The following is a 141293-nucleotide window of genomic DNA, read 5'->3' as shown; positions in this document are numbered from 1 at the left end:
TGTTTAAAAAATGGTCTCAACAATTAGTGGATTACAAAAATAGTTGCCGATTCATTTTCTGCCTATCGACTAATCGATTAATCGACTATAAAATTGTTGCAGCTCTACACTCGGGGGAGACCCAAACTGAACCTGCACGATGGGACGTGGAGAAAAGGACGACTCAGACGAAACCACGTTACCGTTTGTGCCAACGGCGTGATTTATCCGTTAATTTTCACCATGGAGGAGAAGTTCAACCGACTCCTCTTCATCCCGATCGCGGCGGTGCTCTTCTTAATGATCGGCTACCAGTACGTGTGCCCGGCGGACAGCAACACCTGCTACTTCAGAAGCGACGAGAAAGGATTATTCCAGCGATATTCACCGGGATACGACTCCGTGTACACGGAGCCAGAGGGGGCGGACGAGGACCTGCCCTCCAAAATCACCTCCAAGTTCAACTTCACCGAGCGGGATCTGGAGCGCCACGTGGACTTCAACATCAAAGGAGACGATGTGATCGTGTTTCTGCACATCCAGAAGACTGGCGGCACCACGTTCGGACGCCACCTGGTCAAAAACATCCAGCTGGAGCAGCCGTGCGACTGCATGTCCGGCCAGAGGAAGTGCACCTGTCACCGGCCGGGGCGAGCCGAGTCGTGGCTGTTCTCCCGCTTCTCCACGGGCTGGAGCTGCGGGCTGCACGCCGACTGGACCGAGCTCACCAACTGTGTGCCGCTGGTGATGAACAAGAGGGACAAGAAGAGTGTCCAGACGAGCAAACGGTACCCACTCACTCACTCACTCACTCACTCACTCACTCACTCACTCACCCGCTCACTCACTCACTCACTCACTCACTCACTCACTCACTCACTCACTCACTCAGTATTCAGTCAATATTCACTTATTCACTTACTCATTGACTCACTCAATATTCAGAACTCCTTCACTCACTCACTCACTCACTCACTCACTCACTCACTCACTCACTCACTCACTCCCTCCCTCACTCACTCACTCACACACACTCATTCACTCTTCAGTTACTGCTGACTCACTGATTGACTCTTCAGTTTTATTCAGTGCATGGCCCGATCTCAACGTTGTGCACTCACGGACTCACGCATTCCCACCTCTTACTAAAGTGCATGTAAATCAGATCAGATAAATCAGGTCAATCAGATGATTGTCATTCATTACCTGATTATTCCTTGTGTGCATGTAAATGCACTCAGTATTCACCATTGACATACTCACTCACTCACTCACTCACTCACTCACTCACTCACTCACTCACTCACTCACTCACTTAATATCCGGTCACTCACACTCACTCACACACACACACACGGGAGTGAGTGAATACTCAATCAGTCAGTATTCACTTCCGCTCATTCATTCACTCCCTCACACTGATGGGTTGAGTGTCTGTAGAGTCAACCGACAGTCACTCACACACACATTCACTTGCTTGCTCACTCATTCATTCAACTCATTCACTCCACTCACCACCCGCACATCCACCAACCGGCACCTCCTGCAAGTCTTTCCCTCGCGGTCTTGCAATGAAATCGGCTCTCTTGCCCTTAATCCGCACTTAGCGCATTGCAGAGACAAGCAGCACGCAGACCGTTAGCTTAACGCACCTGCCTCCAGATGACATATCAAATACCACACACGCTGATCACATGTTATCTTGTGCTCTGCTGGCTTTAACCGTACAGCAGCCGTCCTTCACTATGTTCCTGACACAAAGAGGGGAGAGTGCAGGTGAAAGACAACAAAACCCATTTATCTTGAGTCCTGCGTAGGTCACGGGGCCGCTTGGTTCCCACCAGGACCGCCCTTTTGCTCAAAGTGTATATAGAACGTGATGCACAGTGCTTTTTAAAGCCGCAGCACCAAAGGCCAAGTGGGATGTTCTCATCGCAGCATGGCTCCCGACAATCTCCTCCACCACCACACTGAGAAAGCAGAGGCAGTCCAGACCCGGCCGTTGTCCGCCACGCTCAAGGCATGTTTCAATTTCCTTAATTACAGAAGCAGTGCAATTAAGCTTAAGGAAGTAAATCACTTAAGAAGGGCTTGGTCCTTTGAGGTGTGCCGCTCGCTCGCGTGTTGAAGCCAATTTGCCTTTGAGTTGGTTCAGAGAGCAAATCTCCATATGCTGCTTCAGTTAAACAGGGTCAGTCGAAGGAGGGCGGCGAGGTCGTCCTTCAATCCCTGAACTTAAAGGACCGTCCTGGACCTGGTATGCCAGCCATCAGTTAGTTAACACGCTCAGACAGTTGTGACCAGTCGCCCCTCAAGCCTTATCCGCTCCAGGGGAGGACAAACAACTCTCCAATCAACACTTGTCAACTCCAAATAATTGCCACCGGATAAATCAACACTTATTAACCCTGGGAAATGTGCTGTGTACATGACTTTTAAGCAGATTACATCCACGATTTAGCCTCATGACTGATAGTAGAGATTTAGCCTCATGACTGATAGTAGAGATTTAGCCTCATGACTGATAGTAGAGATTTAGCCTCATGACTGATAGTAGAGATTTAGCCTCATGACTGATAGTAGAGATTAATTTAGCCTCATGACTGATAGTGGAGATTTAGCCTTATGATAGTAGAGATTTAGCCTCATGACTGATAGTAGAGGTTTAGCCTCATGACTGATAGAGATTTAGCCTTATGACTGATAGTAGAGATTAATTTAGCCTCATGACTGATAGTAGAGATTTAGCCTCATGACTGATAGTAGAGATTAATTTAGCCTCATGACTGATAGTGGAGATTTAGCCTCATGATAGTAGAGATTTAGCCTCATGACTGATAGTAGAGGTTTAGCCTCATGACTGATAGAGATTTAGCCTTATGACTGATAGTAGAGATTAATTTAGCCTCATGACTGATAGTAGAGATTTAGCCTCATGACTGATAGAGATTTAGCCTCATGACTGATAGAGATTTAGCCTCATGACTGATAGAGATTTAGCCTCATGACTGATAGTAGAGATTTAGCCTCATGACTGATAGTGGAGATTTAGCCTCATGACTGATAGTAGAGATTTAGCCTCATGACTGATAGTAGAGATTTAGCCTCATGACTGATAGTGGAGATTTAGCCTCATGACTGATAGTAGAGATTTAGCCTCATGACTGATAGTGGAGATTTAGCCTCATGACTGATAGTAGAGATTTAGCCTCATGACTGATAGTGGAGATTTAGCCTCATGACTGATAGTAGAGATTTAGCCTCATGACTGATAGTGGAGATTTAGCCTCATGACTGATAGTAGAGATTTAGCCTCATGACTGATAGTAGAGATTTAGCCTCATGATAGTAGAGATTTAGCCTCATGACTGATAGTAGAGATTAATTTAGCCTCATGACTGATAGAGATTTAGCCTCATGACTGATAGTGGAGATTTAGCCTCATGATAGTAGAGATTTAGCCTCATGACTGATAGTAGAGATTGATTTAGCCTCTTGACTGATAGAGATTTAGCCTCATAACTGATAGTGGAGATTTAGCCTCATGATAGTAGAGATTTAGCCTCATGACTGATAGTGGAGATTTAGCCTCATGATAGTAGAGATTTAGCCTCATGACTGATAGTGGAGATTTAGCCTCATGACTGATAGTAGAGATTTAGCCTCATGACTGATAGTAGAGATGAATTTAGCCTCATGATAGTAGAGATTTAGCCTCATGACTGATAGTAGAGATTAATTTAGCCTCATGACTGATAGAGATTTAGCCTCATGACTGATAGTGGAGATTTAGCCTGATGATAGTAGAGATTTAGCACCCTGACTGATAGTGGAGATTTAGCCTCATGACTGATAGTAGATATTGATTTAGCCTCGTGACCGATAGTGGAGATTTAGCCTCATGACTGATAGTGGAGATTTAGCCTCATGACTGATAGTAGAGATTAATTTAGCCTCATGACTGATAGAGATTTAGCCTCATGACTGATAGTGGAGATTTAGCCTGATGATAGTAGAGATTTAGCCTCATGACTGATAGTAGAGATTAATTTAGCCTCATGACTGATAGTGGAGATTTAGCCTCATGATAGTAGAGATTTAGCCTCATGATAGTAGAGATTAATTTAGCCTCATGACTGATAGTAGAGATTAATATAGCCTCGTGACTGATAGATATTAGAGATAGATAGATAGTAGAGATAGATAGATAGATAGATAGATAGATAGATAGATAGATAGATAGATAGATACATACATACATACATACATACATACATACATACATAAATACATACATACATACATAATACACAACTTGAACTTCACTAAGTAGAGCAAGGGTTCCCAAACTTTTCAGCCCCCGGCCCCCCCAAAATAACGGTGCCAGAGGCTCGCGACCCCCACTATCCCCGGAGGTGGTCGAAGCATACAAACGTTGGTGTGCACATGAGAATTTCGCAAACAAAACAAACAATTATGCTTAAAATGTTCAAATTTGAATAGTTTTTCAATTGTATTTCACACATGTTCACATACGGTAGTATTCTTTAGGCCAATTTCACACACTCTGGAAATCATCTCGTGACCCACCCAGTGGTGTCCCATGACCCACTTTCCTATATACATTAATGTCATCACCACAATCTACTGTCCTCTGTGACACATATTTTTTTAAATACTTTGGTGTTGTGGTATTTCAGTCGCATGGGAGTGTGCGCACTTCCATTACCATATCCATGTGAGATGCTGGGAACAATGGCAAAGGGGACGTCTAGATACATTTTCGAGAACGGTATCGAGTTTGAACCAAATGCATCATCGAGTCATGACTCGTTCAGTAGCCATGAATCTGTCCTGTGAAGCCCTGATTTCAAGAGGATAATGGCTGGTTCATTTTCTGTGCACAGACTAAAAAAACATCCAAATAAATCACGGGAACTATTAGCGGCACTGATTGGCCTGGAAATAGAAGAATAATGACTTCCGGTCGTTTGAAATTAAACGCTAAATAAAGTCTATTCACTGCTTATCCTGCAGTCAATGATCTGTTGCCATGTGGGTTCATATTGCAGCCTTAATCAGACCTGAAAGGCTGTTCTGCTGTCACTTGGGGCTATGTAGCCCTCCATGATGCACTGTGGTGTGCATGATGATGATGGCAGCAGGGGGACTGAACCTGTGTATGTATAGTCCTCCATGATGCACTGTGATGTGCATGATGATGATGGCAGCAGGGGGACTGAACCTGTGTATGTATAGTCCTCCATGATGTACTGTGATGTGCATGATGATGATGGCAGCAGGGGGACTGAACCTGTGTATGTATAGTCCTCCATGATGTACTGTGGTGTGCATGATGATGGCAGCAGGGGGACTGAACCTGTGTATGTATAGTCCTCCATGATGTACTGTGGTGTGCATGATGATGATGGCAGCAGGGGGACTGAACCTGTGTATGTATAGTCCTCCATGATGTACTGTGGTGTGCATGATGATGATGGCAGCAGGGGGACTGAACCTGTGTATGTATAGTCCTCCATGATGTACTGTGGTGTGCATGATGATGGCAGCAGGGGGACTGAACCTGTGTATGTATAGTCCTCCATGATGTACTGTGGTGTGCATGATGATGATGGCAGCAGGGGGACTGAACCTGTGTATGTATAGTCCTCCATGATGTACTGTGGTGTGCATGATGATGATGGCAGCAGGGGGACTGAACCTGTGTATGTATAGTCCTCCATGACGCACTGTGGTGTGCATGATGATGATGGCAGCAGGGGGACTGAACCTGTGTATGTATAGTCCTCCATGATGCACTGTGGTGTGCATGATGATGGCAGCAGGGGGACTGAACCTGTGTATGTATAGTCCTCCATGATGTACTGTGGTGTGCATGATGATGATGGCAGCAGGGGGACTGAACCTGTGTATGTATTAGGGGTGTAAAAAATAATCGATTATAAGATGCATCGCGATGCGGACGTGCATGATTCTGCATCGATTCACAAATGTCAAAAATCGATTCTTAATTTTTTAATACATTTTAATTTTTATAATCAAATAAAATATAATGGAAGTACATGCAGTTGTTTATTTTAATTATGGATCATAATACAATGCATTTCCAAATGCACTTTTATTTTAAAAGTAGCCACACAGTGAGAAAAAAGAAAGTGATCATGATGATGATCATGTATTGCGGAAAAAAGTTATGCATCGATTTAAGGTGCATCGAGATGCATTGAGATGCATCGATAATCGTAATCGAATCGAATCGTAGCCCTCTGAATCGTAATCGAATCGAATCGTGAGGCCAGTGAAGATTCACAGCCCTGGTATGTATAGTCCTCCATGCTGTACTGTGGTGTGCATGATGATGATGGCAGCAGGGGGATTGAACCTGTGCGCGTACGCCTGTGTGTACTTTTGCATTTGTGTTATCAAGGGATGTCTCTGCTTAATATTACAGTATTCATGCTACTGCTCTTCTGTTTACTGTAACTCTGCTTTGGTCGATTTGCTTGTATTTTGGCCCTGATCCCTCTCTTCTTAGCCCTATGCATCATCGGGATAAGAGAGGTGAAAGTGTCATCTAGTTGTTTTAGCGGGATATAATCCCCATCGTTTTATAGGTGAGCATCGATTGCGAGAGTTCTACACACAGCGGATTTCCCCCACAGTATCTCCCATTTTGATCTAAAAGACACTTAAAACCCCCATTTCTCCAAGTCTCCGGGAGTACAGGAAAAACAATCCGACTCAGCGATAGCATGTGGATTTTGTCGGATGACTCTCTCTCCTTACATAAGTCCCATGGTGCGATGGGACTGCGGACAGGCAGGGATCAAACATCAGGGGAGAGGATCACGCCCACACTTATCTTCAGGCTAGATCCAGGGGCGTGATGCAGTCTGCAGAGGAGAAAGTCTTTCCTCTGCCTTCAAACCTCACACTTGTTCAATTGTCTTGACTCACAAGATATGTGGCATAAGTTCTGGCACGCCTACAGATTCTCCTATATATCACCGTGTAAAGTCGCATCCCCACTAAGTTCATTTGATCTGCTGAAGCCCTATCTCCTCTGGAGAAATGTATATATATTAAAAAAGAAATCCCCAAATGCAATTAAAAGCCTCTAGCATCTACTGTAGTCTACGTTGAATACACGAAATCTGAGGAACATCTTCCGAAGCTTCGAAACCCTTTCCTAACGGTCTCCTTGTACATCTCCTTGTTTGTGATGGCTATAGATTTAATAAGGGGACTCAACAAGGGATTATATGGCTTTTAGCTGGATTCACCTCATCAGTGCCTTTCATAAGATTCCTAATATTGAGTGTGTTGGTTTTCTGGCCTGTTCTGAATACAGAAGTACCATCTGTCTGCTTTGGAGCTCTGGTGATAGTATTAGGTCTGCAATTTACGGTCCCCCCCCCCCCCCCCCCCGCCCCCACCCCCCCAAATGTTGATTCATCTGTCAATTGTTTTCTTGATTCATCGATTAGTTTGGTCTATAAAAAAACAGAAAATGGTGAAAAGTGTCGATCAGTGTTACCCAAAGCCCAAGATGACTTCCTCAAATGTCTTGTTTTGTCCACAACTCAAAGATATTCAATCTACTGTCATAGAAAAAATAAGGAAACCAGAAAATATTCACATTTACGACGCCGCAATCAAGAGAATTGAGACTTTTTTCTTCCTACCGATTAATTGATTATCAAAATAGTTTGATGAGTCGTTGAAGCTCTGGACATTGAGGTATTTCTTATTTTCCTCAGAACTGCACCGCCCCCATTGGTGCCGTTCAGCAGTATTTCTTCTATGGTCTTTGCTGTGATCATGGGTGTGACAGATGGCGTGTTGTGTAGAGTTTGAAACGTTTCCTCCAAACCAGGAGGAGGAGACAATGATCGTTAATTAGCTCCATGGTTACCAGAAGAGTTGGCATATTAGCAACAAATTCCATTTTCATGAAAGCATGGCTATCTGCACTTCATGGCTATTATAGCAGCGTGGTTTGAGCGCATCTTTGACTAATCACAGCACTTGGCTAAAACTAGCCCTTGTTTAAAGGACATTGCAGCAAACCAGTCCTTAATCAATTCTCTCACATTTGTTTTACGAGATCCATATTGAGAATGGCACGCATTCGCAATTTACCTCGCATAGATTCTTCCTGTTCTGTAGGCATTGTCATTTACTTCTGCCCCACTTTTGTTTATTAGTTTGTTTGTTTGTTTTTAACTTGACTTAAAAGGATCCCCATTACCTGACGCTTAGGCCATCCATCCATAAATCCATCCATCTATCAGATCGGCAATTAGGCCTCGCCCCCTTTTAGGGGGAAAACACAAGCCTCTCCCCGTTGACTTCAATGTAAAATAGCACTACCCCAAAAAAGTGATAGAAAAATAACAGAATCAATCGTTTATTAATGACTGATGAGTCACGGGGCTGTAAAGAAAGAACGTCACATGTGACATGAATCACATGATTTTAGATGGGTCAAAGTCATATTTCCGGTGTATCTTGCCCATTCTATGGCCAGACGAGTTGTAATATATTGTCATGTCATGGTGTTTTGGGGTCATTAATAAACGAGATTGATTCTGTTATTATTATTATTATTTATTTTTTTTGGGGGTAGTGCTACTTTACATAGAGAGCCGCAGTAACGAGTCCGGAAATCATCGATGCTAACAGCCCTGGTTCTTCACAGTTTTCGCCTATGGGAGTTTTGAATGGGTTTTTGGCGCGATGCTTCTAATAATCTCTCTGGGCAACGCTGGCTTAATCAAACGCGAACCAGTGTTTAGTAACATCATCTTCACACATGAAGACCACTTTTATGAGTTTTGAAGCTTTTATGTGCCGTTAAAAGGGTGGCTAGCTAGCAAACGGCTAAATGAGACTACAATGTCGACGCGGATATTATACGTCATTACGAGTGAACGCGGAAATTCTTTCTCTCGCGCCTTCGCGTGGACGCCTATGTGACACTGTGTGTAGTTTTGGATTAGCTTAGCACGAGCTTTTTACCTCTAGGGCTCGCAGTTACGCTTCAAAACTCATGAAAGTGGTCCTCATGTGTGAAGATTATCCCGCTGAACCTTGGTTCGCGTTTGATTAAACTTGCATTGCCCACAGACATTATTTGAAGCATCGCGCCAAAAATCCCATAGACAGAAACAGTGAAGAACCAGGAAGTTCGGGACTTCCGCATTCAGCCTACAAAAATACGTCATCCCTGCGGCTCTCTATGGAAGTCAACGGGGAGAGCCTTGAGTTTTCCCCCTGAAAGGGGGCGGTGACATGTGCCGCCTACAAAACGACACCGATCTGATGTATACCCTCTACTTCCTACAATTTCTCTCCTCGTCCCTTCCAACATGCGGCCCTCTCGCTGAGGGTATCATGTTGTTTTGGATGGGCACGCAAGTGCTCATTTGGCTCCTGCAGGGCTCTTGCTCACAGCGTGCGCACAGCAGGTTGTAAATTGCTGTAGGCCAGAGACGCCGAACCCGCTTCGATTGCCGAGCCGCCCTCTTCGTCCTCAGCCGGCAACCTCACACTGAGCAATCAGAGAGGGCACAACCTCATTACCGACCTCATTATTTCACAGAATGTAGGCTGGCCAAAGCCGAGATCACTCTGTCTAATTAGCCCAGTTCATTCTGGACACAGTGGGGGATTGCTGGTTGAAGCTATTAATTTGGCAACGGGCCTTTTTCACAGCCGGCATTTTGCGCCTATAAGGCAGGGTGAACGCAGGGTGAAAGAAAGAACTCATTCATTTAGGGCCCCAGCACTGGAACACCGTCCTAAATGGAGTGGAAGTTGTAAACCCTAATGAATGTTTTGGTGTGCCTGTGTTAGTTCCTGCCTTTTAGACACAAAATGGCTGCTGTGAAAAAGGCCTATGGCACCCTACAGAGGTGCTGCAGGAATGACTCCTAAAACCCGTAAATGCATCAGCATGGGTTCCCTCGTCTGGAAGTCAGTGGGTTGGGTTTTTGGTTAGATGCCTGAAATAAGCTCTGTGCTTAACAAAGATGTATGATACTTAGAGGTTTTGTTCAGCAAGATAATCTTCACAAATGAACACCACTTTTATGGTTTTTGAATAATTTTTGTCTGGGTAGTGTAGCGGTAGATTCCCTGCCTGGCAACACAAGGGTCGCAGGTTCGCGCTCCCGCGTTACCTCCGGCTTGGTCGGGCGTCCATACAAGCACGATTGGCTGTGTCCTGCGGGTGGGAAGCCGGATTGAGGGTATGGGTCCTGGTCGCCGCACTAGCGCCTCCTCTGGTCGGTCGGGGCGCCTGTTCGGGGCGCAAGGGAACTGGTGGGAAGGACTATAGCGTGATCCTCCCACATGCTATGTCCTGCCGGTGAAGTTCCCCACTGTCAGGTGAAAAGAGTGTCGCATGTGTCGGAGGAAGCATGGTGCTAGTCTACGGCTCTCCCCAGATCAGCAGAGGGTGGAGCAGCAAAAAATTGTCTGAGTAATTGTTTAAAAAATAATTTAAAAAAGTTTCAATTCGTCACTTCATAAATAGACACCAGAATTTCATTTGGGCAAATAGAGTGAACCTACAGGGTCTGATTTGGGGGGATGCTCTTGTACAGTGGTACAATTCACAATGTGCATTCACAATGCTGCACAAGGAATATGTATGCAACTGGCGCTCTCTCACTTTCCTGTTGAGGAGGAAGAGGGGTGGGTGGGGGGGGGGGCGGCAAGTGAAAAGGTGGTATGTTGGTTCGTGAATAGCAGATGTTGAGTTCTCTCGCTGTCTCGCTCGGAGGTGCGAGCTTCACACTTGGTGAGGAGTCAATGCCGCTGTATAGATGGTTTTGAATTGACGACACAAACATTCTAAATTGCCCCTAGCTTACTTCCTGTTGCAGCGTTTGCTAATTAATACAATAACTGACAGGGAATAAGCTACAGTAGGTTTCAAACTGTTCCCACACAATTGCGTGAAAAAACGTCTATATCCGCACCAGCCTCTTGATGACGTCGAGTCCCGAGCTTAAAAATATCTCCTCGTGAAAGTCTTCACAATTGTGAAGATCGATTGTGTGTAGGGATGTTCGATATTGGCTTTTTTACCGATATCCGATAATGTCCAACTCTTAATTTCCGATACTGATATCAACCGATATCAACCGATACCGATATAAGCAGGCTTTTTTTCCACCAAAATTTCACGTAACAAGTTACATAATGTAGCTTAATGTAGCTGAAGAGTTTAATATATAATATGCATGTTGTGTTAAAGTTGTAAGTGTTAGAGAAGCGAGCTTGTGACCAGAAGGTCGTCGGTTCAATCCCCGGGACCGGCAGGATAAATCTGGGTGGGGAAAGTGAAAAGGCAGTGCTTGCCCCTCCCTCATTACCACCACTGAGGTGCCCTTGAGCAAGGCCCTTAACCCCAACCGCTCCAGTGGAGCTGCTCAGTGGCCAACAGATCAGACTGTGGTTGTACTGGTCAGCTTCCAGGTATGAATGTGTGTGTGAATGTGAACAGGGCACTCCTGAAAAAGAGAGCATTGCTCTCAGTGAGACTCCCCCTGTATTTAAAAAAAAAAAATATATATATATATATATATATATATCGGCATGAAAACCGATACCGATATTTTCCGATATCGATTTTTTTATGCTAATATCGGCCGATAATATCGGTAGGCCGATAATATCGGACATCCCTAATTGTGTGCCACAATCTCATGTGCAACGATCACTGCAAAATGTAACCTTCATCAAATGCCTCACAGGAGAGCGATTCTGATCACTTCCAACCAAGAACTGAAGGAAATAAAAAAAATGAATGGGGTAATAGAGACCTGATGAAAAGATAACAAGACACACACACAGAGTCTAATGTAGTGTGGGTGCAGTGGAATATGTGGCTGGCTCGTTGTTAGTGCTGCTGAGCAGGTTTGTAGTTACCAACTAGTAGTGGTTATAGCAACTACTCCCAAACTACTCTCAAAACACCAGAATGACTGAAACTAAACCATAGCCATAGCGAGTAATCATATTACAAATGAGGAATTTGACTTAGTGCAGTATGCAGTAGAGCCCGACCGATACGATATTTGAGGCCGATGCCGATGCCGATATTAGGGAGTAAAAAAAATTCCAATATCGATATATCGGCCGATATACTTTTATTATATATACCAGGGCTATTCAACTGGCGGATGAGTTCTTTAAAAAAATATATATATATTAAACCTCATTTACTCTAGATCTCTGTTTACTCTGTGATCTAGCTAAAGTGAGCTAAACAAGTCAGATCCACTATAAATGTTTTTCAGTAGATGCTGTGATGTAGCCACAAGAAAGGTGCAATATTAATGTTTTTCAGGAGATGGCGCTGTGATGTAGCTAATCAAGAAAGATGCATTATAAATGGTTTTCATGAGATGTGTGATGTAGCTAGTTAGGTTCTAAACAAGAAATATGGTTAAAATGTTAACAGTAGTTGCTGCACTACAATGTTACAATGCTGTGAGACGTAGCTAAACACAAAAAGTGCAATATTAATAGTTTTTCATTAGATACTCAGTATTTAATACCCTTAATACCCTCATACTAACCCTAAACAAGAAAGAATGTTTACAGTTGTTTTCCTTTCCTGATGCACTATACATGTTTACAATGCTGTGGTGTAGCTAAGAGATGTCAGAATTGACCAAATTATATTTCGAATGGCTGACATGTGTTGTAGAATACTTAGATTTGTTTCAAATGTGTTTACTTTTGGGGCTTTAACACAGATTTTGTTGCACAGAAATTAAGCACTTTTAAATGAAAATTAAGCTATTTTTGCAATGTAGTGAAATACAAGTTTTTAAAATGTGGTGGCGCGTTGTGTCAAGTGTACATATAATGGGATTAATAGCTCGGGGAACGGTCCGGCCCCCGGCCCCTTACGTTTCTGACAATGTGGCCCCCTGAACAATTTAGTTGAATAGCCCTGATATACTGTATACACATTGTATTACACAATTTTTTTGCAATGATCCCCAAATATCAAACACTTGACAAAGATATGACTTGAGATATCTAATGTAGGCACAATATTTTTTTTTACAGCTTATCAATAAACTTTATTGTCCAAAATGACATCAACGCAGTGCAACAGTAAACTTCACTGGGAATTTAAAGTCCCTGGAAACCAAAATCCACAAAAACGTTCTAACTATGTTATTTAGGGTCTTATGTTAGTAATTTTGTGTCTCCGAAATTATTATACATTACTTTCAACGCAAAGCCTTAAAATCGCCACTTTTCTACAATATTCTACAAAGTACTTCCTCATTGAAGACAGCAGTGCGCGAGGTGCTAAAACACAGGAGCTTAGGACGTCATAAGCTCTATATAACCTTTGTACACGCGCGCAATCCGCACCCACCCTCCTTTTGTCCTGTTCTTTGCCCCCAGTGACAGCGCTCCCTCGCTGTCCGTCTGCCTCCCACTCTGTGTGCGAGCGCTATGCTTCTCTCCCTCTCCCTCTCTCTCCTAGTGAGAGAGAAAGAGAGAGAGAGAGAGAGAGAGAGAGAGAGAGAGAGAGAGAGACGGCACACAGAGTGGGAGGGAGACGGACAGCGAGGGAGCCTGTCCGTCTGCCTCCCACTCTGTGTGCCGTCTGCCAAGCGCTATGCTTGTGAGATTAGCAAGGTGTCGGGTTTCAGTCTCTCTCTCTCTCTCTCTCTCTCTCTCTCTCTCTCTCTCTCTCTCTCTCTCGACTAGTGAGAGAGAGCGAGAGACACACAGGCTGGTGGCTCTCTCACACACACACACACACACACACACACACACACACACTCGCAAGTGCTGTGTAACTTGATCTCTTTCTCCGTTTCCCTCCCCCCCTCTCTCTCGCGCTCTCTCTCTCTCGGAGGAGATAAATGTCCCTGCTGCAGACGGACACGCCCACACATTCCGCGGGAGAAAAAACACTCTAAAAAAGAAACGATTCTCATGCGTTTTGCCACACCTGTCAAACCTAAATTTATATACTTTGCAACGTTCATCATCGTTCAAATTTGGCTGGTGGCTTATTAACATAGGGTCCTGTGATGTGATGAACTCAAAATGCTAAATAATAAAGAAATATTTCTGGTTTCCAGGGACTTTAATAATTATAAATAACTACATTATAAATAGGGCTGTGGCGATTCACTTATCTCCCGATTCGATACTATCACGATTCTTGGGTGCCGATTCGATTTATATTGCGATTCTTAAGTATTGCGATTCTACGATTTTTGCGATTCGATATTACGATTTATTGCGATTTTTGTTTATTTTTTTCTTTTATTTTTTCAGTTTGTTTGCTTTTTTACACTAGATTAGAACATGGGAAAAGTTTAATCATACACTAGAGACTGTATATTATATATCATGAGTAGGGCTGGGCGATATAGTTAAAAACAGGGGCGGACTGGGATCATAATTCAGGCCGGGCATTAGATACCAAGCAGGCCAAGCTGATATGGGCCGACGCGCGTGAAATTTGGGCCGTTTGAAGCCCAATTTGGGCCGTTTGAAGCCAGATTTGGGCCGTTTGAAGTCCAATTTTACAATGAGATGCACCCACTTTAACCCTGAAGTGTAATTATTACTTCAGACTAACTAATAAAGTAATAAAACCACTAGTAAACCAGTAGGCGGCGCCTGGCCTGCTGTTCAGTGAGTGGCCTGACTGCAAGCACCAAAAAAAAAAAAAAAAAAAAAAAAATTTGCGATTATCGATTCTGGAATAAAAGATCGATTCAAAAAATCGTGACATTAAAAATCGCGATACTTAGGTGAATCGATTTTTTCCCCCACCCCTAATTATAAATACAAAAAACAACAAGAACAAATATAAAATATAACTTGAGTTAAGAAAAAAAGATCAAATATACACAGCATGCTGTCTATAACTTAAAAAATACAAAAATATCTGCAATATCGGGCTCTAGTATGCAGCGAAGCGATCACATCAATAGCAGAAGATGGAGCAAACGGAAAACAATCTCAAATTATAAAATCTAAATTATAAAGTGCAAGCTAGAAGTCTGGCATGTACAAGTCGCGCTGATCTTTTTCAATCGTAAAATCCGTTTTGAAATCCGTTGCTCTGTTGTTGAGAAAATAGTGTTTTACAACTGCCAAACTTGCTAGCTAAACCGGAGATAGCCTGTGTTGCTAGCTGTTATAGTGTGTAACTTAATGTACGTTACACAGCAACTGCCTTGCACTATGTGCAGCCAGCCAGGAGGGCCTATCGAGCCGCTACTGGGCCGAACCGGGCCGGTAGCCGTGAGTCGCGGGAGCACTGGACCGACTCGGTGCTGCTCACACCGTGCTATAACCAGGAAGTAGTGGTGGACTGATTGGATCCTGTTAAGTTTCTGTTTCATGGGCCCAATCCCAAACCACTCCCTACTCACTACCACTTCACTACCGAGTGCCACTCCAAATGGAGTTCCACTCGCAGCTGTAGAGGGCACTGCTGATTAAGGGGAGGGCATAAAAGAGAAGACGCCCTCGCTACCTTAAACAGGAAGGAGCCGTCACCATGGAGACGGACAGACGCGTTGCCTCTGCCGCAGCTGTCATGCTGTTCCACAATAGACGTGATTTCAACGGGGCGTCTATGATTTAGCTCTCATATAGCCGGCTAATGTATAGACCTATTTTAGACCAAGCAGTAAATACATTATTAAAATTAATAATTAGCAGTAAATACAAAAATATACACTAGAGAAGTCCTCTACGTTAGCATAAAAGGTAATTTATCTGAGCACAAGATTTTAACGTTATGTCTATGCTTAGCTCTCATTTAGCCCAGGATAATGTTGTCTATGCATAGACATGTTTTAGACTACACACAAAATGTATATATTCTTTAATTAATAACCATCCACAAATATGAAAAAGACACACATGGGCTACAAAATAAACCTTCTAAGTCCTTTTCGCTGAGCGTTATTGCGGTGTTTTTCGAACCAAGGTCGATTCTTCAGGAATTCGCTTCCGACGCGTCGGAACACATCTGTGGATTGACAGGTGGGTCAAAACTCGCATCGCAATTTTGTGCGTATATTTGCATCGCTCTTGATGTATACGACCCCTGACTGTGTTTATATTAGGTCTATGCTTAGCTTAGCCACTTTGTCTTGAATACAGTAGCCTATACCTCTCAATTGTGGACTAATAACTCGACATATTCCATGATTTAGTTCGAGATGTAAAGTCACTGTGAGGGAAATAAAGGTGTGTGTTTGATCTAAAATACTTGGAAGAAGTAGACGGAACTAACTTACACTTGAATGATGTTTCCTCCGGACATACTTTCTGCAGCAACCGTCGGCGAGCCTGCACCAGTGCAGACTCGCTATTTAAGGGTTTGACAAGCCGCCTCCACTCAGTAGGAATTGGTTTGGGACGGCCCTTAATATGGCGGACCTCCGCGGGAACGCGCAAACGGAGGGGTAGTGGATAGGGTTAGGGGATAGGGGCTGGTTTGGGATTGGGCCATGAAGTCATGCACGTAGCACCGTGAGCTGTGATTGGACTACTCTAGTCATGTGGGGGAAACAGACAAACAGACAGACAGACATAGTAGAGGCAGACAGACAGACAGACAGACAGACAGACAGACAGACAGACAGACTGACAAACAAACCCAGTTCTAGACGGCTCGGCCACCTTTGGCAGTACTTTTGTCTTCTGTCACTTAAAAGCCTTTAAAGAAGACGCCGAATGCCTGCCAACTCTGACCTCACCACGGACGCAGGCGAGCAAAAAGAGAACTTCTGTTTATGAAAAATGTCTCTTGATACCAATGCCTTTTGCATTGAGTTTTCTCCCACATCAATCAAAAGATAAAGCTAATTTGTATCATTCAGAAGGGCTTGAATGCAATAGATGGAATTTCATTGGGGGGAAAAAGTCTATCTCTTGCGGTGCGGCGGAATATAAGATTAAATCGAAGAACATTTTCCTAAATAAAGCCTATTGTTTCCCCTTGAATAAACCCCCCCCCCCCCCCCCCCCCGGTGCGGTGGTGCAGTCCCTTCAGGACACTGAGACACATCTTGTATTCTTGTGAGAAACGGGAGATATTCAGAGGATCTTGGTAATCTCCACACTCCTTAGGGGGATTAAGGGCAGTGGAAGACAGCTTTTATTATCCGGGGAGGAGGAAGGGGGCGATTCAATCCGCAGGTCCAGATTTATAGAGAAACCTGTCGGCTGCACCGACGAGTTCTTTCCCAAAACACTATAGTGTCCGTGCTCCGCAATGATTTGTCAAGCAAAGTGAAACCAATCAAAAACAGGAGTAGCTGCCATTTTTATTTCAAATGATGGATGTGTGATTGGGAAGCAAAACCCTACATCACTCCGTCCGCACAAAGTTCTTTTTCTCATCTAGTTGTAGCAGTGTTGGTGAAGCAGGCGCGAAAATTATTATTATTTTTTGCTCAGAAAATTAATTTCGCTTGCAAAGCATGCCCTGCATATAGTCCTGTCCTGTCTAGTAGGAGATAAAGTCAGCAAAATTGTATTTGGCAATAGGGATTAGGGCTGCACGATTTATCGTATTTTCATTGTCATCGCGATATGAAAATGCGCGATGAACACATCGCAAAAGTCACGTGTTATCGCAAAAAAAAAAAAAATTACAGTGCACCTGAACGCAACATGCAAGATACCGGCTGAATAAGTGTCCAAATGTTAATGTCATTCTGGCCAATACTCCACTTCTGTTATAACATTTCAGTCTGGAATATGGAATATCTTTCAATAATATTTATGACTAAAAGGCTAAAAGTAATCTCATGTGTAAGAAATGACTGTTCTACATTGAAGTAAAAATGTAAATAATTAACTTGTTGGTTTGGGATTTTTTTTAGCTTCAAGAGTGCATTTTTGTTCGTATGAACACAGGCTTTGAGAATCCCGTGCCACTTACTTATGAATTTAGGCCCTCACTGTAATACTTCAGAAGTTGAATTTGAAGTTCAGCATTAATACATTTGTCATTTTTTGTCTTAGATTTACCTTTGTATGTTATTGCAATATAAAACTACATAATTGAGAATCGATTCTAGATTCTGGAATCGAGAATCGTTGGAATCGAGAATCGATTCTGGAATCGGATCGTGACCCCAGGAATCGGAATTGGATCTGATCGTGGCTTAGCCGGATCGGAGCACCCCTACCCATTAATATTTTTGTTTATAGCTTTTTTTTATTTATCGCAGGTCATATCGTCATCGCAATATTGAACAGTGTTATCGCACATCGCAGCTTTTCCTCATATCGTGCAGCCCTAATAGGGATCTAGTATTTCCTATAATATTCCTACAGTATATCTATATTCCTATATTAATCCTATAATAATCTCAAGTATTCCTATAATATTCCTATTCCTAAGCCATACTGTATTTCAGCAGCAGCGCTGCATAGCCTATAGGGCAGAGGTTCTCAAACTTTTTTGGCTTCAGTACCCCCTTTCCCTGATTTCTGAATCCAAGTACCCCCTTTACCCGACTACAACATTCTGCTTTGAAAACAGCAAGAGAAAACATAGTATGATGCAATGAATGAATGATAATCCACCTTTTGAAGAATATCATTTCAAAATAATTCTTAATTTCTTAAAAATAAGAAATTGAGTGAAAGAGTTGCAATTAGTGCCTCCTGAGCAGATTTATTTTCATGATTTAACGTTAATTTTTCAAATTTACCGGCCTATAGGAACCACTGCAGTATTCGCCTTTTTGACCTCAGCCATTTTCTGTCTAAAAGGCAGGAAGTAACACAGGTGCAAGCAAAACATTAATGAGAGGCACTGGAACACCTAAATGGATTGGAAGTTGGAAACCCTCATTAATGTTACTTCCTGCCTTTTGGACACAAAATGGCTGCTGGTGAAAAAGGCCAATAGGTGACACCGGTTAGGTTGCAGCACATGGGGGAGGTTATTCTGTGGTCTAGCACAACTTCAAGAGGTACCCTTTAAAGCATACATGGGCAACATACGGCCCGCGGGCCGTGCCCCCTGTGTGGCCCGCGATAATATTGCAAAAATAAATAAAAATAAATAAATAAATAAATATATATATATATATATATATATATATATATATATATATATATATATTATCTTTTTTTACAGTGCACTTGAACGCAACATTCAATATACCCGCTGAATAAGTGTCCAAATGTTCATGTCATTCTGGGCAATACTCTTCTGTTATAGCATTTCAGTCTGGAATATGGAATATTTATGACTAAAAGGCTAAAAGTAATCTCATGTGTAAGAAATGACTGTTCTACATTGAAGTAGAAATTTAAATAATTAACTTGTTGGTTTTGGATTTATTTAGCTTCAAGAGTGCATTTTTGTTCTTGTGTGACCCTCAACACAGACTTTAAGAATCCCGGGCCACTTACTGATACTTATGCTTAAATTAACCCACTCATATTCTGGTTTATTTCAAGAAAAACTTTTGTGGCCCTCTCTATCATCAAAGTTGCCCATCCATGAGTTACGGCATGACAATATTTGTTCGGCCCCCGGCAACAATCTGGGTTTCTCATGTGGCCCCCCATGAAAAATAGTTGCCCACCCCTGCTTTAAAGCATGTTTTTTTTGTTTGTAATAATGACTCACCGAGTTTCAAAGACTTGCAAAAAAATAATCTCAGAATGCTGCAAGAAAACATATAGAAGTCAATTGCCTTTCAGAAATTGCCCAATAGTTTGTGTGGATAGATGTGACCGTTGCACAATAAAGTCGTCCATTTCCCTATATGCCATATCTACATGGACCTCGAGGACTGGCTGACACTTCACAAAGCTGCAAAGATTAAGATGTCAAGCAAAGGTTAGCGCTAAGACTCTACTAAGCTGCACACGCCAGGTTGTTGTGTGTGTGTGCGTGCAGGATGTCCTTAACGCTACAGTGATTGTGCCTGTGTTTGGAAAACCAACTGTAAATGTCATCTGGAGAATCCCCATCTGCCGCCTAGCTTTAGCAAAAGCACATCCGCGCACCCTCACTTGCATACGGCATTGGGCACTTGGACCTGAGACTTGGACTAAGTTGAGCCGCACTTAAGTCACACACACACACACACACACACACACAGTGACTTGAGACTTGACTTGAGACTCGTCCTCAAAGACTTGAGAGACTTGACATTTGGGGACTTGTGAACAATCTTTTTTTTTTTTTTACCATTGACACTAAGGAAATGTCTACTAAATGCCACCTAATCATTGCTGCTGATACTGCATTCTAATAGATAAAGGAGGGAGGATAATACAGTACATGCTTTGAATTCCTTAGTTTTAGCGATGCAGTGTTCTAAGCAGACCAGATGGCATTGGCAATCTAGCAGACGATAGAACGCTCATCCATAATAGACTTGAGACTTGGACTTGTGTTGTGACCAAAGACTTGAGACTTGACTTGGACTTGTGTTGTGACCAAAGACTTGAGACTTGGACTTGCAAAAAAAGAAAAAAGAAAAAATCTCTGCGGCCTGGACACCACACATCTTTCTGGAAGCAGTCTTGTTTCCCTGGTCTCCACACCAGGGTCCCTGGGGCTTTTCCTTTATGGCTGAAAATAGCATCTCATATGTGAGACCAGTGGAGATCACAGTGCAGCGCTGCGCTCCGTGCTCATCATCATCATCTCTCTCCCTCTCCTCCTCCTCCTCCTCCTCCTCCTCCTCCTCCTCCTCCTCCTCCTCCTCCTCCTCCTCCTCCTCCTCCTCCTCCTCCTCCTCCTCCTCCTCTCTCCTCCTCAAGCTGTCTCTCCCTCTCTAGATATGATGTATCGTGTAATGCTACCTGCCTATTCTCCCTGGAACTGGGCCATTTAATGGACAGTGAAAGTGCACTATTGATGGACCGTGCAGTTGCTTGCCGTTCGCGGCTCGGGGCCGAGGCAGAGCGGATTGTGTTTCAAGTGCGTGTGCGCGTGCGTGTGTGCGTGTGTGTGTTTCCGCGTGTGCGCGCCTGTTGTCGTGCACAGATGGGACAGGGATAGTTTTGCCTGTAATTGCCAGACGCAGATTAAATTAGTAAGAGAGGTTGGAGAGAGATGAGTGAAAATGGATCCTGCCTTGACCTCTCCTATAGTCTAGAGGCTGATGTGATGAGACTGCCTTGGTCCCTCTACAACTGAGCTGCTTCGCCCAATCATCTCGCCAAAATGTCCCATGTCATCCTTTTCGCCAAAGAACTTTGACATTGATAAGAACCCGGGAGCTTAATAGTTTGTTCCACTGCAATATCATGACTGCAGGCGCTGTTGTAGGGAAAAAGAGCAGAACAGCGTCGCCTCTCGCCTTCAGTAAACTCTTTGGCTGTGGTACAACGGAAGTGGGCGGCCGTACCGTTTACGGTCATATCGCTGAAGAAAAAAAACGTTCGTTTAGAAGCCACCATATTGTTTATTGCCGACAAACCGGCCAACAGATATCAAGGCTGTTGGGCTTTATGGAAAGGACGTGACTCCAACTGGTTAACTTATTATCGGCGGCGTTTTGAGCCTGGGGAACACTTGGTTAACAAACGTAGCTAACAGCTAGGTAATGCCAGAGGCTATTTACTGTTTATAAAATGGCTCTCTCAAATCAAGCAATCTGATTGGCTCACAGCGGTGGTATATTGAGCATATACCACAGTCAGTATACCACAGTTAGGGCCACTCACTGTGCGAAGCGTGAAATGAAATGAGGCAAGCTGTTTTAATAATAATAATAATTATTATTATTATTATTATTATTATTATGGTAACCGTTTTATATCAGCAATAGATCACTTCAGACCGTAGTATATGATTATTATACCACACCTAAGGTATAATAAGACGTCAGACCACTATTATGTCTGACATCATCACCCGTTTTAACAGCTTTTTTTTTTTTTTTTTTTTTTACTTTGAGCACAAAATTTGGTTATTTGTCAACAATAATAATAATAAATACTGGCAAACAGTGTGGCTAATCAACAGACCAGTGCATGACTCACCAACACATGAAATATCTTAAAAATTACAAAATTCACTGGAGGGGCGGCATTAACCTGTAGGCCCGCTGTTGCTGGTGCTCCAGCCTCTGATGGCCTAATAGTCTAATAGCTACTCTGCCTGTTAGTCTAATTTAGCTTTTCATTCACCATGTCCGTTTGTGTATCCCCGCTCCGCCGATGTGTTTTACAGCACTTGCTGTAGTTTGTTAGGCTTGCTCCTCCGTGGTCATCTTGCTGTAGTTTGTTAGACTTGCTCCTCCGTGGTCATCTTGCTGTAGTTTGTTAGGCTTGCTCCTCCGTGGTCATCTTGCTGTAGTTTGTTAGGCTTGCTCCTCCGTGGTCATCTTGCTGTAGTTTGTTAGACTTGCTCCTCCGTGGTCATCTTGCTGTAGTTTGTTAGGCTTGCTCCTCCGTGGTCATCTTGCTGTAGTTTGTTAGGCTTGCTCCTCCGTGGTCATCTTGCTGTAGTTTGTTAGGCTTGCTCCTCCGTGGTCATCTTGCTGTAGTTTGTTAGGCTTGCTCCTCCGTGGTCATCTTGCTGTAGTTTGTTAGACTTGCTCCTCCGTGGTCATCTTGCTGTAGTTTGTTAGGCTTGCTCCTCCGTGGTCATCTTGCTGTAGTTTGTTAGGCTTGCTCCTCCGTGGTCATCTTGCTGTAGTTTGTTAGACTTGCTCCTCCGTGGTCATCTTGCTGTAGTTTGTTAGGCTTGTTCCTCCGTGGTCATCTTGCTGTGGTTTGTTAGGCTTGCTCCTCCGTGGTCATCTTGCTGTAGTTTGTTAGACTTGCTCCTCCGTGGTCATCTTGCTGTAGTTTGTTAGACTTGCTCCTCCGTGGTCATCTTGCTGTAGTTTGTTAGACTTGCTCCTCCGGTCATCTTGCTGTAGTTTGTTAGGCTTGCTCCTCCGTGGTCATCTTGCTGTAGTTTGTTAGACTTGTTCCTCCGTGGTCATCTTGCTGTAGTTTGTTAGGCTTGCTCCTCCGTGGTCATCTTGCTGTAGTTTGTTAGGCTTGTTCCTCCGTGGTCATCTTGCTGTAGTTTGTTAGACTTGCTCCTCCGTGGTCATCTTGCTGTAGTTTGTTAGGCTTGTACCTCCGTGGTCATCTTGCTGTAGTTTGTTAGACTTGCTCCTCCGTGGTCATCTTGCTGTAGTTTGTTAGGCTTGCTCCTCCGTGGTCATCTTGCTGTAGTTTGTTAGGCTTGTTCCTCCGGTCATCTTGCTGTAGTTTGTTAGGCTTGTTCCTCCGTGGTCATCTTGCTGTAGTTTGTTAGGCTTGTTCCTCCGTGGTCATCTTGCTGTAGTTTGTTAGACTTGTTCCTCCGTGGTCATCTTGCTGTAGTTTGTTAGGCTTGTTCCTCCGTGGTCATCTTGCTGTAGTTTGTTAGACTTGTTCCTCCGTGGTCATCTTGCTGTAGTTTGTTAGACTTGTTCCTCCGTGGTCATCTTGCTGTAGTTTGTTAGGCTTGTTCCTCCGTGGTCATCTTGCTGTAGTTTGTTAGACTTGTTCCTCCGTTGTCATCTTGCTGTAGTTTGTTAGACTTGCTCCTCCGTGGTCATCTTGCTGTAGTTTGTTAGACTTGCTCCTCCGTGGTCATCTTGCTGTAGTTTGTTAGGCTTGTTCCTCCGTGGTCATCTTGCTGTAGTTTGTTAGACTTGTTCCTCCGTGGTCATCTTGCTGTAGTTTGTTAGACTTGTTCCTCCGTGGTCATCTTGCTGTAGTTTGTTAGGCTTGTTCCTCCGTGGTCATCTTGCTGTAGTTTGTTAGACTTGTTCCTCCGTTGTCATCTTGCTGTAGTTTGTTAGACTTGCTCCTCCGTGGTCATCTTGCTGTAGTTTGTTAGACTTGCTCCTCCGTGGTCATCTTGCTGTAGTTTGTTAGGCTTGTTCCTCCGTGGTCATCTTGCTGTAGTTTGTTAGACTTGCTCCTCCGTGGTCATCTTGCTGTAGTTTGTTAGACTTGCTCCTCCGTGGTCATCTTGCTGTAGTTTGTTAGACTTGTTCCTCCGTGGTCATCTTGCTGTAGTTTGTTAGGCTTGCTCCTCTGTGGTCATCTTGCTGTAGTTTGTTAGACTTGCTCCTCCGTGGTCGTCTTGCTGTAGTTTGTTAGACTTGTTCCTCCGTGGTCATCTTGCTGTAGTTTGTTAGGCTTGCTCCTCTGTGGTCATCTTGCTGTAGTTTGTTAGACTTGCTCCTCCGTGGTCATCTTGCTGTAGTTTGTTAGGCTTGTTCCTCCGTGGTCATCTTGCTGTAGTTTGTTAGACTTGCTCCTCCGTGGTCATCTTGCTGTAGTTTGTTAGGCTTGTTCCTCCGTGGTCATCTTGCTGTAGTTTGTTAGGCTTGTTCCTCCGGTCATCTTGCTGTAGTTTGTTAGGCTTGCTCCTCCGTGGTCATCTTGCTGTAGTTTGTTAGACTTGTTCCTCCGTGGTCATCTTGCTGTAGTTTGTTAGACTTGCTCCTCCGTGGTCATCTTGCTGTAGTTTGTTAGGCTTGCTCCTCCGTGGTCATCTTGCTGTAGTTTGTTAGACTTGCTCCTCCGTGGTCATCTTGCTGTAGTTTGTTAGACTTGTTCCTCCGTGGTCATCTTGCTGTAGTTTGTTAGACTTGCTCCTCCGTGGTCATCTTGCTGTAGTTTGTTAGGCTTGTTCCTCCGTGGTCATCTTGCTGTAGTTTGTTAGACTTGCTCCTCCGTGGTCATCTTGCTGTAGTTTGTTAGGCTTGTTCCTCCGTGGTCATCTTGCTGTAGTTTGTTAGGCTTGCTCCTCCGTGGTCATCTTGCTGTAGTTTGTTAGGCTTGCTCCTCTGTGGTCATCTTGCTGTAGTTTGTTAGCCTTCTTCCTCCATGGTCATCTTGCTGTAGTTTGTTAGGCTTGTTCCTCCGTGGTCATCTTGCTGTAGTTTGTTAGGCTTGTTCCTCTGTGGTCATCTTGCTGTAGTTTGTTAGGCTTGCTCCTCCGTGGTCATTTTGCTGTAGTTTGTTAGACTTGCTCCTCCGTGGTCATCTTGCTGTAGTTTGTTAGACTTGCTCCTCCGTGGTCATCTTGCTGTAGTTTGTTAGACTTGCTCCTCCGTGGTCATCTTGCTGTAGTTTGTTAGGCTTGCTCCTCCGTGGTCATCTTGCTGTAGTTTGTTAGGCTTGCTCCTCCGTGGTCATCTTGCTGTAGTTTGTTAGGCTTGCTCCTCCGTGGTCATCTTGCTGTAGTTTGTTAGACTTGCTCCTCCGTGGTCATCTTGCTGTAGTTTGTTAGGCTTGCTCCTCCGTGGTCATCTTGCTGTAGTTTGTTAGGCTTGCTCCTCCGTGGTCATCTTGCTGTAGTTTGTTAGGCTTGCTCCTCCGTGGTCATCTTGCTGTAGTTTGTTAGACTTGTTCCTCTGTGGTCATCTTGCTGTAGTTTGTTAGGCTTGCTCCTCCGTGGTCATTTTGCTGTAGTTTGTTAGACTTGCTCCTCCGTGGTCATCTTGCTGTAGTTTGTTAGGCTTGCTCCTCCGTGGTCATCTTGCTGTAGTTTGTTAGGCTTGCTCCTCCGTGGTCATCTTGCTGTAGTTTGTTAGGCTTGCTCCTTCGTGGTCATCTTGCTGTAGTTTGTTAGGCTTGTTCCTCCGTGGTCATCTTGCTGTAGTTTGTTAGGCTTGCTCCTCCGTGGTCATCTTGCTGTAGTTTGTTAGGCTTGTTCCTCTGTGGTCATCTTGCTGTAGTTTGTTAGGCTTGTTCCTCTGTGGTCATCTTGCTGTAGTTTGTTAGGCTTGTTCCTCTGTGGTCATCTTGCTGTAGTTTGTTAGGCTTGCTCCTCCGTGGTCATCTTGCTGTAGTTTGTTAGGCTTGCTCCTCCGTGGTCATCTTGCTGTAGTTTGTTAGGCTTGCTCCTCCGGTCATCTTGCTGTAGTTTGTTAGGCTTGCTCCTCCGTGGTCATCTTGCTGTAGTTTGTTAGGCTTGCTCCTCCGTGGTCATCTTGCTGTAGTTTGTTAGGCTTGCTCCTCCGTGGTCATCCATCCTCCCACAGTCAAGTTGGCTAAGCTTAAATCGGCCCATTCATCTGCTTTGTCAAATGCAATGGAGGGAAGACATGGCAGGTGAATAGGGTAAAAGGGCTGTTTTCTCTTTCTCATCCTCGGAGCCGGAAATCTCCATTTCACTAGCACTTATAGAGCAAAACTTTCCGGTATGTTCTGAAGGGTTTTTACAAAGGGGGTTGTTATATCTTTCATAGCCTGATTTATATAACATTGTATTCCTAAAAACATGGTGTTTTTCTAATGACTGTTGACATTATTTTCTGATTCATGGAGTGATAAATAGAGATATTAAAAATCCCCCCTCTAAAAACCTTTGGCTCTAATATATGAACAAAATCATTTTTTAACCTGGCTTTATCCAAAGTTCAGATTTCTGTTCCGGAAATGTATGGCCCCTTCCCTGCTTCCTACCTGCCTAGCTCCGGTCCCCTTCCTCTGGCCACACCCATTTTCAAACTTGGCCTTCATTTTGATCTGAACTACACAAGTGTCAAGTTCTGAGACTGCATCTTTCACAGTCGACAAATCTTAAAAAAAAAACTCTCGTAACGGGACAAGCCCCGTCTTTTATTGTCACACGAACACCACAACACATGCATGCGGCCACAACACACTCATGCTGACAGTGGCCGTTGAAAAGTGTCCTCTGCATTTAACCCATCCAGGCATGTCCTTTCCTCCGGGGGGCAGGCCAGGAGCAGTGGTCGCTTTCTCGTACAGCGCCCGGGGACCAACTTCGGGTGTTGTCGTCACTGCGGACAAACAGACAGGCAGGGAGACAGACAGACAGGGAGACAGGCAGACAGACATACAGACAGACAGACAGACATACAGACAGACAGGCAGGCAGACAGACAGACAGACAGACAGACAAGCAGGCAGGCAGACAGGCAGACAGACAGACAGACAGACAGACAGACAGGGAGACAGGCAGGGAGACAGGCAGGGAGACAGACAGACAGGCAGGGAGACAGACAGACAGGGAGACAGGCAGACAGACAGACAGGCAGGGAGACAGGCAGGGAGACAGACAGACAGACAGGCAGGGAGACAGACAGACAGACAGACAGACAGACAGACAGACAGACAGGCAGACAGACAGAGACAGACAGAGAGGCAGACAGACAGACAGGCAGACAGACAGAGACAGACAGACAGGCAGACAGACAGACAGGCAGGGAGACAGACAGGCAGGCAGACAGACAGACAGACAGACAGACAGGCAGACAGACAGACAGGGAGACAGGCAGACAGACAGACAGACAGGCAGACAGACATAAACACCTGGCAAAGTACTCAAGACCACTTTTGTGGTAGCTCCCGGCTCCCGCTAGCTAATACAGTAGGTGTCTCCAGGTCAGGACCACATTTTGCCATGATCACACACACACACACACACACACACACACACACACACACACACACACACACACACACACACACGCTGTCGTGGATGGTAGTGACAAGGTGGTAAGATGGATCTTCTTGTGCAGTGTTCTCTCCAGGAAATAAACCTCCTAAAATACCTCCATTCCTCCACGGGATCGGGAGTTGATTCTCTTCAGTTGGATGTGAGAAATCAAGTGTGACTTTGCCCGGCAAACAGCCTCGAAGTTTTCAGCCGGTCATCACAACCAGAGGGCTGTTTTTTTTTTTTTTTTTTTTTTTTTAAGTGTTTTTGGGGTGAAGAAGTAGGACTCTCAGAGACGCCATGTTGCTAGGTCGAGAAGTCTTTTTTTCTTCTTCTCAGAGTAATTCCCTTGTGGGCACAGAAACACCTTCGTGGTCATCTTGCTGTAGTTTGTTAGGCTTGCTCCTCCGTGGTCATCTTGCTGTAGTTTGTTAGACTTGCTCCTCCGTGGTCATCTTGCTGTAGTTTGTTAGGCTTGCTCCTCCGTGGTCATCTTGCTGTAGTTTGTTAGGCTTGCTCCTCCGTGGTCATCTTGCTGTAGTTTGTTAGACTTGCTCCTCCGTGGTCATCTTGCTGTAGTTTGTTAGGCTTGTTCCTCCGTGGTCATCTTGCTGTGGTTTGTTAGGCTTGCTCCTCCGTGGTCATCTTGCTGTAGTTTGTTAGACTTGCTCCTCCGTGGTCATCTTGCTGTAGTTTGTTAGACTTGCTCCTCCGTGGTCATCTTGCTGTAGTTTGTTAGACTTGCTCCTCCGGTCATCTTGCTGTAGTTTGTTAGGCTTGCTCCTCCGTGGTCATCTTGCTGTAGTTTGTTAGACTTGTTCCTCCGTGGTCATCTTGCTGTAGTTTGTTAGGCTTGCTCCTCCGTGGTCATCTTGCTGTAGTTTGTTAGGCTTGTTCCTCCGTGGTCATCTTGCTGTAGTTTGTTAGACTTGCTCCTCCGTGGTCATCTTGCTGTAGTTTGTTAGGCTTGTACCTCCGTGGTCATCTTGCTGTAGTTTGTTAGACTTGCTCCTCCGTGGTCATCTTGCTGTAGTTTGTTAGGCTTGCTCCTCCGTGGTCATCTTGCTGTAGTTTGTTAGGCTTGTTCCTCCGGTCATCTTGCTGTAGTTTGTTAGGCTTGTTCCTCCGTGGTCATCTTGCTGTAGTTTGTTAGGCTTGTTCCTCCGTGGTCATCTTGCTGTAGTTTGTTAGACTTGTTCCTCCGTGGTCATCTTGCTGTAGTTTGTTAGGCTTGTTCCTCCGTGGTCATCTTGCTGTAGTTTGTTAGACTTGTTCCTCCGTGGTCATCTTGCTGTAGTTTGTTAGACTTGTTCCTCCGTGGTCATCTTGCTGTAGTTTGTTAGGCTTGTTCCTCCGTGGTCATCTTGCTGTAGTTTGTTAGACTTGTTCCTCCGTTGTCATCTTGCTGTAGTTTGTTAGACTTGCTCCTCCGTGGTCATCTTGCTGTAGTTTGTTAGACTTGCTCCTCCGTGGTCATCTTGCTGTAGTTTGTTAGGCTTGTTCCTCCGTGGTCATCTTGCTGTAGTTTGTTAGACTTGTTCCTCCGTGGTCATCTTGCTGTAGTTTGTTAGACTTGTTCCTCCGTGGTCATCTTGCTGTAGTTTGTTAGGCTTGTTCCTCCGTGGTCATCTTGCTGTAGTTTGTTAGACTTGTTCCTCCGTTGTCATCTTGCTGTAGTTTGTTAGACTTGCTCCTCCGTGGTCATCTTGCTGTAGTTTGTTAGACTTGCTCCTCCGTGGTCATCTTGCTGTAGTTTGTTAGGCTTGTTCCTCCGTGGTCATCTTGCTGTAGTTTGTTAGACTTGCTCCTCCGTGGTCATCTTGCTGTAGTTTGTTAGACTTGCTCCTCCGTGGTCATCTTGCTGTAGTTTGTTAGACTTGTTCCTCCGTGGTCATCTTGCTGTAGTTTGTTAGGCTTGCTCCTCTGTGGTCATCTTGCTGTAGTTTGTTAGACTTGCTCCTCCGTGGTCGTCTTGCTGTAGTTTGTTAGACTTGTTCCTCCGTGGTCATCTTGCTGTAGTTTGTTAGGCTTGCTCCTCTGTGGTCATCTTGCTGTAGTTTGTTAGACTTGCTCCTCCGTGGTCATCTTGCTGTAGTTTGTTAGGCTTGTTCCTCCGTGGTCATCTTGCTGTAGTTTGTTAGACTTGCTCCTCCGTGGTCATCTTGCTGTAGTTTGTTAGGCTTGTTCCTCCGTGGTCATCTTGCTGTAGTTTGTTAGGCTTGTTCCTCCGGTCATCTTGCTGTAGTTTGTTAGGCTTGCTCCTCCGTGGTCATCTTGCTGTAGTTTGTTAGACTTGTTCCTCCGTGGTCATCTTGCTGTAGTTTGTTAGACTTGCTCCTCCGTGGTCATCTTGCTGTAGTTTGTTAGGCTTGCTCCTCCGTGGTCATCTTGCTGTAGTTTGTTAGACTTGCTCCTCCGTGGTCATCTTGCTGTAGTTTGTTAGACTTGTTCCTCCGTGGTCATCTTGCTGTAGTTTGTTAGACTTGCTCCTCCGTGGTCATCTTGCTGTAGTTTGTTAGGCTTGTTCCTCCGTGGTCATCTTGCTGTAGTTTGTTAGACTTGCTCCTCCGTGGTCATCTTGCTGTAGTTTGTTAGGCTTGTTCCTCCGTGGTCATCTTGCTGTAGTTTGTTAGGCTTGCTCCTCCGTGGTCATCTTGCTGTAGTTTGTTAGGCTTGCTCCTCTGTGGTCATCTTGCTGTAGTTTGTTAGCCTTCTTCCTCCATGGTCATCTTGCTGTAGTTTGTTAGGCTTGTTCCTCCGTGGTCATCTTGCTGTAGTTTGTTAGGCTTGTTCCTCTGTGGTCATCTTGCTGTAGTTTGTTAGGCTTGCTCCTCCGTGGTCATTTTGCTGTAGTTTGTTAGACTTGCTCCTCCGTGGTCATCTTGCTGTAGTTTGTTAGACTTGCTCCTCCGTGGTCATCTTGCTGTAGTTTGTTAGACTTGCTCCTCCGTGGTCATCTTGCTGTAGTTTGTTAGGCTTGCTCCTCCGTGGTCATCTTGCTGTAGTTTGTTAGGCTTGCTCCTCCGTGGTCATCTTGCTGTAGTTTGTTAGGCTTGCTCCTCCGTGGTCATCTTGCTGTAGTTTGTTAGACTTGCTCCTCCGTGGTCATCTTGCTGTAGTTTGTTAGGCTTGCTCCTCCGTGGTCATCTTGCTGTAGTTTGTTAGGCTTGCTCCTCCGTGGTCATCTTGCTGTAGTTTGTTAGGCTTGCTCCTCCGTGGTCATCTTGCTGTAGTTTGTTAGACTTGTTCCTCTGTGGTCATCTTGCTGTAGTTTGTTAGGCTTGCTCCTCCGTGGTCATTTTGCTGTAGTTTGTTAGACTTGCTCCTCCGTGGTCATCTTGCTGTAGTTTGTTAGGCTTGCTCCTCCGTGGTCATCTTGCTGTAGTTTGTTAGGCTTGCTCCTCCGTGGTCATCTTGCTGTAGTTTGTTAGGCTTGCTCCTTCGTGGTCATCTTGCTGTAGTTTGTTAGGCTTGTTCCTCCGTGGTCATCTTGCTGTAGTTTGTTAGGCTTGCTCCTCCGTGGTCATCTTGCTGTAGTTTGTTAGGCTTGTTCCTCTGTGGTCATCTTGCTGTAGTTTGTTAGGCTTGTTCCTCTGTGGTCATCTTGCTGTAGTTTGTTAGGCTTGTTCCTCTGTGGTCATCTTGCTGTAGTTTGTTAGGCTTGCTCCTCCGTGGTCATCTTGCTGTAGTTTGTTAGGCTTGCTCCTCCGTGGTCATCTTGCTGTAGTTTGTTAGGCTTGCTCCTCCGGTCATCTTGCTGTAGTTTGTTAGGCTTGCTCCTCCGTGGTCATCTTGCTGTAGTTTGTTAGGCTTGCTCCTCCGTGGTCATCTTGCTGTAGTTTGTTAGGCTTGCTCCTCCGTGGTCATCCATCCTCCCACAGTCAAGTTGGCTAAGCTTAAATCGGCCCATTCATCTGCTTTGTCAAATGCAATGGAGGGAAGACATGGCAGGTGAATAGGGTAAAAGGGCTGTTTTCTCTTTCTCATCCTCGGAGCCGGAAATCTCCATTTCACTAGCACTTATAGAGCAAAACTTTCCGGTATGTTCTGAAGGGTTTTTACAAAGGGGGTTGTTATATCTTTCATAGCCTGATTTATATAACATTGTATTCCTAAAAACATGGTGTTTTTCTAATGACTGTTGACATTATTTTCTGATTCATGGAGTGATAAATAGAGATATTAAAAATCCCCCCTCTAAAAACCTTTGGCTCTAATATATGAACAAAATCATTTTTTAACCTGGCTTTATCCAAAGTTCAGATTTCTGTTCCGGAAATGTATGGCCCCTTCCCTGCTTCCTACCTGCCTAGCTCCGGTCCCCTTCCTCTGGCCACACCCATTTTCAAACTTGGCCTTCATTTTGATCTGAACTACACAAGTGTCAAGTTCTGAGACTGCATCTTTCACAGTCGACAAATCTTAAAAAAAAAACTCTCGTAACGGGACAAGCCCCGTCTTTTATTGTCACACGAACACCACAACACATGCATGCGGCCACAACACACTCATGCTGACAGTGGCCGTTGAAAAGTGTCCTCTGCATTTAACCCATCCAGGCATGTCCTTTCCTCCGGGGGGCAGGCCAGGAGCAGTGGTCGCTTTCTCGTACAGCGCCCGGGGACCAACTTCGGGTGTTGTCGTCACTGCGGACAAACAGACAGGCAGGGAGACAGACAGACAGGGAGACAGGCAGACAGACATACAGACAGACAGACAGACATACAGACAGACAGGCAGGCAGACAGACAGACAGACAGACAGACAAGCAGGCAGGCAGACAGGCAGACAGACAGACAGACAGACAGACAGACAGGGAGACAGGCAGGGAGACAGGCAGGGAGACAGACAGACAGGCAGGGAGACAGACAGACAGGGAGACAGGCAGACAGACAGACAGGCAGGGAGACAGGCAGGGAGACAGACAGACAGACAGGCAGGGAGACAGACAGACAGACAGACAGACAGACAGACAGACAGACAGGCAGACAGACAGAGACAGACAGAGAGGCAGACAGACAGACAGGCAGACAGACAGAGACAGACAGACAGGCAGACAGACAGACAGGCAGGGAGACAGACAGGCAGGCAGACAGACAGACAGACAGACAGACAGGCAGACAGACAGACAGGGAGACAGGCAGACAGACAGACAGACAGGCAGACAGACATAAACACCTGGCAAAGTACTCAAGACCACTTTTGTGGTAGCTCCCGGCTCCCGCTAGCTAATACAGTAGGTGTCTCCAGGTCAGGACCACATTTTGCCATGATCACACACACACACACACACACACACACACACACACACACACACACACACACGCTGTCGTGGATGGTAGTGACAAGGTGGTAAGATGGATCTTCTTGTGCAGTGTTCTCTCCAGGAAATAAACCTCCTAAAATACCTCCATTCCTCCACGGGATCGGGAGTTGATTCTCTTCAGTTGGATGTGAGAAATCAAGTGTGACTTTGCCCGGCAAACAGCCTCGAAGTTTTCAGCCGGTCATCACAACCAGAGGGCTGTTTTTTTTTTTTTTTTTTTTTTTTTAAGTGTTTTTGGGGTGAAGAAGTAGGACTCTCAGAGACGCCATGTTGCTAGGTCGAGAAGTCTTTTTTTCTTCTTCTCAGAGTAATTCCCTTGTGGGCACAGAAACACCTTTAAGATGTTTTTGCTCAAGCTGTGGGAGTTATCAACACCCCGGCGTTGCTGTGAAATCGATGTGCGCAGTCCCCTGCTTGTTTCAAAAGGGCTTCTTCTCTCCCAACAGCACTGATGTGTGTCGATGTCGAAAGTGATAGTTCATTGCCGAGGCTTGATGGAAGAGTGTGATGTTGAGGTGGAGCGGTGAACAGTTCGTCACGGACAAATGGAACTCAAAGCAACGCGCTGCAGTTTGAACGTCGACAACGGCAACTTCGGCCCAGGACCAAATGTATGTACATGGAGCAACAACAACCAGGCGACTGACCTCATGCAACTCGAGCCCATTCGAGGCATCTTTCAACAGCCCAAGTTTGGCACTGGTGACATCATCACTGATGACATCATCACTGACATCATCACTGATGACATCATCACTGACGACATCACTGATGATGACATCACCGTTCAAGCCCATTCGAGGAAACTACCATCTTTCTACAGCCCAAGTTTGGCATTGATGACATAATCACTGATGACATCATCACTGATGACATCATCACCGTTCTCCATTCCTGACTGAATGCCTGACTCACCCAAAATCTTGACCATGGTACTTGTAAGATAAAGTACCGCAGGAATGAGTCCGGAAGACCTGGATGTAAGCAGTTCCAGCTCTTAGAGGCCATTTACACCTGCCATTAACATGTGGTTTCTGCCATCAGATTGCAATCAGATTGTATTTTATCACTTGAAAGTACAGGTGTAAACACCCCAAGACACATTGAAGAAGGATTGCAATCTGATCGGCCAAACCACCTCCGGAGGTGGTCAGGGATGCATTGTGTACACATTGAACACAAGTCTAAATGCAATGTGTCTTCTCAATCTGGTTACAGCAACTTTATACGGATTGAGAGGACAACGATTTCTGCCATCAGATTGCAATCAGATTGCAATTTGATGGCAGAAAAGGCATGTTAACGCCGGGTGTAAATGGCCTCTTACGTAAATGTGTTTTTCCTGCGTTCCTTGTCTGTGAAGATTATCTTGCTGAACACAAACTTCGCTGTTTCATAAACGTTTGTTAACCACAGACCTTATTTCATGCATTCAAACCGAAATTCCCATGCAGAAATCCCATTGCCTTTCCCCCCTAAGAACCAGGGAAGTGCAGGGGCTTCTGGGTAAGCCTACAAAAATAACTGACCTAAGAAATATGGACAAAGCTATCCCATTCATTTTGGTCTCCCGTTTGGAGTTGATTCGTTGGCCGTCGCCATCTTGATTTTTCGTCAGCAGAGTGGGAGGGAATGGGTTGAGTCCTTCCGCAGCTCACGTGAGATGGGAGGTTTACCAGAGCCGCAGCTCCGCCTGCTATAGGTGATCTGTCAATCACCCCCTTTTCTATCATCTATTTTACTCCAGATGGGCGAGTTATATAAGATATGACCCCCCTACAGTTCTTATGAAAAGGTGAAATTAACTATATAGACCAAAATCTTGTTAACGGCCAGGCTGTAAAGATGTGTAATTACTGTTACAAAGCAGGGCATTTTAACAGGAACGACGGGACTTCTGAGTCCTGCCTCAAGTGGCCATTCGAGGAATTACAGCTTAAACAAAGACTTCAGGGGAAAGGGGCGGAGCTTGCCCACTGACAAAAATACATCATCCTTGCAGTGCTCCATTGCTGACTGTTAGGTACTTTCAATAAGGAGTGCATCTTCAGTAGCTTTAAATGGTTTCCATGAAGGCTTTTATCACGAGAGACGGATGCTGTCCTCGATGCTAGTGAGTGAATTAACAAGGCAGATATTGATCTTTTGTTGTGAGTTTCCTCTTTAGCTGTTGTAGAGCTTTTTGATAGTGATTTAGAGAGTGTCAGAGAGAGACAATCAGAGAGGGACAAAGAGAGAGAGAGAGAGAGAGAGAGAGATGGGGGGCGAGGGCGAGGGGGGGGGGGGGTGGGCGATCGATAGGAAGTGTGTTTTCAATATGGAGAAAGGTGAGCAGGCATGTGAGAAGGGCATGAAAGAGGCGTTGGATTGATCGGTTGCAGAATGCGACAAGGGGAATTAGCCGTACCCAGAGCCGTGTATATAGAAGAGTCGCCACATCTCCATTCACTCCAATGGACCAGTTTTTTTTTTCTCTCAAGAGTTCCAGGAAGTAAGGTCCTGGATTAAGCAGCACTGTCGAGTTGCAGCGAAATGGACAGTTTGTGTTGTACTTTGAACGTTTTTTTTTTCTTGAATCAAATTGTACATTATCAGCTTTATTTTAGTATTCAAAAGTAGCGCGAGACCCTTTCCTGGCCATTCATTGGCTAATGAGTCACGCATTTTGGTCCTCCGCTGACGCCACTCTCTCTCTCTAGAGGGCACTAGCCGTACCCTTAGGAATACACACACAAGCAGAGGTGGTGCCTGGGTAGTGCACCGGTAGATTCCCTGCCCAGCACCCACCGACCACGAGGGGTTGCAGGTTCGAGCCCCCGTGTTACCTCCGGCTTGGTCGGGCATCCAGGCACAGTTGGTCGTGTCTGCAGGGTGGGAAGGAAGCTGGATTAAGGGATCAATTCTCCCAAAAAAATGAAAATTCAGTCATTATCTACTCACCCACATGCCGATGGAAGGACGGATCAAGTGTTTTAGTCCACAAAACATTTGTGGAATTTCACAGGAAAACACCGTTGCAGAACAATAGACCTTATTCGCTAACCCCGGACAGCTCCATATTGTTGACATACCGTCCTGCAGCTGACAACTATAGTAACGGCCTTATTGTCGTTTCTGTTCCATTACAAAATAGCGATAGTGATGACAGCAATAAAAAAAAAAACAGAGTTGTTGTTTGTATGCTGCCGTTAATGCCTGTAATAATAAACAAAAGAAAAAACGAGGTGAACAGACTTTGCTGTGAGGAGCTGTCAGAAAGTTTCACCTGTCTCTCCCAACTATCCACACACCTCTCCTGTGCTGCTGACGTATCCTCCGTCTCGCTCCCTTCACGTCTGTGTGGACGGTAGAGATAGAAACAAACCACGGGGACTTTATTGCTGTCATTAATACAGCCATGCCTAACGCAGGTCACCATCCGAACACAATTGGAACGATACAGGTAACGCTAACGGTGGCTAGCTTCCTATAAACACTGCTCTGATAGGCTGTCACTTGAGAGCTGCTGCGCTATGTCGAGAACATATGGCGGCGGTGGGCGTTTGGGGGGAGGTCTATTGAATGAGGATGGTGACCAAAAAAAAAAAAAAACTACTTACCTGGCATAGTCCAAGTCTCCACAAGCCCTGAGATGCCAAGTTGACTTGAAAAGACATAATAAAAAGAAAACCTGTTTTAGCTGAGATTTTCACTATAAAGCTCAACAGTGACTTAACACATTCAGTGCCAGCGACGCCATATGGCGTCATTAGAAATTTACCGTACAGTGCCAGCGACGCCAAATGGCGTCATAACTCGATTTTTTTTTTTTGACGGGGGGGTGTCGATCTATGCCTCTTACATCGCCTCTTACAATATTCAGAGGTATTGAATGTGTCTAACCTATTTTACAGAACCCTTAGGTGGCGACAGCGCTCTCCAGATGAGAGAACGTGGAGTGAAACACACAGAAGAAGTCATTGGGGGGAAGGAAATCGCATCGCATCCGTCCGTATGCAGCGGCTTCATTGAAGCAACGTTTAGCTGTGCCCCTGCAGCAGCCAATCTGCTATCACAATTGAGCACCTCGATGTCCGCTGCAACAGCCTCCGTGTCCGCTGCAACACATGATCAGCCGTGGATTTGTTATTATTCTCAACTCGAAGCATGGGAGCTGGTACACGCGGCTGTAAAAAAGCAGGATCTAGCAGACTTTTTCAGTGCTGAGCACAGGCAGAGAAAACGAGAAAACAGCAGAGCAGAGAGACACTCCTCCCACAACGGGGGGGGGGGGGGGGGGGGGGGGGGAGGAGGGGGGGAGGTGGGCACGCAGAGCCAAGTACACAACACAGACCCAGACAGCAGGACAGGGTTGGCAAACGCAAGCCAGAATATCCGATGCCCACCAGCAGCAAAAGATCAGCAAGAAGCTGCAACCAGCAGCGCATGCAGGCGCCAGCGCTGCTGGTTTCAGCTAAAAATATTATTCTTCCAAACAAAATTCCCTTGCCTTCACTGTTTTATTGAAGGAAATTATTTTTGAGGTGTGACTACATCAGAAAATTAGCTTCAGAGTCAGTGATGTGCTTGAAATGTTTAATTTCACAAAAGGCTCATTATCTCAGCTCGTAGAAAAAAAGCTATTTTTTTCGTTCAATCAAGCTATCTTCTCCGGCTCATAACTAAAGAACGGAAAATGGGATCAATAAACTTTTTTTTGCAGGTGATAGAAGAGAGTCTCATCGTTATTTGTGCGTGTTCAGTGTTTACATAGTAATTATTAAAGAAATTATATGACTGTTTTAAAATGCATTGCGGCCTATGTGGCACAGCAAGCAACCTTTTGCCCAAGGGCCGTGGCACTGAAAGTGTTAACTTAACATCAGAGAATTCCCCATTCATTTTCTCCACAGACATTTTGGGGGGGGGGGGGATTCCTTATTATAAAGAGTTTTAAGCCTGGAGCCAAGCCAACCAGCCCTGTACTGAATCATGAGTGACCATAAAATATTTCGAGCAAAAAACAAAAATAAACATGCATGAATGGGGGGGGGGGGGGAAGGTGGCGGGGCTGAATCTAAAATATATATTTTTTCCTGCCCGGGACAGCAGGCGGAATTGGCCAAGCACAATTGGGGAGAAAACGGGTGGTGGGGGCGGGGGGAGGGGGAGGGGGGGGGGGGGGGTGGAATACACACAAGCAAAGGCACAACCATGCACGCACACGCACATGCACACACACACACACACACACACACACACACACACACACACACACACACACACACACACACACACACACACACACACACACACACAACACACACACACACAGACACACACACACACACACACACAGACACACACGGTTGGTTGTGTTGACAAGTTGACAATGACTCTCCTGTTGTATGCCAGAGGCTCTGAGTTTATCTCCTTTGTTTAATATTCATTCAGGTCTCTCTGAGTGTGGGGTTTTTGCCCAGTGAATCAGACAGATACCTAACCAGAGAGCTTCAGGGAAATACATGGCGGAGATTGTTGTTTTAGCCCAGTAAAGCCTCATCAACCAACATGCTATATCAGAAAAGATACAGACGAGAAAAGCGTATAAAAAAAGATGATTTCAGCAGTGCTTTTTTCATTTAGATATGCAGTGGGCTTCAGACGGACAATGTAAAAAAGATTAAAAGCAGAGAATGTACAAAGTGCATTAGATGAGAAATTCTCTTTTGTGTTTTTGCTGAAAGCGCTTTTTAGACGTTTGAGTCAGAGCCCCACCTACCTACTGGTGAACCCATAGTCATTCTCAGGTATAATAAACAGTGAAATGCTAGTTGGATATGAGACGGTGTTTCCTGCATAACAAAACCTCAACATGTTCACCCGACAAGTAATCATTCGTGTCTTTTTTTAAAGGTATACTATGCACCTACAGTATTTCATTCAAAACATTACATACACTCATACAAATGTTTCCCCTTTCAATCATCAAATTAGGACCCATAGAACTGTGTGGCAGTGTGTTTATGTGCAGTGATGCTGCCCCCTGTCTGTATTTTCATGTTTTCACAATGTGTTGCTCTGTTTTAGGGCTGTCACTTTTTCCCAAAATAAAGTTCGAACGAACTTTAAATGCCCGCAAAACGTTCGAATATATTTGCGAAGTTTTTGGGTTAATTATTTTTTATTTTTTATTTTTTTGCAGGCCAGGCCACCGGGCATCGGCCCAACGTGTTAGCTTGGACGCTCACAGTCACAACACTGCCTCACAAACTTGGCTGCATCCAACTCGAGACAACTTTTCAGACCCTGGAGACAATCTTTCTCAGAAGAGACTAGCGCGAGAAATCTGGAGACTGGGATTAACATTACCAGCAAGCAGCAGTTGGTTAATTTTGGTTAATTAAAAAAAAAAATCGAACAGGTCAATTATACATTCGAACATGCCCTCCTCCCCCACATTCGAAGTTAAATTCGAATTTCGAAATAAAAAGTGACAGCCCTACTCTGTTTGGGACGTTTCTGGGTGGAAACATGTTCAGAGTCCCACGTGGGGGCGTGTAGCGCCCAGCCAATCACATCGCTCAGAGCGGAGCAGCCCGGCAGAGCAGGCTCAGCGGACTGCATTCTAAATGAAAACAGGAAATGCGTCTGCTTCCCGAAGCGTTTTGCAAGGTGCTTGGACCTCCACGGTTTGGAGGTGTGTGTGTGTGTGACGTCACGTGTGTGTGTTTATTTGTGCTTTTATAACATAACCGCTGTCAACTGCGCCGCTCGCTCTCCCCATTTACTGTCACCCTCACTCGACCACACCACACAGATCACAGCAAGACATTGTGAAAACACGAAAATACAGGCAGGGGGCAGCATCTCTGCAACAACACCGCCACACAATTCCATGGGTCATAAGCGATGATTTAGGCATATATATTATATATATTATATATATATATATTATATATACGAATATTGTATATTCTTTGATGAAATAGTTGCATAGTATACGTTTCATGTGACCCCGCCGCTGTCCCTGACATGAGTAAGAGGAGAGCTTTGACATTTGCTGCTCTCTGTCAATAGGTCAGGTCACAATGAAAGCATAGACATGTATTGATTTGGCTGTCTTGCGGTTAGCTGTACAGATAGATGATAGGCAGTGGAGGTGGAAAAGAGTGAGCTGTCTCCCAGGAAGTACAACAAAGGCAGCGTTGTGAGCATGGCGAGGGGGGGGGGGTTGGGGGTGTCCATCTAGTGGTGTCCTCCGCCCAGCAAGGCGAAGATGGCTTTGTAATTCGCTTATCCTCCACTGTGGGTGCCGTGGACATTGGCTGCGTTTCCCAACAAAGAAGCTTCTTAAGGAGTTAAGAAGGCTCCAAAGAAGTGTTTCCCAAACGCCTTCTTAACAGCCTTCTTAACACATCGCTAAAGAAGGCTCTTAAGAAGCATCTTAACTGGAGCTGTCCACCATCTCGATGTGAGAGGTCCTCTGCGGCCCACTAGATGGCACTCTGAGCCCACCAGTGGGCCACGACCCAGTGGTTGAGAAACACTGTTGTAGAATAACCTAATCGTGGTCATGTTAAACAAGAACTTCTTCTATTAAACATTATTTATTTCAGACATGGACTGCAGTTCAAATTGCTTTATATACACAGCATACAACAAAATTGCGGGAAACACTACAGAATTTAAGCGACCTTGGGTTCTGTGAAAGGTGCTATATAAATCCACAACATTCTTATTATAAAAGGAATCCATTCTGATTAGATGAATATAGCGTACGGTAAAACATTTAAAACACAAGTAACCATATTACATAGAGGGGATATTTTCAAGTGTTCCCCAATTTTAAACACTAAAGGGTGCATGAAAGAAAGGGAAAAGGGAAAAACACAAGAGGAACAGTGGACACAAGTATCTCCTTTTGCCTGACGCGGCTGGATCTGCCAGTGTTTCGTCATTAAGAAGGTGTTAAGAATGCCCCAGACCCTGTAAGACCCTTCTTACAAAACCTTCTTAACTCATTGAGTGCCAGCCACTTTTGGAGAACGGACGCTCCCAGTGCCAGAGTTTCAGAGCGTTTTCAGTGATTTCTCGAGGCCCACAGAATATTGTGTGATATTACTATGTAAACACCGAACACGCACAAAGAACGATGAGACTCTCTTCTATCATCTACAAAAAAAGGTTTATTGATACCATTTTCCGTTCTTTAGTTATGAGCCGGAGAAGATAGGTTGTTTTGAGCAAAAAGACACGTTTCAAATTAGAAGCTGAGTTATTCCGCCTTTTGTGAAATTAAGCATTTCAAGCACATTCACTGAGTCTGAAGCTAATATTTTCTGATGTAGTGACGTGGTGTAGTTGTGTGGTGCCCTGCATGCCCCACCCCCCTCTCCCCCCCTCAGCTGCAAACTCCTCCCCACACTAACACACAGCCTAACACGCACCCAGTCTATTTTCGGAGCGCTCCGTTTTTGTGCGGCGGCTCCCAACGCGACACGGAAATGCCAAACCGGACTGCAGGGAAAGGTTTGGCCCTTCGGCGTCGGGTGCTGCCTTTCTGGCGGCTAATCGTGTGGAGAAACTATGCAGACAGACAGACAGAGACAGAGAGGCTCAGTTGTGGGCGCGGATTGACTGCTGTTCGCAGCCAACGTCAGCTGCAGACAGAGCCATCTATATGGCTCTGGCTGCAGCATGAGCGGTTTCTCTTTCATCATGGGGCTTTTTCCTGCTGTTTTCCGGACCTTTCTCTAATCTGGAGAGCACCTAATGAGTCCGTAAAATAGGTTATACACCTTCAATAGCTACAATATTTGTACAGGAGATGCCTGAGGCTTTGATCCACGTCCCACCGTCAAAAAACGCAATTGACGAACATACTCGTCCTTGGCACTCTACGTTACTAAACGAATTGACGAACATACTCGTCCTTGGCACTCAATGAGCAATTGGGAAACGCGTTTGCTTCTTAAGGGGGCCTTAAGAAGGGTTAACTTAGCTTCTTAGCGCTAAGAAGCTTTAGGGAAACGCAGCCATTATCTGTGGGGGGGAGTGCATGTCTGTGAGTGTGTTCTGCCATCATATCAGACATCATATCAGCGCTTTGGCAAGCGCCATACAACGCGGTACGGAGGGCTGCTCCACACAGAGCGCGTTGCATAAAACGCCGGAGGCTCCGCGGAGCGTTACGGAGGTCGCCAGAGGCGCTTGACAAAGCGGCTCTGTGAGATGAGTTCGGAGTGAGAATGTGTTGTCATAAAATCAGGCTTAAAAAGGAATGTTCCAACGTGTTGGGACAAAACGTCCTTGAATCTCTCTTCTTTATCTTCTTTATTGAGCTATTGATTGAGTGGACGTGTGGACCCAGCAAATGAAGCACAATGAAACGGGATTACATGTTCACTTTTTCATCTCTTCCCGACAGAGTAAAGGTCACTCACTGCGGTCTGCGAGTGCACGGCCGTCATTTTCAATTTCCCCATTTTGTCTCCGTGTCCTTTTTTTTTGCTTTAGAAGAAATTGTAGCGATGGAACTCTTTTCAGTCGCCTCACTGTGAACGCTGGCAATCAGCGAGCTCAAAGGACACGAGGGAAAAGCTGCGTGTTCTTTAGTAGGCTGCGTTTCTGTGGGGACGGTTCACAGTGATTGCTGAAGTGCAGGTTCAAGGAAAATCACACTCACACGCTCACACACAAAAGGAAGGTGCTGCTGAAGATGAGAAAAGATGGGATGTAGGCACAAATAAATGGGTTTGGTGAGAAGAATCCCGCAGTAATCTTTGCATGGTGGCATGTTGAGAATGCACGCTTTGATAAGTGGGCCATTCGTCTTGCATTGCTTTCTATGCGACTGTTCTCTCACGGCGTCTGACGAACCAAATGTTTTTCATTTAGATCCCAGTCTGTCACATTTTCAATATAAACAACAGTATCTATCTGCTTTTTTTTTTTTTTTTTTATCATTTCTTTTTCAGATTTCGCCCTCCCCCCGTTCTCTCTCCAATTGTACTTGGCCAATTTCCCCTGCTTCCCCACCTACTCTACCGATCTACGGAGAGTTGTAGACTAGCACATGCTTCCTCCGTTACGTGTGCACTCAGTCGCCGGCCGCTCATTCTCCCCCCGACAGCGAGGAGTTTCACCCACAGCATGTAGCGTGTGGGAGGATCACGCTATTTCCCCAGTTCCCCTCCCCCCACGAACAGGCCCCACCCGACCGACCAGAGGAGGCACTGCTGCAGCAACCAGGACACATACCCCTAACTCCGACTTCCCACCTGCAGACACAGCCAATTGTGCCTGTATGGACCAAGCCGGACTCGGCAACACAGTGGGGTTGTGATATTTCGTCCAAATCATATTCCTTTCTCGACAGGATATCAGAAGTCTGATGTACAATATCATCATCCCCCACTGAGATTTCCCTTTGGCGATCAAAAAAAATGCATATTAAAACAAAGAAATTAGGGGGGTACGGTGGTGCAGTGGTAAGCGCTGTCGCCTCACAGCTCGAAGGTCCTGGGTTCGATTCTCACCTGGGACGCTGTGAACGCTGAAGGAATGCGTGCCCGTCCGCATGTCCTCGAGTGCCCACCGCCCGGGTGGGGTCGTCAAAAGGGCCTTTCTGTGTGGAGTTTGCATGTTCTCCCCGTGCCTCCCGGGGGTTTCCTTCATATAGGAACCCCCTTCACCAAAAACATGCAATATCCTGGTTGCTAATGTGGTTCCTCCTCTGGTCGTTGAAGGGGGCCTGTTCAGAGGGAGGGGAATAGCGTGAACCTCCCACGTGCTATGTCCTACCAGTGATGCTTCCCCTGTCAGGTGAAAAGAAGCGGCTGGCTAACTGCCCATGTCTCGGAGGAAGCATGGAGCCAGTTTCGGCTCTCCCCAGATCGGCAGAGGGTGGAGTAGCAACCAGGATAATTTTTATTTTTATTTTTTTTAAGTAAAATGGAATTAAAAAATTGGGGGGGGGGATTGCAATTGATCATGATCTAACATGCACGTCGTCAAGCACCTCAGCTCATGTATCTCCTTGTCTCCCTCTGCAGGAACTTCTACTACATCACCATGCTGCGCGACCCCGTGTCGCGCTACCTCAGCGAGTGGAAACACGTGCAGCGTGGCGCCACGTGGAAGACCGCCCTCCACGTGTGCGATGGCCGCTTGCCCACACAGGACGAGCTCCCCGCCTGCTACAGCGGCCCAGACTGGACCGGCGTGACCCTGGCACACTTCATGAACTGCCCCTCCAACCTGGCCAACAACCGGCAGGTGCGTAGTGATGAAAATCATTATACGCTTTAATGAAGTAGCCTATTACCGTTTCAAAATGGAATTATCATTCAAACCGCGTTTTGCCTACAGCGCTTTGAAAAACATGGTAAATACTGTCCACCGTCAACTAAAGTCAGCAACGGTCTCCGAGACGCAGGGCGAGTAGCCTTGGTGAAATGATTTCAGTTTGTGTATTGGTAGTTTGTGGGTCTGAGTTTTCAATATAAGACTTGATGAAATTATTTCAGTGAGTTTTTTAACATTTTCAGCACATTTTAAAGGCACTACATGCGATTTTGTTTTTGCCCACTGGATGTCGCACTAGAGCAGTAGTAAACAAAAAGTCTATGAAACACAACAACAACAACAACACGCATGCCACACGCACAAAGCAACAGCCCGACGCTTGGACAGGCTTGGAAAGAACAAGCTAGTTTTCACAACACAGAGAGGGGCGTGGCTTCCTTCAGTGCTCTGAATAATATTACTCGCCTGTCTGTCTCGGTCGATATATAATAGCAGTTTGCTGGCATCTAGTAGGGCTGAATATCGCATTCAGTGCCTTTAACAATACTGCGATAATACCGCTAGCCGTGATCATTTTGGTCACTGTAACCATGATACGAAAATGTCCATACCGTTTCGTCTCTACAGGTGCGCATGCTGGCCGACCTCAGCCTGGTGGGCTGCTACAACATGTCCTCCACGAGCGAGTTGGAGCGCGGCCACGTGCTGCTCGCCAGCGCCAAGGCCAACCTGCGCAACATGGCCTTCTACGGCCTGACGGAGTTCCAGCGCAAGACGCAGTACCTGTTCGAGCGGACGTTCGGCCTGCGCTTCATCCAGGCCTTCACGCAGATCAACAGCACGCGCGCGGCCAGCGTGGGCATCAGCGAGGAGGTGCGCCGGCGCATCGAGGGGCTGAACGCGCTCGACGCCGAGCTGTACGACTACGCCAAGGAGCTGTTCCTGCGCCGCTACCAGCGCAGCCGGCAGCAGCGGCACCGGGAGGAGCGGCTGCGCAGGCGGCAGGAGAGGCAGCGGCGGCACAGGACCTATCTGGCCCAGCTGTGGAGACTGGGGGGAGGGGAGGAGGAGGAGGGGGAGGAGGAGGAGGAGGGCAAGGGGCTGGAGGACAGAGCCACCACAGAGGACTACAGCAGCCAGGTGGTGCGGTGGTGAGCACAACAACCAAGAAGAACAAGGAACCTTTAAGAAGGAAGAGACATTCTTTCATACTGACGTTCCATGGGGGGGCCAGTTCTATTGCAGCCTATGGGAGAGGCGTGGAGAAGCGCACGACGAGAACCCAACACATCTACGTGGTATGACCTCTGAAATGCTAGAAGAAGAAATGCTACTGACTGATTTTCCCTAATGTGCACATTCGTTTAGTTGCTGTGGATCTCCAAACAGTATCCAAACATGATTATGGACATACTGTACATGGGCTCATGGTGAGTCAAATGAGCTATTGGAGACCAAAATACGCAGTACAGATTTGACTCTTTTAATCTGCCAACGTTGCTGCGGCAGTACTGCAGCAATAGAGCTCGACAGTGACGTGACTTTCCGTGACGTTTCCTGCCCCAGAAGAGAGTTCCCCATTCATTTTCTCCATAGACATTTAGAAGAATCCTTATGTAACGACTTTTTAAGGCTGGAACAAAGCCAACCCGTGACCTACCGAATCGTGAGTGACCGTAAAACATTTCAGTTGTGGCAAAAAGAACAAAAAATAACAACGAATTTTAGTTTTTATTTTCCAGCCTTAACATAAGGATTTTTTGAAGTCTCTATGGAGAAATGAATGGGAAACTCACTTCCGGGCCAAGAAAGGTCACGTGACTGTTCAGCTCTATGCCGTGGCAGCGGTGAGAGAGGGATCTTTGGCTGTGGCAGTACCTTGGAAGCCCAGCAGTAAGGTGGCCAAACGAAATGAGTAACACTAGATATGTTTGCTTTTAGCGTGCATCTCCCATAGGCTTCAACAGAACTGGGCCCCATGGACGTTGGTTATGATGTCATGTCTCTTCCTTCTTTATAGGCTCCTTGACCCAGAACAGGAACCAACAGCACCAGTGCACCTGACTGATTGCTGTTTGATTGATTGTGCTTCGTTCTCCTCCCCGCCTCCCTCTCTCATGCCTCTGCTGTTCTCCTGCTGTCAATCTGCCCAGCCTTTGACTCAGCCCGCATAGCGCTATGTCGGACTGCCCCAACCGTGTCTTAATATGATGGATGTATACGGCAACAGAAGCCTTTTGTATTTATGTTCATGTTTTTTCTTCATTATGGTCAATTGTTTTTGGCATTGGATCATGTGAAATTTGTAGTTATTTATTCATCATCAGCGATTGCTTTTACTGTTCTCAAAGCAGTGGCGGTGTTCCTTAAATTTTGGCTAATTATTCGCAAGACTCTTGGCGGGGGGAAAAATAACGTGCTCTTCATGCTGGAGAAAGTTGATGGCCAATTCTAGCATATTTTGGATGATGTTGGATGACTTGAACGATCCTCTGTGTCATGTTTGTGATCTAGCGCTGTGTTGACCAGTGAAGTCTGTTGTGCTGTTTGGCTTCATAAGAATATCAAAGCACAAACATGGCCAATATTCTGCAGTGTGCTTTTCGGATTGGTGTACATAAAATATGGGGGCAAAATCTCTTCGCGGGAAATCCATTCAATAAAATAAAAAAATAAAAATGCAGCATCCATTGATTTTAAGTTTTCCATAATGAACCATCACCTTGGTGCACATGTGTGCGTGGTGCACATGTGTGCGTGGTGCACATGTGTGCGTGGTGCACATGTGTGCGTGGTGCACGTGTTCTGCCTTGCTCCTTTTCACAGCATGTTCTATCCATAAAGACTTGAAATCTTCATGATGTGTGCCAACTTCTTCCATATCTACACACGCATACTACACACACACACGACACACGCACGCACACGCACACACACACACGCACACACGCACACACACGCACACACACACAGGATGAGGCTCTTCTCAAGGAGAGGGGAGTGCTGCCGGCCTGAAAGACAGGCTGTCAGAGCCAATTCCAGCGCTCTTACATCAGAGAGAAAGAACATTGCTATGTCCACCATTAGGCATGGATTATGGCCACTTCGCTTCCAAATTGATCATTTAAAGTTCAATTGACCGTGACTTGGCACAGCAGAAACTAGGGGGAGCCCAGAGGTGTGCTGAACACGTTTTCCTCTGTAATCTGGCAACATACAATACTTAAAGATCTATTGAAGCTCCCTTTCCGTTCCCGCAGAAAAATGCTCGACTTCGAGACATTTGCTCAGACGAGAGAGCCCATTGAGATGTCAGGCACCTAAATGATAGTTTAATATTACTAATAATAATGTTCTATTTTCAGGAGATTCTGGCAGTAATATGCGGCTCCCGACCGCTCGGCACAGGCCTTTGTTCATGTGTGACTGAGGGAGAACGAGGAGGAGATGGGTTAGGAGGCGGAAGAGGAAACGTCTGTCTTCAGATTAAAATAGCCTTTCCCTCCCCAGCTGCCGTCCTTATTCGACCAACAGTGTTGGGGGTAACTCATTACAAAAGTAACACATTACAAGTCATATTGAGACTTGTAGACTACATTACTTTTAGCAGTAACTCACTAATATAACTTATTACCAATGATTTCAGTAATATACCAGTTACTCTGTCAAGTAAGTTACAAATTGATTTTTTTTTTTTTTTTTTTATCAAAGCACATATTTAAATAAAGATACAATCATTTCCTAATCAAATTGTGTGTTTTATGCAAATAACCACTATAGATGACAATAACAAAGGAAAAGGATAACATTTAGAATTTTGGACGGTTTACAAGGCGGTTATTTTGGTGAAAGTAATGCAAAAGTAGTGTAATAAGTAATGAGTTACTCTACAGTAGACAGACAGTAATATTGTGAAGTAACTTATTACTTTCAAATGAAAGTAACTAGTAATATGTAGTATATTACATTTAGAAAGTAACGTGCCCAACACTGTCTACCAACACACCATGTTCATATAGGAAGGTTAGAATAAGCCTATCATCAGAATGGTAAAGAATGGATTTTGCTTTGAAAAATCCCAGGAAGCGTTGGCTGCAACTTGAAATGTCTTAATAATTGCACTGCACAGTTCAGGGTTCCAATTAGAACTAACAGCACAGTTGAGAAGTCTTCCCACATTCAAGCCTCTCTCGTGAGCGTCTGCTAGTTTCCATTATAAGAAGTCTGTGTTGTAACAGTATTCACTTTGGTCCATGTCTCAAACTATGGTGTTTTGGGTCCTTGAATTTGGGGAATTGGGCCTTGAAAGTCCTTGAATTTGATTTTGAAGAAGGTGTGGGAACCCTGACAATTGCTCTTGATGCTATCCAGGTCTCATTTAGTGTGATGTTCCTGTGGTCCTGTATACAGTAGTAGGCTCAATTCACTCTGGTCTCACTTTTGGTCAGAGCTGAACAATTAATCGAAACAATTGAGAAGTGGACTTCTGCAGTTTCCAAATTGCAGAGGCTTCAATGAATTGCTTATAGTCCAGGTGACATGTTAAAATGATCTTCGCTTTTTCATAAAAACATGAACTTGGTAGACTTGTACAGTTTGCGGTCCTAAACATTTTCAGAAGGGGAGGCATCACAAAAACGCCTCGTGACGGCCATTTTACTTTCCGCCATAATAACCAAAATGATCTCCTGAACCAGTGACCACGCATGATAACACAGAAAAGGTGATGCCTGCTGTTTCCCTCAAATATATTTTTTTATTTTCAGAACACAAACAAAAAACAACAAAGACACAGGAAAAGAAAAGAACGGAAAAGCATACATTATCGACATTCCAATATGATGTGGTGCTACCAACCGCATAAGGTGCTATATGTGCTTGTAAGAGATGTTGAGCATGGGATCCCACGCAAGGGGTCCATGAGAAACCAGCCGGGCGAGTCACCCGTCATCCCTAACCAGCCGGGCGAGTCACCCGTCATCCCTAACCGGCCGGGCGAGTCACCCGTCATCCCTAACCAGCCGGGCGAGTCACCCGTCACCCCTAACCTCGTCAAGGTATAGGCCAGAAACGGTTCCCATATAGTTTAGAATCTTTTAAGTGAGTTGGTCCTCAGGAACCTGAGTCTCTCTATCCATATCACAGAGATTATGTCCGTCAACCACAACTGAAATAAAGGTGAAGAGGGGGACTTCCATTCCTTCAGAATAAATGTTTTGGCGACAGTCGTCCCCTGTGTCAGAGACTGTTGCACAGGAGGAGCGGAGAGGATTCCGAGCAGCCGAAGATGGTGAGTTCTACCTCCGGCTAAAGGGTTATTTTGTAGACCTTAGAGTAGAAAAGGTGACGTCTACTCTATGTTTTGATGGTTATTATTACAAGGATACCATAACATCATAAACTCTTCAGGTAAATAGTGATTGGTGAATTCAATGACATTGTGAGAAAGAACTCACAGTATCTGAGAACAGTCAATTTGCCAGCCTATAGAGCGTGAACCCAGACATTTTCTATCTTCCAAAATACAGTATAGGCTAATGGGTTCCTGGCATTTAGAAACTGCCAGATGCTGACTTGCATATGTTGGGCAATTTGCATAATTAGCATTAAAGGGACATATAGGTTAAAAAAAAGTTTAACAGGTAGAACACTTGTACCTCCTTATGCCAGGCTAAAAAGGGGCATAAATTCTCCCCGCATATAATTATTTAAGTGTTTCTTTCCGCTGTGTCTGGGTGTGTGGTGAGGGGGGGGGGGGGTATAGCGAATCAATTAGCTAAAGGCTTTAAATTGTAAGTGCTGGTAGTAATATATGTCAATGCAGATCAGTAGCGACTGTGGATAATTGTGGCTGGGGGATCTGGGGCAGCTTAATTATTTATAGCAGGTGCTAACTTTTTCGACGACGGTGCCAGCGTAGCTTGCAGCGTGGCGACACATGTGGCGACAATGTCAGGTGATACGATAGAATGGATACTTGAGGACAGTTAGGTTACCAGTGGCCTCTAGAGGGTGGCCTAGTCCATGGCTGTACCATGGCTGCCCGGTGGGCACCGTGACGTCTAGGCCTACAGGATCTGTGCTTGTTCGACATAATATAACAAATAATAGCAATACGATTACTAGTATAGGGTGTAAAATAGGCTAAACTGCTACACAAGAAGAACCGGTTTTTCCATTGGGAGCCAAATCCCCGACCCAACATTATACTGTATGCATGCATGCATGTGCTTCAATAAAACTGTATTGGCTATTAGCCTATATTAGATTATAGCTATGTGAAAACACCGAGTCCAGTTAGACAAGGGTATGCAGCACACAATTTTAAACGTTGTTTATATAGTCACAATTTAAAAATGTGCTATATCAGACAAATTAATCATATTAGTCATGTAAACAGTGCCACATACAGGCACAGCAATTCATCATAGTGTGTGCTATAAAAAGCAATAGAACCATTCATATAGACAGCAGCACTACATGACCAGTTTTGATACACAACAACCAGCCTATGTATAGAGGCAAAGTGAACGTCACTTCCTGCTTCAACACTGTACCAGAGATTTTCTTCCGCAATTTATTTTCCCATAGACATTTTGTAAAATGTTTAAAAAAAGAGTTTTACTTGGTCAAACCAAACGGTTCATATATGTTTAGAATCGGGAGAGACCATAGAACATTTCACTCAGACCAAAACTTTCAAAAACAACATTGAAAACATATTTTCTTTAAAGCCGCATTTTTTTATGTTTTGGTCAGAGTGAAATGTTATGCGATCTCTCCTGTTTCTAAATATATCTGAACCGTTTGGTTTGAAGAACAAGTAAAACTTGTACGCATTTTATGAAATGTCTATGGGAAAATAAATGGCGGATGAAAATCTCTGGTACAGTGCTGAAGCAGGAAGTGACGTTCCACCAGTGTTGGGCAAGTTACTTTCAAAATGTAATATACTACATATTAATAGTTACTTTAATTTGAAAATAATAAGTTACATTACAATATTACTGTCTGGGTAGAGTAACTCATTACTTATTACACTACTTTTGCATTACTTTCACCAAAACAACAGCAGCAGCAGAATGGCATCGCCGCCCCGGCACCATCTCGAAAAATTATTTCAATCGCCTTGAAGTCAGGTTATTTGCATGAAAACACAGTTTTATTAGTAAATTATTGCATCTTTTTTAAATATGTGCTTTGATTTAATAAAATGTAACTCAATTTGTAACTTGAGTTACTTGGAAAAGTAACTGGTATAATATTACTGAAATCCTATAAGTAATAAGTTATATTACTGAGTTACTGCTAAAAGTAATATATTACATGTAATATGTTACTTTTGTAATGAGTTACCCCCAACACTGCGTTCCACTTTGGCTCTCTCTTGAAACAGCCTGCACAGAGTCCAAATAAGGTTTGTCAGAATATCTCCAAAAACATTTGTATGGTCCTCTTGGAGCTGCTGCACAGGCTGTGGGGGTGAAAGTGCATTACTGGCAGAGTGATCTTGTTTTGGGCAGATTGTAAACGGTAGAGTTTGGTAGAAGACTATCGAGTGGAAGTGAAGCACCACAAGTGAATAGGGAAAATACCATTCACTCTATAAGGATGAAATTGTACACGTTGAATATGGACATGCTTTTATTTCACTAAATAAAGTCAGACAGAGAAAGCAAGTAGAGATAGATCGATAGATCGATAGATCGATAGATCGATAAATAGATAAAGGATACCAGTCATCTCCATTTTAGCTTATTTGTGTGTACTAGGCATCTCGCGGGCTCAATTCCTAGGCTCGCCGGCTGTGCGGCCTTGCCCGCCCTGCAGCTCGCCGAGATGGCCCTGCTCAACTTCGCATCACTGACGACATCACTCACTCACTGAAGACATCACAATTGCTCGAGTGACCATCACTGATCACATCACGGAGTGCTCGAGTGACTCGCATTTCTTAGACATTGTGACATCAGTGACATCACAATTGCTCGAGGGACCATCAGTGCTCAAGTGACATCACGGATGATGTCATAGACACTGACATCCGAGCACTCAATGATGTCATCAGTGACATGATGTCACTGTGGGAGAAAAATTGCAGAGAAACAGACAGACATAACCCCCTTAATCAATTGTACGTAAAGAAGATTGATACAAAGTATCACAATTAATGTATCAATGATATATTGATGTTTAAAGCCACCAAACTCTGAATGACTACTCGCCATCTGACATGTGAGCTCTTTTCCTTGTTACCACGTCGCTCAGTGTGAACTGAAAAAAGTTAAGATGGATTTTTTAATTTAATGTTCGGTTCATAAAATCAATCTGTTTGTGCTTTTATGATGTAAGTGATGATTCCCCTTGTTTAAAAAAAAAAATCAATTTCTGTCAGTGATTTTCAGGGCGAGTTGCTCCACCGAGTGTAGCCACTCTACTTCAGCGAGTCCATCAGCATCTTCTTGAACTTTTCCAGGTCAACCGCCTTCATGATGATGGCCTTGTGCTTCTTCTTAAGCAGCTCCAGATGATCCAGCACCATCATGCCTCGGGTGTAGGTCCCCTCCAGCTCCACTGTCACTGCCACCTGGTGGCGGAAGATGATATTACACATTTGCGCCTCTCTCCATCATGTTCAGATAAGTGTCTAGTGAAGAGTTAAACTGGGGTAAACTTGGATATCTGTGTTTTTACTTCCTTTATTTGGTTTGTTTATGTTGCCAAGCACTCCTTTCTGTAGTGTTTTTACTGTATATTTCCCCCCAGAGAAGAGCTACCAGACACCCGGGTATTTCTGGATATTGGCAGAATCCTTGTTGTTAGAGAAAGTAGTAAAATGGACATTTATTCATCTGAAAATGCTGTGGATTATCAAACTGTCCATTCAAATGGAATAACAATGTGTATTCAATGTTTTTACACCATTTCTGACATTTTAAAAGAAGAAATCGATTCGATTCGATCATTCTGGTGCATTTCTATCCACAGCTGTTCCTTTGACCAATCGAACTGAGCTGAAGATCTAATTCTAGCAAAACAAACTTATTCATATAAACATGTTGTGGGTTATTATTACTGTGTGGTACAGTATCTCAATAGCTATACAGTATGTTGTATTGCTGAAAAGGAAAAAGGGAAATGTTAAAGGGATAAAAGCAGTAGATCTTCACCTGTTCGCTCTCTGTCACAAATGTGTCGTCAATGGCAGCAGCCATGGCGTAGGTGTCACATGAAGTGAAACCAGCTCCTGCCACCAGCTCCTTCTGATACCTTGCAGTCTGGACCATCTGCAATAACACCAATACAAGAACTTTACTCAACTAGCCTCATTGGTTTGACATGTGTTAACAGGGAAGGCCATCTCTCTGTAATGGCAGGACCTTCCGTGTGTGTGTGTGTGTGTGTGTGCGCGCGTGTGTTTCTTTCGCGTATCTCGAGAACCGTTGCCCCGATCGACTTCAAAATCGGGCGGGTGCGCTGCTGGCGACCCTGCGGAGTGCAGTGCTGAATTTTGTGCGATTCGACCGATCGGAACATGGTTTTCCTGCATAAATTAGCATAAATCATCTAAAATCGATTAATAAACTAAATTTGCATACATTATGACATCACAAGGTCATAGGGCATCACAAGGTCACAAGAGCCATTGTGCCGAACGTAAAAACCGTTGTGACTCTGACTGAGCATGCTCAGGAGAACAGAGGTTTGCGGCAAAAGTCAAAACCGTCACAATTGAGCATGCTCAGAACATTCCGGGTCTTCTGTCACATTGTGTCATCATCAGTGATGTCATAAATCCTTCCCTGCAGAGGCTATAAGTAGGACCGGTCAAGTTTGTGTAACCGCACTCAGTGAGTGAAAGTCCAACACAGTGAGTGAGTGAACAGGCGCTGTACTAGTACTCTTAATTAAGAGAAATATACATTTTTGATATCAACAAAATCATTCTCTCAAAAGAATGGCATATATAATTCCTATTGAGATTATCATTATTTCTCCCCTATTACAAATACAAGTACAACTACAACTTATTCTGTTAATTGGTTTATTCAGGGCCAATTATAAACATTCTAAATAGGTCATCAGTGATTGGACGATCCCACGGTAAAAGTACAAAAAAAGAAAAGATAAAAAAAGAAAATCTGAACTGAGCCCAGAAAACCTGTTTGCTGCATCTATAATTTCTAGCATGGCAGGTGAATACAGTGGATATAAGTTGTACAAGTTCTGCAACTTCTCATTTTATTACTTTTGAGGTCACGCCAATGGCCTCCTATGTTCTCATTAATTAGATTAAGTTGACCAGTGGCCGTGGGACAATCTACCAAAAACTGTGTATACAGTAACTGTCCTGGGAGTACTATGGCCAATATAGCCAAGTCACTCTGTGCATGTCAACCTAGTCACGCCATCTGACATGACACCATACATGATGCCTTTGCATGCAGTTGCAGTTTCAAAATGTTATCTGTTAAAGATACTTCCTCCTAAAAAAAAAAGAAAAGGGGAAAAAAAACATCATAAATGTCAAAACAAATTTGTATTCCACTTTGCATGCTCTCCCCGTGCTCCCCCAGGGGGTTCCTCCGTATATAACCCCCCCCCCCACTAAAAACATGCAGAAGATCAGATCGTCATCGTCATCCGACCAGTGACGACAACATCCGAAGTTGGTCCCCGGGCGCTGTACGAGAAAGCGACCACTGCTCCTGGCCTGCCCCCCGGAGGAAAGGACATGCCTGGATGGGTTAAATGCAGAGGACACTTTTCACCGGCCACCATCAGCATGAGTGTGTTGTGGCCGGCGCCGCATGCATGTGTTGTGGTTTTCGTGTGACAATAAAAGACGGGGCTTGTCCCGTTAAGAGAGAGAGACTGTACTTTGCATACCATTTTTTCAAATGACAGCCATGATGAATTTACTATTTTAGGTTGAATTACAGTAGAATTCTGTCCATAATAATCCAACAAACAAAGTGCTTTTGCCTGGAAGCACTTCTCAGAGTAATCCAATAGGCGGTTTTATCTATGATCATTAGACTGCTTCTTTGTTCAGATTACAGTTGTCACTATTTGTAATCAGACTGTATATTTATTAGGCTATTTTGTAAACGTACTCTAGATATTGTTTTCTCTGTATTCCAGTGTACCTATATGTACCAAAATGACTGGCACACTCTTACCTTCATGGTGTGGCTGAAAATCCTCTCCATGAAACGAGCCTTGTCAGTGTTTTGGGCCAGCCAAGCATCACAGAAAGACTGTAAAATAAAGGATAAAAAATAAAATAATAAATAATAATTCATTACTTCTGTGTGACCAAGAGAGTGATCATTTAAAAAAAGGTTTCTTGATTGTAATGCAATTGAAAGTTTGTGAAACATTTGTCAGAAAATTGAAGACGCACCCACACCTCCATTAATGCTGTATGGGTTGAATCAAGATTGATCAAATCATTGTTTTGGGAGGTTTTCAAAGATGGCGGCACTTAATTGGTTGTGTTGTTGGTTGCAAAATATTGCTCTATGTATTAAACTCACAACTGCATGAACTGACTGACTGACAACTGAATACATATTAACACTTAAAATGTAATTATTTGTTTCAATTTTCAAAATTGTACAAAATATGCCTCTTTTGTAATAGACTAAGGATTTAAATTGTATGACAAATTTCCAACAATTTGGACCATGTAAATGAATAATAATAAATGAATGCCCATCATTTATTAAATTGATTCAAATAGAGCTCAGATAAACTGACTGAATGAATGAATCTTGCCATGTTCACATTACAGGCAAATCGGATTTGCTGATAAAGTCATTAATCATCATTATCTTGATTGGTTTCCCAAATCTGATTTCGGGAGTGTATCCGCACTGCCACAAATCTCATTCTCAAGTCGGATCTGTGTGTCCAGACCTAAACAGCCTATCTGCATGGGTTGCTATGGTAACGACGTGGGCGTCAGTAAATACGTACGTTGGTGAGGTGGTTTTCCTGCGCAGAAGCATTTGATGACGAGTTGCGAGTGACGTTCAAATCAGATTTGGTGGATCTGCGCGTCCGCACTGAAGTCACATCAGTCGAAAGCAGATTGGAAACTACCTCCATATGTGGTTTGGGACAAGTGACACAAATCAGACTTGGAGCGTCCAGACTCATAAAACCAATCTGGATAAAGTAATTAATAGGTCACTAAAGTTCACAAATCAGATTTGGCCTCCTAGTCTGAACATGGCCTAGAGCTAAGCCATTTGTGCTGATCATGCAAATGCATTTCAAATGTGTTTCATTTTAGTAGTGTACGAATGACAGATTTCCATTGAACTGAAATAAGAAATGTACGTTGTCTGGTTACATGGATCCAATAACTGTTTCCCTCCTTGAAGCTGTGTCGGTTTGGTAGCCTGGGTAAACCCATCCCCCACGTGACCTGCTCTCAGACCTGTTCTCAGTCACCTAGTGACTGGGAACTGAGAGAGCAGGTCACGTGGGTGCTGGGTTTACCCAGGCTATCGGTTTGGTGCCTAAGATGATGCATAAAGCTGATTTGTTATTATGACACAATTTAACTGAACCCTGCAGCGACAGTTAAATGGTAAATGGCCTGCATTTATATAGCGCTTTTATCCAAATCGCTTTACAGTCAGTAGTTACATTCACCCATTCACACACCGATGGAGGCGGCAGGCTGCCACGCAGGGTGCTGGCACACCAACGGGAGCAATTTGGGGTTCAGTATCTTGCCCAAGGACACTTCGACACGCAGACTGGAGGAGCCGGGAATCGAACCACCGACCTCTTTTATCCAAAGCAATTAGTGGACGACCCGCTCTACCTCCTGAGCTACAGCCGCCCCCACAGACAGTTATGATAAACATCATGACAACATCATTACATTTCTGAGGTAGCCAACATAGGAACCTCACCCATGGCAGGCTGTTCTTGCAGCTGAACTCCCAAGAAGCGATGTAGGTGGGACAGGAGTATTGGTTCAACACAATGTAGGCGGCCTCAGGATCTGCTACAAAGTTGAACTCCCCACACACTGTGGTGTTGCCCCTGGCTAGACACACAACAAAGTATTTTCTCTCCGTTTACTAAAAGTATGCAATTATTGATATAAAATATCTAGTTGACGTCGACACACACACACACACACAGACACACACACACACACACACACACACACACACACGTACACAAACACACACCCACACACACAAGCACGCACAAACACAAACGTACAGTCGGTGTTGCCTCCCATGATATAGACCCCCTTAAGTTTCTCAGGGAAGGAAGGGTCCAGTTTGACTGCCACAGCCAGGTTGGTGAGGGGGGCCGTGGCTACCAGACTCACCTAGAGGGAGGGAGAGAGAGAGGAATATGACAAAGTGCCTTGTGGAGAAGAAACAGGCTAGAAGAAAATGCATTATCTCTTTAAAATTTCAGTCAATCCTATTTGACTGGCTCGTTGCACAAAATAACCATACTATATCAGAGGTTAATATTATATATCAGGATGTGCGTAAATGTTGTTGATCAGCTGGCTGCTAAGATTTCAAGCTTTCTAAACCTAAATGGCTGCTAAGATTTCAAGCTTTATCAACTTCAATGACTGCTAAGTTTTCAAGCTTATGGACTATACCCACTTATTAATACCCTCTATAGTGTATCGTTAACTATTGCTACTTAGGAGGGCAAGGAGCATGTAGGAATATGTGCTATCGTTTAATTAACGATCCTATAATAAGAATGCAAAGTGTCTGTGTCCGTGTGTGTGTGTGTGTGTGTGTGTGTGTGTGTGTGTGCGTGCGTGCCTGTGTGCGTGCCTGCGTGCGTGCGTACGCAGAATTGTGTTCGGCCACAGCTTTTTGCATGTGATCACGCTGAATCTTTCAGGAAGTGTCAAGAGCAGCCCTGCGGGTGACCTAACATAGCCAGATTTTTTTAAATTAGGTTAATTAGGGCCGGCTAAATGGGCAACAATGACTAATTAGTGGCCAAAATGCCTCAGCGCCATGGAGGGCTCCAGAGTGAAGCAGCACACAGGTGAGTGGAGTTAGACTGAGCCAGTGAACTCTGGAACAACACACAGGTGAGCTGAGTTGTAATCGGCCACTGAAGTGGACTATGAGCCCCCTCTGGGGAGAGAGACAGAGGAGAGGCTGCATGCCAACTCTGTGAGCGAGGCCTGACTAAATGGCCAGTCACACAGGGACGGCTATTCTGCTAGTAACCAAATAATTTGCAGTGGTGCAGCCTGTACGGTCTTTGAATTCAACTGAATATAGTAACTTAAACAGTCTCTTATAGACAGCCAGTTCTGTACAGTGTTGGGCAAGTTACTTTAGCTCAGGAGGTAGAGCGGGTCGGCCAATGACGCAAGGGTTGGCGGTTCGATCCCCGCTCCCTCCCTCCCAGCTGCTGTCGTTGTGTCCTTGGGCAAGACACTTAACCCTCCTTGCTCCCGATGGTGTGTAGGCACCCTGCATTGGTGTATGAATGGGTGAATGTAGACTATCTACTGATTGTAAAGCGCTTTGGATAAAAGCGCTATATAAATGCAGGCCATTTACCATTTACCAATTTGATTAGGAAAGGATTGTATCTTTATTTAAATGTATGCTTTGATACAAGAAATGTAACTCAATTTGTAACTTGTGTTAGTTGACAAAGTAACTGGTATAATATTACTGAAATCCTATTGGTAATAAGTTATATTCCTGAGTTACTACTTTTGTAATGAGTTACCCCCAACACTGGCCCTGTAACTTATGAATAAATGCAATGATCTGTTTAACAGAGCCAAATGGAGGCAGGAGTCACAGATTAGAGAGGAGACAGAGTTCAATGTGTACAACTGAATAAAGCTAAAACAGGTGTATTGCTGGTTTTGCTGAAGATGTTGTTGATGCCATAAAAAGTGATGCCCAGCCCATCCCCTAACCAGCATCCTTGTGATAAGGAGCCGTGTGGTTATCTGAAATGACCAACACCCCTCCAGGTTAGGTCATGATCCTGACTCCCTGAACTTCTGAAGTCAAGCTGTAGAAGTTGAGTGACAATGCGCAAATACTACTGGCCCATGTTTTGGTGAACTAAATATGCAAGAGTAGTCACATGTCACTGTTTATAACTCAGGGTGTTTATCCTTTGCTGTATGGGGCGCTTAAAACAGTTGGGTAATACATTAAAAACAGTTGGGTAATACATTAAGAGTACACCCATTTCTCCAGGCAACTGATAAAAAGCTTTGTTCTGAAGCCAAAAAGGGCCAATGGCAAATCAATTGGAGCATGCCAATTCAACACAACTTCACAACATTTGACAAAGAATAGGGCTGCTGCTGCTGCAGTGCTTATAAGGATGGAGGACAGATGTATCCTTCCACCATGGCTACTTTACCATCAAACTCTCTCTTTGGTTTTAATGCCAGATCCATGCAGGCATGCACCAGAAAACAGCCAATACTGTATCAATATTATTGACCATTATTTCAGTGCACTATATGAGGATGAATGTGCACATCAGCCAATGAGAATTGAAACATTGTGATTTCTTAGCTCGGACACTGGATGGCTGTAGTGGAGCTTGAGGGTCTACCCACCTCTCCAGGGTTCTCCTTGACCATCCTGATCATAGCCTCCACAGCTCCTTCCTTCTGCATCAGCTCCAGGCCCGGAGCGTCTGGGTCTGGGGCGTCGCCGAGCCCGTCCGTCCCATGGAAATCCCCTGCATGGACGTTCCGGCCCAGCAGGGGCTCTGAGCAGCCACGGTACACCGGGATCTGGTAGGTTAAGATGGTGTTTTAGCTTCATGTAGGACAGAGGGTCCCAATTAGGGTCCTATTCTTGGCTTGTGAGACTCCACTTTCACAAAAATCTAGGGACCCCAGACTATGGAGTCCCGGATCTGCCGTATCAACAAATAAATGAATAAATGTATAAATGAGCAGATAAATACATATATATGTATCATAAATATATGTAGAAATAAATGTAGATGACATAAATGTATATATATGTGTATTTTCCTATTTTTGTACATTTTATATATTTATTTAATGATTTATTTGTGTATTTATACATTTATACATTTATTTATACATTTATACATTTATTTATACATTTATACATTTATTTATACATTTATAAATGTATTTATACATTTATACATTTATACATTTATTTATACATTTATTTATACATTTATACATTTATTTATACATTTATACATTTATTTATGGCATTTATTTATGTGTGTTTTATTTTATTTATGTCTGTTTTATTTACCTCCCATTTATTTCTGTGCCTTGTATTTAGTGATGTCTCCTTTGTATTTAGTGATGCGTCCTTGCTTCCTTTCCTTTTCTGTATGCATTTCTGCCTCACTCAATGCAAATTAGGGGGGCGGCCCGTGCATTTATGCCTGCTGCTCAATGCAGATTAGGGGGCTGGCCGTCATGGGCTCAAGTCTTTGCCTATTGGCTCGAATGCACATTGTCCTATCTGCTCCAAACTTGTCATGCATGATAAGTGTCCATGCCTGAAGATATCTGCACATCAATATCCATGGTATTTACACTCATAGCGCCACCTACTGGCAACAGGAAATGACATGTTTTACACTTACATGAACTGCTCAGAGTGGGTTGAACACATCCACCTCGGATGTGGTCAGAAAATCCTTTACCACCCAATGCAGCTTCATTGTGATGATTATGAGTGCTCATTGACTGGCGTGGGCGTGGCGCCATGGCGAAGGTTGATGTTTCGCCGTCACACAGGAAGTTGGAGTAACTTCATTGTAGATTGTCCAATCTGCTCCAAACTTGTCATGCATGATAACTGTACATGCCTGAACACATCTAGATGTCAATATCCATTCATAGTCATAGCGCCCCCTACTGGCAACACAGAAAGTGCTTTGTAACTTGGCCCTACATGCTCACACGTGCACCAAACTTCACATGTTTGATGAGCATCCCAGCCTGAAGACATCTAGATGACCATTTGGAGTTAGAGGCAGAGCGCCCCCTACTGGCCACACAGAAAGCGGTTTGTAACTCGGCCGTACATGGTCACACCCGCAACGAACTTCACATGTTTGATGAGCATTCCAGACTTCACACATGTACATGCCAATATAGCATTATAGGCAGAGCGCCCCCTACTGGCAACACATAAAGTTGATTGTAACTCAACTGAACGTTGTCCTATCTGCTCCAAACTTGTCGTGCATGATAAGTGTCCATGCCTGAAGATATCTGCAGATCAATATTCAGTGATAGTTACAGCGCCACCTACTGGCAAAAGGAAATGACAAGTTTTACACGTACACGAACTGCTCATAGTGGGTTGACCACATCCACCTCAGATGTGGTCAGAAAAGACTCAAGCTCTCGATTAACCTTCATTGTGAGGATTATGAGTAAGACATTGATATGTCAATATCCATTTATAGTCATAGCGCCCCCTACTGCCAACACATAGATCGTTTTGTAACTCGGCAGTACATGGTCCCCCGTGCACCAACATACACATGTTTGATGACCATCCCAGCCTGAAGACATCTGGATGACCATTTGGAGTGATAGGCAGAGCGCCCCCTTCTGGCCACACAGGGAGTTGGAGTAACTCCATTGTAGATTGTCCAATCTGCTCCAAACTTGTCATGCATGATGAGTGTACATACCTGAAGACATCTAGATGTCAACATCCATTTATAGTCATAGCGCCCCCTACTGCCAACACACAGTGGTTTGTAACTCGGCCCTATATGCTCACACGCGCACCAAACCTCACATGTTTGATGAGCATCCCAGCCTGAAGACATCTATAGGACCATTTGGAGTTAGAGGCAGCGCGCCCCCTACTGGCCACACAGGAAGTTGGAGTAACTCCATTGTAGATTGTCCAATCTGCTCCAAACTTGTCATGCATGATCAGTGTACATACCTGAAGACATCTAGATGTCAACATCCATTTATAGTCATAGCGCCCCCTACTGCCAACACAGACAGTGGTTTTTGTAACTCGGTCCTATATGCTCACACGCGCACCAAACGTCACGTTTGATGAGCATCCCAGCCTGAAGACATCTATAGGACCATTTGGAGTTAGAGGCAGAGCGCCCCCTACTCGCCGCACAGGAAGTTAGAGTAACTCCATTGTAGATTGTCCAATCTGCTCCAAACTTGTCATGCATGATCAGTGTCCATGCCTCAAGCCATCTACAGTATATGTCAATATCCATTTATAGTCATAGCGCCCCCTACTGGCAACAAAGAAAGTGGTTTGTAACTTGGCCCTACATGCTCACACGTGCACCAAACATCACATGTTTTATGAGCATCCCAGCCTGAAGACATCTAGATGACCATTTGGAGTTATAGGCAGAGCGCCCCCTACTGGCCACACAGGAAGTTGGAGTAACTTTATTGTAGATTGTCCAATCTGCTCCAAACGTGTCATGCATGATAAGTGTCCATGCCTGTACACATCTATATGTCAATATCCATTCATAGTCATAGCGCCCCCTACTGGCAACACAGAAAGTGGTTTGTAACTCGCTCCTACATGCTCACATGCGCACCAAACTTCACATGTTTGATGACCATCCCAGCCTGAATACATCTAGATGACAATTTGGAGTGATAGGCACAGCGCCCCCTACTGGCCACACAGAAAGCGGTTTGTAACTCGGCCGTACGTGGTCACACCCGCAACAAACTTCACATGTTTGATGACCATCCCAGACTTCACACATGTACATGCCAATATAGCATTATAGGCAGAGCGCCCCCTATTGGCAACAGGAAATTACATCTTTTACACTTACATGAACTGCTCATTGTCCCAGCCTGAAGACATCTATATGTCAATATCCATTTATAGTCATAGCGCCCCCTACTGCCAACACAGAAAGTGGTTTGTAACTCGGCCCTACACAGTCCCACGCGCAACAAAATTCACATGTTTGATGACCATCCCAGCCTGAAAACATCTACATGACAATTTGGAGTGATAGGCAGAGCGCCCCCTAGTTGCCAGTAGGGGGCGCTATGACTCTAAATGGATATTGACATATAGATGTCTTCAGGCTGGGACACGTATGAAGCACGTGCAGTTTGGCAGAGATTGGACAATCTCCAATGGAGTTAATCCAACTTCCTGTGTGACGGCAAAACATCAATGTTCGCCATGCCCAAGCTGCATTGGGTGGTAAAGGATTTTCTGACCACATCCGAGGTGGATGTGTTCAACCCACTCTGAGCAGTTCATGTAAGTGTAAAACATGTCATTTCCTGTTGCCAGTAGGTGGCGCTATGACTGTAAATGGTTATTGACATATAGATGTCTTCAGGCATGGACAGTTATGCATGACAAGTTTGGAGCAGATAGGACAATGTGCATTCGAGTGACAGCGACTTCGTGTGTCATGGCGAGACATCGATCTTCGCCGCGTAGCTACACCCACGCCGTCCAAATGCAAACTTTTAATAACTATTCATCATTGGGGTCTCTTCTATCTGCTGTGCAAGTTTGAGGGTGATCTGATGAACCCCGTAGGAGGAGTTCGTTAAAGTCTGACCCCTGGAAATGGGTGAAATGACTGAATGAATGATACATGTGTTTGGTGCACGTGTGAGCATGTAGGGCCAAGTTACAAACCACTTTCTTTGTTGCCAGTAGGGGGCGCTATGACTATAAATGGATATTGACATATACTGTAGATGGCTTGAGGCATGGACACTGATCATGCATGACAAGTTTGGAGCAGATTGGACAATCTACAATGGAGTTACTCTAACTTCCTGTGCGGCGAGTAGGGGGCGCTCTGCCTCTAACTCCAAATGGTCCTATAGATGTCTTCAGGCTGGGATGCTCATCAAACGTGACGTTTGGTGCGCATGTGAGCATATAGGACCGAGTTACAAAAACCACTGTCTGTGTTGGCAGTAGGGGGCGCTATGACTATAAATGGATGTTGACATCTAGATGTCTTCAGGTATGTACACTGATCATGCATGACAAGTTTGGAGCAGATTGGACAATCTACAATGGAGTTACTCCAACTTCCTGTGTGGCCAGTAGGGGGCGCGCTGCCTATCACTCCAAATGGTCATCCAGATGTCTTCAGGCTGGGATGGTCATCAAACATGTGTATGTTGGTGCACGGGGGACCATGTACTGCCGAGTTACAAAACGATCTATGTGTTGGCAGTAGGGGGCGCTATGACTATAAATGGATATTGACATATCAATGTCTTACTCATAATCCTCACAATGAAGGTTAATCGAGAGCTTGAGTCTTTTCTGACCACATCTGAGGTGGATGTGGTCAACCCACTATGAGCAGTTCGTGTACGTGTAAAACTTGTCATTTCCTTTTGCCAGTAGGTGGCGCTGTAACTATCACTGAATATTGATCTGCAGATATCTTCAGGCATGGACACTTATCATGCACGACAAGTTTGGAGCAGATAGGACAACGTTCAGTTGAGTTACAATCAACTTTATGTGTTGCCAGTAGGGGGCGCTCTGCCTATAATGCTATATTGGCATGTACATGTGTGAAGTCTGGAATGCTCATCAAACATGTGAAGTTCGTTGCGGGTGTGACCATGTACGGCCGAGTTACAAACCGCTTTCTGTGTGGCCAGTAGGGGGCGCTCTGCCTCTAACTCCAAATGGTCATCTAGATGTCTTCAGGCTGGGATGCTCATCAAACATGTGAAGTTTGGTGCACGTGTGAGCATGTAGGGCCAAGTTACAAAGCACTTTCTGTGTTGCCAGTAGGGGGCGCTATGACTATGAATGGATATTGACATCTAGATGTGTTCAGGCATGTACAGTTATCATGCATGACAAGTTTGGAGCAGATTGGACAATCTACAATGAAGTTACTCCAACTTCCTGTGTGACGGCGAAACATCAACCTTCGCCATGGCGCCACGCCCACGCCAGTCAATGAGCACTCATAATCATCACAATGAAGCTGCATTGGGTGGTAAAGGATTTTCTGACCACATCCGAGGTGGATGTGTTCAACCCACTCTGAGCAGTTCATGTAAGTGTAAAACATGTCATTTCCTGTTGCCAGTAGGTGGCGCTATGAGTGTAAATACCATGGATATTGATGTGCAGATATCTTCAGGCATGGACACTTATCATGCATGACAAGTTTGGAGCAGATAGGACAATGTGCATTCGAGCCAATAGGCAAAGACTTGAGCCCATGACGGCCAGCCCCCTAATCTGCATTGAGCAGCAGGCATAAATGCACGGGCCGCCCCCCTAATTTGCATTGAGTGAGGCAGAAATGCATACAGAAAAGGAAAGGAAGCAAGGACGCATCACTAAATACAAAGGAGACATCACTAAATACAAGGCACAGAAATAAATGGGAGGTAAATAAAACAGACATAAATAAAATAAAACACACATAAATAAATGCCATAAATAAATGTATAAATGTATAAATAAATGTATAAATGTATAAATAAATGTATAAATGTATAAATGTATAAATAAATGTATAAATGTATAAATAAATGTATAAATGTATAAATAAATGTATAAATGTATAAATACACAAATAAATCATTAAATAAATATATAAAACGTACAAAAATAGGAAAATACACATATATATACATTTATGTCATCTACATTTATTTCTACATATATTTATGATACATATATATGTATTTATCTGCTCATTTATACATTTATTCATTTATTTGTTGATACGGCAGATCCGGGACTCCATACCAGACATTGTTTTTCTTGTTGCTAAAATTAGTTTGTAAATAGTATGTAATACTATTTGTACCGTTAGGAATTCTGACTTTAAAGCCAGAAATCTGACTTTAATCTCAGAATTCAGATTTTATTCTCTTCTGACTTTAAACTCAGAATTCACACTTTATTCTCAGAATTCTATCTGTATTCTCAGAATTCTATCTGTATTCTTAGAATCCTGACTCAGAACTCAAAATATTTTTTTCACATGTGGTCCTAATCCTCTTCCATATTTTTAAATTGTGTCTGGTGTAAAAATAAATAAATAAAAATGAAAGAAATCAGACAAGCCCATTTGAATCCAATGGCTCTGAGCCCAAGGTTGGGAACCACCCCCCCCCACACACACACACACATACACACACACACACACACACACACACACACACACACACACACACACACACACACACACACACACACACACACACAAGCTCAAACTTACATCCAGTCTCTTGCAGACCTTCAGGATACGGAGTGCATTCTTGCAGACATTATCGAGGGGTGTGTTGCCGTGGCAACAGGTGATCCCCAGGACTTCCACATCGGGAGCCGCAAGAGCCACCATGATGGCCTGGGCATCGTCCACCCCAGTGTCCACGTCTATCACCAGCCTCCTCTTCATCCTGTCTGGGAGAGGTGGGAGACAAAGGAGGAATGTAGATTCAGGAGTTGCAGTTGTCTAGGCATGTTGTTACCAGCGTCTGTAGCCTACTAGCAGTTGTGCTGCATGCTCAGACAGGTAGGCTCTGATCTTCCTGATGTTGCACAGGCAATTCTCCTAATTTGTTCACAACAGACTCTTCTCAACTCATTTTGGAGGCTATGGTGAGACTAATTGCTAAACAAAAACAAAACTGTTCACATTTACTTCTAACATTACTGAATCATATACTTACTGTAGGCTATAACATCCATTCTGTATGGAATCACTAGATCACAAACAGTTATACTGCACCACTAACCTGTTGTACTGTAGCATTTAATCCATCCCCTGAGAAGTCATATTGAATATATTGCTGACACATGAATACCTACAGAAATAGAGTGAGATATTTAGAAAGTTTTGTTTTACCTGTAACTTATGGCGACTTGATTCCAAAGTGCTGCAGCCTGAGAGGAGAACTTACAGTATGTCTGTCTGCTAATAGCCTACGGCAGCTTTTAAATGTAAGAAGAGGTTATGCAAGAGGTAATGTGAGCATGCAGTTCAACAACATACTTTCCCCCCTTTATTTGCCCAATTACAAAACAGTGCACTCTGTCCCCTTAATCCACTAAATCCAGTGATACTCAACTTGCGGCCCGGGGGGCAGATGCAGCCCGCGATAGGGTGCAGAGTGGCCCGCCGACCATTTTCTAATTCACAATGAAAACTAAAGTGAAATCAAGTTTGACTGAGCTCCAGCTAAATTGTCAAATACCGCCGTCTGCTTGCCACCCAGGCACTCGTATGTACTCAACTAACCTAACCTAACTAACTATCCTGTGTGCACAAAATTGTCAGACTAGACTCTGGCTGACACCCCAAAACAAGACCAGGAGACCTGGTTCTGCCAGACCGAGAAGGAACAAATTCCTAGTTGGTTGCTTCACAAAAATGTTCTTTACACAGCACTTTGTTTGTTTATTTGAGCATGTAGAATAAATGAGAACCTTTTCTACAGACTCTTGTCTATGGAGTTTCTCCTTCCAGTTTATGTAGTGTACAATTCTCCCTCCACCTTTGATCTACATGTTTTTGAGACCAAAACACCTACAACAAACCACTTTATAAGTTAAAAGTATAAATCATTTTAGGCCGTATTAAAATTGTGTTGGAATTAAATGGGAATACAGCATGGTGGGGGTGTATAGGGGTATTTGGTTGTAGATTTGTGTATAGGCTAGACCAGCAAACATTCCAGTCTGATTACATTCACCTGTCCCTTGTTGATTAGACCCTCATTGATTTTACTTGCTCACCTGACCTGCCCAACGCAGCTTCCCAATGCAATTTGAGTGGCTAAAACATTTTCAACTCATGAATGTTACAAGTGTGTTGTGGGTTTATGGTTGTGTAAATATGATCAATTGCTGTCATACTATTGATTGCCATCTCATTAATCAGTTGGCTGTAGGTGATATTTATACAAATTACCTTCAGGCGTTGTGGGCCCTCTATTGCCCTCTAATGTACTGTAGTTAATGACCACATTTAGACATGTCTTTCTTTTAACTATTCCATAAATAAATAAGTATGATCTAATATGATCTAATGGCCAATAATGAACCAAACTAGGCACCACAATTACAACAAGTACAGATCCTGTACAGTTACACGGCACATGTTTAAACCAGTTGAATTAAAGGTAATTCAATGTTTGTTAGTGTCCCCATTGGTTCAAATGGTAGCAAGTCCAGACCTGCTCTGTTGCCCCTGGTGGTTGAAATCTGAAGCGTTCCTGAATGGCTGGGGAGGAAAAGAGGGACAGACCGACCGACAGACAAAGCCTCCTGTAGGTAGGCCGACCCCCTGGGTCTGGCAAACATACAATCAAAAATGATTATTGTTTGTTTATTAACTGGCCCCTGGCCTCCTATCATTTTACAAAAGTGGCCCCCAGGGAAACCAAGTTGAGTATCCCTGCGTAATCTGTCATGAGCCATATGCTGTGGACACTGCATGTCCCAGGCTGTTGGGAGGAAATTGTCTTCTGGCGGAATTTCAAACCGTAGCCGCGCTGAAATCTCTCCGTTCTTGATTTATTACCAGCCGAGTTACAGATTGTTCATGTTTGTCCCTTGTGTTTTGAAACTGGAGGCCAGATCTGACACTGAGTCAGCTCTTACAATTAAATAGACTTGAATAGAAAATAAATCAGCTGAAGAGGGGGTACACAACAAATGTGGCAAGCGAGACTAACAACATACATTGTACAGGGCGAATTATGGTAAAGTTGCATACCAGTTCTGAGCCGCTTGGTGTTCTCCTGGTAGTCAACACACACAACTATAAGGTTTCTGGCTGAGAACAATGGGTGTCATTTGCAGCCTGTTAAACCAGTGTGACGAGTGACGCCCCTCTGCACCCTGTCTGTGCTGCTGCGGTCTGTTGTCTCTGTGCAGGTACTGTCTGTTTTGCTGCTATCTCTGTGCAGGTACTGTCTGTGCTGCTGCGGTCTGTTGTCTCTGCAGGTACTGGCTGTGCTGCTGCTGTCTCTCTGCAGGTACTAGAGGTGGGCGTGGCAGAGGGTCATCAGGAACACTGACAGCACCTGGGCGCTGCTGTGTGCCACTCAGGGCCCCAGCATCAGGTCACATGAAGCAAATTGAACATGGTGGCCAAGCTCGGTATTACAAGTCACATGACACCCTGCAGCCCAGAAAGAGTTTTCCCCGTCCACTTACATGGGGAAAGAAGCAGCTGTAAAACTCAGTTGGGGGGGGATGGGGGGACAGCAACAGCGCCCTCTGTGGCTGGATTGGAAGATAAAACCATACATTGTACAATGATGACATTCTGATATTTTGGGAACTGATGGATTTTGAGATATTTTGGAGTGTGAGATATTTTAACAGGAGCTCAAGTTTCCTGAAATGTACCTGTGAAGGATGCATTGGCAATTTTTTGGGGGGAGATCTAACCATTATTCAAAGATGAAACTGATCTATGAACTGGAGCCATGCGCGTAAACAGGCTCAGCAAATGGCGGCCTCTGCTGGGAATTAGGCGCATTACCGATTGGGTAAATACAGATCTGCAGGGACACATTTATTAATACAGATTGCAGAGAATAAAACTGAGTCCACTGAGGCAATTCCAACTTCCGATAAAACCTTTTTATTGAAAGTGCTTTGGAATGTAGGCCTACACTTTGAGTAAAAAGCTACGCCCAAAGAAAGTCACTCACTCATAGAGGCAGAGGCATAAAAGTAAGCGAAGGCAGATGGACGGACAGACGCACGGGTCTCCATAATCACTAAAATCCTTGCATTTACACAGCAGATTAGCCCTGCTCTAGTCGTCAGCCTATCAGAACACACCTTGAGCTTGTTGAAGCAACAGATACCCACCAATGATAGAGAGAGAAAAATCAGTAGTATGTTTGATTTTTCATTAAGACAAAGCACTGCTGGTATCGATACCTGTTGCAAATGAGTATTGTATCCCTTTCAAATGTTTAGTATCGATATGTGCCAATACCTTCGACAACCCTAAGATATTTGCGCATAGCCTACTTGTGTGTGTGTGTGTGTGTGCGTGGTGGAGGCTCAAGTGATGGAAAACGCTGATGCAATTCATACAGTAATTGAAAGATGAAAATCTGAAGCCAGGACCAAAATGGAACGAACCAGTGAATATGTCCAATCTCAAAATGCCCTTCAGACTCGCTCTCCCTCCCCACACATGGCAGCCCCACCTGTTGCTTCGCCATTCCATGATGATTCACACGACAGCTTCATAACATGGCATCCACCTGTGGAAGACATTTCACAATTACACACAATCAACAAGCCAAAGTCTGAAAATGCTGATCCAACGATGTAGCCTACTTACCTGCACCAAACTCACCTGATCCGACTAGAGTTGAGAGACGAAGTCTAATGTCAGAAAAACATTCCCCACCCTAAACATAGATGCTCAGTCATATGCGCCCCGACATATTCCTCCAGTTAGCACATCACCACTGGCAGAGCCTTTGGCACAATATTTGGCACGGCGAGACCTTGTCAATTCAGGACTGTACCAATTTGATGATAAGCCAGAGAATGATCGTGCATGGTACTCTTCATTCTTTATCGTGCATGGTACTCTTCATTCTTTATCATGCATGGTACTCTTCATTCTTTATCGTGCATGGTACTCTTCATTCTTTATCGTGCATGGTACTCTTCATTCTTTATCGTGCATGGTACTCTTCATTCTTTATCATGCATGGTGCTCTTCATTCTTTATCGTGCATGGTACTCTTCATTCTTGCACTCTTCATTCTTTATCGTGCATGGTACTCTTCATTCTTTATCATGCATGGTGCTCTTCATTCTTTATCGTGCATGGTACTCTTCATTCTTTATCATGCATGGTACTCTTCATTCTTTATCGTGCATGGTACTCTTCATTCTTTATCGTGCATGGTACTCTTCATTCTTTATCGTGCATGGTACTCTTCATTCTTTATCATGCATGGTACTCTTCATTCTTTATCGTGCATGGTACTCTTCATTCTTTATCGTGCATGGTACTCTTCATTCTTTATCGTGCATGGTACTCTTCATTCTTTATCGTGCATGGTACTCTTCATTCTTTATCGTGCATGGTACTCTTCATTCTTTATCGTGCATGGTACTCTTCATTCTTTATCGTGCATGGTACTCTTCATTCTTTATCATGCATGGTGCTCTTCATTCTTTATCGTGCATGGTACTCTTCATTCTTTATCATGCATGGTACTCTTCATTCTTTATCGTGCATGGTACTCTTCATTCTTTATCGTGCATGGTACTCTTCATTCTTTACCGTGCATGGTACTCTTCATTCTTTATCGTGCATGGTACTCTTCATTCTTTATCGTGCATGGTACTCTTCATTCTTTATCATGCATGGTACTCTTCATTCTTTATCGTGCATGGTACTCTTCATTCTTTATCGTGCATGGTACTCTTCATTCTTTAGCGCAGCTGGTGAAGTTCGCCTCACAGCAACCCAAGAATTGGACCTCATGACTAAATGGCTGGGAAAGGAATCTGGCCAACAGGTGAAACGTATACGCTCAGTGCATGTCAACAACCCCAATTTGGCTTTACACAAAGCGTGGGAGAGGCTACATGAGTGCTATGCTGCCCCCGAAATCATTGAGCAGTCACTGTTTCAGCGGTTGTTTCAGCAGTTTTCCTAGGATTCAAGCCAAGGATCATTCCAAATTACGTGAACTTGGGGATTTGCTTATGGAGATCCAAGGCGCTAAAGACAGATATCTCAGTGGACTGTCGTACCTGGACACTTCTCGTGGCATCGGCCCAATCGTAGACAAGCTACCATATGGACTTCAGGACAAGTGGATGTCTTCTGGGTCACAATACAAAGGAGAGAACCATGGTCGCTTCATGTATCAAGGCAGCACCACAACATTCACAAAATCATCACCTCAAACTGTCAAGGCTCCTCCACCATCAGAAGGGAACGGCGGAGAGGAAGAAGATCATTCTAACACGGCTGTCGTTAGAACAAGCTGCACAGAAGTTTGCGGTCCTGGTCAGTGGAGCCGTTCATGCTCAAAGATCTGTCTCGCGAAGATATACCCCAAGGGTTCCATGGACATGGCCATCAAAGCCTATGTAATTCTGGACGATCAGAGCAATCGCTCATTAGCAAGACCAGAGTTCTTCGAGCTGTTCGGTGTAGAGAGCGAACCATTGTCATACCATCTCAAAACTTGCTCTGGCATCGTAGAAACATGTGGCAAGAAGGCAGAGGGATTCCAGATTGAGTCACTGGACGTCCCTCCCACCACTCATTGAGTGTCATGAGATACCAGACAATCGGTCTGAGATTTCAACACCGAGCTCAGTTCTACACCAGCCGCATCTCCATCACATTGCCAAGCATATCCCAGAACTGGACCCGAAAGCAGAAATACTCGTGCTACTCGGAAGAGTCATGTGGTCAACGGACCACATGACGCTCCTTTTGCCCAACGTCTGGATCTGGGCTGGGTAGTAATTGGAGAGGTGTGCCTGGGCAATGTACATAAGCCGACATTGACAGTCAACACGTTCAAGACCAACGTGCTGGACAGTGGTCGCCATTCAATTTTTCAACCCTGCACAAGCTTCATCCATGTCAAGGAGATGCAGCGCTTTAACAGGCCTGGCAAAGCACCTGAGAGGATGCTAGGGCAGACAGTTTTCAACCGGACTGAGCATGACAACAAACCTGCTCCATCAGTGGAAGATACCATCTTCTTAAAGATAATGGACACAAACGTCTACAGAGACGACGCAAACAGTTGGGTCGCTCCATTGCCGTTCAGAGAACCACGCCAGCCGTTGCCGAATAACAAAGGGCAGGTACTCACCCGGTTGAACCCTGAAAAGAAAACCGGAGATGCAGGAACAGTATGTGGCATTCATGGAGAAGATCTTTGCTAACGGACATGCCGAGATAACGCCACCACTGAGAGAATGTGACAAGTGCTGGTATCTCCCAACATTTGGGGTTTACCACCCGAAAAAAGCCCAATCAAATCAGAGTGGTCTTTGATTCAAGTGCCCAGCACTCCGGTGTCTCCCTCAATGACGTGCTCCTCACAGGCCCCGATCTCAATAACTCCCTCCTGGGTGTCCTGCTACGCTTCCGGAAAGAGAAAGTTGCAATCCTGGCGGACATCCAGCAGATGTTCCATTGTTTCTTGGTGCGTGAAGACCATCGCAACTTCCTCCGGTTTTTATGGCACAAGGACAATGACATCAACAAGGAAGTTATTGAATACCGGATGAAGGTCCACGTCTTTGGCAACGGGCCATCTCCTGCTGTGGCCATCTATGGGCTGCGAAGAGCCATCAGGGAAGGTGCACAGGAGCATGGTGCTGATACTGTCAAGTTTGTGGAGAGGCACTTCTATGTTGATGATGGCCTGGTGTCCCTACCAGATGAAGCCGAAGCAATCGACCTGCTCCAACGAACACAGGCCTCACTTGCTGAATCAAATCTCCGCTTGCACAAGTTTGTGTCAAACTGTCAAGCAGTCACAGAGGCTTTCCCACCTGAAGATTGTGCCCCAGTGATCAAGGACCTAGATCTGAGTGGAGAAACAGCACCCACACAACGGAGCTTGGGTCTGCTGTGGGAGATCACATCCGACACATTCACCTACTCCGCATCTACCATGAACAAACCATTCACCCGACGTGGAGTCCTCTCCACTGTCAACAGTGTTTTTGATCCCCTGGGTTTGCTGGCACCGTCACGATCCAGGGCAGAGCCCTCCTCAGGGAACTTACATCTGAACAGTCAGACTGGGACACACCCCTCCCGGAAGACACACTGAGTAGATGGGAGGCTTGGAGGGATTCGCTCCAAGACCTAAAACAGCTTCATGTTCCACGTACGTACACAGTAACCTCACTCACTAAAGCAGCATGCACAGAATTGTGTGTGTTTGCAGATGCTTCAACCAAGGCCATTGGTGCTGTGGCGTACCTGAAAACAGTTCAGGAAGATGGGCAAGTCGAAGTAGGAGATCGTTCTGGGCAAAACAAAGCTAGCACGCCTCTCCGAGCCTACCATCCCAAGGCTTGAGCTGTGCGCTGCCGTCTTGGCAGTAGAGATGGCAGATCTCCTACAGGATGAGCTGGACCTTAAGTTGGAAAGAACGAAATTCTACACAGACAGCAAAGTAGTGCTCGGCTATATTTGTAACGAATCAAAACGATTCTACACATACGTCCACAATAGAGTTCAACGTATCCGACAGTCATCAAAGCCTGAACAATGGCACTATGTATGTACAGAAGAAAACCCTGCAGACCATGCGTCAAGATCCTTACCTGCATCCCGCTTGGCACTGACCTCTTGGTTCACTGGACCCTCCTTCCTGCGTCAGCCACCTGCAGAGGAAACACGTACACATGAGATGTTCGAGCGAATTGAACCTGGAAATGACTCAGAAATTCGACCACAGGTACACACCTGTGCTACTCACCTGGAACTAATACTTACCTCTGAGCGCTTCCAACGCTTCTCCACCTTCGCTTCCCTGGTAAGAGGAGTAGCATTGCTCGTCCACATGGCAAGATCCTACAAACATTCAAACCACAACAGCAAATGCAAAGGCTGGCACAGATGCGACGTACCTCGTACTCCAGGCGAATTGGCACAAGCAAAGAATGTTATCCTCAAAGCAACGCAAGAGGCAGCCTTTGCAAAAGAACTTTCAGCCCTCCGAGCCAACAAAGCAATATCCAAAAACAGCCCCTTTGCAGAAACTCAGTCCAATCTTGGAGGACAACTTCATCTGCGTTGGAGGCCGACTAAAGCATTCAGAACTTGCAACTGCAGAAAAGAACCCAATACTTCTACCCAAGGATAGCCACATCTCTCCCTACTGCTCACACGACAGCACCATGAGCATGTGAAACACCAAGGCCGCCACCTGACGGAAGGAGCGATCAGGGCAGCAGGATTGTGGATCTTGGGAGGCAAGACGCTGATCAACTCAGTACTCCATAAATGCATAGAACAGCGCATGGCAGACCTGCCAACGTCTAAAAACCTGCCCTCCATTTACGTATGTGGGGCTTGATGTGTTTGGACCCTGGTTTGTCACAACTAGACGCACAAGAGGAGGACAGGCGAACAGCAAGCGGTGGGCCATCATGTTCACCTGTATGAGTTTGAGGGCTGTGCATATCGAGGTCATCGAGGCTATGGACTCCTCCAGCTGCATAAATGCTCTCAGGCGCTTCTTCACACTCAGAGGCCCTGCGACACAGCTCCGATCCGATTGCGGTACTAACTTTATTGAAGCGTGCAAGGAGCTTGGGATGGACAAAACGGTACAGAGATACCTCAGCGAGCAGGGATGCAGCTGGGAGTTTAACCCACCACACTCCTCTCACCAGGGAGGCTCTTGGGAACGTATGGTCGGTATTGCCAGAAGAATCCTTGATTCAATGTTTCTACAGCACAAAACTCGCCTAACCCATGAAGTGCTTTGCACACTAATGGCAGAGGTCACAGCCATTATAAATGCGCGACCACTCCTACCTGTGTCTGCAGACCCGAAAAAACCCTTCATACTCTCACCCTCAATGCTCCTTACGCAGAAGTCAGGAGTTCCACCTCCACCCAGGGAATTCTCGGCCAAAGACCTGTACACAAAGCAATGGAGACAAGTTCAGGCCCTTGCAAACCAGTTCTGGACCCGCTGGAGCCATGAATACTTACCTTCCTTGCAGCAGAGACAGAAGTGGACATTGCCTCACAGAAACCTTCAAGTTGGGGATCTAGTTCTGCTCAGGGACAAGCAGACCGCCCGCAACTGCTGGCCCATGGCCAGGATCACCACCACATTCCCTGGAAAGGATGGACTTGTAAGAAAGGTTGAGGTGAAGACCACCGACCAAGGCAGTGTGAAAACCTTTCTTAGACCAATTGTAGAAGTTGTTCTACTTCTGCCCAAAGACTGATCTCGAGACTAATGTTCTGGATTTGCACAAGTTCTAGTGACCTCACATAGGTCAGGCGGGGAGTGTGTTGCCTTGAAGGCATTTGTTTAATTTTTACTAACTTCTTCTTTAAATAATTATAATAATTTTTAGTTGAAAATGAGAAGTGAATAATTAAAATACTTTACAGTTGAGAAGTATTTTGGGAGATCTATTTTAGTTTGAAATCACATTTTATTTTTGTAAAACATGACATCACTTCCTGTTTTAGTCTCTTCCTGTTGAGCTCCTCATGGTCCTGTAGAGAGACAAAGAATGCTCTGAACACAATCCGACAAATTCCGCTTGCCTTGCACCCTACATCAGGCATCGTGAAGCAATGTTGTAAGTTAATTTATCGACTTTAAACATGTTGGACATATATTTTCAATTATTTAGTCAAAAAGTGACTTTTGTTAAGTTATTTAGAAACTGTTTGTTTACAGATGTGTATGGCTAATGCTAATGCCAGTGGCCATGTTGAATGCTATCTACAATGCAAGATAACAATGTACAATGTAAAACACGGACACTGAATGTTTTTTGTATTGTTTTTATTTACAGTTTTCACCATACAACGTGTTAATCAAGAAGAGTGACAAGTAAATGGTCAAACTTACTTACGGCTCTATCTTCATTGACTCTGGTTTAACTGAGTGTTTAGTCAGAGTTTCGACACTCCATGAGAGCATTACACAGACAGAACCCACTTAATCAATTTTATGTAAAGAAGATTGATACAAAGTATCACAATTAATGTATCAATGATATATTGATGTTTAAAGCCACCAAACTCTGAATGACTACTTGCCATCTGACATGTGACCTCTTCTTGTCCTTGTTACCACGTCGCTCAGTGTGAACTGAAAAAAGTTAAGATGGATTTTTTTATAAAAATTTTGGTTCATAAAATCGAGTTGTGCTTTTATGATGTAAGTGATGATTCCCCTTGTTTAAAAAAAAATCAATTTCTGTCAGTGATTTTCAGGGCGAGTTGCTCCACCCAGAGTGTAGCCACTCTACTTCAGCGAGTCCATCAGCATCTTCTTGAACTTTTCCAGGTCAACCGCCTTCATGATGATGGCCTTGTGCTTCTTCTTAAGCATCTCCAGATGATCCAGCACCATCATGCCTCGGGTGTAGGTCCCCTCCAGCTCCACTGTCACTCCCACCTGGTGGAGGAAGATGATATTACACATTTGCGCCTCTCTCCATCAACAACAACTCTTGCCACATGTTCAGATAAGTGTCTAATGGGGTAAACTTGGATATCTGTGTTTTTACTTCCTTTATTTGGTTTGTTTATGTTGCCAAGCACTCCTTTCTGTAGTGTTTTTACTGTATATTTCCCCCCAGAGAAGAGCTACCAGACACCCGGGTGTTTCTGGATATTGGCAGAATCCTTGTTGTTAGAGAAAGAAGTAAAATGGACATTTATTCATCTGAAAATGCTGTGGATTATCAAACTGTCCATTCAAATGGAATAACAATGTGTATTCAATGTTTTTACACCATTTCTGACATTTTAAAAGAAGAAATCGATTCGATCATTCTGGTGCATTTCTATCCACAGCTGTTCCTTTGACCAATCGAACTGAGATGAAGATCTAATTCTAGCAAAACAAACTTATTCATATAAACATGTTGTGGGTTATTATTACTGTGTGATACAGTATCTCAATAGCTATAAAGTATGTTGTATTGTATTGCTGAAAAGGAAAAAGGGAAATGTTAAAGGGATAAAAACAGTAGATCTTCACCTGTTCGCTCTCTGTCACAAATGTGTCGTCAATGGCAGCAGCCATGGCGTAGGTGTCATATGAAGTGAAACGAGCCAGCTCCTTCTGATACCTCGCAGTCTGGGCCATCTGCAATAACACCAATACAACATAACTCTTAATTATGAGAAACACATTTTTGATATCAACAAAAACACGACAGCTATTCTCATTCTCTCAAATATAATGGCATATATTACTATTGAGATGATCATTTCTTCCCCCCTATTACAAATACAAGTACTACAACTTTTTCTGTTAATTGGTTTATTCAGGGCCAATTATAAACATTCTAAATAGGTCATCAGTGATTGGACGATCCCACGGTAAAAGAAAGAAAAAAAAGAAAATCTTAAAGAAGAATTTCGTTTTTTTTTAACCTGGACCCATCTCCTGGCAATAATTATGATTTGGCCACTCACCCAGCGATGTCCGCGGTGTTTCTGGCCGTCCTAGCGTTGTTTTGAGATCAATAGCGTCCAAGTCAGTTGTAAAATGGAGCTGATTTGGGGCCAAGTGTGAGCCTGTCTTTCCTGCATCTAAATAGCTATTTTTATTCCCGTTTTCGCCACATATCGTCATAATGTGATCCCTCAACATCCACCAGAGTGATATTTCGCCCCAGGCCATTTCCTGGACTCTCACAGGGATCAAATTACCTCAAACGTGATCTCGGTCACCAAGTCTCGTCAAGTCCCGCGATACTTTCCTGCCGGCTGGCCAACTACAGGTACACGCTTTGCGGTGGTGGTTTTAGCGTAACCTATGTGGGGTTTGGCATAACCTATGTGGGATTCGAAATAACGAAGGTTATGCCAAACCCCACATAGGTTATGCTAAAACCACCACCGCAAAGCGTCCTACCTGTAGTTGGCCAGTCGGCAGGAAAGTATCGCGGGACTTGACGAGACTTGGTGACCGAGATCACGTTTGAGGCAATTTGATCCCTGGGAGACTCCAGGAAACAGCCTTTGGCGAAATATCACTCTGGTGGTTCTTGAGGGATCAGATTATGACGATATGTGGCGAAAACGGGAATAAAAATAGCTATTTAGATGCAGGAAAGACAGGCTCACACTTGGCCCCAAATCAGCTCCATTTTACAACTGACTTGGACGCTATTGATCTCAAAACAACGCTAGGACGGCCAGAAACGCTGCGGACATCGCTGGGTGAGTGGCCAAATCATAATTATTGCCAGGAGATGGGTCCAGGTTAAAAAAAACGAAATTCTCCTTTAACTTATTTTAGGTTGAATTACAGTAGAATTCGGTCCATAATAATCCAAAAAACAAAGTGCTTTTGCCTGGAAGCACTTCTCAGAGTAATCCAATAGGTGGTCTCATCTATGATCATTAGGTCATCTTTGTTCAGATTACAGTTGTCACTATTTGTAATCAGACTGTATATTTATTAGGCTATTTTGTAAACGTCCTCTAGATATTGTTTTCTCTGTATTCCAGTGTACCTATATGTACCAAAATGACTGGCACACTCTTACCTTCATGGTGTGGCTGAAAATCCTCTCCATGAAACGAGCCTTGTCAGTGTTTTGGGCCAGCCAAGCATCACAGAAAGACTGGAAAATAAAGGATAAAAAATAAAATAATAAATAAAAATTCATTACTTCTGTGTGACCAAGAGAGTGATCATTTAAAAAAAGGTTTCTTGATTGTAATGCAATTGAAAGTTTGTGAAACATTTGTCAGAAAATTGAAGACACCTTCGTCAACATTTGAACACTAATGTACCAGTATTTATCTTTTTTTTTATATTTTTTTCCCCAGCTTTTTTTATCCCATTTTTATCCCCCATTAGTGCTAATTTAATTTATTTATCCTGGTTGCTGCTCCACCCTCTGCCGATCTGGGGAGAGCCGAAACTGGCTCCATGCTTCCTCCGAGACATGGGCAGTTAGCCAGCCGCTTCTTTTCACCTGACAGGGGAAGCTTCACCGGTAGGACATAGCACGTGGGAGGATCATGCTATTCCAACGAGTTCCCCTCCCTCCGAACAGGCGCCCCCAACAACCAGAGGAGGCACCACATCAGTGACCAGGATATTGCATGTTTTTTGGTGTGGGGTTCCTATATGAAGGGAACCCCCAGGGGGCACAGGGAGAACATGCAAACTCCCCACAGAAAGGCCCTTTTGACGACCCCACTCAAGGACATGCGGACGGGCACCCACTCCTTCAGCGCTCACAGCATCCCAGGTGAGAATTGAACCCAGGACCTTCTAGCTGTGAGGCGACAGCGCTTACCACTGCGCCACCGTGTCCCCCTAAACGGCGACACTTAATTGGTTGTGATGTGGGTTGCAAAATATTGCTCTATGTATTAAACTCACAACTGCATGAACTGACTGACTGACAAGTGAATGCATATAAACACTTAAAAATGTAATTATTTATTTACGTTTACTTTAAAGTGTACAAAATATGTCAAGGACCACAATGGAAACAAGCCCTCGGGCTTTATTGTGTTTAATTCCTTTTGATCAATATTGTTTCTTATATTGTCTTTCACAATCATGTATTTATTGAATCAATAAAGATATCAATCAATCAATCAATCAAAATAGTCTGTTTTGTAGAAATTTCCAACAATTTGAATCATGTAAGTGAAGTAGCATCATTTATTAAATTGATTCAAATAGAGCTCAGATAAACTGACTGAATGAATTAATCTAAGTGTAGCTAAGCCATTTGTGCTGATCATGCAAATGCATTTCAAATGTGTTTCATTTTAGTAGTGTACGAATGACAAATTTCCATTGAACTGAAATAAGAAATGTACGTTGTCTGGTTACATGGATCCAATAACTGTTTCCCTCCTTGAAACTGTGTCGGTTTGGTGCCTAAGATGATGCATAAAGCTGATTTGTTATTATCACACAATTTAACTGAACTCTCCAGCGACAGTTATGGTAAACATCATGACAACATCATTACATTTCTGAGGTAGCCATCATAGGAACCTCACCCATGGCAGGCTGTTCTTGCAGCTGAACTCCCAAGAAGCGATGTAGGTGGGACAGGAGTATTGGTTCAACACGATGTAGGCGGCCTCAGGATCTGCTACAAAGTTGAACTCCCCACACACTGTGGTGTTGCCCCTGGCTAGACACACAACAAAGTATTTTCTCTCCGTTTACTAAAAGTATGCAATTATTGATATAAAATATATAGTTGACGTTGACACACACACACACACACACACGCACGCACACGCACACACACAAACGTACAGTCGGTGTTGCCTCCCATGATATAGACCCCCTTAAGTTTCTCAGGGAAGGAAGGGTCCAGTTTGACTGCCACAGCCAGGTTGGTGAGGGGGGCCGTGGCTACCAGACTCACCTAGAGGGAGGGAGAGAGAGAGGAATATGACAAAAAGTGCATTGTGGAGAAGAAACAGGCTAGAAGAAAATGCATTACCTCTTTAAAATTTCAGTCAATGTGTGTGTGTACGCAGAATTGTGTTGTTGGGCAAGTTACTTTCAAAATGTAATATACTATATTTTATTTACTTTCATTTGAAAGTCATAAGTTACTTTACAATATTACTGTCTGTGTGTAGAGTAACTCTTTACTTATTACACTACTTTTGCATTACTTTCACCAAAATAACAGCAGTAGCAGAATGACATCGCCACCTCGGAACCATCCCGACAAATAATTTCAACCGCCTTGAAGTCAATGTAAACTGTCAAAATGCTAAATGTTATCCTTTTTCGTTGTTATTGTAGTGGTTATTTGCATAAAAACACACAATTTGATTAGGAAATGATTGTATATTTAAATGTACGCTTTCATAAAAGACATTTAACTCAATTTGTGACTTGTGTTACTTGACAAAGTAACTGGAAGCCTATACTATTACTGGAATTCTTTTGGTAAGTTATATTACTGAGTTACTACTTTTGTAATGAGTTACCCCCAACACTGGCCCTGTAACTTATGAATAAATGCAATGATCTGTTTAACAGAGCCAAATGGAGGCAGGAGTCACAGATTAGAGAGGAGACAGAGTTCAATGTGTACAACTGAATAAAGCTAAAACAGGTGTATTGCTGGTTTTGCTGAAGATGTTGTTGATGCCATAAAAAGTGATGCCCATCCCCTAACCAGCATCCTTGTGATAAGGAGCCGTGTGGTTATCTGAAATGACCAACACCCCTCCAGGTTAGGTCATGATCCTGACTCCCTGAACCTCTGAAGTCAAGCTGTAGAAGTTGAGTGACAATGCGCAAATACTACTGGCCCATTTTTGGGTGAATTAAACATGCAAGAGTAGGTGGTAAGTAGGGCTAGGCAATTTATTTTCCTGAGGGCCATACTGACTTACATCAAGTAAGCGAAGGGCCACACATTGGAGATTATACCGGCCAACACTCCTGATTTTCGCGGGAGTCTCCCTATTTTTAACCCTCTCTCCCGCTGTGATTGGTCATTTCTTGTTAATCTCCTGATAATAGTGATACAAATCCAATGGCTGTAGCAGATGATATTTATTAACATAATTCTGCCTTTTATTGAGTTTTTGGGGGTCGTTTTGTTTTTCTTTGAGTCGGGCCCTGGGGCCGCATTTTGCCGCAGGGCCGCAAGAAATGACTGTTGAACAGTAATTTCTTACACATGAGATTACTTTTAGCCTTTTAGTCATAAAGATTATTGCTATTCCATATTCCAGACTGAAATGTTATAACAGAAGTGGAGTATTGGCCAGAATGACATGAACATTTTGACACTTATTCAGCGGGTATCTTGCATGTTGCGTTCAGGTGCACTGTCAAAAAATATATATATTTCTTTTCAATTCCATTGCGGGCCACACAGGGGGCGCCCGTGGGCCGCATGCCACATTTTGTGCCCATATGTGGCTTATAAGGATGGAGGGCAGATGTATCCTTCCACCATAGCTACTTTACCATCAAACTCTCTCTTTGGTTTCAATGCCAGATCCATGCACCAGAAAACAGCCAATACTGTATCAATATTATTTACAGTGTCGGGGGTAACTAATTACAAAAGTAACACAATTACATGTAATATATTACTTTTAGCAGTAACTCGGTAATATAACTTATAGGATTTCAGTAATATAATACCAGTTGCTTTGTCAAGTAATACAAGTTACAAATTGAGTTACTTTTTTTTATTTTATCAAAGCACATATTTAAATAAAGATACAATAATTTCCTAATCAAACTGTTTTATGCAAATAACCACTGACCAATGACAATAACAAAGGAAAAGGATAACATTTAGAATTTTGGATTGTTTATACTGATTTCAAGGCGGTGGAAATTATTTGTCGGGATGTTCCTGGGCGGAAAAGTAGTGTAATAAGTAACGAGTTACTCTACACAGACAGTAATATTGTAAAGTAACTTATTACTTTCAAATGAAAATTAACTAGTAATATGTAATATGTATATTACATTTTGAAAGTAACTTTCAGTAAAAAAGAAAAAGAAAAAGTAACTTGCCCATTGCACTATCAGGATGAATGTGTACATCAGCCAATGAGAATTGAAACATGGTGATTTCTTAGCTCGGACACTGGATGGCTGTAGTGGAGCTTGAGCGTCTACCCACCTCTCCAGGGTTCTCCTTGACCATCCTGATCATAGCCTCCACAGCTCCTTCCTTCTGCATCAGCTCCAGGCCGGGAGCGTCTGGGTCTGGGGCATCGCCGAGCCCGTCCATCCCATGGAAATCCCCTGCATGGATGTTCTGGCCCAGCAGGGGCTCTGAGCAGCCACGGTACACCGGGATCTGGTAGTTTAAGATGGGGTTTAGCTTCCTGTAGGACAGAGGGTCCCAACCTTTTTGGCTTGTGAGACTCCACTTTGATGTCACAAAAATCTAGGGAGCCCAGACATAAACTTAGAATTCACACTTTTTTCTCAGAATTCTGACTTTATTCTCAGAATTCTATCTGTATTCTCAGAATCCTGACTCAGAACTCAAAATATTTTTTTCACATGTGGTCCTAATCCTCTTCCATATTTTTAAATTGTGTGTGGTGTAAAAATAAATAAATAAAAATGAAAGAAATCAGACAAGCCCATTTGAATTCAATGTCTCATGCGACCCACACACACACACACACACACACACACACACACACACACACACACACACACACACACACACACACACACACACACACACACACACACACACACACACACACACACACACACACACGCTCAAACTTACATCCAGTCTCTTGCAGACCTTCAGGATACGGAGTGCATTTTTGCAGACATTATCGAGGGGTGTGTTGCCATGGCAACAGGTGATTCCCAGGACTTCCACATCGGGAGCCGCAAGAGCCACCATGATGGCCTGGGCATCGTCCACCCCGATGTCCACGTCTATCACCAGCCTCCTCTTCATCCTGTCTGGGAGAGATGGGAGACAAAGGAGGAAGTAGATTCAGGAGTTGCAGTTGTCTAGGCATGTTGTTACCAGCGTCTGTAGCCTACTAGCAGTTGTGCTCACGGGCGCCGGAAGCAGGGGGACATGGGGACAATTTGTCCCCCTAAAAAGTTGGTCCCCCTAAAAAAAATATATTTTTTTTTTCTAAAAAAAATATATATATATTTTTTTCAAACAACCCAACGACCTGAGTGAGAAAAGGAGAAAATACTGAATAATGACATCACTACAGTATAATCCTAATGTTAATTATTAGATATTCCTCTAAATATGGCTAAAAATCATCCAAACGTCCAAAAAAAGAATGTCTCAGACTGTTTTCAATAATGAAGACTACTTCACTAGTCAATGACTGTTTATCCATCCCATTCACGAATCCATGGTTCCTTTCCATTCATCTCTCTCTCCCCTGCAGCAACGCCCTCAGGTTACATCAGCCATTCATAAATATGCACGCCCTCTTTATCCCTGTCCAATCAATGTCTCCCACGCTTTCCCTCTCTTCGGCTGTTGGCCAATCACCTAAATGAAGTTCTATTTCAGACTCTTGCAAGTTGTAACTCACCCTGTTTGTCACCCATAGCTGCTGTTCCTGCGTAGCTGTTGCTTCGCCCCTCCTCCTCCCCTGAACACCACCAATTTCATGACTCCAGTAGAACTCCCTATGGGGGTTCTCTATCCTATAAATCATTGACGTCCTCCTCTTGTCTCAGAGGAGCGTCATCATACCATGGAGTCCTTCGCCAAATCTAAGTGTTGTTTGTTTTATCATTAAAGTTTATCGTACTTTCCTTCTAGTCTCCCATTATTGAAACATAATTTACGAGCGTCGACTCCCTTCCTGCTTTTGTCCCCCTAATTGCAAACTCCTTCCGGCGCCACTGGTTGTGCTGCATGCACAGGTAGGCTCTGATCTTCCTGATGTTATTGTTGTACAGGCACTTATCCTAATTTGTTCACAACAGACTCTTCTCAACTCATTTTGGAGGCTAGGGTGAGACTATACAAAACAAAAAACAAAAAAAACATTTTACATCTAAATTTCAAAACAAATCTACCTTAGACTGTTTACATTTACTTCTAACATTACTGAAGTATATACTTACTGTAGGCTATAACATCCATTCTGTATGGAATCACTAGATCACAAATAGTTAGGCTACATATTCAAATACTGCACCACTAACTTGTTGTACTGTAGCATTTAATCCACACATGGGCAACATACGGCCCTGTTTTTTTTTTTTTTTTTTTTTTTTACAGTGCACCTGAACGCAACATGCAAGATACCCGCTGAATTAAGTGTCCAAATGTTCATGTCATTCTGGCCAATACTCTTCTGTTATAGCATTTCAGTCCGGAATATGGAATATCTTTCAATAATTTTTATGACTAAAAGGCTCAAAGTAATCTCATGTGTAAGAAATGACTTCTACATTGAAGGAGAAATTTAAATAATTAACTTGTTGGTTTTGGATTTATTTAGCTTCAAGAGTGCATTTTTGTTCATGTGACCCTCAACACAGGCTTTGAGAATCCCGGCCACTTACTGATACTTATGCTTAAATTAACCCACTCATATTCTGGTTTATTTCAAGAAAAACATTTCGGCTAGTGGAAATTCTAATTGGCTGGTAACTTTAAAATCTAGCAGCCATATTGGCAGGTGGTGAAAAAAGTTAATTTCAAGCCCTGCAGGGAGAGCAGGTGGTGACATAAGAGTGAGTGAGAAAAGGATCAAATATTGGTGGTTAAGACTGAATAATGACATCACAACTGTTAATTTAAAATGAGTTATTCCTCTAAACCTGGCTTCAAATGCCCCAATTTTTTTTTGCGCTGGCGCCCTTCAGCCCTCAGCAAAATCTGGTAGCGAGGACATTTTTTTGTGGCCCTCTCTATCATCAAAGTTGCCCATCCATGGGTTATGGCATGACAATATTTGTTCGGCCCCCGGCAACAATCTGGGTTTCTCATGTAGCCCCCCATGAAAAATAGTTGCCCACCCCATATTGAATATTGCTGACACATGAATACCTAAATAAATAGAGTGAGATATTTAGAAAGTTTTGTTTTACCTGTAATGTATGGCGACTTGATTCCAAAGTGCTGCAGCCTGAGAGGAGAACTTACTATAGGCTACAGAATGTCTCTCTGCTAATAGTCTACAGCAGCTTTTAAATGTAAGGAGACGTTATGCAGGTAATGTAAGCATGCAGTTTAACAACATAGTTCCCCCCTTTATTTGCACAATTACAAAACAGTGCATTCTGTCCCAGGGGCATTTCTCATTATCTAGAGACAAACTTGCTGCTGCCTTGCTAGCTAATGGTTTTATAGCTTAAAAACGCAGGGCACATCATCTCCAGATGCATGACGACTTCATGATATGCAAAATTTCATCATGCAATTGCCCCACCAATTTTATACAGGCCAACCCAATTTTATCCAGGCCCACAATTGAATTACTGCCTACACCACTGTTCTGTCCCTTTAATCGCCGGTCATGAGCCATATGCTGTGGACACTGCATGTCCCAGGCTATTGGGAGGAAATTGTCTCCTGCGAAATTTCAAACCGTAGCCGCGCTGAAATCTCTCCGTTCTTGATTGATTACCAGCTGAGTTACAGTTGTTCATGTTTGTCCCTTGAGTTTTGAAACTGGAGGCCAGATCTGACACTGAGTCAGCTCTTACAATTAAATAGACTTGAATAGAAAATAAATCAGCTATAGCTGATTTATTTTCTATTGATATATTTTATATTTATATTATATTTATTTATATATTTATATTTATGTTATATAGATTTATATCAGCTATAGCCGATTTATTTTCTAGAGAAAGGGGGGGGGGGGTAATAGTAAGTAAGTAAGTAAAACTTTATTTATATAGCACCCTTCTCAACACGAATGTACAGAGTGCTTAACAAGTTAAAGCAACATTTACAAAATATAAGCACAATATATAAATATAAAACAGGGGACATAAAACAGAGGAATAAAACAGACTTATGGTACATAAATCAACAGATCAAAATTACATAAAATCACGACAAATCAAAAGCCTGTCTAAAAAGGAGTTTTTAATTGTACTTTAAAAATCTCCACTGAGGCGGAGGCTCTCAGGCCCTGGGGAAGAGCATTCCAGAGCCTAGGGGCCACAGCCGCAAAAGCACGGTCCCCCTTGGTAGTCAGCCTGGTTCGAGGCACTCCCAAGAGGCCTAGCTCAGAGGACCTCAGGGCCCGGTTTGGTGTGTAAGGGTGAAAAAGGTCAACTATGTATGCGGGGGCTTGGCCATGGACAGCCCTAAAGGTGAAAACCAGAATTTTAAAATGGATTCTAAAGTGGACCGGGAGCCAGTGTAGGGCGGAAAGGATCGGAGTAATATGGGATGTTTTATTGGACCGGGTGAGTAGTCTGGCTGCAGCATTTTGGACCTGTTGTAACCGGTTTATTGAAGTTTTATTGAGGCAGGAAAAAAGGGCATTACAGTAGTCAAGCCGGGAGGAAATGAAAGCATGGATAGCCATCTCCAGCTCGGCGGTGGACAGGATGCCCCGGAGCTTGGCTATGTTCCTGAGATGAAAAAAACAGTTAGCCTACACAAGGCAAGCGAGACTAACAACATAAGTGTACAAGGTGAATTATAGTAAAGTTGCAGTTCTGAGCCGCTTGGTGTTCTCCTGGTAGTCAACACACACAACTATATTTCAAGGTTTCTGGCTGAGAACAATGGGTGTGATTTGCAGCCTGTTAAACCAGTGTGACGAGTGACACCCCTCTGCACCCTGTCTGTGCTGCTGCTGTCTGTTGTCTCTGTGCAGGTATTGCCTGTGCTGCTGCTGTCTCTGTGCAGGTACTGTCTGTGCTGCTGCTGTCTCTGTGCAGGTACTGTCTGTTGTCTCTGTGCAGGTACTGTCTGTGCTGCTGCTGTCTCTTGTCTCTGTGCAGGTACTGTCTGTGCTGCTGCTCTCTGTTGTCTCTGTGCAGGTACTATCTGTGCTGCTGCTGTCTCTGTGCAAGTACTGTCTGTGCTGCTGCGGTCTGTTGTCTCTGTGCAGGTACTGTCTGTGCTGCTGCTGTCTCTGTGCAGGTACTGTCTGTGCTGCTGCTGTCTGTCATCTCTGTGCAGGTACTAGAGGTGCTGCTGCTGTCTGTCATCTCTGTGTAGGTACTAGAGGTGCTGCTGCTGTCTGTTGTCTCTGTGCAGGTACTGTCTGTGCTGCTGCTGTCTGTTGTCTCTGTGCAGGTACTGTCTGTGCTGCTGCGGTCTGTTGTCTCTGTGCAGGTACTGTCTGTGCTGCTGCGGTCTGTTGTCTCTGTGCAGGTACTAGAGGTGGGCGTGGCAGAGGGTCATCAGGAACACTGACAGCACCTGGGCCCTGCTGTGTGCCACTCAGGCCCCCAGCATCAGGTCACATGAAGCAAATTGAACATGGTGGCCAAGCTTGGTATTACAAGTCACATGACACCCTGCAGCCCAGAAAGAGTTTTCCCCGTCCACTTACATGGGGAAAGAAGCAGCTGTAAAACTCAGTTGGGGGGGGGGGGTATGGGTGTGCAATGGGGACAGCAACAGCGCCCTCTGTGGCTGGATTGGAAGATAAAACCATAAATTGTACAATGACATTGTGATATTTTGGGAACTGATGGATTTTGAGATATTTTGGAGTGTGAGATATTTTAACAGGAGCTCAAGTTTCCTGAAATTTACCTGTGAACGATGCATTGGCAATTTTTTGGGGGAAGATCTAACCATTATTCAAAGATGAAAATGGAGCCATGCACGTAAACTGGCTCAGCAAATGGCGGCCTCTGCTGGGAATTAGGCGCATTACCGATTGGGTAGATACAGATCTGCAGGGACACATTTATTAATACAAATTGCAGAGAATAAAACTGAGTCTACTGAGGCAATTCCAACTTCTGATAAAACCTTTTTATTCAAAGTGCTTTGGAATGTAGGCCTATACTTTGAGTAAAAAGCTACGCCCAAAGAAAGTCACTCACTCGCATCCCAATGTCCTCTTCCCTATATTTTTCTCTTCAATAAACACAATTTAAAGTATTTTAAAGGATAAGTTCACCCAAAAATGAAAATTCAGTCATTATCCATCTACTCACGCCCATGCTGGTGCTGTTTTTTAGTCCACAAAACATTTGTGGAGTTTCACAGCAAAACAACGTGCAGCATTCTCCTGAACCAGCGGTTCCCAACCTTTTTGGACTGGTGGCCCACTTGAATCTCAAAAATGTCAGCGGCCCACATCCGACCGTAAACAGTACGCAGGCCAAATAATGTGTCCTCAGAGCACTTTGTATTGGAACGATAAAAGGAGCTGTCCATCAGCACCACACAGTAATCAGAAACTAAAATGGAGGGGCTGTCTGCAATAGTCTAATAATGAACAAATAATTGATTACAAGTTAAATAATGGTATCATTCAACAACGGAGAAATGCATTTTCACACATAATAACAGTTTGCCCTACCCCCAGTGGGCCGGTTGGGAATGGCTGTCCTAAACAACTGAAGTGGATGGAGTCCAACTTTCAAATGTTAAAAAAGAGAGAGAGAAAAAAAGCTTCCATACTGCTCACCTGGCGTAATCCAAGTCTCCACAAGCCTTGCGATGCCAAGTTGACTTGAAAAGACATGATTTACAGTACACCATGTTTCTGGATGAAATCTTCACTGTAGCAGGCTACAGTAACTGTGCCTCACACATTCTTGGCCCACATGGCTACAGTGAAGATTTGAGCTAAAAAAAAAAGGGTGTAAATGACATATTTTCGTCAATTTGGCATCTCAGGGCTTGTGGAGACTTGGATTATGCCAGGCTTTTTTTTTTTTTTTTACGTTTGAAAGTTGGTTGCTATCCACTTCATTTGTTGAGGAGAATTCTACAACGGTGTTCTGCTGTGAAACTCCACAAAAGTTTTGTGCAATAAAAACCTTCACCCGTCCTTCCACCAGCACAGGGATGAGTACCGGTACATAATGACAGAATTTTCATTTGTGAACTTATCCTTTAAGTAATTTTTTTTTAAGAAAACCAAACAAAATAATAGCAAGCTTTTCCTCTTCAGAAACAATTCAATTCAATGTGTGTGTGTATACAACCGGCCAGAATACTATTTACAAATGATACAAAAGAACAACAATAAAAGCTGTTATCTGCATTCTGTCCCCTGGTGGTTTCCACAACTAGTCCAAACTAATTGTGTCCACTGCCTTTGCAGCTCCAGCTCAACATGAGAGCCAAACAGAAAATCAACTGAGAGTCGATTAAGAGTCAACCATTTCACCGCAAGTGAGCCGGGAGTCAACTGGGATCAATCAACTAACAACCAGCCAGCGTCCCGGTTCACTGAGAGTCAAGCAGGAGGTGGAGGAGGAGCACTCGCACGGATAGTGACTGACAGCCAACAAGGGGATATGTCAACTGGGAGTGAGAGTTGATTTTGCGAGTCCGTTCGGGAGCCCACCGGTGTCCCCGCCCTGGGTGAGCCGCACCGGGTCTTACTGGACTCGGTACTTGTAGAACCAGCACAGTGCCTTTGTGAAGTTCCAGCCCAGAGAGATGGACAGGATGTAGACGAGGCCGAGGAGAGCGAAGGGGTACAGCAGCACCACCGTGTTCTTCAGGAAAGGTAGTGCTGTGTGGAGGAGAGCAGAAGAAAAGTCCATTAATATCTCACCACCTTCAGACCAGAGGTGATATTCAACATCTTGACCATTTTCACAGTACTCAGTGTTTCCCCCAGTATTTTATCCACCACCATGGGACAAGAGGGGGGAGGGTGTTGTCAAGAAATGCAGAGGCATAAAAGTAAGCGAAGGCAGATGGACGGACAGACATAATCACTAAAATCCTTGCATTTACACAGCAGATTAGCCCTGCTCTAGTCGTCAGCCTATCGATACCCACCAATGATAGAGAGAGAAAAATCAGTAGTATGTTTGATTTTTCATTAAGAGAAAGCACTGCCGGTATCCAGTACTGTTGCAAATGAGTATTGTAACCGTTTCAAATTTTTCGGATGGATACTTTTTGATCATATACATATATAACAGGTATCAACCTGTTGCAAATGAGTATTGTATCCCTTTCAAATTTTTAGTATCGATATGTGCCAATACTTTCGACAACCCTAAGATATTTGCGCATACTTGTGTGGATCAGAATCAAAATGTCTCGTTAGCATCAGTTCAGGTTGGGCTTCCCATAGACAACCAGTGTAGGGCTGGGCAATATAATCGATACGGCAATATATCACGATATTTTATTTCCCGATACTGTATCGATACTTGGACGGCAAGTATCGCGATATAAAAAATAAATAAATATATATATACCTATATATATATATATTTTTTTTTTGCAGGCCATGCCATGCCAGGCCTCTGCATCTGGTGATTCCCACCCCTAATCGATACTGTATCGATATTTCCCATATCGATGCGTTCCCATATCAACACTCAGTAGTTTTGACTAAATTTGTCCACTAACTTATCAGTATAAAGTGATGTACATATTATTACACTACCTGGGTGGTACACAGTGTGTTGTATCTTTAGCTCTATTATTTAATTTTGAGTAAATTCTGTAGAATATCGCAATATGTATCGCATCGCAATATATCGTGATACAATCGTATTGTGACCCAAGTATCGTGATACTAGGCATGGGTCGATTTCCGGTTTTACCGGTTCGGTTCGGTATATGAGCCCAAACCGGTTTGATCACGTGCGAACCGAAAAAACCTAAAAAAAAAAAAAAAAAAAAAAAAAATTTTTTTTTAGTTTTTTTGCCAGTCCATTCTGATTGCACTATTGTTCTTATTAGCCTCTTCTCAAGTTGCACTAGTAGGCAAAAGTCTTATTTTGTTTATTATGTTGATGTTTGAAGAAAAGTTAAGCTGAATAGTTATGAGAAATAAAAACAGTGTGTTGTTACAGTTAAAAGGTTCTGCTTATTTGTATTCAGTGTTCGTGCTGGTTGGCAGCATACCAGCTTAGAGGTGCATTATCGCCACCAACTGCAGCCGCTTTTATACGTTTTTTTGGGGAATATCGAACCGGTTTCAAAATGTTCAAACCGACCCATGCCTAGGCCCTATATTGTGTGAATTTGTGAGTTTTGAAGTTTATAAGGCAGCTCAGCGGTAAGCCAATCCATTCTGATTGCACTGCTTGTGTTTTTATTAGCCTTTTCTCAAGTTGCACTATAGGCAGAAGTCTTATTTCATTTATTATTTTGATGTTTAGAAGAAAAGTTGAGCTGAATAGTTATGAGAAATAAATACAGGGTGTGTTTGTTACACAGGTGTCCTGCTTCTTTTTATTCAGTATCATTGCTGGTTGACAATACCAGCTTAGAGGTGTATTATCGCTATCAGGTGGACTGAAGTTGCACTACAGACAGTTATGGGCCACACTCGGGAGCCCTGCTTAAAAAAAAAAAAAAAAAAAAAAAAAATTATTACAAAAAAAATCGGTATACCGGTTCGATCCGGTTTAGACGGCAATATCGAACCGGTTTTAAAATTTTCAAACCGACCCAGCCCTACGTGATACGTATCGTATCGTGAGATCCCTAGCCCAGCCCTAAACCAGTGTAGTATTGATCAGTTCTACAGTCAATATGCAATCAATCAAACTGCATCATATCATCATATTAGAGGAGAACCACACTGACTGGAGCAGATCTGATTATTGATCAAAGATCAATATTGGCCCAATATACTAGTGTACACTGGTTCTTTTGCACATTTCCCTCTGACAAAACTCCAAGTCCCGCTTGAACTCGGTCTACTTAAATGTGGAAGAAGGGGACTCACCGTTGTATCCTAAGAAGGTGATGTAGAGATAATACCCGATGGCTATCAGCCACAGACTGTTCCCTACAAAGTAACCCAGGAACCAGTCGGAGTTGATCACCACGATATCTGAAACACACAGCAGAACAAGAAACCACCGTCACTCACAACATCATAACATGATCATCCACAACGCCAAGTCTGGCTTTGTCACCACAACTCAGCTAGGATCGTTAGCCTTGCTCATTCAAAACAATGGCCACCATTTGCCACAAGCCAACAATGGCCCTTTGTTTTAAATGAGAGAACATGATGCACAATGCAATTATTTACAGTATTCACCTTATGTTCAGACGCGGGGGTGGGCCAAATTCTTCCGGGTCGTGTTAACACTTCCGGCGGTCACGGCGCCAAATACAAGAGAACGTCAGAAGAAGAGAGTTGTTTTTGTAGCGGACAGTGCAGGGGGGTAAAACAAAGAACGTAGCCTACTACTTTGAGCTCGGTACTAGGGATGCACACAATTAATCGAAACTCGATTACATGCTCGTTAAGGATTTACTCGAGCAAAGAAAAATGACTCGATCAAAACAAAACATAAAAGCAACGTGCATTAGATGGTGTTTTCAAATCATTTTTCAATGATCCTCCACAGGGCGCAATGATATCACTGTAACAGACTGTTCAGCGTGTATGCGAGGCTCTGTGTTTGTGCCCTCGAGAGCTGCCGTAGAACAGGAAGTGGGGGACTTTGTTGTTGACAGAGACAGAGCCGGTGTTGACTTGTAGTGTGCTTAGTGCTAACGCTAGGCGCTAACTGAGAATAAATGTGGAAACGTGTTATAACGTTACAGCCTGACTCTCGTTTATTATTTTATTAACAAAGTGTAAGTAATAGGCGGACCCGGACACTCGGCTACATCACTATAGCCCTTTTCAGACAAGTCATAAGATGCTCTACAGTGTTCATTGGGATAAATTGGCTCGCTCCTCTTCCTCAAACCTGGAGCAACGCGGCCACCATCAGCGAGGAAGAGGAAGAGTTGTGACGCATGTACAACAATCACTTGAACAATGTTCATTCGGGATCCTAGTCTCACCTGGACTGGAGCTGAGCAACTCTGCATCAGCGTTTAAGAGCTGCGACGCACTGCAGCAGAAAAAGTAAACAATCTGCGTGGGTAAGTGAGCCCAAAAGGTTATGCCTCTACGTTGTTATGTGTTTCATAGCGTAGTCTATGCTATGCAATGCTGTGATAAATATACAATAAGTTGCTGCTGCATAAATAAAGGTTTTATTGAGGAAAAAACGCATTTGGTATGGAGTGGAAAATTTTGTATTTTTAATTACAATTAATCGATTGATTGATTGATTGTTAACGTTACCAATGATCGAGTTTGGAATTTGCGGAAAATGTGCATCCCTACTCGGTACACAGCAAGCAAGCGGAGTATCCACTGTTAGCCAGGTCAGATAACGTTATGGTCGACAATGACGAGCACTTTCTTGTAAAACATACCTGGACTCCAACAAAGAAAGCTTCGGATGGTTTTCTCTCCTCCGAGCGCAGCGCCAGCCCCTTACGTCTATAAGACCCCGCAGACGTTAACGTAATTCCCTGGAATGCGAGAATTAACGAGCCATTTACATGGCATTGCATTCTTAGACATTGCCGTTTGCTTTTATCTGGTATGTTACTTACATACAATTGGCTAAATTATTAGTTAATTCAGAGTTAGATTATATTGGAGCAGCTGGCCTTTTTCTTTTTTTGAGCGGGGAAGTCGTGACACGACCACACAACCGGATCAAATGGGCGTGGCTACATAAGGTGAATATTACTCAGAGAAAAAACTATTAGCCTAATATTTTAGATTTAAAAACAAAATCATGAAAAGGGAAGGGGGAATAGTATGGGACCTTCAAAACAAGTAATAAGTGACGCACGCACACACACACACACACACACACACACACACACACACACACACACACACACACACACACACACACACACACACACACACACACACACACACACACACACACACACACACACACACACACACACAACCACTCACGGTTGATGAAGAAGAGCTGTAGGAAGTGCAGGATGACCAGCAGGGGGTAGAAAGCGTTGAGGTGGACATCAAAGGCGTATCCCCACTCCACGTCGTAATCTTTACTGGGCTGTTTCAGCAGGTACTTGTTGGTGACCACCCTACAAGAGACACCAGAACTTGATTTCACATAAAGAACCATACAAGTCCATTTTACAGTCCAGGTTTTCACAGGATTCATGTTTTTAAATCATCTGCACGCCACAATTTGAGTATGTGTTCTTTATTCAAAGTCAGATGTAGTTGTAGGTTTTGTTGTACTGTATGATAGTTACACTCCTATGATTTAGATTGACAATGCAACTTCAAGTAGAGTGGCCGTTAATCCAAATGAGACATATTTCCTCCACCTGATGAGTTTTTTTCTTTGTGGTTTCCGAGTGTTCTAATCGGAGGTTGGTGAAATCATGTTGTGAAGCAGTGGTGGCACATAGAGAAAACTCCTATTCACCTTCTTATGTAGAAGAGACAGTCTGGCTTGAGAGACTAACAGGAAGTGTAAACACAATCGGATCCGATTGTGTTTACACTTCCTGTGGCAGAACTGATCCCCGCAGCCTGCTGCTTCCAGTGAGTCACTATAGCTTTGACCCGCAGCCTGCTGCTTCCAGTGAGTCACTATAGCTTTGACCCGCAGCCTGCTGCTTCCAGTGAGTCACTATAGCTTTGATCAGAGAGACGACCTCTGGTTTGAGCAGGTAAAACAGCCGGTGTTTTGAACAGGAAGTCGTAACACAAACGGGTCAAGTGGGCGGGGCTACATAAGGTGAATAATACCAGGACTATAAAGAGACACCTTCGTCAACATTTGAACACTAATGTACCAGTATTTATCTTTTTTTTTTTTTTTTACCCCAGCTTTTTTATCCAATTTTTTATCCCCCATTAGTGCTAATTTAATTTATTTATCCTGGTTGCTGCTCCACCCTCTGCCGATCTGGGGAGAGCCAAAACTGGCTCCATGCTTCCTCCGAGACATGGGCAGTTAGCCAGCCGCTTCTTTTCACCTGACAGGGGAAGCTTCACCGGTAGGACATGGCACGTGGGAGGATCACGCTATTCCAACCAGTTCCCCTCCCTCCGAACAGGCGCCCCTAACGACCAGAGGAGGCACCACATTAGCAACCAGGATATTGCATGTTTTGGTGAAGGGGGTTCCTATATGAAGGAAACCCCCAGGGGGCATGGGGAGAACATGCAAACTCCACACAGAAAGGCCCTTTTGACGACCCCACCCGGGCGGTGGGCACTCGAGGACACGCGGACGGGCACGCATTCCTTCAGCGCTCACAGCGTCCCAGGTGAGAATCGAACGCAGGACCTTCTAGCTGTGAGGCGACAGCTCTACCACTGAGCCACCGTGCCCCCTCAGTATTTATCTCATTAAACCTGGCTCACTTCACCCTCTAGTGGTTAAAATGAGCAATTGGCGATGCATCTGTGTGCAAGGACATCAACAGACCTGCTACTCACCACATGAGGGTGGATATGAGCAGGCCGACTCCAATACAGTCAATGAAGACCACCCACAGCAGCAGCTTCAGAGTCTCCAAGATGCCCATGTCCAGCACCAGGCCAAAGCCTATTGTAGACACTGCACAGGGACAGAGGGGGAGAAAGGACGGACAAATGAGTGTCTATTTTTTTTTTACATGTCTTTCTAACTTAAAAAATAAATGTTTCTATTCTGCCCCCCTGCAAGTAGAACTAGGCTATCTCCCAAAAAAGAAAAAGAAAGCAAACACATTTATATCAAGGAACTTTACTGTGGATTAAAAGTGTTCATTGTCTAATTCACAAATTAGACCACGGACCCCCATTTGTTACAATTTTGTCACAGGGTCCCCCATCTTTGCTTTTATATAGTCATAATAGTCATACATTCTGTCATTGTGTTACTTATGGATGGAATTATAGTGAAAATAAATTATTCCCCTTTTTCCTGGGGAGCCCCTGGAACCCCACTTTGAGAACCACTGCTTTAAGCGACCTTGCCTATATTTTCTCCAACAACCGATATCAACACATGGCATGATTGTGCCTTCAAAACACCATCATGTTAAAGTTATTCAGACTTTTATAGTAGATCGCTCTCTCCCTCTAAAATTTAATGATAGTTATTTCAGCAGCTGCTGTACAGCCCTGTGGTGACAGCCTCCCTTGCTTTCTTCACAGTCATTGGATAAAAGACAGATTTTAGAAAAGCGTCTGTCCTGCAGCGGTTTGACTTTTGAAAACTAGAGCCAATCAAAATGCGGGACATCGTCTCAATTTGTGGGACATTGGAAAATGGAGATAAAGGGTGTGCAGTCCCACACAAAGTGGGACACACTGTCACACGTGTATGAACGAATCAATTGACGAATAAACAAAACAACTATAGACCTTATTCGGTAACCCCGGACAGCGCCATATTGTTGACATACCGTCCTGCAGCTGACAACTATAGTAACGGCCTTATTGTCGTTTCTGTTCCATTACAAAATAGCGATAGTGATGACAGCAATAAAAACCCCAGAGTTGTTGTTTGTATGCTGCCGTTAATGCCTGTAATAATAAACAAAAGAAAAAATGAGGTGAACAGACTTTGCTGTCAGAAAGTTTCCCCTGTTTCTCCCAACTATCCACACACCTCTCCTGTGCTGACGTATCCTCAGTCTCGCTCCCTTCACGTCTGTGGACGGTAGAGATAGAAACAAACCACGGGGACTTTATTGCTGTCATTACTACAGCCATGCCTAACGCAGGTCACCATCTGAACACAACAGGAACGATACAGGTAATGCTAACGGCTAGCTTCCTATAAACGCTGCTCTCACATAGGTTGTCACTTGAGAGCTGCAGCGCTATGTCGAGAACATGGCAGCGGTGGGCGTGCCCGTACGTGAGTGACGTCAATCGAATAAGGTCTATACTAGAGGAAGAGCCTCACCACATAGCCAGACGCTGAGCACCACCAGGAATGCGGGATCGTCCCTGGCCCACTGGTCCTTGGTCTGTTTCCTGTAGTGGAAGTTGCGGTAGACCCTCTGCGGCGAGGTGAACAGGTAAAGCATTTGCCACAGTGCAAACTCAAAGTCCATGGCCTTGAAGCGGAGCAGCCGTCGCAGGTATTTGTAGCGTTTGGCGCCCGCAGTGTGCCGCGCGGCGTCTCTGGAGGTGAGGGCGCCGTTGCCCTGCTGTGAGGTGGTCGGCAACATGGCGCTAAAAAGCACATTAGGAGGAGAGCAGCAAAACAACTTGGGTTACATACTGTACAAGAGAGAAGGAAGCATATTGGGTTCTAGGTGAATGCTACATTTAACCACATCTGAAAGGGCTTTGTTAGAAAAGGTAGACAATCCAGAATGAATTGAGCAGCATTGAGGTGAGCTGACATACATACTCATACAGACAGACAGACATACAAATTGTTTTTAGCTTGCTTGAACGCAACATTCCTGTCCCACGCAGTGTAAAGTAGTGCCCAGCCCAGCCTCAGGACTACTATCAGGCCAAATCCTGTGGTTAACTTTAGGTTTACAACTCGACATGTGATTCAATATCAATCTTTAGATCTTTCTGTGAACTCTAAGAATGGATATGTTACTGCACATGAAGGTATCACTAAGGGGCGGGGCCCCTGATAATTTTTATTTATTTATTTTTATGGTATTTGTCTAATTTATGTGCACCCGTTTCATTTCATCCCCCCGCCTCTGCCTGTCCCACCCCCCAAAGCAGCACACCTAGGGGAAACACTGTAACATTGCGCCAGAGAATATTTAAACAGACTACCATAATACATTTTAAAGGCACAATGCCAAGGGCCAGCGTGTTCCTGCAGTCTTGGTTGTAGGGGGGAATCGAACTCGTGTATTTGGGGTTGAGGCTTTTTAAGTTGAACACGCAACCACAGTCCCACTATAACGCATTTGTTGACATGTCTAGCTACACAAGAGGACGCTAAACCAAAGCTAGCTGTGACATTACATCAAAACGATATAACGTCATGCCTAACGTTACGTGTACTTGTAATGTTATATGAACCAACCAAAGAGCTATACCTAGCTAAGTTAGCTAATAATTCACCCTCTACAAAACAAGTGCTGATAGTTTATTAGCTTGACGTTAGGCAATTGACAAATGTGTTTGCTCAGTTAGCTTGTTGCTAACTAGCGTTAGTCCATTCGTCAGAGCTGAGAAGGCCTAACATTACTCAGTCTCGTTTGTAATTGTAACGTTAGGTCTTGGGACAGAATGACCGCTTTATTTTAATGCGTGAAATGAATATCACTTCTCTGAAAGGCTTTTACCTGTTTGGCTAAACTCCTTCGCAGGAGAAAGCACCAACTCTTCTTGCTGCTTATCCGAGAATCCTGATGCTTCCTGAACTACTCAACTGACTGAACACGTCGCTACTTCCGGTGTTACGCGCTGTTGATCATGGGAAATGTAGTTCGAGGCGAGTATCCTTTTGCTTAAAATACTACCTTTCCTATCCCTTTCCTTAAAATACTGTGTGTGTGCGCTTGCGTGTGAGAATAGCAAATCATAGCTAACATTCCTGGTAACACATTCTGTAGATGTGATGTAACGTTATGTCGCATTTTTATAGATACTGACTGTACTGTAGATCGCTATCTGTGGTTTTGCCTGCAAATGTAACTTTTATTGTGAAGTTTGAGAGCTAATTGCAAACGGAAGTAATACGCAGCCGCTTCCGCTAGTTTCGCCATAGCTAACAGACCACTCAGACTGGTTGTATTCCTCAGATTACCGCTGTTCTGGTCAAGAAGGCCAAATAGCGACAAGGTAAGAACCAGAAACACGTCATCCCTAGACGTGGAAACCTGCCCAAGTGTAACACGCGGGGAAAGCGCTGTATTTGACTTTTAACCTTGTGGGGATATTCCAGCAGTGCAATGCCCGTGTCCTTGAGTGCTCTGAGCTAATGTTATGCTAGTTTAGCTTGCAAGCAAGGAGTCAGATCGCCACCAGTGTTTGTGTGTTTGTCAGTTTGACCATCCTCCTCTGCTTAATTGTGTCCACTCTGCAGAACACTGTATTTCTGTGGGAGATGTGTTGACATGGCAGCTAACATTAGATGCCCGTGGATCAGTAGGACTTGACAGTTGTTGACAGTGACAGGCAGCTACTAAGCTAACTAACCAGCTACGTTAGTACGGAACCAATCTCAATTGACAAATCTGCAAGCTTATTATGCGTATCTGCAAACGTGACGTTACACACCTCGTAAAATGCTTTTTACTAATCGCCCCGAGTCACTCTACAATTCGGCACACATCCAGTATCGTTCGATTTCAACATTGAGGCCATTTACACCTGTCACTAACATGCATTTTCTGACCACATTAACCTGATTACATTTACACATGGTATTAATGTGTCTTCAGTGTCCACATTGAGATCTGATTGTGATCGCATCAGACAAGCTCCATAGCGTAGAGCAGCAAAAAAAACAAACAGTGGTGACTGCTGTTGTGTTGTATGTGGATTGAGAGGACGCATTGCATTTACACTAGTGTTCCATGTTGTCACAAATGCGTCCCTGACCACCTCCAGACTGGTGTTTTGGCCGATCAGATCGTAATCCATCCTCAATGTGTCTTGGGGGCGTTTACACCTGTACTTTCAAGTGGTCAAGCACTATCTGATTGCAATCAAGCTGAAGGCAGCGGACGCCAACAGACTCAACAAACTGATCCGTAAGGCCAGGGACATTGTGGGGCTGGATCTGGGCTCTCTGACTGCGGTGTCAGAGAAGAGAACGTTGTCCAGGCTACGCTCCATCATGAGCAATGACTCGCACCCACTCCACGGCGTGCTAGTCAAACACAGGAGCACGTTCAGTGAGAGACTGATTTCACCTAGATGCAATACGGAGAGGCACAGGAAATCATTCCTGCCTGTGGCCATCGGTCTATTTAATGCCTCTTAAAAGAGCACCTCGGAGACGCTCAGTCTCCCTGAGACTGAGCCAGCCGATAGGTTAACTGTGCCTGGCTGAGCCACGTGTAATGTATAGGGCAAGCCGACTTAATATAAGTCCAGTGTGCAATAAAGGTAATTGGCATGTAATGTATACTTCCTCTACTTATTTTGCTTACTTTAGACGTATTCTACTTAATTTGCTTATTTTTGCCCCTATCGCATTTTACTACTGTTTATTCTATGCTATGTTGTGTTCTTATTCTGCTTACCGTATTTTGCTTACTATCGCATTTACTACTGTTTATTTTATGCTATGTGTGTTCTGTGAGCGAGCTACTGTAACCTGTCCTAATTTCCCCCCGGGGATCATTAAAGTCTTTCTGATTCTGATTCTGATCTGATCACAGAAAATGCAGGTTAGTGTCAGGTGTAAATGGCCTCAAACATTCTCCAAATGCAACAAGTGCCAACACTGTTGTTGGCAGTTGTTGGAGAATGTTTGACTGGTGGGCTAAACACAGACAGACAAGGTTTGAACATGTGGAATCTGACCAAACATATCCAAACAAGGACAGACAGCCGTGGCACACCAAAGAAACATCTGTGTTTGTCTGTTGGAGTAGAATGTTTGATTGGTGTGCCACATACTTTATTAGCATCCAGTTTTGGATGCTGATGTTACAGAATTGGAATTAACGTTACGTTAATAACTGCTGCTAGTGTTTTTTCAAATCTCGCTTTTGCTTTGGATGCATGCCGAATTTAAAGGAGAACTCCACTGAAAAGCAATGCTGGTTTATTTTGCACATTACAAACTGTGAAACAGTTTTGCAGACATTCATTTACTTTGACAGTTATTGAGAGTTGATTTGAGTTAAGTTGTGGACCAGTGGTGTCATTCATGCACATGGACAGAAGGCTCTGTCCGGCTCTGTCCGTCTCCATCTTTAATTACTAGTATAATTGGGCCTTAATGGTTTGTCCTCCTAGCAATTCAGAAAAAGTCTTAAGCCATGTTTTACGTTGTGGACAAGGTTTGCGGACATTAAGCAAAGCCACTTTAGATCGCCTAATGTTTGAATTGAGTTTAGCGTATTCACTTACCCGGATCTAGGTCAATCCCTACATACCTAGTTGTTGGTTACTGGATGCTTTGTCTCTCTATTCCACTTCCAGCATCATGTTGCGTCTGCCGACCGTTGGCCGAGCTCTGGCTGGAGCAGCCAAGGGCAGCCTGGCTCCATCTAACAGTGGTAAGACGTGTGTGTGTGTGTGTGTCTCAGATTGCTAGCTGACAGGAACGTGACTGGCTGCATGTTGTTTTTCTAATTCTCTCTTCTGACACACACACACACACACACACACACACACAATGTTTTGTTTTCCTCTGTCTCGTCACGACACATTGTTGCTCAAGAGAAGCTGTCACATGACGCATGATTATGGTCGCTTAAATCTCTTCTAAATACAGTAGGTCATCCTTTTTGACAGGTTATTTATTTGACAAATGACACATTGTTTACAAAAAGTTCTGTCGCCTCCCCTATTGCCAAGCTCACCAGCCGCCACTGATATATATATATATATAAGGTATTACCTCATTACTGCCAAACCCTAGGTATTACATATATGTATGACTAATATTATACTTATTACTGTTCACACTAGTATGCATTGTTGGAGAATCACCTTAGGCTGTTCATAGTACTAATAATAAATATATTGCGGGTTTTAAATAATTTCAAAATTACTTTTATTTTTTTTGTCTGACTTTTGTGGATACAGAATTAAATTTTGGGTTCTACTTAAGTTTTTTCCTCACGCTTCTATTTTATTTGAATCCTTTTCTTTCTCTCTCTCTCTCTCTCTCTCTCTCTCTCTCTCTCTCTCTCTCTCTCTCTCTCTCGTTGTCATTGGTAAAGTTTCAGTTGCTTTTACTAATTCTGGCCTTCTGCGTGTATCCCATTTCAGTGCGTACCCCAGTGCGTGCTGCCAGTAACATGGTGGAAGTGTTTGTGGATGGGAAACCAGTGGAAGTGGAGCCTGGAACTACTGTCCTGCAGGTCAAAAAACAACAACAACACACACAACTGATCATTTGACTATAATGGCTTTGTTTACATGCACACAGTATTCTGGAGCAGCATGCTGTGCTTCTGGTCACAACCCAATCAGTGATGCCAAAGCAGCTCTTTAGCCTTTGGCAGATGATCCAGAAGATTTCGTGTTGATTTGCCCTTGATGTGATATCATGTTTAAAGTGTTAATAATCCGCTCATGAATATTCTTGTATCATGAACCCACCAATGAACTCTATTTCTGCCTGTCTGTGTTCTGCCAATGATGTAGCCAGCAGTGTATTCAGATGGATACAATTACACTGAAAGATGCTAGATCTGATCCACTTGTGCCATTTTGATTCTTGGCTGCCCAGTGTTTCCAATACATAAAGGAATTTATGGCGCACCGCCACAAAAGGATTTTGACCGCCACAACAAGATGTTGACCAAATTATTATTATTATTATTATTTTTTTTTAACAGTGCACCTGAACGCAACATGCAAGATACCCGCTGAATAAGTGTCCAAATGTTCATGTCATTCTGGCCAATACTCCACTTCTGTTCTAGCATTTCAGTCTGGAATATGGAATATCTTTCAATAATCTATGATTTAGCTGCTAAATTGTCAAATACCGCCATCTGCTCGCTACCCAGGCACTTTATGTATGTACTTAACCTAACTAACTTAACCTAACTAACTATCCGGTGTGCACAACATTGTCAGCCTAAACTCCGGCTGACACCCCAAAAACCTACAATGCGCTACAGAAAAATGTATATTGTTTGTTTATTAACTGGCCCCTCACCTTCTATCATTTCACGAAAGTGGCCCCCGGGCAAAGTAAGTTGAGTATCCCTGACCTATAGGGAGACATTTAGTTTGTCATTGTAAACCCACAGCACAGTAATAATGACATGTTCTTCATAGATCTAGCCTTTTAATTTTGCTCTTAAGTGCTTTCTCAAAGTACACCAAATTCATGCATTTTACTTTAAAATCTCGCAGGTGGGCATGCCCCAGCACCCCCCTAGGGGGTCTGCGGTCCCCCACCACAAATACTCAAAATCCTGTGGGAAACACTGCTGCCTAATTTGATCTTTCCAGAAATGTACATCGCATCCTGATGTAATCAGTAGTCAGAAAACCCAGCGTTTAGCGTGTTTTAAGAACTGTTTCTTAAAACACCCTATATTCCAACCCCACCTCCCTCTACTGGATCCATGTTGTATTGGCTGACGACTGTTTTCTCTGCCCTCAGGCGTGCGAGAAGGTGGGAGTCCAGATCCCGAGGTTCTGTTACCACGAGCGTCTGTCTGTGGCCGGGAACTGCCGCATGTGTCTGGTGGAGATCGAGAGAGCGCCAAAGGTAACAGAGCGCCCCCGGGTGGCCGGCAGGCAGATCGCTTCACAGGCCACCCTGCTGAATTTCAATCAGCTTTGTATCATTAGAAAATCGATGGCTTGTTTGCAACCACGTGATTGCGATGACGTCATAGTAGCTCTCCCAGAGCTACTATGAAGAATGGAGGAAAGCGAGTATGTAGGAGGGTAGAGTGACGCTCCACGCTGCAGGTATCACCAGAAGATTACAAAACATAGTGGCTATTTACTGTAGGATACAGTGGTAGACAGATCAATATGCGTCTCTTACCACACCGTGGCATTACTTCGGTCTAACGTACAATAGGTATCAAAGTGGGACACTAGAGGGCAGCAGCGTACAACTACCTACAGTATACAGCCAGCAGGGAAGACCAGGCCAGCAGCTCGCTGAGAGCCACTCGCTCGCTCGCTGGCTGAGAGCAAACTGTATATATACTATACATATACTGTGGGACAGTGGTGCCCAATTTGGGGCCCGCGGGCCAAGTTTGGCGCTCTTTTTTTTTTTGGCCCGCCATGGATTTGGGGGTGAATCTTTTTTTTTTTTTTTTTTTTTTTGCAGGCCAGGCCACCGGGTTGGCTGAATCACCTGGTTGGGGGGTGAGCTCTGATATTTGATCCCTCCCCAGTCACTGGCTTTACACCAGCTCAGCAAGATGGACAGATCATCATCACGGCAGTGGCACACTGACAAAAGAAAGTTTAGGACGGAGTGGCAAGACGAGTATTTTTTTACCGAAGTAAATCCAACAGCGGTTTGTCTCATTTGCAGACAGAGAGTGGCTGTTTTGAAAGAGTACAATACGTCGCCACTACGAAACTGATTTTCAAAGTACCTTGAGGATTTTTCAAGTTGTGAATTAAGTCAAATTTCTCTCTTGATTACAAAGGTGGAAAATACAACTGTTTTTATTAACTGGGTGTTTACTGATTAAATGTTTAAGCTCCCCACAAATGCAGATGTTTTTTTAAATATATATAACCAATTGCAAATTATTACAATTACCAAACAGATAAAAAGTAGATTATTATATTGAAATGTTATTTTAGATTTAGAATGTTAATTTTCTATAAAACACATACATTTTAATGTAATTCCACAATGTTTATTTTTGGCCCTCGGCCCTCCACCCAGATTGAGTTTTGGCCCTTCATGGGAAATAATTTGGGCACCCCTGCTGTAGGACATGATCCATATACAATGAAGAGAGAAACCATTTTCCAGCAACTTGTTGGATTTTGCGAATGCTTTCCTATGTAGCCTGCTGCTGGTTGCCCCCGCAAGCATGATCACATGGTTTGCAAACAAGCCAATGGTGAATGGTCTCACCCCGGTCGCCATCTTGACGTGACATCACCTGAAAACAACCTACAGTATGTCGTATGAAAATTAACAATGTTTAACTCCCCTCCATCGGGCCTTGAGCGAGAGCTCCCCGTTCATTCAGAACTTCCCGGTCCAAATGATGTCATAATGATGTCATTTGGAGCCGTTTTACCGTGGTGTCACTATTACTGGCACTTTCACTATTGCTATCATTAAGATGGAGGGAAGTTAAACATTGCTCATTTGCATAACACTGCTGATTTTGTAATGATATAAAGCTGATTGAAAATCCGCAAAGTCACCCTTTAACTGGCCAACAGACTGAAGGATTGAAATAGCCATAAGCCATAGCTGATAGCCATTATTTTGTGCCAATATTCAGCATCAATTCTTACAAAGTTTCATCCGGAATGTCGCTTAGTTAGGTGGTAATGACTTGTCAATAATACTCTGTGTGTGTGTGTGTGTGTGTGTGTGTGTGTGTGGTCATCTATCCCCCTCAGCCGGTGGCAGCCTGTGCCATGCCAGTCATGAAGGGCTGGAACATCCTCACCAATTCAGAAAAGACGCGCAAAGCCAGGTACACACACACGCACACACGCACACAAATATTCACTGTAGTATGTTTCCATCCAAATGTTATCCAAATTGTATGCAAACTTTTTGAAATGTCGCCAAAAAAAGAAGAAAGTATGTGTTTTTATCAGACTAGGCATCTCGCGCACTACGCGCCCTCGACATCACTGATGATGTCATCAGTGGGATTTATTACATCACTGATGATGTCATCAGTGGGATTTATTACATCACAGATGAGACAGACAGACAGACAGATGGAGCCCCAGCTCCCATTTATCTACTGATGAAGTAATTAAACTATTATAAACAGGCTTCCATAGAGGAGAAAAGGACACACATTATCCACACAACATGTAATGAGGGCCTCAGATTTGTCTCCACTGATTCCTGTTTCGCATGGGTTCCTCTTTAATTTCCAACTTCTTTGCTTAACCCCTGAATCACTGATTATATCCCTGAAATAAATCTGAGACGAAATATTCCGGAGGTTGAAATTACACTCTGAATGTTATCCTTTATGCAGCTAGCATTTCAACTGCATACTGGACAAGGCTGTAAAGTGTGTGTGTGTGTGTGTGTGTGTGTGCGTGTGCGTGTGCGTGTGCGTGCGTGTGATCAGAGAGGGAGTGATGGAGTTCCTGTTAGCCAACCACCCTCTGGACTGCCCCATTTGTGATCAGGGAGGAGAGTGTGACCTACAGGTAAGCCTCAGTATAGTCAACAAGTCAACAAATTACCATTCATTTTAATAAGGACTCATGATTTGAAAACTAAAGGCTAATAGCTAAAGCACTTGCTGTCTGTTTGCTCTTGTTATTATCGCTAAAATTATCATATAGAGTGGGCAATTATTCTACAGTGGCTAGAGTGGATTATAGTCTCAACAGCGCTAAATCATTAAGCACTTAAACCAATGGCTAATGTGGAAAAAAGTTCCATATTGCTGTTTAAACTGAGGTAGATGTTGAGCTGCGACTATTATTAAGCATCCCACCCGTAGGAAGTGTATCCAGTGATCCTATTCTCGCATGCACACACACACACACACACACACACACACACACACACACACACACACACACACACACACACACACACACACACACACACACACACACACACACACAGAATTTTGAAAGCCCTCTGCCCCCTGTGTCACCAGGATCAGTCAATGCAGTTCGGCACAGACCGCAGTCGCTTCTCAGAGAGCAAGAGAGCGGTGGAGGACAAGAACATCGGACCACTCATCAAAACCATCATGACCCGCTGTATTCAATGCACACGCTGCGTCCGGTGAGTGAGAGAGAGAGAGAGAGAGAGAGATGAGCGAGCTAGAGTGTGCAGGGAGCATGGTAGCATGAAAGCCGACGCAGACAGGCAGGGAGACAGACAGACAGGCAGGCAGGGAGACAGACAGACAGACAGGCAGGCAGGGAGACAGACAGGCAGACAGGCAGGCAGACGGACGGACAGACAGACAGGCAGGCAGGCAGGGAGACAGGCAGGGAGAGAGAGAGAGAGAGAGAGAGAGAGAGAGAGAGAGAGAGAGAGAGAGAGAGAGAGAGAGAGAGAGAGAGAGAGAGAGAGAGAGAGAGAGAGAGAGAGAGAGAGAGAGAGAGAGAGAGAGAGAGAGAGAGAGAGAGAGAGAGAGAGAGAGAGAGAGAGAGAGAGAGGAAGCATGAAAGCCACGACAGACAGGGAGGCAGGCAGGGAGACACAGACAGACAGGCAGAGAATGCCGATAAATCGCAGTTGGTGTAGCTGATGTAGTTCTTTGTCTCCCTAGTTTTGCCAGTGAGATCGCCGGCGTGGAGGACCTGGGAACGACGGGGAGGGGCAACAACCTGCAGATCGGGACGTACGTGGAGAAGATGTTCATGTCGGAGCTGTCGGGCAACGTGATCGACATCTGTCCCGTCGGCGCGCTCACCTCCAAACCCTACGCCTTCACCGCACGACCCTGGGAGACCAGGTGGGCAGAAGAGTAGAGACCAGAGGCGCCCAACTTCTTTCCTATGAAGGACCGACGTATTCATCAGCACTACTAGATGCCTGCATCCCTAACCAGCCCCCCCCCCCCATCTTCTCTCCTCTCCTCTCCTCGTGTCTCTGTAGGAAAACAGAGTCCATCGACGTGCTGGACGCGGTGGGCAGCAACATCGTGGTGAGCACCAGAGGAGGCGAGGTGATGAGGGTGATGCCCAGACTTAACGAAGACGTCAATGAAGAGTGGATCTCTGACAAGACCAGGTAAAACACATGCACGCACGCACGCATGCACACACACACGCACGCACGCACGCACACGCACACACACACACACACACACACACACACACACACACACACACACACACACACACACACACAGCACACACGCACACACAGCACACAGATCAGATGAGAAGCAAGCAAGAAGCTTGAGTTTAGGAATTACAGAAGGCCTCATGTTAATGCAGAATGCCTGGAGGTCCTTAAAGTGCCCTAAAGAAGTTTAAGTAAATTACCCAAAGGCCTTAAAAGGGCTTCAATATGAGCAAATGTTGTTTGAGTCCTAAATTAGAAGAACCGGACGGACAAGCCTGGCTTCATTGTCACACCACACCCGTTACAACACATGCATGCAGGGCCACACACACGCTCATGCCGACCACGCGGTGGCCAGTGAACTACAGTCTCTGCTCATTTTGATCCAGACATAGCATGCCCTTCCTCCAGGGGGCAGCAAGGAGCAGTGGGCAGCTTTCAGTACAGCGCCCCGGGACCAACTTCTGTCAGGTGACGTTTTTAGTGGGGGTACCAATGTTGTATGGAGGAAACCCCAGGGGAGCATGGGGAGAACATGCAAACTCCACACAGAAATACCCTTTTGATGAGATGGCACTGAAGACATGGGGGGACACACACCCTCAGCGTCCCAGGTGGGAATCGAACCCAGGACCTTCTAGCTGTGAGGCGACAGCACTACCACTGTGCCACCGTGCCCATGCAAATATGCTTTCAGACATCTTCAAATAATGCGTTGGACTTTTTGGACTGGCAATATTCTCGATGCTATGGATGCTAAATGTTTCTAAAATTTTCACTTTACAGTCAGTGCTGTTGTTGTATTTAAAAGGGGATTTAAAATGTAGAATCTATTAGCTTGATAAATGAGGCACAAAGAGCACAAATTCCACGTTTTGTTTGTGTCTTCCTTAGGTTTGCATATGACGGTCTGAAGAGGCAGAGGTTGACCCAGCCAATGGTGAAGGATGCTTCAGGTCAGCTGACCCCAACCACCTGGGAGGACGTCCTGACACGTGTGGCTGGAGCAGTAAGTGCGTGTGTTATCATGGCAGAACCTAACAAAGGCCATCGCGATCCAATGGCTTCCGGTCCAGCTGGTATTAACATACAGTATAATCAGATCAGATGAAGAAATTCATCTGATTACTAACTGATTTAATAAACATGTCATTTTAATGTTATTAGTTTTGAAGAGATGAAAGTGGAGGGCTTGAGAGCTGCATAAAGAATTAGGACTTGGATAATTCAGCATCAAACAATTGCAACACTGAATAGACTCAGTCTTTGATGGCAGCAGTGACAACTGTGACATACAGTGTGCATTATCTTTCTAAGTGTGTATCCATGCAGGACTACATGTATGTAATGTGTGTTTTGGGTTTGTGTGTGTATCCATGCAGGACTACATGTATGTAATGTGTGTGTTGGGTTTGTGTGTGTATCCATGCAGGACTACATGTATGTAATGTGTGTGTTGGGTTTGTGTGTGTAGCTGCAGAGCGTGCAGGGCAGTGAGGTAGCAGCCATAGCAGGAGGCATGGCGGACGCTGAAGCTCTGGTCTCCCTCAAAGACCTCCTCAACAGACTCAACTCAGACAACCTCTGCACCGAGGAGCTGTTCCCTATGTCCGGGGCAGGGTAAGAGTCTATATTGGTATATGTGTAGGGCTGGGCAATATAATCGATACGGCAATATATCGCGATATTTTATTTCCCGATACTGTATCGATACTTGGATGCCAAGTATCGCGATGTTATTATTATTATTATTATTATTATTATTATTATTATTATTATTATTATTATTAATAAAAAAAAAATTGCAGGCCATGCCATGCCAGGCCTCTGCATCTGGTGATTCCCACCCCTAATCGATACTGTATCGATATTTCCCATATCGATGCGTTCAGTAACACTCAACACTCTCAGTAGTTTTGACTAAATTTGTCCACTAACTTATCAGTATAAAGTGATGTACGGTACATATTATTACACTACCTGGGTGGTACACAGTGTGTTGTATCTTTAGCTCTATTATTTAATTTTGAGTAAGTTCTGTAGAATATCGCAATATATCGCAATATGTATCGCATCGCAATATATCGTGATACAATCGTATCGTGACCCAAGTATCGTGATACGTATCGTGAGATCCTTGCCAATACCCAGCCCTATATATGTCAGAGACAGGGTTCCTCACGGGTCCTTGAAATCCTCGAAAGTTTCTGAATTTGAGGTGGAAGCGTTTGAAAATAGACAATGGGTCATTGAAAGTGCTTGAATTTATATATTTTGTCCAAGAATAGAAACTACTCTTATACAAATTGAAGTTATTTCGATTTTTTTTAAAACTTAATGTTAGTAAATAGGATAAGTGTCTGCATGTGTCTCCCGCTGTCTGTGCGTCCTTGTTTCACACGATTGTTTCACCCAAACTCTTTTAAATTTTGGTCTATGAGCTTCTGTAAAGCCTGCTAGTTCTCATTTTAAACATTCTCAGTGTTGTACCGGTAATTAACCTTGATCCCTGTCTCAAACTATTCCGTGTTGGGTCCTTCAGTCTTAGGGAATTAGGCCTGGAACGTCCTGGGGGACAGTGACGTCCTGGGGGACAGTGAATTAGGCCTGGAACGTCCTGGGGGACAGTGACGTCCTGGGGGACAGTGAATTAGGCCTGGAACGTCCTGGGGGACAGTGACGTCCTGGGGGACAGTGAATTAGGCCTGGAACGTCCTGGGGGACAGTGACGTCCTGGGGGACAGTGAATTAGGCCTGGAACGTCCTGGGGGACAGTGACGTCCTGGGGGACAGTGAATTAGGCCTGGAACGTCCTGGGGGACAGTGCTGATGCACCGAACAAAGAACACGGTTACAGTGTGTTCACGGCCTTCGTAGCTAACGGTGTATTATCGTCTTGCTCTGTCATTAGCACTGACCTGCGCTCCAACTACCTGTTGAACTCGCGCATTGCTGGCGTTGAGGACAGCGACCTGCTGCTGCTCATAGGAACCAACCCACGCTACGAAGCCCCGCTCTTCAACGCCCGAGTCCGCAAGAGGTAACCTTGCACACGCGACAGTTTCCATTCATTTGGAACACATTTCCTACATTTACCATGTTCAATTCTTGATGATCAGTGTTTGGCTGCTAATAATAATAATAATAATAATAATAATAATAATAAATGTATTACTCTCTGGGAGCAGTAAATCGCAACACTATGTACAGATGTTACCTGTTTCAAAATACCCTATTGCTGCAAAAATACTGCCCCCTGTGGTCACAGTAATAGTTGGATTTTTTTCAGTTTGTTTGCAGCAGTAAGAGTCCAACATCATGTAAAATGAAAGATGAGAATCCACAGATTCCAATGGTATCAGTCTGATCACTCTACGACCAAAACTCACTGAACTAGCAGCTGAAGGAAAACACTGCGCCGACAGTACTTTGAAACATGCACCATCTGTATTATATTACTTTACATTACACTCCTAAAGTTGGTCATTACATTTTCCCTCACCTTCAAAAAGTAGGGTGTCAGTTACTTCTCCTAATCCTTGTGGTCAGGAAAGTAGTGGGACTACTTCCACCCAGACAGTCATCTTTTCTTCCATTTCTCATGTAAGCTAGCTCGGTGTGTGAGGACAGTGTTTACGATGAAAACAAATGGGTATGCGGGTGGATTCTAGTTTGTGGATAATTCATCTTCAATCTGATATTTACAGGGGTTGACAACAAAAGTAAATGTGGTGTTTTTTTGGTCGACAGCTGTAAAATGACTGAAATTACAGTACTCATAATGGGACTTAGTGTAACGCCTTAGAAACCCACACAGGCCATGAGACAAACGGTCTTCCTTTGTCGCCTAACTCCACTCCTCTGTCCCGTCCTCTCCTCTACCTGCTCTCTGTTAGCTGGCTCCATAATGACCTGCGTGTGGCCTTGGTGGGTCGCAGCGTGGACCTGAGTTACACATACGACCATCTAGGAGAGGAGGCCTCAGTACTGCAGGAGCTGGCTAATGGTACACACCCCTTCTGTCAGGTAATGGACACACACACATACTAACATCAAACCATCAGCTTAGAGGGAACGTTGGTGTTGAATGTTCCACTGAATGTGATTTTTTACCTCCGTCAACGGAGTCGGCAGCGAGGTCATGCTTTCGACCCGTTTGTCTGTCAGCAGGACATTTCAAAAAGTTATGAACGGATTTGCACAAAACTTTGTGGAAAAGTAGGCCGACTTAAAACCGATCGACTTTACTAGCCCACTAGCCAAAAGGGGGCGTGGCAATGGGTGTGGCCAATCACAAAAAAATGCGCTTAATAGGTTGAGGCCACGTCTCGTCATAGACGCTGGTTTAGCTGGCTCAGCCTGGCTGGGGGCGTGGTCAGGGTGGGGTTAAAAACCCCCGTTCTATCCATTCAGCGAAGTTAGAATTTAGCTGATAGCCCAGCCCAGGCAGACACGATCGGGGATTTAACCGCCGCAGTAAACGCACATCTGAGCAGACGTCTTGTGTTCTGCTCTAGAACCCCCAAACCTGTAGTTTAGAGCCGCAGCACCGTCTTTTGGTCAGTCAGCACATGAGATATATGGGCGGTTTTACCCCACTCGCGCGCCAGCCGTTTAACATTTTGTGGGCGTTCCCAGACATGTCTCTATGTCCAAACGGATTCACGTAACACCACGAAACTTTGTAGAAAGGTTGGTGGAGGTGTGCACTCTACCGAGTGGGCTCTCGTTTGTGTCCAAATTAATTTCTGGCAATTTGTCGTTGATCTTTGCTCTCTAGTATAATGTATAATATAATAATATAATAATTATAATAATCCTACCTTTTGCCTCTCTTTTAAGACATCTACAGACTGTCAGGTTTTTAGCAATATGTATACGTTTATTGGATTCCACACTGTGTGACTTGAGTTGAGCCAAGACCAAGGCCTATCTTCCCCAGAGCGACCAGGAGAGGGTGACCCATGCCTTCGTTACAACTCGGCTGGACTACTGCAACTCGCTGTACGTTGGCATCGATCAGTCGTTGCTCCGTCGTTTGCAGCTGGTCCAAAACGCGGCTGCTCGTCTCCCAACCGGCAGCAAGAAGCGAGACCACATCACACGAATCCTGGCCTCACTTCACTGGCTCCTCGTCCGCTTCCACATCGATTTTAAATGACTGTTGAATGTTTTGAAAGCACTAAACGGGTTGGCACCACCGTACCTCACCGAGCTCCTGTGCCACCATACAGTACCCCATCCAGAGCCTTAAGGTCAGCTGACCAGCTGCTGCTGGAGGTGCCCAGGACCAGGCTTAAGACCCAAGGGGACCGAGCCTTTTCGATAGCAGCCCCCAGGCTCTGGAACAGCCTCCCCCTCCGTATTAGATCAGCCCAGAGCCTCGAGGCGTTTAAATCCCTGCTCAAAACGCACCTTTTCTCCCTGGCCTTCGACCTGAGTTGAGCCTGCCTCTTGGCAACCTACCTCGTTACTTTGTTTTTATTACTCGTATTTGCTGCATTGTACTGCACCTTGCTCTGTAGCAGTGTATTCTGTACTTGTCGTTTTCTTCTATATTTTAGTGTTTTATCTGTGAAGCTCTTTGGTCGGCTTTTGTCGTTGTAAATGTGCTCTATCAATAAAGTTGACTTGACTTGACTCTAATAAACTTGGGTATGACATCAAATTTGATGTGTGTAGACTGTGCGATGATGACACCTACTGGGTCGCAGGTGACATGCACGTAAATACACAAGAGTCTACCGTCATCAGCGCACGTCCAACTACACAGCGTGCATCATCCATCTATGCTGCTATACTGGTAGATAAACAATAATCGAGCCCTTGCAAAGAGGTAAATGGACTAAAATAAATGGTACATATTTTTTATATCGGTTATCTTGTTTTCATAATTGTGGGAAGCCAGAAATGTCATTAATTGTACAGCCTTAATGCTATTTGTCATTTAATTAGCCTGTAATTTGTAATTTACAGTTGAAGTAGTAGGCCTATTGTTTTTGGGGATGTTTTGGGAGTTAGGTGGTCCCTGAGTTTCTTTTTTATTGGTTAAGTGGTCCTTGGTCTGAAAAATTTTGAGAAACACTGCTCTATACTGATATGATCATGCAGCGTTCCCATTCGTTGTTATCAGACATCGTCGTAGCGGTCACCCTACATTTCTGACGCTGTCAGAATTTGTCCTAGGCCATCTTTGGTCGCAAGACTGTGACAACGGCCGTCTTGGAACCTCTCTCACTGCGCGACGCAGGACGAGTGTTTGTGTCAAAGGCTTTATACAAACGGCCCCCCCTCCCCCTCTGTCCTTGTTTCTGTCTCTAGACCCTCTCGTCTGCCAAGCGTCCAGCAGTGGTGGTGGGCAGCAGTGCTCTGCAGAGAGAAGATGGAGCAGCCATTATGAGCGTGGTTTCCTCCATCGCCCAGAACGCCAGAGCCAGCAGTGGAGTGGAAGAGGGCTGGAAAGTGCTCAACGTCCTGCACAGGTATAGAGAGGAGATAGTTAGCGCTGTATTCATGTCATATGGGAATAACCACGGCTCCCATGGGTCCTTGAAATCCTTGACAGTTTGTGAATTTGAGGGGAAAAAATCAAGGCCTTGAAAGTGTTTGAAAATAGACATACTGTACATAGACGTGCGTCTAGTAGTGTTAATTTTGTCTGCTTTATTTTAGTCTTTGTCTTAGTGTTCTTGTTCGTTTTTATCACATTTAGTCAACCTCATCCTGTGTTTATTTATTTAGTCTGAAGTCGGCTAAACGTCTGAGTATTCTAGTCTCATCTTAGTCAAAGAAAACCGTAACTATTGTTTCTTTAGAATTTCCAACCTCATTGGAAAGATCTATTAATCTGTTATTTAGGAATGGTATTAAGGTTTGAAACGTGCAATACAGACTCAGATTTAACTCTCTAACTTCTTCTCTTCTGATTGGATCTCTTCCAAATTCGACCCTTGTCTAAAACTATGCCATGTTGGGTCCTTGAATTTGAGGGAATTGGGCCTGGAAAGTCCTTGAATTTGATGTTTAAGAAGGTGTGCGAGCCCTGGAATAACGAGCATTGCTGATCGTTTATGAAATACCCGATTAGCCCCAATTAGTTGATGCTGACGTCTCCTGCTCTGATTGGTCAATGAGTGTGTGTTGGTCACCAGGGTGGCCAGTCAGGTCGCAGCGCTGGACCTGGGCTACAAGGCGGGGGTGGAGGCCATCAGGGAGAACCCGCCCAAAGTCCTGTTCCTGCTGGGAGCCGACGCCGGCTGCATCACCAGAGCTGACCTGCCCAAAGGCAGCCTGATCATCTACCAGGGTACGCACGTGCGCGCGGGCGCACACACACACACACACACACACACACACACACACACACACACACACACACACGCACTGGATACCAAAATACTCTGCACACCCTTTCAAATTGTCTAGTTGTTCCTTTGAGGCCTAAAATGAAAAAGCGTTAAATGACTTGTTTCACGTTTGTTTGTGTGTGTGCCTTAAATCCTCTGCCTCCCCTCCCTGTTTCTCCAGGTCACCATGGTGACGTTGGAGCACCAATGGCAGACATTATCCTACCCAGCGCGGCGTACACAGAGAAGAACGCCACGTATGTTAACACTGAGGGGAGGAGCCAACAGACCCGGGTGGCTGTCACACCTCCTGGAATGGCCAGGGACGACTGGAAGATCATCAGGGCTGTATCTGAGGTAAGTTGGAAGTCACCTCCTCAATGACTTTAGCATGCACTGTGTTGAGTGATAGCAGGCCGCTAGCTATCACTCAACACAACTCGACAGACAGGGAGACAGACAGGGAGACAGACAGACAGACAGACAGACAGACAGGCATGCAGGATTGAGATCCGAGATAGCTCCCCTCTTCACACTGCAGTCTCAGAGCTCAGAGAGAGAGATGCGTGAGTATTCCCAGTAACCTGGTAGCAATAATAACAATAACAATGGCCAAATCTTACCCATATTAATGCCACGGTGGACCTGCATCTATGCACAAAGCTCTGTTTGGCACAATCGAAGACATTTAAGCCTCAACGTTTTCTCAGCAGCACAAGTCTTTGCTCATATTTAGTCTTCTTCACTGCTACATTGCTGCTTTAGTTACGAAGGAGATTTAGAAAATTTCATGTTTTTTATTTTGTGAAAAATCCCGTAAAAAACCCAGTAAACCACCATTACATTTTTCGTCTCGCGCATGTCCACGGGTACATGCACCACACGTTGGGAATCCCTGATCTAGGGCACATATATGATCTTAGTTAGTGTCTATGTTCTCAACACCTGAAATGCCTAATTGTAGTAATGTGTGTGTGTGTGTGTGTGTGTGTGTGTGTGTGTGTGTGTAGTTGGCTGGTGTGACACTGCCCTATGACACGCTGGACGAGGTGCGTTCCAGACTAGCGGAGGTCTCTCCTAACCTGGTCCGCTATGATGATGTGGAGGAAGCAAACTATTTCAAACAGGCCAACGAGCTCGCCACGGTACGTACACGCATACGCACGCACGCACGCACGCACGCACGCACGCACGCACGCACACACGCACACACACACACACACACACACACACACACACACACACACACACACACACACACACACACACACACACACACTCACACACACACAGTTAACCAGGTACAACAGTAAAGCATGAAATGGGATTTTAACTGCTGTACTATTCTTCTGTAGACCTGTTAATGCAAATGCAATGCATTTATTTTCCTCATATTCCTCTATTTTTTCTTACTATCCACCTTTATTTTTGAATGCCCCGCTGTACAATAATTATGTGTGCACGGTCCGGTTTTGTGACTGATTGTTGCTGCTTGCGCATTTCCTCGTTAAAACTCCGACGCTGGGGGAAAAAAAGTTGCTTGTCACAATAAATAGCCTACGCTCGTTTGACGACTTATTTGAGGGAATGTAATAATTGTATCTATCACATCCGCTATTTCTAGTAGCTCTTTGAACAATTCTAGGCATGTAGAAATAAGGTGGATAAGATATTGAAAATATTGTGATAATCTTGGGGGTGCCAGGTGGCTCACCTGTCAGAGGCATAGTCCTTCCCGTGGCCGGCCAAGGTTCGAATCTGAACCGTGGCCCTTTGCCGCATGTCACTCCCTCTCTCCCTACCTTTCCTGTCTGCTAACTGTCCTATCTACTAAATCTAATCTTTATTGTAGGGCTGGGTGGTATGGACAAAATCAAACCATCACAATATTTTTTCACCAAAGCTCAATATCGATATTTCGACGCTATTGTAAGGATGACTCTTGGTGCTTTCATAAAATATTTACACAATGAGATTTGACTAAAGGTCTTTGCACACCAAGTCCGTTTTTTTCTGTCCGAAATTGTCACACGCAAAAAACAAACAAACAAACAAAAAAACGACCTCACTTGTGTCGATCATCGTTGACACACCGAGTCCGTCACTTTCGTCCGACATTAAAGTTTTGGGAAACCTCACTGGCCCCTCTCCGCTCCCCCGCCTCACCGGGGGGCACGGTGGTGCGGCACCCAGCCACGGCGCACCACAGCCGGCTTGGCGAGGTGAAGGTGAGCACGGAGCTCAGCCGGCCTGGTGAAGTGAATGTGACCACGGAGCCCCTGTTACCAGGAATTCCCCCGACCTGCTGCCTTCTCCAGTCCGCACCGCTGCTGCAGTCAGCCCTGCTGCCTGTCACCTAGTCATACAGGAGAGGACGAATATTTGTCTCGCATTGCGAATAAAACGGCAAACGTATTAATAAAACGCATCGGACTCAGTGGGCGAGGTGTCTGTGCGTGACGATTTTTTTCAGATGACGGATTTAGAAAAAGAACATACGAGCAAAACCGCTTCTGTGTGCAAATACCTTAAGTAGGTAAAGGAAACTAATAGAACTGCTAGAACATTACAAGTTCAGAACATTACATCAATTTACTGTAATGCACTTAGGGAACCGGTTTGAATGATAACCGCGATAAAATTCCTTACGATAACCGTGATAAAATTCCTTGTGATAACCGTACGCTTTGAGAAACATGGTAAATACTGTCCATCATCAACCAAAGTTGGCAACCGTCTCCAAGATGCAGACGCGCAGCCATGGAGAAATTATTTCAGTCAGTGTATCAGTCCTTTTTGGGTCCGAGTTTTCAATATGAAACTTGGTGAAATGATTTCTGTGTGTATTAGTACCTTTTTAATCTTTTTCAGCACATTTTAACACCGTGATAATACTGACAACCGTGAGGATTTTGGTCACTATAATCGTGATGTTCATATCGTTTCATCTCTAAAATGCACTAGTGAACACTTAAAGCCCCATTCAGCAACTTTTCCAAGTTTTGCTATTGGAGAAACAGCGCCCTCTGGGTGCAATAGCATCAGTATCGGTTCAAAGTCAACAAAACACAGCGCCAGAAAGCTCTATGTACATGTTGTGACTTTGGGTACTCACCACGTGATGAAATAATAATCCATAGTTACGTGAAACGTCATTTTCTTAGCAAATCCGCACCGAGTCACTTCCTTATTTCCAGGAACACAACGCTTCCGCTGCACAGCGCATGCATGCATCTTGCCTCTGGGACGCAGGTACCAAACTGCTTAAGCGCCCGGCATGGTTTTGCGCAGCCACGACTTGGAGCCTTGCCGCCGACGAGCGGCCACAGCGAGACTGTGCATACTCGAACGTAACTCGTTCAAAACACGTCCAAAACGGTATCGTGTCGTTTACCAAGAACTTGCAATCATGTCGGTGGGGGAACATTGTATTGTCCCGGTGAGCCTGCAGAAGGCTTTGCTAGATGAGGGACAAGCACGTTAAATGAGGAAATGGCATTTCCTCATTCCTCACAACAAGGAGTTGACTGCGCTCGACGGCGCATAGTGACATTTTCGAGGAGCTGCACGCCCCCTACGCCGAGCTGCGCCGATAGTACGCCCAGCTGCGGCGACCCCCTCGACGCAGTCAGCGCCGTCGATTTCGCTCGAGCATAATTTGCGCTTTAGTCCCAGGAGAGGCCTTTAGGGGGGCGGTGTGTGACCAATAGAGGTGACATTCTCCCTGTTACAAGTCACTCTACCATCCTCAATGACTAAAATGCTGTCATATTAAGGTGAAAAAGTTACTGATTGGGGCTTTAATGAACACACGGTATTATGATATCCAAAATCTAAGACAATATCTATATTGTCTTTCACAATATTGATATTCTATTGATATATTGCCCAGCACTACTTTATTGTGACCATTGTAAAACTTATCACTTACAGTAATACTCACCTCTCTCTCTCTCCCTCTGTGTCTCTCTCTCTCTCTCTCTCCCTCTGTGTCTCGCTCTCGCTCTCTCTCTCTGCCTCTGTGTGTCAATTCAATTCAATTCAATTGAAAGGGGCTTTATTGGCATGAGAAACATACGTATACATTGCCAAAACAAGTGTCAAATGAAAACAAAAACAAAAGCAAAAATGTGCATACAGTTAAAGATATAGGAGAATAAAGAAGTGTAACTTTGCACTCAAATATAATACACATAAGTTAGCTTATGAGCATGCTTACAATTAAATATATACTAAGGAGCTGTGTAAACAGCTATGTAACATTGCAATCAGATAATATGCATAAGCGTAGTTAAGCTAAGCATGGGCATACAATAAAATATCTCTAAAGTGTGTAAACAGCTGTACATAAGAGTATAAACATGAACTTAAAAGGTGCAAAGAGAAAATTGTGCTTGATGGTTGTTGAAACGAAATATATGCAAGTAAGGGTATAGATGAATGAAAATACAAAGTAGACACTGTAGTTCAAAATTATATATACAAATACAAATAAACTTGGAACTTGTGTCAACACTGATTTTGTTCTTATTAGAGGTATTTAAAGTTATACAGCAGGAGCAGGGGGCAGACCCGGGGCCTATCGTGCTCTGGGTTGAGGGTGGTTATGTTCCATTATCTTCCATCCTTTTCTTGTCACAACAGTTCACAAATCGTGCTGCTGTGTTTGCACACTGTGGTACTTCCCCCAGCAGATATGGACGTTTTTTGTTGTCCGTCATGGTTTCAAAGTCTTTTTGGATGTTTGTAATCTGAGCGAAGTATGTGTCTCTCTCTCCCTCTGTGTGTCTCTCTCTCTCTGCCTCTGTGTCTCAGGCGGTGAACCAGACGCTCCTCGCGACCCCCCTCGTGCCACCTCAGCTCACAGCCAAGGACTTCTACATGACAGGTGAGTGTGGAGTCTTCTCTCTAGCATCATGACAGGTGAGTGTGGAGTCTTCTCTCTAGCATCGGTCCACACTCCATTTTGTCTCGCCTGGCCTTTCGGAGCACGAGGAGCTGCTGGCTATCGGATGTCAGCATCTGTCTCCCAGCCGATTGTTTTGGGATTGTTTCCTGTCGCTGGTTCAGATTATGTTCTCACTTGTAACAAACCGCACCGCAGTTCGCTCGTCAGAGGTCTGCGACTCACATTTCAGCCCGGTCGGCAGAATAAAATGTCGGCGTACGTTTCTGCAATCCACGCATACGTCGAAAATATCACGTTTCCTAACCAAAAATACTTTGCATATCGCATTCTTAGATATGTGTATCTCACTTTTATACACGTTAAGTCTGCTATTGAAATAGCGCGGTGACCCGTGTTGTGGCCGGGGTGGATGGAGGGCGTAAACACTGGCCTTGGAGGGCCGTGTTCGATCCCCGGTGTTTCCAAAATCTACATTTCAAACGTCACATTTAATATTGTTTTCATTTAATTTTATTTATTTATTTTGGAACATGAGTGGAACAAACTATTAGGCTTCGGTTCTTATCAATCTAAGCTCTTTGGCACAAATAGTGACGTACGTTGTTACAGCGCGTGTGCATGTACTAACACCAATGGTGAAACTGGTAGCAAAAACTGACTGGAGGGGGCGGGGCTTTAACAAAGTTGTTTTACTTGCCCAAACATAACCAAAGTTCTAGTTCTAGTTTTGTTTGGGTTTAACGTTGGAAAGTTCTTTTCCAAATTAACCACCATTTTCTTTCAAATTAAGTTGCGAGTGTACATATCTGTGGATTGCAGCAACATGAAATGCAGACATTTTATTCTGGCGATTGGCTTGCATTTTGTGGCGTCTGGCGTCATTTGGTGCCACCTGAGGTCGAATGGCATCTTTTCCATTGGGGATTTAATATTTGTTTCTCCCCTCCTGTCTCTGTCTGTCTGTCTGTCTGTCTGTGTGTCTGTGTCTCTAGACTCTATCAGCAGGGCTTCCCAGACCATGGCCAAATGTGTCAAGGCCATCACAGAGGGAGCGGACGCCATCGACGAGCCCTCCATTTGCTGAACACCCGACAACTCCATCACTGACCCACATTTCTATGAACATAATACAACGTACACACACACACACACACACACACACACACACACACACACACATACACACATATATATACACACAGTGGTGTCTCTCCTTAATTTAAAGTTGTCCTTGCTGCTTGTTGTACACAGTTGATCATTCTCACTCCCGAGTGGGAGGGAGAGAACATGCTTTGTTGAAAAAAGCTCAGAAACGTATTAAATATGAATAAAATCCTACAAAATTGTATCCTTTACTCCCGAGTGAGTTTTCTGTATTTGTGTTGAATTCTTAAAGCATTGTGTATGGTTTATGTTTTTGCATAATATGGAAAGTCTCACATGTCATCCATATTGTTTTCACATTGGAGCTGATTATTATTATTAGGGGTCCAAGCACGAAGTGCGTGGATCCCTATTGTATCTGTTCTGATTATTGTTGTTTTTCTTCTTCTCCGGTAAAACTGTATGTACAGCAGAAACTGTAATGCTCAGCGTAGCCAGACTGGGCACATAGATTGTAAATGTGCCTCACTACTCAGAAACAAAAAATTACCCATATCGGCCAGATGGTGGCGCTATAACAGACCATTTCGCGTTATGGTCCATATCTTCTGAACCGTGAGGCGTAGAATCAAAATTCCACTTCGGCTGTATTCCCTGGATCAATACGCATCTATCCATATAGGCCACGCCCATTTGCGTGTGCCTAGATGTTCCGCCATCTTGGACTTTGTCAATAACCTATTTTTGCTATCTCCTCCCAGGCCATTTGCCTGAATGAGCCTAAACTTTTTCTGTGCAATCTCTGGACTTACCTGACCAAAACTCTTACACAGAATTTGGATACGTGAAACCGTCTTGAAATGATAAATGTTTAAACTTTTGTGTATTTACTTTTGTTCTTTTCCTGCCCTAAAAGTGTGTGGATCTCAGAAACCATACACCCCCCATCACCCAAACTTTCCACACAGGTTCACGACATCACCCACTACTCAGAGTAAAAAAATTACACCAATCCACCAGATGGTGGCGCTATAACAGCCAATTTCACGTTTGTCGGTCCATAACTTTTGAACTGCGAGCTGTAGAATAAAAATTCCACATCTACTGGTTTCCCTGGAGCATCATGTATCTAACCCACTAGGCCACGCCCATTTCTGTGTGGTAGATTTTCCGCCATTTTGAATTTTATCAAAAACCTACTTTTGCGAGCTCCTCCTAGACTGTTTGGCCAAATCACACGAAACTTTTTCTGGGTTATCTATGGACTACCCCGACCTAAAGTTATTAAAGGATTTTGGATACGTGAAACCGTTTTGAAATGATAAATGTCTAAACTTGTGTGTATTTGCTTTTGTTCTTTTCCTGCCCTAAAAGTGTGTGGATCTCAGAAACCATACGCCCCACATCACCCACCTTTCTACATAGTTTCAAGACATCACCCACTACTCAGAGGAAAAAATTACACCAATCCACCAGATGGTGGCGCTATAACAGCCAACCACCACTACTACTGCCGCTGCTGCTACTACTACTACTACTATTCTTAGTACTTCTGCTGCTACTATTGCTACCACTCCCACTACTACCAACACTACTACTACTACTGCTACTACTAGTACTGCTTGGAAACCGTCAGGTCACCGGATCTCAACCAAACTTTGTTTACTTGTGCACATACCAAGTCTGAATAAATGTGCACTATCTGACATATACCCCCCAAGTCACCGGAAGCTTGGACCCCGCATCGCCGCTTGCGGCTATATTTATTATTATTATTATTAGGGGTCCAAGCACGAAGTGCGTGGATCCCTATTGTATCTGTTCCGTTTATTATTATTTTTATTATTCTCCGCTAAAACAGTATGCACGGCAAAAACTGTAAGGGCTACAGTAGCCAGACCTTGCACATAGGTTGGAAATGTGCCCCACTACTCAGAGACAAAAAAATAGCCATATTGGCCAGATGGTGGCGCTATAACAGACCCTTTTGCGTATTGACCCATAACTGCTGAACCGTGAGGCGTAGAATCAAAATTCCACATCTGCTGGATTCCCTGGATCAATACGCATCTATCCATATAGACCACGCCCATTTAAGTCTGCTAGATTTTCCGCCATCTTGGACTTTGTCAATAACCTATTTTTGCTATCTCCTCCCAGGCCATTTGCCTGAATGAGCGCAAACTTTTTCTGTGGCATCTCTGGACTTACCTGACCAAAACTCTTACACAGAATTTGGATACGTGAAACCGTCTTGAAATGATAAATGTTTAAACTTTTGTGTATTTACTTTTGTTCTTTTCCTGCCCTAAAAGTGTGTGGATCTCAGAAACCATACACCCCCCATCACCCAAACTTTCCACACAGGTTCACGACATCACCCACTACTCAGAGTAAAAAAATTACACCAATCCACCAGATGGTGGCGCTATAACAGCCAACCACCACTACTACTGCCGCTGCTGCTACTACTACTACTACTATTCTTAGTACTTCTGCTGCTACTATTGCTACCACTCCCACTACTACCAACACTACTACTACTACTATTACTACTGCTACTACTACTACTACTAGTACTGCTTGGAAACCGTCAGGTCACCGGATCTACACACACACACACACACACACACACGCACACGCGCACACACACACACACGCGCACACACACACACACACACACGTACACACACGCACACACATATACACCACACCTGCACCTAATTCTGGACTGATCACCACACACCTGCACTTAAGACGCTAATCAGCCTCTACACTCAGTGTGTGTCCGTTACTGCAGTAGAGGCTGTGTTGGTGTTTCAGTTGGTGTTTATCCTCCCTTCAGATGCATTATTAAGTAAGTTGTAGTTTTGTTAGCCATTGTTGAATTGCCATTCCAAGCCATCCTGATCTTAAAGGTGAATTGCATATGTTTTTCTCTTCAGCCATGGTTAAAATATATTGTTTATTGTTTGTTTGATTGTTATATTGTTTTTTATTGCTAAACATACTACTTCCTATGACTATTTTGTCTGTTTGCACACGCACGCGCACACGCGCACACACACACGCACACGCACACGCACACTAAAATGGCCACCACTGGTGTACTTCATCTCCCAGAGTGCTTCACTCACTCACTTGTGGATTGTGCCATGTGGGTGGGGAGATGGGTGGAGCTATGGCTATAAAAGAAGTGCAAAACTTGCCCCAAACCCCAGTCTGCTGCTACAGAGGTGCTGTGAGCCAGTCCAACTCATGCTGACCTTAAAGGTGAATTGCATATGTTTTTTTCTTTAGCATGGTTAAAATATATTGTTTATTGTTGCTTTAATTGATTGTTACATTGTTTGTTTATTGCTAATTTGATGTCATTTGGATTGCTTGTTAACATTGTGTATTTGGGTAAATAATTCTGTTTGTGTTCTTATCCACAGACAACATGCTGATTGCCTCACTGTCACTTTTGATGTTGGGAAAATAAAATCACCCTGCACCTTGTCCTGCTGTGTGCCTGCCATCTTTCCTTGTGGTTTTATCTGGGTCCAGTGCTGAGGGGTCACATTGCCCTCACCTGTTCATAGGTGTGACACGCATTAACCGCTCATCCTGGCTGATATTTTACCACATGTTGAGCAGAGTTGCTTTAACTTAAGAACACATAATTTGATAATTGTAAACCCAGTTCACCAATGTTTACACTGCAAAATGTATCACCAATGTATTTTACATGAAACAGAAGTTGGCGGGCTTGTAATCCTGCAGTGTGACTGACATCAATCTGAGCCAATCAGAGTTGGGCTGTGGTCAGGCTCTGTACCAGGTGCACTGAATCACTGATGAATGGAGATGGTGCAAGACAGTTGGCAGTATAGAGGGAACGTTTTTTAACATCCAATTCAACTTATCTTTGAAACCTGCTGAATGAAACCTCCAAAAGCCAAATCCGTGAGTTTAAAGGGAGGTTTACACAATCTGAAATATATTTTCAATGTTATGTAAAGGGAGGTATGAAGGTAATTTGAAGTGACGGCAATGTGTTGTGATTTGAAATGTATTCCTATCTTGTGTTTTAATTAAAGCCAACTGAGATGTTAGTTTTGGCCTTAAAGGGACACTCCACCGAAACAATGCTTATTTATTTTGCACATCTCGCACATCCGAAAACAGTTTAGCAGGCATTCATTTAGTTTGACACTTATTGAGTTGATTTGTGAAAGGTATAGTTTGGTTTATTTGAAGTGGGGTACTATGCGGTACTTGCATGCAGTCGGTGTACTGGGTAAAGCACTCTGGACGCATCACACACAGAGATAGAACTGTACTCTAACCACAACAGGCACAGAGCTGTCTGCTGAGTGAAGTTGACCATGAGCAAAAACATAGAAAAAACAAATACATAGAATGCTTCCATACTGCTCAGCTGGTGTAATCAAACTCTCCACAAGCCCTGAGATGCCAAGTTGACTTGAAAATGTCATTTACACCCTGATTCTAGCTTAAATGTTCACTGTAGCAAGGTTGTACCTTAGTTGGTGTAATTCAGCCGCTAGCTCCAGTGCACATTGCCACACACATATACACCTATACACACACACACACACACACACATATACTCACACATATACACACACATATATACACACACACATATACACACTTACACACATATACACTAACACTACTATTACTACTGCTACTACTGCTTGAACCCGGTCAGGTCACCAAATCTCAACCAAACTTTGTGCACTTGTGCACATACCAACTCTGATTAAATGTGCAATTCAGTGTCTATATTATCTGACATACACCCCCCAAGTCACCAGAAGCTTGGACCCCGCATCGCCGCTTGCGGCTATATTTATTATTATTATTATCTAACTTGGAAAACCTGCCAGAAGTGGGTCAAACCATCAGATTTTTGCCCCTCACATCGTGGGTTCAAATTCAACTATAATCACCTTTTACACATTCAGCCTTTCTCCTGTTTTATAATAAATGCAGAAATATCGTATTAAAAACTAGGATTTTGGTTGGGTGGGTGTGTGCGGGGTAAAGTCTCTTGTGTGTATGTGTGCGTGTGTCCGCCTCAGGGGAAAATAAACCGTGGACGACCCAATGAATCCTGGGCGGTGCAGAACAGTTCAGAAAGAGCTGAAAGGCAAAGGACTAACTGTGGAGACAGCCCCCAGAGCAGCAGCAGATATACCCATGTGGACGGCGCAGAGGATGAGTGAGTGGAGTGTGTGTGTGGGGGGGACGGGGGGTGTTGAAGTCGTGTGTGTCTATAAATCCAGGCCTATAGGATCATCTTTGGTCCTAAAGTTATTGGACAATATAACCACAGTTTTCACAAGACACAACATCACATGAATGGACTGACAAGTGGTTCCTCTTAATTCTTACCTCAACCGAGTCTAAAGCCAGGGGAAACACTTTGTGGTCTTTTGTGAATGCTGCACATGCACTCCTCTCCTGCTTCCTAGGGATGTGAAGTTACGTGTGTTTTCTATGATCTGTTCATCTATTATAGCTTTTGCTGTACTGATGTTGATGGGCATGGCTTTCATTTGTTAGGCCATGTTCACACTACAGGCAAATCCGATTTGCTGCTAAAGTCATTAATCATCGTTATCTTGATTGGTTTCCCAAATCTGATTTGGGAGTGTGTCCGCACTGCCACAAATCTGATTTGGGCAAGTGTTCAAGTCGGATCTGTGTGTCCAGACCTCCATATGTGGTTTGGGACAAGTGACACAAATCAGACTTGGAGCGTCCAGACTCATAAAACCAATCTGGATAGAATCATTAATAGGTCATTAAAGTTCACAAATCAGATTTGGCCTCCTAGTCTGAACATGGCCTTAGAGTTGGTGGTCACCAGCCCAACTTGTTGTCCATAGGACTGGAGTCTGGCTGTCTTCCCCCTGTAAGTGGGGATGTGTGTACTGCGTTGTGTAGACCAGAGGTTCTCAAATGTTTTTCAGCCAAGGACCCCTTATAAGATAGAAAATATACCGGGGACCCCCTCATTCTGATTTGTGATTTTGGGCTCAGCTTGTTTCCAAAATGTTTTTAAATTGATAGGTTTGTCAGATTAGAATGTAATCCATGAACCATTTTAGATTTAAAGCATAACATATTTTTGTTGAACTAGGAAGCTTTTGCACACCATTTTTTGTTTTTTCCCCGAAAACTTTTCGCGGACCCCCTGGCAAAGTGCCATGGACCCCTGGGGGTCCCCGGACCCCCATTTGAGAACCACTGGTGTAGACAGCACTGGCAGCAACCCATGTTAAGGGCTTGCTCAGGGTGGAGCGGGATTCGATCCACCGTCGACCTCCCGCTTCCAAAGCGCACGCGCTAATAACCACTATATATATATAAAACAGAACTGGTTAACGTTAACGGGCCTTTATACTGGGGAGGGAGTTTAACCAACCTAAGGGTGGAATAGAGAATCCATCGAATTCCTCTGGTCTGATCTTCTGTTCTCCAAATTACCCCCACTCTATGGTGATGTTGCATAACAGTGTGGCCATTTTCACATCCCTGAAGCTGGACAGCATCCACTGTGACAGCCTCTGGAAGATCTGAGGAAGTTCTGGTTGTCCCCTGTCATATTGTGAACATCGTCCCAACAGTTTCACAACAGCTTTTCGTGCACCGTTCACTACACTGCTCAATGATGTTTCTGAGCACCTGGGGACTTCCCATTTGTTTAATGATTTGATGGCTTCAATGGTTTCCCTTTTTATTTATTTTTATTTTTGTTTGTTTGTTGGTGGGTTGATATTGATGTGCAATTTCTCTGTGTCTTCCTGTGTCTCTGTTGGAAACCTCCCTGAAGTGTTCTATCCACCTTTCTTCCTGTTCTTTTTGCGTGGTAAGTAGCTGTCCATGGTTGGCCTTGATGAGGTTACTGCTTCTAAACTTTCGACCGCATAACAGGTTTGTGATTTGGTGGACTGTTCCTTGTTGGCTGATTGTAGCTGCGCTGGCCAGCTCCTCCAGGTAGGCTCCCTTATCTCTCCTTACTAGCTGCTATTTCTCCTTCCTTACTTGTCACTCGTGTTGTTGTGTTGGTCTTTCTCTCATCTCTACTGAGCTTCTCGTTTCTGTTTCAGCCTCAGAGATTTGGTGTCATTTACGTTTCCCGCTCTCTCCTTTCCTCAATGTCCTTCCATGTCGCTTTGATCCATTCTTTCCGCCGCTTTCTCCTGTGTCCGATTACTTATCTTTCGTTGTCTAGTGTTTTGTCAATGTCCTTCTCGGTCACCTCCTTATCTTCCTCAGCGTTATTTGAGAAGGCTTCATATCTATTTCAAACTTGCAATGTTGTGTTGTTACGGAGGGAGCTTCCAACATGCTGACATCAAGTCTTGGTGTTCATTTTGGGTGGCGGACCTGTCCTTTTCAGCTTCTGTCTGATATCCCCTGTTACAAGGTGATGGTCGGGAGAGGAAAGGGGGACAGAATGTAGGGAAACAGTGGATGGATAAATCCAGAAGGAGGCGGTGAGGCAACATAAAGGATGCCAACTGCCATAAGACACCACAGAAGAAGAAGAAGGTGACGGTCACTGGCGACATCACTTGCTGTTGAGCCTCAAATGGTCGATCTGGTTGTCGTGATTGTGTAAGAGCTGCCATGTATGTGGTATTCGCTACAGAGAACTAGTTTTGGTGCAAATTTCCAATACTGGTAAAGCAGGCCAGGGCAGAAACCAGGGATGTTAAACCCCCCTCAACTAAATGTATCCATCTTTTTAGCCTGATATAAATCTTCATGATATAAATTCATAGTAAACTTCAAATACTATCAAACTCATGTAAATTATAAGGATATGGGTATTTAACGGGGGGGGGGGGGTAAAACCTAATGCTTTTCTGAAAGTTGAAGTTGTGTTATTGTGTTGTTTGCCTTATGATGATCACTGGATAGCACAGTTTAGCCTACTCACCGTTTTGGTACAATAAGGCTACATTAATTAACGGTTAGTTAATGCCTAATAAGCATTACTAACCCTTAGTTAATGCGTATTACTTTAACCATAGCCATAACCCTGTGGCTCACCGGGTAGCGAGCGCACCACAGAGGCTCGGCCCTTCGCGCGGCCGACGCGGGTTCGAATCCGACCCGAGGTCCTTTGCCGCATGTCATCCCCTCTCTCTCTCTCTCCCCCCACCTTTCCTGTCTGCCTACTGTCCTGTCTAATAAAGGCAAAATGCCCCCCATCCCCAGAAAAAAAAATATATAAAAACAAAACATAACATAATCATTAACTAACTAACCCTAAGCTATTAAAAGATGTAGACATTAATACCTTTGTTAACGCAAGAAATTGCCACAAAAAATCCCACATGAACACCATTAGTAGACACACTAGTTAACTGTTAATTAAAGGTTAGTTAGTGCTTATTAATCATTAGCTGGCATAGAACAAAACCCATATTGTAAAGTGTTAACCACCTTTTGATCGAACGCTGCATCACTGAAACAGTAGATGAAACATGCTGCCTTTAGAGTTGAGTTTGCAGCATAAGTCCTCCTCCAGTCAGGAAGCGGTGTCGTCTAAAAGCTGCTGTGAGCGGAGGTAAGAAACATGACGTCTGAACATTGTGGAGGTCAGTGCTTTCAAACAGCACTTCACCTTCTCCCCCAAGAGGCTTCTATTGCTAGCACTTCTGTTTGAAACTCTTCCTTGTCTGTCTCCGGATCATCTCCTTTTCCCCACAACATGATGAACTCTAGTGCCTCGGCTTTCCACACTACCAACAGCAGCCTCCTTTCCCCCACCGCTGAGGCGTCCGTTGGGGGCATTTTTGAGTCCAGCTACAACTCGTTTGTCCCGAGTGACCCAGGTGACGGGGACAGCCTCGGCAGTGGAAGTCTACCAGCGAGCAGAGAGAGAGCGGCCGTCTTCCCAGCATCTCAGGTATCTAATCACTTCTTATACTACTGCTACTTTAACATGGACCAACACATCATCTGTGTCATTTGGATACCATAAACCCATGTTTAAACAGGGATGTAAACTGACTTTTCTCCTGTTATATGACAGCTATGGAAAGAGATCCGATTATGTGCTATATAAAGGATTGTAATTTGAGATTTGATGTGCATCAAAATGAAAGTTGATGAAATGCACCTTTGATCACCGCTAAACCCCTTAGTTTTTACCCCTGAAATGTCCTGAATTTCTCATTACATAAACATTCATTATCCATTAACATTAACATAGTAAGTAAGGTTAGTATCACATGGGTTATTCATTGGTTATATGGATACACAATTTGTATGGCTTTTCTGCAGGTTTACAGGTTATTAATGAGTTATTAAAGGGAAGGTTCCTCTCTCCCTAGATTTACAGTACATTCAATTAGAAAGTAAGCAGTCATACTTAAAGGGACACTCATTTTCAATGCTGATTTATTTTGCACATAATCTCACACATCTGGAAACTGGAAACGTCCCTTTAAGCAGTGTTTAAGGAGGTTTTTGATGGCGTATCCTCGCTATCGCCCTGCCCTGCAGCTCATCCACTGCGCGGGCTTGCATGCGGCTCGGCTGCTGCGCGGCCTCAACTTCGCATCACTCATGACATCACTCACTGATGACATCACAATTGCTCGAGTGATCATCACTGATCACATCATGGAGTGCTCGAGTGACATCACTCAGCGCACAATTGCTAAACTTTGTATGTCATAGACATTGTGACATCATCAGTGACATCATTACTGACCATTGACCAAAATCATCACAAATCTCACAATGTGGGACACAAATTTGGGACAAAATGGCCGAGAGAGAAACAAACAAACAGAACCCACTTACTCCCTTTTATATATGATGATGACGATGATGATGATTACAGGTTTGCAGACCTCTAAAGACAGATTTTGAGACTTTTCTTTGTTTTGATTATTTATTGGGCTTTTTTGGGGTCATTATTGGACAGGATAGTAGGTAGACAGGAAAGGTAGGGAGAGAGAAGGGACATGCGGCGGATTAGAACCTGGGCCTTTGTGCTATGCGCTCTCCCAGGTGAGCCACCTATAGTTCGCTTGCTCTGGTCCTAATCAGTTAATGAGTTTGTAAACTTGTAGCGTTCCCACAATAAACTAACTGCTCCAGAGTTAATTTGGGACTGGACTGATACCGTTATAGTAAATTATTGATTGATTGCTTATGATGTATGGCTCTTCTAAGATGTATTTTGTGGACTATGCTCTTCATCATGCAGAGCATTCCTGAAGCGAGATAACATGTATTTTGTCTTGTGTGACCAGACGGAGGTTATTGTGGCTTTTGTGAATGTCAGATGAAGCTACATGGCCTAATGGAAACTTACTAGGGGAGATGGAACTTTTTGAGAGCAGTGGAAAATCACTGGCCTCCAAGGTGGGGGGCGGGTGCTCATAGTTTCAGTATATGATGGGAAGAGACTTTGACTCGTCGCTCTCTTGACTAAGTGTTTGGACTGTCAGGGGAGACTCTGTGCACAGATGTAAACATGTGGAATAAAAATCCTCCTATATACATTTAAACGGGCATCTCATTATTGATGGATCAGCAAGGCATTTCAGCAATTTTTCTATTACAATACCACCCTCTAAAGGGGCTTGTTGCTGTTGTTTTGGTCCGCACCCAAGTGCGAACTGTTTTCACATCTGCCCAACCAAACCATACCAAGGGGGGAAATGAAACAGAGTGTGATTTAACAGAATAATAGCGCAGGTGTGAAAACGCCCCTAGTGCTCCTTGTCCGGACCGTCTTCACACCTGGTTAAATTGGACTCTGGTTGGTTTTACCCCTTGGTGCGATTTCTTTGAGCAGGTGTGAACACAGCAACTGCACTGCAACTGCTTTAGAGGAGGTGGTCTCTCAGTGTGGTCCCAACTCTGCAGTTGTTCGTTTGTCGTGGGAATGTGATCCGACCATGATGCGACCCAACTACAGCAGTGTAGAGTATTACTACTATAGACTATAGTATTACAACATTATAGCAGTAGCCTATAGTAGTTTCAAGACGTTTCGTCGAAATGCATTTTCAGGCATGGCGCAGTGAGTTTTTTCTCTCCTGGTTCGAAGGCGGGGCTTGACCAATTTCATGACTTCAGAGTTACTTTATAAGGAAGTTATGTTCAATAAAAGCAGATATGACACACATCATTTACCTTTTAATTGAATTTGGCCAAAGAATGTTCAACAAAATAAGTATAATACAAGTGACCACAAGGCAATGAATGAGACAAAAACGTCTTTCACCTGCAAAGGTGAAAGACTTCAGCGCTGCATGGGCGCTGTCCGGTGCTGAAGTCTTTCAGCAATAACAACACAATACTCTACACCCAAAATGCAGCAAATAAAAATAAGATCAGACAACCGTGCATTGGTAGTAATGTTTTGGATGAAATGACTATATCACAACCTAAGTAAGTGCATCCACAACGAGAAGCGCAATGCATTATGCCTATGTCTGTTAACTGTGCACACACTTGTAAAATGAAAACTGGCTGTCATCATCATCATCACAATCTTAGTGATTCTATTTCTATTGAAAACAAAAATAACTTGTAGGCCAATGATATACACGTGTGTCTTGTTGTGCATTGGTTATAATGTGGGTGCAGCCACCACAAGAAGAGCATTTACCCTCTGCTTGTCAACTGTTCACACATGGTGTAAAACAAAGCTGCCTATGGTCAATCTTAGTGATTAGAGGGGTCAAACAAACTGCATATCCAAAACCCTTTGCAAATTCGAAAAACACAAGTGCATTCATGGAAAACACAAATGAAAAAATAACACAAATAGAAAAAGCCACAACACAAATACAAAAGCCACAACACAAATTGAAGCCACATTTCTTTCACATTCGTTTTGTAGCTTCTGCATTTCTGTTTTTCGTTAATGCGCTTGTGTTTACAAACTCATCAACTGATTGGGACCAGAGCAAACGAAATAATAGGTGTGAAAACGCCTTAAGCCTATGGTTCACACCATAGGCAGAACATAGGCAGCATTGAAGCTTGAGGCAGGCTCAAGCTGAACTGATGCTTTACCGTTCACACAAGAAGCCTTCTCTTTTCCTCTCAGCGCCTCCTCGGTGCGCCTTGAACCCGCCCACAACTCCCATTGAATTCATGCCTGGCAGCTTCAAGCTTCACGCGTCACACCTGGAAAATAGGACTGAATCCTGAACGATCGCTTCAGCGCGGCTTCAGCGTGGTGTGGTGTACAGCTGGTGTGAACGGTCTCACCTGTTAACAAGGACGTCGAAATGAAACTGCGTGGTTTCAGCGTGACTTCAGCGTGACTTTGGCGTTGCTTTGGCGTATGGTGTGAACGGCCACTAAGACTTTCAGACTTGGGGATAAATCTTCATGTACTCTCCTCTAACCTTTGACCTTCCCGTCTCCGTGTGTGTGTGTGTGTGTGTGTGTGTGTGTGTGTGTGTGTGTGTGTGTGTGTGTGTGTGTGTGTGTGTGTGTGTGTGTGTGTGTGTGTGTGTGTGTGTGTGTCAGATCGTGGTCATATGCGTCCATAGATATTCGGCCTGTGCATTGGCAATAATGTTTTGGATGAAATGACTATATCACAACATCAGAAATTAAATGAATAATATCCAAAGTGCAGCCACAACGAGAAGTGCAATGCATTATGCCTATGTCTGTTAACTGCACACACTTGTAAAATGAACTGGCTGTCGTCATCACCACAATCTTAGTGATTATATTTCTATTGAAAACAAAAATAACTTGTAGGCCAATGATATACATGTGTCTTGTTGTGCATTGGTTATAATGTTACGGATTGAATGTCTATCACGATGTCAGAAATGAACGGAATAATATCCAGGGTGCAGCCACCACAAGAAGAGCAACTGTTCACACATGGTGTAAAACAAGCTGGCTATGATCAATCTTAGCGATTATATTTCTATTGCAAATATATGGTGGCCGAGAGGGGTCGAACAAACTGCATATCCAAAACGTTTTGCAAATTTGAAAAAACACAAGTGCATTCATGGAAAACACAAATGCAAAAAGCCACAACACAACATGCCACACCACAACACAAATACAAAAAGGCACACCATGAATGCAAATGCCACAACACAAAGCTGCAACATTTATTTTGCATTTGTGTTGTGGCCAGAAACCTTTAATATAGACACCCCAATCTCCAGTCACTTCCTGTATCTGTGCCACGGAGGTTTCGCCACTGCCACGCCCCCTTAAGCTGCGTTCACACCGACCTATTAAAGTTTGTCGCTGGCGTCGAGTTTACATACAAAGTCAATGCAAACGAGCGATTGAGCGTACTGTATATTCGCCTGGGAGAATAATCGCTGGGCGTCCGAGCGGCAGAGACAGAGCGATAGGGAGAAAATACGCTCGTCACTCAAGATGAAATATTCCAACTCGAGCGAAAATAAATGAAGTGAAGTCTGTACTACCGGTATGCAGCTCGCATTAGGAGCACGCTGATAGGCTTAGCTTGTAAACAATGACGGTGGCTCGTAGTGGACAAACAGCATGACATTGCGTAACGTTATATCCCCCACATGTCCGTCATTTCGTGTGCCTGTTGATGAGCGATTTAAACAGAGCGACAGAGCGATTCCAAAGGGTTGACTTGAGCGACAGAGCGAAAAATAAATATCTCGGTGTGAACACACCTTCAGGAGACTGGTCAGCCAATGAAGTTTCATACCATTGACAGACAGCCAATCACAAGCCGAGAACCACGCCCATTTAGGAGACCGGAAGATTTCAATTTCTTACAATTGGCAGAGCCTTGGGTGGGGTGTCTCTAATATTATCCCATTTAATCCCGAATTTTTCGCCAGACATGAAAATATCCGAAACATGTGTCATTAGTAACCCTTTGAAATAATCAATCATCATTTTTTGAACATTTTATGGAAAAGTAGGTGAAAATGTGAGTTTTATGGTCGGCAACAATTGTGACCGGTGGGATAACACAGTGTATGTAATGTGTATACTGAATTAACATATGCCTCCCATGCAGTCATCAAAATTCTTATCCCAGACCAGCTATTAACACATGGGGGGGCTGTCTTGGAGGGCTGGGGCCTCTGTGCTAGTGGGCGGAGCCTCGATACTGGAGGTTAACATACTTTAATAACCTTTTGTTTGGGAGCTTTGATGCAGCCAAGCTCTCCGCCTGGTGCAAGCAGGAAGTAAACAGGTCTGGTCATGTGACAATTTACACTAAACATGTGACACTGCACATATTTCATTAGGACCCTTTATTCTTTCAATATTTGCTGGAAATGCATTGATACATCCTCCAGGAACATTTTTAGAGCCTTATAAGTGAAAAGGTTTTTTACGGTCACTATTGTGACCCGGAGGATAAAATGGGTTAGAGGTCTCTGTTGTGGCTTTCACAATCATGCTGTGGCTTTTGCATTTGTGTTGTGGCTTTTGCATTTGTGTTGTGGCTTTTGCATTTGTGTTGTGGCTTTTGCATTTGTGTTGTGGCTTTCGCATTTGTGTTGTGGCTTTCGCATTTGTGTTGTGGCTTTCGCATTCGTGTTGTGGCTTTCGCCTTCGTGTTGTGGCTTTCACATTCGTGTTGTGGCTTTCACATTATTCGTGTTGTGACTTTCGCATTCGTGTTGTGGCTTTCGCATTCGTGTTGTGGCTTTCGCATTCGTGTTGTGGCTTTCGCATTCGTGTTGTGGCTTTCACATTCGTGTTGTGGCTTTCGCATTGGTGTTGTGGCTTTCGCATTGGTGTTGTGGCTTTCGCATTGGTGTTGTGGCTTTCGCATTGGTGTTGTGGTTTCTGCATTTGTGTTTTTGGTTAATGCGCTTGTGTTTTTCAAATTTTCTAATCATTTTGGATATATGCAGTTTTGTTTGAGTCGTCTGGGCCACCGTACAAGTTTATAAACTCATCAACGGATTGGGACAAAAGCAAACGAACTAGAGGTGTGACAACGCCCAACGACTTTCAGACTTGGGGATAAATCTTCATGTAATCTCCTCTAACCTTTGACCTTCCCGTCTCCGTGTGTGTGTGTGTGTGTGTGTGTGTGTCAGATCGTGGTCGTGTGCGTCCTGGCAGTGGCGGTGATATTCGGCCTGGTTTTCTCGCTCTACGGTGTACTGAGGAGCCCCGAGAGCTTCATCGACACCCCGCGGCGCGAGAGGACGGCCAATGCGGGACGGGTGTGCTGAGGAGGGAAGGAGGAGCAATGGAGGACAGCCACCACACCACAGAGGAGGAAGAAGAGGAAAAAGGAAAGTGAAGATGCTGAACTTCCTCCCTCGAAAGCCTGTTTAGAGGGATGACGAAAACAATAGCTTGAAACTTTTTCTTACAGCGTATTAACACTTTCGATGTTGCAACCGATGTGTTGTACTTTCTTGCTCCTTTTGTTCTTGTGTTTTTATATTGTTTCTTGTATTTAAATAAAGTCGATGTCTTTGGATCGGATGTGACTATTGCTAATCTTCCTTCAGTCTGTCCAACCAGCCTGCTCACCAGAATGAAATGTTAGTATTGTATACTTATGCAATCCACAGATATATAGAATATCAACATTTCTGAACCAAAATACATATCACGTTTCGAGATACATCAACATTAATACAAATCATAGGGTTTGCTATTGAAAGAGCGCAGTTTTGTGGCAGAGGTGTATGAAGGTCATAAACACTTGGCCTGAGACGCTGATTTCCCCCCTCTAAAAAGAGCTCGATTTAACGTATTATTTCTGTCTTTTTCAAAATTATTTTTTCATTTTGTAGTAGTAGTGGTGCATATTTATCGATACAAGCAGTGTTTTTATTCCAACATGAACCAATAGTATGTTTTAATACTATATTAAAATGAGGCCAGAATGCAGAAATCTCCCATTGTGATTACATTAGAGCGGGGGGTTCGTCCTGTCGAGCACACAGCACAAAGCCAGCACCAAGACTGAAGAAACTCACTGACTTTAAACGGCTGGACACTGCTTACCACTACGGCTTTTAACCAGGACTTCTATCAGGAACTACTACATACTCACTGTCAGATAAACACAAATAAAGTGAAAGGCAGATACGGCCGAGACGAGTGGAAACTAGCAGCGTTAGTTACTGTCGGCAGTGTACTGCAATGTCAGAACAGGGAGCCCGCCGCACCGCGGGCCCCGGCTAGGCTTGGCATCACCATGGTAACAAGTTCTACTGATGTCACTAGGACTATGGCTCTCGCACAAATCGGCACAAATCCATGTCCTCTCGTCTACGAGACTTCATGGGGGGAGGGGGGGGGGGTTCATGGGGGTAACATTAAAACACTTTAACCTATTTATTTGAAGCTTAGCCCATGTTTAATATGACCATCCAAGATTGTAACAACATGATACAAAATTAAGAAATGCATAATATGGCCCCTTTAAGGAAAAGGATATAACATAAGTGTCTGGGAAGAGTACTAACGACTATAACTCAGCAAGTCGAATTGCAGTGTAAATTCACACTGAATGAGTACATTGAATTAAACCAGACAGAATTCAATTTCAAATACAGTATAAAATCAATTGCCCATTGCGGATTGTATTTAAATGTGGAAAATGGTAAATGGACTGCATTTATATAGCGCTTTACAATGTGCCTACATTCACCCATTCACACACAGTTTTTCTGACAAAAACTGTTACCACAGACTGAGCAATTGAATGGCTTCTCTCGTGTGTGGACTCTCATGTGTTCTTTCAAAGTTTTTTTATGACCAAAACTCTTACCACAGACTGAGCAATTGAATGGCTTCTCTCCTGTGTGGACTCTCATGTGTTCAGTCAAGTGTCCTTTATGACCAAAACTCTTACCACAGACTGAGCAACTAAACCCTCCTGTGTGGACTCTCATGTGTTCTGTCAAGTGTCCTTTACGACCAAAACTGCTACCACAGACTGAGCAAAGAAATGGCTTCTCTCCTGTGTGGACTCTCATGTGTTCAGTCAAGTGTCCTTTATGACCAAAACTCTTACCACAGACTGAGCAACTCAACTCTCCTGTGTGGACTCTCATGTGTTCAGTCAAGTGTCCTTTATGACTAAAACTCTTACCACAGACTGAGCAACTAAACCCTCCTGTGTGGACGCTCATGTGTTGTGTCAAGTGTCCTTTACTATGAAAACTCTGACCACAGACTGAACAATTAAATGGCTTCTCTCCTGTGTGGACTCTCATGTGTGTCTTAAAGTATCCTTTGTGACCAAAACTCTGACCACAGACTGAGCAATTAAATGGCTTCTCTCCTGTGTGGACTCTCATGTGTTCTGTCAAGGGTCCTTTACGACCAAAACTCTTACCACAGACTGAGCAACTAAACTCTCCTGTGTGGACTCTCATGTGTTCTGTCAAGTGTCCTTTACGACCAAAACTGCTACCACAGACTGAGCAAAGAAATGGCTTCTCTCCTGTGTGGACTCTCGTGTGTATTGTCAAGTTTCCTCTCTGGGTAAAACCGTTACCACAGACTGAGCAAATAAATGGCTTCTCTCCTGTGTGGACTGTCATGTGTCTTGTCAACAGTGCTTTACAATGAAAACTCTTACCACAGACTGAGCAACTAAAGTGTTTGTTCCCAAGAACGTCACGGTTTGCCTGTGAGTCTAGACCTGACTGACATTCAATAGTTTCCGTCCAATCATCACTGTCTTCAGTTTCAGAAGAGTCTGCAGACTTGCCAGCACTGGCTGGTTCTGACGCTCCACAGTCCTCTCCATCAGCTTCTATTTTCATCTGTTCACTTGAGCTGCTGGCTAGAGGCTCTGCCTCCCTGTTCTCCTCAGTTTGGCTTTGATGAAGCTGAGAGGACTGAGGTTTCTCTTCATCATCTTCACTCTTCACAGAAACAGGAGTGAATTGGAACGTGGTGATATCAGCCTCCTCCGGCTCATGAAGCTGCTCTCCCTCCTGACTGGTCCAGAGTTCCTCCTGTTCCTCTTTAATGTGTGGGGGCTCTGGGTCCTCCTGAAGCTGCTCTCCATTCTGACTGATCCAGAGTTCTTCCTGTTCCTCTTTAATATGTGGGGGCTCTGGGTCCTTCTGGTTGGTTAAATAAGAAGATTCTAGCCTGATATCAGACTGAGTGGTTACCTCGTTACACTCCATTTCCTTCTTCAGAAGCAGTCAACTCAGTGGAGTGGGACGATCTGAAGGTCTCCACTGGACTCAGGCAAAGAAGCGTCCTCCTCGTACTCTGCTATCTTCTTTCAAACAGCCAGAGTATCTATAATATCTTCTTCAACAGCCGCAGTTAGTCGCTAATTCAGCAACGCTGCCATTTCCACGTGACATACCTTTCCCTCTGGAACGTTTTCCTGACAAACGTCATTCAAAGCTCCATAGCGATAGTTAGCTCGAATAGCTTCACGGCTAAGTAACGTTAAATCATTAATCCGAGTCCATAACATAGGAGAGAGGAGCTTCTTCTCCTCTCAATCAGATGGAGGCTCGTCTCCAGTTTATATAGTCGTGATAAGATCACCCATGTACGATAGTGTACTACATACAGTCTTCTGTTGTCCGTCCTCCATTTTTTCTCCGAATCTAGCTCAGCTCCCGCGCCATCAGCCTGGCGTGATTTCTATTCGCACATAGGTTACGCAATAACCACGCCCTGTGCCCGCCTACGCAGCAGTCAAGCGCCGGGATTGGCCAGGAGCAAGTCTTTTGTCTTCTTCTTTTGACAGCTGGAATCTCCCACACCACAAACACTGGAGGGCACGCAGCCCAGCGATTTCATGACATGAACCAACTGAATAGCTCTTGAGAACGGACAGCGATTTCGAGAGCGGACATTGAGAGCGGACATTGAAATGAATTATGGTCACCTACCTTCCTTAAAAGATGATAAAACCCAGGTGCTTTAGTCCCAATAGCTTCAACAAGCAGACATTTTATCTCAAAAATCAAATACAATAAAAAAATCCATTCCACAGTTTTTTCTACATTTTTCCCAAGTCCAATCCCTGTTCCAGTCCCAACAAAAAACTACAAAAACATGCAATATAAATAAAACCATGGAGCATGGGCGCCTCGCCA

The 141293-nt window shown here is 44.1% G+C and overlaps 5 protein-coding genes across 6 annotated transcripts; 2 read left to right on the top strand and 3 right to left on the bottom strand.

The window, feature by feature from the left end:
- Nucleotides 1-222: 222 nt before the first annotated feature.
- LOC310773998 (heparan-sulfate 6-O-sulfotransferase 3-B-like) lies at nucleotides 223-45236 on the top strand (the record flags this gene model as incomplete). Its single annotated transcript, XM_083634048.1, has 3 exons — nucleotides 223-767; nucleotides 43829-44051; nucleotides 44709-45236. 3 exons carry the CDS (start codon nucleotides 223-225, stop codon nucleotides 45234-45236), a joined length of 1296 nt encoding a protein of 431 aa, XP_083490174.1.
- Nucleotides 45237-51720: 6484 nt separating this feature from the next.
- LOC310774000 (inosine-uridine preferring nucleoside hydrolase-like) lies at nucleotides 51721-68892 on the bottom strand. Of its 2 annotated transcripts, none has more exons than XM_083634051.1 (8): nucleotides 68841-68892; nucleotides 66339-66523; nucleotides 59695-59874; nucleotides 57333-57444; nucleotides 57014-57150; nucleotides 55265-55342; nucleotides 53252-53368; nucleotides 51721-52668 (listed from the first exon to the last, which is right to left on the bottom strand). In XM_083634051.1, the coding sequence occupies exons 2-8, from the start codon at nucleotides 66516-66518 to the stop codon at nucleotides 52516-52518; spliced, it is 957 nt and encodes a 318-aa protein (XP_083490177.1). In that variant the 5' UTR covers nucleotides 66519-66523; nucleotides 68841-68892; the 3' UTR covers nucleotides 51721-52515. The 2 variants fall into 2 exon arrangements, with proteins under 2 accessions (XP_083490177.1, XP_083490176.1); XM_083634050.1 differs by lacking the exon at nucleotides 68841-68892 and adding an exon at nucleotides 66969-67023.
- Nucleotides 68893-77100: 8208 nt separating this feature from the next.
- On the bottom strand, nucleotides 77101-84268 carry LOC310774001 (inosine-uridine preferring nucleoside hydrolase-like; the record flags this gene model as incomplete). Its single annotated transcript, XM_083634052.1, has 7 exons — nucleotides 77101-77253; nucleotides 77842-77949; nucleotides 79361-79438; nucleotides 80844-80980; nucleotides 81109-81220; nucleotides 83462-83641; nucleotides 84089-84268. 7 exons carry the CDS (start codon nucleotides 84266-84268, stop codon nucleotides 77101-77103), a joined length of 948 nt encoding a protein of 315 aa, XP_083490178.1.
- Nucleotides 84269-89245: 4977 nt separating this feature from the next.
- Nucleotides 89246-99629, bottom strand: LOC310774002 (protein unc-50 homolog). Its single transcript, XM_083634053.1, has 6 exons — nucleotides 99551-99629; nucleotides 98188-98459; nucleotides 96729-96849; nucleotides 95217-95356; nucleotides 93156-93263; nucleotides 89246-90971 (listed from the first exon to the last, which is right to left on the bottom strand). Exons 2-6 carry the CDS (start codon nucleotides 98453-98455, stop codon nucleotides 90835-90837), a joined length of 774 nt encoding a protein of 257 aa, XP_083490179.1. The 5' UTR covers nucleotides 98456-98459; nucleotides 99551-99629; the 3' UTR covers nucleotides 89246-90834.
- Nucleotides 99630-99938: 309 nt separating this feature from the next.
- On the top strand, nucleotides 99939-122437 carry ndufs1 (NADH:ubiquinone oxidoreductase core subunit S1). Its single transcript, XM_083634047.1, has 19 exons — nucleotides 99939-100049; nucleotides 102366-102442; nucleotides 103161-103252; nucleotides 104512-104619; nucleotides 106467-106543; nucleotides 107162-107243; nucleotides 107705-107835; nucleotides 108329-108514; nucleotides 108658-108792; nucleotides 109744-109858; nucleotides 110324-110469; nucleotides 111761-111889; nucleotides 112746-112875; nucleotides 115171-115331; nucleotides 116001-116155; nucleotides 116377-116552; nucleotides 117206-117340; nucleotides 121011-121083; nucleotides 122097-122437. Exons 2-19 carry the CDS (start codon nucleotides 102370-102372, stop codon nucleotides 122186-122188), a joined length of 2196 nt encoding a protein of 731 aa, XP_083490173.1. The 5' UTR covers nucleotides 99939-100049; nucleotides 102366-102369; the 3' UTR covers nucleotides 122189-122437.
- The last annotated feature ends 18856 nt before the right edge of the window (nucleotides 122438-141293 follow it).

The sequence above is a fragment of the Poromitra crassiceps genome (genome assembly GCF_964638095.1).
Source record: "Poromitra crassiceps genome assembly, chromosome: 3".
Lineage (NCBI taxonomy): Eukaryota > Metazoa > Chordata > Actinopteri > Beryciformes > Melamphaidae > Poromitra > Poromitra crassiceps.
The sequence above is the reverse complement of the archived record's forward strand: the minus strand, read 5'-3'. Positions and strand labels throughout refer to the sequence as shown.

Bases quoted from the DNA above. Each gene is read 5' to 3' on its own strand.
- LOC310774000 (XM_083634051.1), bottom strand. From the start codon at position 66,518: ATGAAGAGGAGGCTGGTGATAGACGTGGACACTGGGGTGGACGATGCC. The intron at 59,875-66,338 runs GTAAGTTTGAGC...TTAACCTACCAG, and splicing joins AGGTCTGCAAGAGACTGGAT to ATCCCGGTGTACCGTGGCTG. The intron at 52,669-53,251 runs GTGAAGATCTAC...TTCCGCCACCAG, and splicing joins TTGTGACAGAGAGCGAACAG to GTGGCAGTGACAGTGGAGCT.
- LOC310774002 (XM_083634053.1), bottom strand. From the start codon at position 98,455: ATGTTGCCGACCACCTCACAGCAGGGCAACGGCGCCCTCACCTCCAGA. The intron at 95,357-96,728 runs GTGAGTAGCAGG...TGTCTCTTGTAG, and splicing joins CTCATATCCACCCTCATGTG to GGTGGTCACCAACAAGTACC. The intron at 90,972-93,155 runs GTGAGTCCCCTT...TCCTCCACACAG, and splicing joins CACCTTCTTAGGATACAACG to CACTACCTTTCCTGAAGAAC.
- ndufs1 (XM_083634047.1), top strand. From the start codon at position 102,370: ATGTTGCGTCTGCCGACCGTTGGCCGAGCTCTGGCTGGAGCAGCCAAG. The intron at 107,836-108,328 runs GTGAGTGAGAGA...TTGTCTCCCTAG, and splicing joins CAATGCACACGCTGCGTCCG to TTTTGCCAGTGAGATCGCCG. The intron at 116,553-117,205 runs GTAAGTTGGAAG...GTGTGTGTGTAG, and splicing joins TCATCAGGGCTGTATCTGAG to TTGGCTGGTGTGACACTGCC.